This window comes from Cololabis saira, chromosome 3 (assembly GCF_033807715.1).
Source record: "Cololabis saira isolate AMF1-May2022 chromosome 3, fColSai1.1, whole genome shotgun sequence".
Taxonomy (NCBI): Eukaryota; Metazoa; Chordata; class Actinopteri; order Beloniformes; family Belonidae; genus Cololabis; species Cololabis saira.
In genome coordinates, this window is record NC_084589.1 from 10,484,694 (window position 1) to 10,615,000 (window position 130,307).

The 130,307-nt window shown below is 41.0% G+C and overlaps 3 protein-coding genes, 4 non-coding genes and 1 pseudogene across 8 annotated transcripts; 1 reads left to right on the plus strand and 7 right to left on the minus strand.

The window, feature by feature from the left end:
- The first annotated feature begins 5,484 nt into the window (after window positions 1–5,484).
- Window positions 5,485–17,496, plus strand: mc5ra (melanocortin 5a receptor). The gene is made up of 4 exons (XM_061717900.1): window positions 5,485–5,652; window positions 6,888–6,994; window positions 13,562–13,750; window positions 16,926–17,496. Exons 1-4 carry the CDS (start codon window positions 5,485–5,487, stop codon window positions 17,494–17,496), a joined length of 1,035 nt encoding a protein of 344 aa, XP_061573884.1.
- A 4,555-nt stretch (window positions 17,497–22,051) lies between these two features.
- mc2r (melanocortin 2 receptor) lies at window positions 22,052–30,783 on the minus strand. Its single transcript, XM_061718198.1, has 4 exons — window positions 30,722–30,783; window positions 27,245–27,400; window positions 24,631–25,012; window positions 22,052–22,800 (listed from the first exon to the last, which is right to left on the minus strand). Exons 3-4 carry the CDS (start codon window positions 24,981–24,983, stop codon window positions 22,242–22,244), a joined length of 912 nt encoding a protein of 303 aa, XP_061574182.1. The 5' UTR covers window positions 24,984–25,012; window positions 27,245–27,400; window positions 30,722–30,783; the 3' UTR covers window positions 22,052–22,241.
- Window positions 30,784–43,193: 12,410 nt separating this feature from the next.
- On the minus strand, window positions 43,194–87,521 carry ythdc2 (YTH domain containing 2). Of its 2 annotated transcripts, none has more exons than XM_061715984.1 (27): window positions 87,437–87,521; window positions 83,276–83,441; window positions 79,956–80,046; window positions 78,598–78,800; window positions 77,453–77,655; window positions 76,344–76,510; window positions 74,717–74,819; window positions 73,550–73,706; window positions 68,889–68,993; window positions 68,664–68,800; window positions 65,120–65,249; window positions 64,180–64,306; window positions 63,919–63,984; window positions 62,997–63,175; window positions 61,471–61,567; window positions 60,302–60,389; window positions 59,881–59,961; window positions 59,704–59,786; window positions 59,134–59,239; window positions 58,334–58,453; window positions 55,636–55,908; window positions 54,608–54,734; window positions 53,207–53,412; window positions 52,281–52,467; window positions 50,501–50,592; window positions 46,573–46,692; window positions 43,194–44,518 (listed from the first exon to the last, which is right to left on the minus strand). In XM_061715984.1, the coding sequence occupies exons 2-27, from the start codon at window positions 83,433–83,435 to the stop codon at window positions 44,360–44,362; spliced, it is 3,567 nt and encodes a 1,188-aa protein (XP_061571968.1). In that variant the 5' UTR covers window positions 83,436–83,441; window positions 87,437–87,521; the 3' UTR covers window positions 43,194–44,359. The 2 variants fall into 2 exon arrangements, with proteins under 2 accessions (XP_061571968.1, XP_061571959.1); XM_061715975.1 differs by having other exon boundaries at window positions 77,453–77,658.
- Window positions 87,522–96,705: 9,184 nt separating this feature from the next.
- On the minus strand, window positions 96,706–96,828 carry LOC133441268 (5S ribosomal RNA; annotated as a pseudogene).
- Window positions 96,829–97,682: 854 nt separating this feature from the next.
- LOC133441234 (5S ribosomal RNA) lies at window positions 97,683–97,801 on the minus strand. The gene has a single exon (XR_009782437.1). It is a non-coding gene; the product is annotated as a 5S ribosomal RNA (ribosomal RNA).
- An 850-nt stretch (window positions 97,802–98,651) lies between these two features.
- Window positions 98,652–98,770, minus strand: LOC133441235 (5S ribosomal RNA). Its single transcript, XR_009782438.1, has one exon. It is a non-coding gene; the product is annotated as a 5S ribosomal RNA (ribosomal RNA).
- An 806-nt stretch (window positions 98,771–99,576) lies between these two features.
- Window positions 99,577–99,695, minus strand: LOC133441247 (5S ribosomal RNA). Its single transcript, XR_009782448.1, has one exon. It is a non-coding gene; the product is annotated as a 5S ribosomal RNA (ribosomal RNA).
- Window positions 99,696–101,799: 2,104 nt separating this feature from the next.
- On the minus strand, window positions 101,800–101,918 carry LOC133441236 (5S ribosomal RNA). The gene has a single exon (XR_009782439.1). It is a non-coding gene; the product is annotated as a 5S ribosomal RNA (ribosomal RNA).
- Window positions 101,919–130,307: the final 28,389 nt, after the last annotated feature.

Sequence of the window (130,307 nt, forward strand, 5' to 3'; positions counted from 1 at the left end):
AAGAAAATTTAAACAGAAAGAGAACATAGAAAGAGAAAACAAATTGCAAGTCCACATCCTAATCTGGGTTAAAAGCCAAAAGAATAAAAGATAAGAGGGAAAACAATAATGGCATAAGATACAATAACCTAAAAGAGCAGGTCGGAAGATAAAACCGGTGTCTCAAAGTGAGTTGAAAACCAAAGAGAATAAGGATTTAAAAGTAGGAGGTGAGTCAGCCTCTCAGCTGGAAGGATTCTCTGTACAGGTATATAAGGTCTTGGGCCATTAGTTCAATTTATCTTCGTTTACTTTCCATCCTTCAACTAAACACAGATGGACAACAAGTTCATATTTGTCCCTTGCTGGCACAGCTGCCACTTATCCGCTCTGAGTAATACTTATTTCTCTATGCAGAAAATTCATAAAAACTGCAGGGATTCCCCAGTTAAATCCAAAATAAATGTCAAAATAAAAGAAGAAAGTGTTGCTCCGATGTTTCAACATGCGGATATCTGAATTATACCAGGGAGTTAAGCTCCTATGGTTGGAAACCCTCCTTCTCAAAGGAGCAACTTCATCTTAAGCTGAGTGCAACAAATCAGCAGTGTTACTAGCAAGGAAATCAACATCTGCAGAAGAGTCTTCACCGTGTCAAGCCTAAAGACACTCAACACGGATAGGACTGATTTAATTAACTCCCATGACTTTACGGCATAGTTAATGAGCTCCAATGGATGGTAAATAGACATTCCTGCAAAGCAGATTTAAATTAGCTTGAAGTATGGATTTCTAGGTTATTGGTGTTCATTTCCATTATAACGAATAATAGTGGTTTCTTCAGGATAAACTCTGCACGTGACTATATCAGCTAATGATGCACATTTGTGAAATGATTATTTTACTTAGTTTAGATTAGATGGATATGCTCCCCGACCCGCCTGTTTGACCCTGTGATTGACCCATCCTTCCTCTGAGCAGGAAGAAACAAATTATAAATGCACGAATGTTAAACTTTCAGTTTAAGCGGACTGAAAATAGAATAATTACTGAATAACTGCAGATACAATCACAAATATGCTGAACATGGAAAAGTGGGTGTCAAATACCAGAAATACATCAGGTTCGACTCTTGTCAGTAGAATCCATGGAGTCAATATGCCATAGAAAGATTTCAGCTCAAAACCAATGCGACCCTGGACATAATGCAAAATTTAGTATATTGCTTTTTCATGAATGATTTTTCTTTATAGGAGTTTTTTCCTTCTGTTTCCCCAGTTATCTAGACATCAACATATGACACAGGTCATGAGAGTGGAAGCTTTTTTTTAACCGTATTAGTGTGTATGACCTCTCTGCAATGTATAAGCAACCCAAAACCCCGCCATATGACGTTAGTGCAGGATTTGTGTTTGTCATGAGTTTCAAAACTTTTGGCTGCAGGGAAAAGTTTCATTTCCGACTGATCTCACCCCTGCTCATCAGCTGAGGCCCAAATTACACTGAGGTTTGTGTATGCTTATTTAAAATGGTCTTGTTAGGGTTCCTTTGTCTCTGTTTCCCACAATGAGGCTGACATTTTTCGGGCGTGTAATACGATTTGATTGGAATGAAAGGTTTTAAATTTTAAACTTGTTTCGCATTATATTATGAGATATTTCCCCAAGGAATTACTTTTTTTTCCCATGAACCACAGACGCAGTGGGACTACTGATTTTGAAGACTCAGAATGTAATCCATAGAGTGCAAAGCTGTGTAGTTTTAGGCTGATTTGCATCTGTATTTAACCTGAAATCCCAACAAATCACTTTTAAAATGAGATAACAAAGTGTTGCTGTAAATGTCTTAGTTTAGCATAAAGAAAGAACAGATGTAAAATGTTTCTAAAAGTAACATTATATTTTAAACAGCAGTTTCTGGATAAAGATTATACCTTTTTCTTTCTCAAATGCACGTACTGCACTAAATGAGTCATGCAGAGAGTGAGATTTCACATCTAATGCCTGCAGGGATCATTTCACAGGGGCCATTCCACACACATGAGATTCACAGACACTCGTCTGAGTAACTGTGAATTCAGGCCCTGTTGAGGTCTGTCCTGCGCGATATGTCATAAAGACACTCGTGTTTTTGCCACAACTCTACAAGACTTCTTTTTCTTTAGTCTGTGTGTTTCATGGGTTATGGCGCTTTTCCACCAATACCTACTCGGCTCTACTCGTCTCAACACAGCCTGGTTTCTTTTCCACTACAATTCAGCACCCAGATCAGAAGTAGGAGGTTGGAGTGAAGCTGCTGTGACGTATTTGATTGTGTATTTAAACGAAAAAGACAACAACACTAAAGATGTAGAACCTGGAGGAGATGATAGATGTGCTGCTGGGTCTGTGCCTTGTGTTTGATAGCAAGTTAAAAATGAGAGTGAGAGAAGCTTCAAGCGGCGACACTTTTTGATTCTTTTTTGTTTGCCTCGGCGCTGCTGAAAAGTCATTTAGAGCTGTGAGCAGCTATGAAGAGACAGAGCTCTTGGTGGATCTGGTCGTTCCTTATCTCCCGTCTAGATCCCTTTTTAATTCTCTCCTCATCACCAGGTTTATGAACATCTGACCCTCAGAGTTGGATCACCAAACAGACTTTTGCTGCCATTGCTGGTTGAATAAAATGAACAAGAATCCGTCAGAGTCTCTTTCTCTGATTTCCTCCTCCTGACTCAGACGTCTGACTCCAACCCCACGACCAATCGGTGGCCTGTAGTGTGATGATGTCAGATACAGCCGACTCAGCAGCTTAGAACCTCGGCAGAATAGATACAGAAAAGTATCTACTCGGCACGTAAGACCCCTAGTGGAAAAGAACCAAACCGAGGCGACTGAGTAGGTACTAGTGGAAAAGCGGCATTATGGTCTTGTTTGGTACCAGTTATACGCTGCAAATTTAAGATTACTGGGAGTAAAAGACGAGCCATTTGCAATACTATTCCAATGGAAACGAACCAGATGAATATGACTAGATGGTAACGAGTGTAACTCCTGTCTGTCACTGCTGTTAGAGAAGGTTTACTGTTCCTGTTGTTACAGTCCGTTAATTGTCCGCCAGCTTCTTTAGAGCTGGATCAACATGACATTCAGTTGGGTCATGTGTAGCTGGATCATGCTGTGATGCTGTGGCTGGCACTGCTACCTCCCAGCTGGAGGTCTTCCCAGTTCAATCCTGGCTTGTGGCTAACTGTGAAGAGTTTGCATTTACCCCGATGACAGTCTGTCTTTGTCCTGAAGAGGATGACCTGAGTATGGTGAATGCAGGCACCGCGGGGGGGGGGGTCACATCCGCTGCTAATCCAGGACGCAAGAACACACATGGAGGCGCACGTCAGTCACTGGAAATCTGCAAAAAAAAGAAAAAAACAGAACAAACACGAGCCGAGGTTCTAAGCTGCTGAGTCGGCTGTATCTGACATCATCACACTACAGACCACTGATTGGTCGGGGGGTTGGAGTCAGACGTCTGAGTCAGGAGGAGGAAATCAGAGAAAGAGACTCTGACGGCTTCTTGTTCATTTTATTCAACAGGCAATGGCAGCAAAAGTCTGTTTCATGATACAACTCTGAGGGTCAGATGTTCATAAACCTGGTGCTGAGGAGAGAATTAAAAAGGGATCTAGACGGGCGATAAGGAACGACCAGATCCACCATATATCATCTCCTCCAGGTTCTACATCTTTAGTGTTGTTGTCGTTTAGATCAGTGTTTCCCAACCCTGGTCCTCGGGGCTACACTGTCCTGCATGTTATAGATGTGTGATGTTTCCCTTCATCATCACACCTGATTCTAATTAATGGTCCTAATTAGCTTGTCATCAAGGTCTGCACAACTCTGTTGATGACACTCGTACTTGTATCACGTTGTAGTGAAGCAGGGTAACATCTAAAACGTGCAGGACAGTGTTGCCTCGAGGACCAGGGTTGGGAAACACTGGTTTAGATACACAATCAAATACGTCACAGCAGCTTCGCTCCAACCCGCCTACTTCAGCAGATGCTGAATTGTTATGGAAAAGAAACTTGGCCGAGTCGAGCCGAGTACGTAGTAGTGGAAAAACGCCATATGTCAGTGAGTGTACGTTAGTGTATCTGTATGAATGGGTGTCCGTTGTCTAACCTGGGTTTGGGACTCTTTGCTGTTGGGCTTATCTGGGTGATGACTTGTTGAGGGGGTTCTCGTGCTCCGTCCCCGTCTCCGCTGCCCTTGCAGGTGGGCACACCTTTGGCTCTGGGGTTCCCGCTTTGGGAATCCTCCTGTCCATCTTCTGGTCCCTCGCAGGGGCTGCTGGTTGCCTAGGTCCGGACTTCTATCCTTTAGATTTATTGTCTCTGCTCTGTGACGTGGTTGTGCCCCCCCCTCTGGTGCAAGTTAGGACCTACATACTATGTAAATGACAAAAAAATAAATAAGTAAAAAAATGAAAAAGTAAAACAGGCCGTTTAATGTTTTCTTATAACCCTTTATGGTTGAAATTTTAAATTTCAAGTATTTCATCCAGGGTCCTATGAAGGGTTAAGTAAGTCATGTCAGGTTTCTCGTATAATAAAAGTGAAAGGTGTATGTCTTTTTTGCAGTGATGGCACGAACAAGCACTCTCCTGACTTAAAACTATGAAAGTTGCCATGGTCAGTCCACCGCTCTGATCTGCCTTCAGTACTTTTCCACTCCCCTCTCTCGTGCTCACCCCATCTGCCAGCCATGCCCACCTCGTTAGCCACGCCCACCTCGTCACTCACTCCACTCACCTGCTCTCCCAGCTGCAGCTCCTCAGCAATCAAGAAGCTATATAAACTCCACTCTCCTCTTTGCCCACTGCCAGATTGTTCCTTTGCTATGCAAGACTCTCCAGCGTTCTCTGCCCTGACCTCCCGTTGCCGACCTTGCCTGTTCCTGGACTCTGCCTTGTCTCCTGTGCCTGACCTTGTCTTCCGAACCTGACACTGAACCTGATCCTGGTCCTGCATTCCTGCCTGCTCTTCACTCCTGTTGAGAAATAAAGTGAACCAGACTACTACCACTTTGTGCTCTGTGTGCTGCTTTTGGGTTCTCTGCCGGCCGTAACAAAAGTTTTAACCCTGTTTTTATTGGTTTTGCAGCATGTTCCCCAGCAGATCCTTTACGTCCAGGTGCAACTCAACCAAGATTGAATGCTTGATTGAACTTGTCCATGAAGTTAATTAAAATATACGAATGCAATCAACCTCTCAGAGGGCTCGATGTTTTTCTAATTTCTGTTTAACCCAGCTGGTCCAAAGATTAGACGTTGCAACCTGTAATTCCGTAACTTAGCAAATCCTGTGCCGGAATCTTGGTTGAAGATGGCATTCTGGGAAATCTGTTGACAATGTTGTGATCTCATCAGTGTGTGAAATAAGACACTTTGGTTTTTCTCCCCCACACCAGTGTGCTTTAATGATGGCGTGCAGATAGAGCCACAATCATCTGTGCGAGAACTACAGCAAGGATGGACGTGACTGCAAATCCAACCAACCTAGGGGAGGAGCTCCTGGCCAACTCCACCTGGGCTGACTCCTACCACCACCAGAACCTCACCCTCACCCCTCCTCTCCTGCCAAACCGGGCCAGCACCCCAGTACCGGCAGCATGCGAGCAGGTCCACATCGCTGTGGAGGTGTGTATCTATGACTACGTTTCCATGCAGTCAAAATTGGGGTTAAGGTCAATATTCCGGTTACTGAAACATTGGGAATAATCTGTTCCCATGCGTGAGCAAACAGGGTTATCCCTGTAAACATGGTGATTAATCATTTGGGAAATCGGGATCAAACCAGCGACGCACGGAGAACATCATGATGCAATTCCCATCATTTCTGCTTCTTCTTCCTGTATCCAAATCCAAAACAACAACAATAACAGCAGCAGGCGGATAATCAACAGCCCAGTAGAAGTGGTTTTGTTTCTTGGTCCTGTAGTTCTCCTTTTTCAGCGTCTTCCTGCGGACCTTGATCTGGTCTGGCGTTCCTACAAATCCTGCTTTGCGCAACTTTTCTCTCACCTTGTTGTAAATCTTCTATCCCGGTACTTTCTACCGTCTACAAATGCAGAAATGTTCATATCCTTCATTACATTTATGAAGTGATTAGTCTCCTCCTGGTCTTGCATTTCTCCGTGTTTATAAGAACTTCCTGGACTCAAAAGAGCAAGATTCCTTGCGAAAAGAACATGAGCAGAAAACAAATTCCTGTTCCTTTTGATGGGGAAATCCCGTTAGGCGTTTACATGACCAAATATTCAGTTAGAAAACGAGTAACCCAGGGGTCATTTTCAGGTTTTTAAATACCAGAATATGAGCAAATTCCGGTTATTCAAAGGGGTTATTGGTGTTTACATGGCCCTGCGCAACCTTGTTATTGCTAATATATTCCGGTTAGAAAAGGGTTATTGACTGCATGGAAACGTAGTCAGTGTCTGTGAGAGTTATGGCGCTTTTCCACTAGTCAGTCCGACTCGACTCGTCTTGCCCTCGTTTCTTTTCAACACCCAGATCAGAAGTAGGAGGTTGGAGCGAAGCTGCTGTGACGTATTTGATTGTGTGATTGGGCCAACCCCCCGACCAATCGGTGGTCTGTAGTGTGATGATGTCAGATACAGCCGACTCAGCAGCTTAGAACATCGGCAGAATAGTTACAGAAAAAGTATTTACTCGGCACATTAGAGCCCTGGTGGAAAAGAACCAAAGAGTCGAGGGGAGCTGACTAGGTACTGGTGGAAAAGCCCCATTAGAGAACCTTATCAATGACCTTGTAACGTTTCAAGTTTACCTTGAGACCCAGATCCCAGCCCTCACATTAGATCATGTTACATGAATTTTGTGCCATTCATCCAAATTTTTCTCTCCTCACCAAGGTTTTTCTTATCCTGGGCATCATCTCGTTGCTGGAGAACATCTTGGTCATTACAGCCATAGCAAAGAACAAGAACCTCCACTCCCCCATGTACTTCTTCGTCTGCAGGTATACATTGTGTCTTGAAGGTCAACATCAGTTGTAATGTATAGTATAATGTACAGTATAACAGTCAGTGCTGTTTGATAGTACTCTTGGAGTATTACAATTAAATTCATAGATAATGGTGCAGACAATACTTTTATGTATTTTCCAGCATAAAAAAGATTGATTGCCCTGCATGTTTTTGCAGCATGGTGGTCCTGTCCTGTGTACAGCTATGATTTCCAGAAAAGTTATGGAGGGAATGCGCATGACGTCACAGATGCGACTTTACAGCGGGTTCCGCCCACTGAGTGTCAGAAAGACTGAGTGTCAGAAAGACTGAGTGTCAGAAAGACTGAGTGTCAGAAAGACTGAGTGTCAGAAAGACTGAGTGTCAGAAAGACTGAGTGTCAGAAAGACTGAGTGACAGTGTAAACTTTCAGTTTGAGCAACTGGAAAACATCTAAAATGAGAAAGAGCTGTTGTGGGATCGACTGTACTCATAGATTTAGCAAGAAATCTGAGTTATCGTTTTACAGACTGCCGAAAAATAAGCTTAAGAGAGACAAATGGATCACTGCAATTCACAGAAACAACTGGATTCCAGACACCGAAACGTGGATTTGTGGTTCCCATTTTGTATCAGGTAATGTTTGATTTTTGGGTAGCTAACGTTAAACGGTCAAACCATAAAGTTCGGTGTCCTCATCACTTTAATTTCTACAACAAATCCTGCCTTGAAGTCGGACCAAGCGTCAAGACTTTTGTAAGCCTTCAAGCTTTGCTTCCTGTATTTCCCCGACGTAGAAATTAAGTACATATAAATATCAGGAAACTGGATTCGTGGCCAAATATGGACCACTGGTTCTTGGGGTAACTGTACGGGTCACTGTCAAGTCCAACTGCCTTTAATTTAAGCTGATAATCGGCTGTTATCCCGTCTTCTCCACTAGTTGCAGACATTTTTGCCACTCAGTGTGAGTAAGGGGGCCGGTCCAGTGGGGAAGTGACGTCAATGCAGATCCTCTATTCTTTTTTCTTTCTGTAATGCAACACTAATGCCCATTTTCATTCATGTACTGTACATATAATGCACCATTGCATACCGGTACAGCAGTCATCATGACGCATGTGCTCCATAAGAGCCGTGATGCTGTGGCGTAACCAGGGCTCGGCTACACCAATATCGGCTGCAGTGGCCTATTGTATCGTGCGATCGATACTGGTCAAGCTGCCTGTTGGAACAGTTCTTCCAGAAGCATCAGCACAGCATTTGGGTATTTTTCACTTTTCCCAAATTATGTCATGTAACCTGCTCCTCAGGATTCGATAGTGAGAATGTTGCCATAATTATTCTAGCCTCTAGCTCAAAGTAGCTCAGCCTGAAAGAGCTGCAAACGTGAAAGGACTCCCTAGTGCGTCTATTAAGGCTGTCAATCATGTTCAGGACATGCATTTCAGGATGACTGTTACCATGATGCCGTGTTAACCAGGGTCCTGTCCGGCTGCCGGGTTGGGGAATGGGGTGTTGTGGCTCTAGTTTAATCACCTGCAGTAACCCCAGTGTACATTCATTACTGCTCGCTCACTCACATTCTGCTCACACATCCTCTTTTGCGTGGACTCGCACCAGCTCGTTCTCTCTTTCTCTCACTTGCTCACTCACACCCTGCGCACGCACACACAGCACATCTGCGTTGCTAATCTCATAACAGCAGGGTTTTTCAACCTTTTCAGAGGCATGGCATATTTTTTAGAAAGAGAAAATCCTGCCTTGGGTATGTGGTGGTATAATCAGGCTACCATCAAGTGTGGGCGAGTGCAAGGCTCGACTCAAGGAGCTGATTGAAGGACAAGGAAACACTGAGACCAAGGTTTGAATTTAACTGCAGTATATTGTTAAAATAAATTAAACAAACATCACAAAAAGGACACAAGATATAACAGAAAAAAACAAAAGACAATGGCCTTTCAAACAGTAACTAGATTAGTCATTTCAAATACTAGTATTTAGAGTTGTTCAAAACTAAACTAAACTTTGTGCAAATCACTTTTACTTCAGTTATCAACCACAGTAAAAGTCGGTCAAGCTAAGTTAGGAAAGTCCAAGGCAGGCTTGAGGTCTGCTAATTGAGCTCTATCCTTTATGCAGGTATTCAAAGTTCAGGGTTGGCTCGCCATCCAGTTAGATCAGTTCAAGGAAATTCAAAACTTCCAATAAAGCCTGACCAATGCAGAATGAAGCACCATACACCACAGCTATGGGAACTAGTCCAGGTGGTTTGCAGATTTCCTTCAAGGCTTGAGAGAAAATGTTTGCTGGTGGCAGCAACAGTGTGCCTGAGCAAATGAGTGTGTGTGAGCTGAGCAGGTACTGCTGATTGGTTGAGAGTGGAGGATGGTGCCGTGTGGAGCTGCATCCGTCGGCCCAGGGTTCAAAGGGCGTTTCCAGTGGGAGTGTCTAGTCACTCAGTACGTTTACATGCAGCAGTTCAATTGGATTTCTGATCGTATAAGACATCGTTCGGACTTTTAAACTGCATGTAAACACCTTAATCCGATCTACTTCGGACCTATTTCTGACCTATATCGGACATTTAATAATCGGATAGCAACACCTAGATAATTCGTTCAGAGTCGGAATTTTAACGCCATGTATACAGAGACATCGGTTTTTTGCAGTCTGCACATGCTCGAGAATTTCCTCTGGGGCGTTTCCTTCCTTCCTTCCTTCCTTCACCCGGAAGTGAAAGGAGACGGCGCGTGTTAAATAGTTGTTTAAACACCAACATGGCTTCAGCAAGTTCAACTCACTTTTGGACGGACGAGGAGACCCGGTTCATGCTCCATCAAATACAAGAGCTAAACATTTTAAAATGTATGGATGGGCGCAAAACAAGAAACGCTGACCTTTTTAAAAAGATTGTGAAAGAGATAACTAAGATGTACATAATGCACGAAATGTGCGTTGCTTTAGCCTCGTCCAGGTCGTCGTACGACATCTTTTCTTGTTGTTAAGTGGAGGTCAACTGGAAGTGGCTCTTTGTTGAAATGGTTACTATGGTTACAGCGCCACATAGCGTCACGGAGTCAGCCATGCTCTGGACATTTATCCCATTCTCTGAACAGCATGTAAACTCAGACAAGTGATTGGGTTTTCTGGATGTTTATCTGATACGATCAGAAATCCCATTTCTTTACTGCATGTAAATGTACTGACTGAGGTAGTGGGCGTGTCCACAGGTAACAAGATTCACTCACTCATTTCACCAGGGTTACCTATATGCACTCAACTTGTTTGAAGTAATTGAATAATGTATATTTTATTAACATTATTGAATAAAATGGGGTCATTTTCAGTGTCACACCTAATTGACACACAGTTGTCAGGGCCATATTGGTTCAGCCTCATCACCAGAGACTGTCAGAAGATGCAGTCAAGCATCAGATCACTTTAGCTGCTTCTCGCTGAAACGTGAATGTGCTATTACAGCATGAAGGTCCGGCGGCTCCAAAGTGAGGAGCAAATGTGTGATAAAAGCTTCTGTCATGGTTTGATAGTTTTGTTTTATTTTGAAGCCCGTGTCTTTGTGTTTGAGTTCTTGTTTGACGTCCCTGTTTCCCATCTGCCCGTCCGGTGGTCCGGTGGTGCTGGTCCGTTCTGTCAGGATGCGGTTGGAGTAGAACCCAGATGCAGGAGACTAGAAGACAGGAGTTCCAAAAAGTAGTGATTTATTCGTCAAAAAAAGAAACCAAAGCACTGCCGAGCAGGCTACAAAAACCAGAACATGAATGTGACAAAGAAAACTACCAGAACTTGACGTGGAAAACACGGAGGGAGGAAAGAGTACGGACCAGCAGGGAGCAAGGGAAAGACAAGAACAGGGGCCAGATTCACCAATATGTTTTTAAGAACAATCTTAAGAAATGTCTTAAGATCTATGTAGCAAAGCTAGTGCTACGGGGGCCCGACCGACAGAACAGAGAGGACACGGGGTTTCAGTGCAGAACTCCTTTATTTCACCAGACACCAACACACGTGCTTCAGCTCCAGCAGCAGCCTCTCCAACAGCTCCTTCACAGCAGACTCCTACCGCAGCAGCTGTGCAGCCCTGCCTTATCAAGGCAGGCAGGGTGGAGAGGTTGATGGGACACACCTGTGACCCATCACCTGTGTGATTGCTGCTCCTCCACCCTGCCACAATCTAAAATTAAGAAGTTCATAAGAAAGTTCTTAAGTGCAATTCCTCAATATTTTCTTAAGAACCGTCTTAAGAACTGTCATTTCTTACGAATTTCTTATTTTTTCTACTTAAGAATTTCTTAAAATATGTCATTGCATTGCACGCGCCAACAAACAACATTTATACAGGTAGTTTGCGTCTTAACCGTCAGTCACTCACTAAACATGGAGAAGGAGAAAAAGAGATGCAGGAGCTTGAGGTTATGGTGGATGAGATGTGTTGAAAAAGGTGATATTAGAGTCTTACCTTTTCACAGAAGAAATTTTAAGTCAAAGTTGTCTTAAAGTTAAGAAAAAAGTCAAGAACAAATTTGAAAACTTTTATTTCAAGAATACCATTTATTCTTAAGTTATTTCTTAAGAAGAAACTTAAGACTTATGACTTCTTCTCTTCTTCTTCTTCTTAAGACTGAACTTAAGAAAAAAATGACACTTAAAGGAGCATGAGGCAGGATTGAGGCAGGATTTATGAAAAAAATTTGTATACGTTTTAAGTTATCTAGTAATAATGTCAGATGAAGCGTTCCAAACCAAAAAGAATGAGCCCTCTAGTGTATCTCTCCGTTGCCTTGAACAGGCTGTGTGCTGCAAAATGTGCTGCAATTCCGGGCCGGAATTTCCCGCGCTGTCCTGTGGATGTGACGTCACATGACGCTGCATGCGCGTTCTCGGCGGCGCACGAGTAAACATTGGATACGCGTTTGAGTCATGGAGTCAGCTTCAACTTGAATTGGGACTGAAAACAGATGCTAACATGGCTCATTTCCTACTGACCAGGGGCCTCATCTATAAAGCTTGCTTGCGCAGAAAAAGCGCCTGAAAGTTGCGGAAGCCACCTTCTACGCAAATCCTCGGATCTAAAAAGAAAAAACTAACCGAAAAATCTGCGTATCTTTACGGCAACTCGGACCCTCCCGTAAGAATTTACTTAAGACACGGGGAACTGGCGACGCAGGCTGTGAGGTGGTGAAATGAAGCCAGATTCATGTCATACTCTTAATAATGTCATCACATATCACAACATATATCAGACTTAAAATAATAAAATAATAAAATAAAATAAAATAAAATAGCGCTGATCGTGTTCCTCTGTGTGAAGCTCAGTCAGTCAGGACTCTGGTGCTGCTGGAGCTGCAGCCTCTTCTTCACCCGCTTTAGGACAGAACAAATGAGGGGCTGCGTTTAGGGAGCCCCACGGAGCCCCTAAAGGGACTCAGATTTCTTTTCATATATATGAGTTTTGCGCGCGCGTGAAACCTTTAGGTGCTGCTTGTATATGGTGCCTAAATTATGGTTCCGCGTTAAAACGACGCAGAGCCTACGGCGTAGGGTACGCGGCGACGCGCAGCTACGCTGTAGGCTCTGCGGTGGTGTGACGCGGAACCATAAATCAGCCCTGAGGAGCTCTGAGGGGAGGGAGGAGGAGGGGGAGCGGGGGGTGAAGCGGGGCTGCGGGGCCGTTTTCGTATCGCTTTCATACAGTGTCTTGATAATTTGCAATTTAAGGCTGAGCCTACCGTTAGTTTTTAAACTGTAAAAAGTAAGGGGGAAAAAACATGATTTTGAAAAGACGGGGCAACGGCGTGCTGCCACTCACTCGCTTTATTTTATTGTACTATTTATATACTTATTCTAACTTTTACTGTGACCACCAAATAATGTGGTTTTCCTGTCCTCCACATCATCTACAACATCTCTGTCTCCGTGAAAGTCAGTGTCACGGTGACTGCTACTTCTAATTCATTCTGACGCCAAACAGGCTGGAGGAAGCCACTGCGCATGCTCAGTAGGCTCATTCATATGCATTTATGGGCGTGTACAGGGCGGGGATTCAGCTACGCAGCCTTCCAGCTGGACTGTGATTCATAAAGGAACGTTGCGTGCAAATCTGCGTGCACATGGCTTTATTGATCCAGATTTTTTTTTGCGCCAGGCATTTTCGGCTTTTGAGCGTACGTGCACTTTTAGTATGAATCCTACGCAGTCCATTTTAAATGAGGCCCCAGGTAAGATAACATTGTAAGTCATATTTAGAGCCTGATTTGAACGGCGCTCCCGTGCCGGCTTCACTGTTGGCTGCAGGAACCCCGACGGTCGTCGTGGCGCTAATGAGTCTCATTTCTTATTCTTGCCTCATGCTCATTTAAGAAGATTTTTTTTCTTAAGAATATTTTGTGAATCCGGCCCTAGATAAACACAAGGGTTAACGAGACACAGGTGCAGACGATCAGGGCCGATGGGAAACAGGAAAGTCAAACCAGAACTCAAACATGAAGACACGGGCTTGAAAATAAAACAGGAAGTATCAAACCATGACGGCTTCCCATGAATGTGTCTGCTTGGTGCAGTCTGGCGGTGGCCGACATGCTGGTGAGTGTGTCCAACGCCTGGGAGACCATCATCATTTACCTCCTGAACAACAAGCAGCTGGTGGTGGAGGAACACTTCCTCAGACAGATGGACAACGTGTTCGACTCCATGATCTGCATCTCCGTAGTCGCATCTATGTGCAGCCTGCTGGCCATCGCTGTGGACAGGTAACACATCTGAACATCCTATCTTTACTCTTGCTGACATTTTCATGTGGTGTTTAATGAGAGAATCAGATGAAGAAGGAGAGATTGATATGACTGTGACTGGGGTTGAACACGTGGCTATGAACTGCCTGTTTTTCAAGGCTTTAAATTGATGACACGGACACATTGCCAGTGTGCAGCAATAGTCTCGCTGTCTGAGCCATGTATGAAAGCAACACGTCCTTGAGTTCCTCAGGTGTATGTGGTACGCCGAAGCGCCACAGGTTAAAACAGCTTGACATGTCCACAGCACTGAAGACCTCAACAACAGCTGAGAATAATGGTGCTTTTCCACTAGCACCTACTCAGCCCGACTCGCCTCTGTTAGGTTCGGCTCTAACGTGCCGAGTAGATACTTTTCTGTAACTATTCTGCCGAGGTTCTAAGCTGCTGAGTCGGCTGTATCTGACATCATCACACTACAGATCACCGATTGGTCGGGGGGTTGGAGTCAGACGTCTGAGTCAGGAGGAGGAAATCAGAGAAAGAGACTCTGACGGATTCTTGTTCATTTTATTTGCAATGGCAGCAAAGTCTGTTTCATGATCCAACTCTGAGATGCAGATGTTCATAAACCTGGTGCTGAGGAGAGAATTAAAAAGGGATCTAGAGGTGATCTACCAGGAGCTCTGTCTCTTCATAGCTGCTCACGGCTCCAGCTGACTTTTCAGCAGCGCCGAGGCAAACTAACAAAAAATAAAAAGCAACACCGCTTGAAGCTTCTCTCACTCTTTTTTTTTATTAACTTTATTAAAATGATGACAATTACAATTGTTATCAAAACATTTTTGAACAATCCTTGACAGAGGGCTTTTCAGTCACATTTTTCAAGTTAACACTTAAATGATTACATGTTTAAATATTCCTTCACTGGTGTCCATCTTTGCAGGGACAAGTCCATTCTCATCTGCAGCTTAGAGAGTTCTTGTTGGTGAGGGTGTCTTCTTCCAATTCACAGTTACAGTCTTTCTTGCAATCATCAAAAGTATTCGTAGCATATATCTTTTGTCCCTACTTGTTACATTATCTGGGAATACTCCCAGTACAAATAGCATAGGATCCATAGGAATTACAGTGTTCAGTATATTTTCAATCTCCTCCTTCACATCTCGCCAAAACCTTTCCAGTCCTGGACAGTCCCAGAAGATGTGAATGATCACCAATCAACCCACAGTTCCTCCAACAAAGTGGAGACACTGAATGTTTATATCACTTTCATTTTTTAACTTGATATTGAACACAAGCCACAGACCCAGCAGCACATCTATCATCTCCTCCAGGTTCTACATCTTTAGTTCTTCGTTTAGATACACAATCAAATACGTCACAGCAGCTTCACTCCAACCTCCTACTTCTGCTCCAGGTGCTGAATTGTTATGGAAAAGAAACCAGGCTGAGATGAGATGAGCCGAGTAGGTACTTGTGGACAAGCGCCATAAAATGACACAAATATCAGCATCTGCCACAGCAAGTGCAGCTTTTCTCCAACACATCAGGGGGATACTGCAGAGATGTTTTCCCTCACTGGGAGTCTTATACGGAAGCTCTGTGAGGATCAAAGAAATGTTGCTGCACTATAGTGCATATATTTCCCTGAGTAATGCAAAAATATTCTAACGGTGGAAGATATTTTAACGGGGCTTTACAGCTACTATGTGCTGAGAGTTCCCTTTTGTGTATATGACTTTTGTATGATTTGATACATTTTAGTTTTTAGTTTAGTTTAGTTTAGTTTATTGGTCCTTCCAATTTCCACAACACAAATAACCCAAAGTAGAGGTGTAAATCATCAGTGTAGTGCAAAAAAATCTATCATTTTTTTGGTGTATATACAATTGTAACTAAAAGCCAAGGACCAAAAGGTGTAGACTGAAGCCTAAGCTTATGACGCCTACCCTTTTCACAAGAAAAAAAAGGAAAAAAAAAGGGAGGGGGGCCGCCCTCGGCGACGGGCCGAGCAGCGGGAACGGTCGGGGGGTCGCCCCCGGCGTCGGGCCGACCGCCGAGAAAGCCGCTCTTGGGGCCGGGCCCATGGTGGCCTCGGGCCAGACGGTGCATCCAGGACCACCCCCTCCTCCGTGCCGCGGCCAACTGCCGGTCCGCCTCCGGGACCGCCTCCTCCACGGTGCAGCCCTGCTGGTCCGCCTCTGACTCCACCTCCGCAGCCGCCTCCGACTCCGCAGCCGCTTCCACCTCCGCCTCCGCAGCCACCTCCGACTCCGTCCCAGGAGCCATCGCCTGGCGACCTGCAGCCACTGCCTCCCGGCCGGTCGGCTGCAGCGCCACCAGCGCTGCCGCGGTGAACCTCAGGCGTGGAGCCGGGGTGGGCCGCTCCGGGGGTCCCGCTGTCTCGGGAGCCGTCACTTGGCGGCCCGCAGCTTCTGCCTCCCGGCCTCTCAGCTGCGACGCCACCAGCCCCTCCCGCGCTGCTGCGGCAAACCTCAACCGTCGGGCCCCACGTTGGGCGCCAATGTAGCACGGCGAGTGCCACGGGGCCCGACCGACAGGATAGAGAGGACACGGAGTTTAGTGCAGAACCCTTTTATTTGCAATCACCCAAGCCAAGACACGTGCTTCCAGCTCCTTCACAGCTCCTTCACAGCTCCAGCAGCAGCTTCTCCATCCGCCCCAGCTGCAGTCTCCCAGTCCTCCTTATCAAGGCTAGCAGGGTGGAAAGGCTGATGGGACACACATGTGTTCCGTCAGCCTGAGTGGCTGCAGCTACTCCACCCTGCCACACATACATACATACATACATACATACATACATACATACATACATACATACATACATACATACATACATACATACATACATACATACATACATACATACATACATACATACATACATACATACATACATACATACATGTACATGCCTATGCGTATTATACCTTTGTTTTATATGTATTAATCATTTTGTATTTATAGGTGCTTTAGAGTTGTAATAACGTGCTCCACATTTTCATTTCTGTATCTCAGCTGTTCCACAGATTAACTCCTGTCACTGAGATCATCGTTGTTTAACGTTGGTTCTTGCCTTTGTTTTCCTGAACATAAATGTTCCTCTTAGTTCATATTGGCTAACTCTGCTTTAGGAGAATAGATTCAAAAGCATGTTATTGTCCTTCAGGTACGTCACCATCTTCTACGCACTGAGGTACCACAACATCATGACGGTGCGGAGAGCCGGCTGGATCATCGCAGGGATCTGGACCTTCTGCACCGGCTGTGGGATCGTGTTCATCATCTACTCTGAGACCACCCCCGTCATCATCTGCCTGGTGTCCATGTTCTTCGCCATGCTGCTCATCATGGCCTCGCTGTACAGCCACATGTTCATGCTGGCCCGCTCCCACGTCAAGCGCATCGCCGCCCTGCCCGGCTACAACTCCATCCACCAGCGGGCCAGCATGAAGGGGGCCATCACCCTCACCATCCTCCTGGGGATCTTCATCGTGTGCTGGGCCCCCTTCTTCCTGCACCTGATCCTGATGATCTCCTGCCCGCGCAACCTCTACTGCGTGTGCTTCATGTCCCACTTCAACATGTACCTCATCCTCATCATGTGCAACGCTGTGATCGACCCGCTGATCTATGCCTTCAGGAGCCAGGAGATGAGGAAGACTTTCAAGGAGATCATCTGCTGCTACAGCCTGAGAAACGCCTGCACCAACATATGCACCGCAACCGTCAAGTACTGAGGAAAAAACACTGACAACAGGATGGAGGATGAACGGGACAGAATCTGAAAAAACGGGACAAAAAATACTGGAAGTTCCAAATACGGCCCCTGAATGAAACATTTATTTCACTATTCAGTCAATAGAAGGAATGTGCGTGACGTCAAAGATGCAACTTCACAGCGGGTTACGCCCACTGAGTGTCAGAAAGACTGAGTGTCAGAAAGACTGAGTGTCAGAAAGACTGAGTGGCAGCATAAACTTTCAGTTTGAGCAACTGGAAAACATCTAAAATGGGAAAGAGTTGTTGTGGGATCGACTGTACTCATAGATTTAGCAAGAAATCGGAGTTGTCGTTTTAAGAGAGACAAATGGATCGCTGCAATTCACAGAAACAACTGGATTCCAGGCACCGAAACGTGGATTTGTGGTTCCCATTTTGTATCAGGTAATGTTGGATTTTTGGGTAGCTAACGTTAAACGGTCAAATCATAAAGTTCTGTGTCCTCATCACTTTAATTTCTACAACAAATCCTGCCTTGAAGTCGGACCAAGCGTCAAGACTTTTGTAAGCCTTCAAGCTTTGCTTCGTGTATTTCCCCGGCGTAGAAATTAAGTACATGTAAATATCAGGAAACTGGATTCGTGGCCAAATATTAATGTCCATGGACTACTGGTTCTTGGTAACTGTACCAAATATTAATGTCCATGGACCACTGGTTCTTGGTAACTGTACCAAATATTAATGTCCATGGACCACTGGTTCTTGGGGTAACTGTACGGGTAACTGTCAAGTCCAACTGCCTTTAATTTAAGCTGATAATCAGCTGTTATCCCGTCTTTTCCACAGTTTCCCCTACTAGTTGCAGCTGTTTTTTCTGATGTTTTGCCACTCCAGTCCAGTGTGGAAGTGACGTCAATGCATACCCTTTATACAGAATACAGTCATGTGCTGAGTGTACCAGCGATTGAAAAGGATGAGGTGGGAAGGCGACCGCACCAGTACACCGTCTCCTCATGCACTAATGTACTGTATCTCCATGCACACAAAGAGACTAGTTTATTCAGTGCATCATCCAGACGCCCAGCTGAAACCATCGGAAATCACGAGTCATTTGAAAATATGTTTCACCGAATCGTGGCCTGCCTTTCTTTCTTTTTCTGTCGTGATTTCTTTTCAGTCCCGATCAGATTATTGTCTTTCTCTGCAGAATATGGGTGATGGGGTACAGTAGACGGATGGATGGAAAGGATCTATTTTTTTATGCAATTAAAGCCGAAAGGGCACTTATATGCTTGCTTTTAAATCCCATATGCTGGCCACCTCCACTTGTTCAGCGTTGCTCAGAGCGCTGGACGTCGTGCGTATCGTCGGTCACTGACACCTGCATAAATGAACAGCAGAGGAAGTGAAGCAGCAGCTGACGCCTTGTCAGGAACCCTCGCACGCTGCAAGAGCTGCAAAAGCTGCAAAAGTTGCAAAAGCTGCGCTGCTGATTCAGTCAGCAACAAGTAAACACTAGCACCATAAAATACAAGATAAACGTTAAACAACGTGTGCATGAGCGGAGCTTTTTATTAGCTTTATTTTTCTTAAGTGAACTTTATATCTGTTAATGAGAATGTGCTGTTAAAGCAACAAAAGAGGTTTCTATGGAAGAGTATTAGGGCCATGCAGGAAAAAAAATATTTGCGAGGGGAAGATTTTTTTTTATAGTGAACTTCGAGAAAAAAGTCGAAATGTCGAGAATAATGTTGAAATACAATTTGGTGAATAAAGTGGAAATGTCTCCTCTGTTCCATCAAATCCAGTTAGGGAGCGACTGACAGCTCTGTAGCAGCAGCCGTAACTAACTAACTAACTTACATCCTTGGAGTGGAACGTTAAGGTAGGTTTCTGAAGTTATGCAACTGCATATGTGTGACATGTGTTTGAAAGCAATATTGTAAAGCCAATTCTTGTATTCTGAACCTTGTTGTTACTAACCCGAAGTACATAATGAAAAAAAAATCTTCCTGCTCTAAAATATTATTTTTATTTTTCTCCTGCCTGGCCCTAATACTCTTCCGTAGGTTTCCTACAATGAGATGCAGAAAATAAAACATGATTTGAAGTTAAAGTAGTGTGGAGATCTCCAAACTGGTTCTGTGATGGGACAAAAGTGGAAATCTCACAAATCTACACCCTGAATTATTAGTTTTAGTACATTCTGTATGTTTACAGGATGTGTATTTTCAATCACCTCAGACACCCAAATAAATGCTTTCAGCCAGGTAGGTGTGAGCACTGTATGATACAGTCTGTATCCCGACTCGTTAATTCCTGGTTGGGAGCAATAAATCATACAAAGTGATGGCAGTGTTGAGATGTCTGCAGGATCCCATGAGGCTCATTTTGAAATGTAAAGATGACTGTATAGATAGTTTTAAAATGCTTTCTGCAAATGTGTGTCCACCTCACATCTGGGAACCTCAAACTGCAGTTATCAGCCAAAGCAGAATGTTATTTATCATCGCAGACACAAAAAATAATACCTGTGCTGTTGCATATGAATGTTTATTGCAAGCAATTCAAATCACCTTTATCTTCAGGCTCATCCAGCGTATTTTCTATGTACATTGAGAGGTGTTTCTCAAGGTGAAAGTAACATGTTTTACTCAGTGTTGTGTTGGGATTGTCCTTTTGTTGCTTTGTTAACGATCCAATGTAAGTTCTTTGCAATTGTGAGATGACAAAAAAGAAAAATGATGAACATGTGCGAAGGTCTGTACTGAAATTACCGTACTTTATACACTGCTTTTCCCCAGCATCCAACACAATTGTGCAATTACTGTAGTGAATGCAGATTGGCAATTTTTTTTAAAACAGATGCTGAACCATTGTCTGAATATGTGCTTAAGCTTTTGTGTTGTGAAACAGATAGTCATGTGGTATCATGAACAGTTTTAAATGTGTGCTTTGTTTGAAGTGACTCATGTTTGTATTAGTTGTCACTCACAACACACTCTTCTTTATATAGAGCGTATTTGTGTGTCTGAATAAAAGCAGATGGTGAAACTGGCAGCTGCCTTATTCTTCATGTCGTCCACAAACGGACAGGAAGTAATTCAATTAAATTTAAATTCAATTCAACTTTATTGCATCTATAACAATACAAGTGGTCTCTAGGCGCCGTCCAGAGACCCAGAACATGACCACCGATCAATTATTACATAAACATAAGATAGACAATGGCAGGTAAAAACTCCCCTAAAGGGAGAAAAACCTTAAACCAAACTGTGGCAAGAAAACCTTTAGGAGGAAAGAAACCTGGATGAGGACCTGGATCAGGTTGCAGCCAGCTGTGCAGAGAGATAGGAAAGAGAGGATGAAGAACAGAGAGAGAGACACATACAGTATATTGTCAAAGGGATAAATAACAAGATATATCAGTATTAATTATCCGCTACCTGGAGAACTAAGAGCTTTATGTACATATGACTGATACCTGGTTAGTTGATGGACTACAGAGACCACTATATGAACAGATGTAGACAGCAGACCCTGCCGAGACCACCTCTCCTAGGAGATCTCGGCTCACTTGTTTTGTGCCGCATCCCAGCACGATTGCTGTGTTCACATATAACAAACAAACCGATCTTTAGGGGGAAACGCTCCCTGTTTCGGAACAACTGCTCCAAACGGGACAGGTGTGAAAGCACCCTAATTAAGGTCTTATTTTCCAGAGTTATTTGCTGTCTAAAAAATCCTTCAACAGTTTTAATATCATTAATGATTATATTGATGACCAACTGAGAGCATTTCCAACCCAGTGTATGTTGAGGAGACTTGAAGGTGGATGGGAATTCCACATTTTTTCCGTGGATAAATAAAACTTGGAATAAAGGGTGTAGATCAGGGATATTCAATTGGCGGCCCGCGGGCCACATGCGGCCCGCCAGGAGCTTTTATGTGGCCCCTGGTCATATTTAAAAAAAGGGGGTGTTTGTTGAAAAAAAAAAAAAAAAAAAACATTTTTTTTTTTTTTTTAATAATAGTGATGCACCGAATGTTCGTCCGAAAATAGCAAAAAAAAAAACACTTTCGGTGTTCGGTGGAATAAGTGGGGAAAAAACCGAACAGTTAATAACAGCTGGAGTGAGGGAGCAGTGTTAAACGCAGTTGTATAGAGGACTTGTTTACATCATTGGGCTTCTAGGATTGGCCTGAATTTTTTTTTCATTTGAATAAGTGAGGACTTTGCATTTCAGATGGAACTTCTAAGCCTCCTATAATTCGTGATTGTTTTGTTTTGCTGATATAATGCACAGATGTGTCATTAATAAAGGGGCTTATGGTTAATATTTTGGTTGCTTATTTATAACATCAAACTGGCTACTATGGACTAAAATGCTTGTGCTCAATGCTTAATATAATATTCAAATAAGGAAATCTTGGTGGAAAGTGGTGCTTTGTCATTATGGCGTGTTTTATTAAAAGTAGGTCAATATCAATTTCATTAAGTTTGCACAATGCATGGTTTCAAAATGAACTTCACAATTACAAAATCTGGAGACAATTAATACATAATTCATATGTAAACTAGATATATTCAAATGTATAATACAAATGTATTATATTTACATAAGTCTTCGTCTTTGAGTGCAAAATACATTTTGAAAACCCCCACATTTTCAAATTGTGCGGCCCTCTCCATATAGTCCTTTTGCAGATGTGGCCCCCGGCCGAATCTAGTTGAATACCCCTGGTGTAGATGCATTATCTTCTATGAGCACAACTTCCGGCTGCAACAAAGCAGCATCTTCCTGAAGGTGTGCCGCAGCTCGGCGCTGCGGAAGGCGTAGATGGCCGGGTCTATGAGGGCGTGGCTTATCAGCAGCACCATGTGCAGCTGGAACAGGGATCTGTAGCACTCACAGTACGGGTTGGTGGGACACACCATGATGATGACGAGGTGGAGGAAAAACGGTGCCCAGCACACCACAAACGCTCCAAACAGGATGGTGAGAGTCAAAGCCCCTCTGATGTTGTTTGCCCAGCTGCGTTGCCGCCGACGCTTGCCCCCTCCGCCAGCGGGGAGCGCTGCAATGCTCCTGGCGTGGATGCGTGCCAGCATGAACATGTACACGTAAAGGAAGCAGATCGTGGCCAAAGAGATGACGAAGAAGACGGTGAAGCAAATGATGATGAACTTGAAGTCGTAGAACCTCACCATGAGCACGGCCAGCACCCCGCACGTGGTCCAGATCACCGCCAAGATGGCTCCCGCGCGCTGCATCGTCATGATGTTGTGATATCGCAACGCATGGAAGATGGTGATGTATCTGGAAGACGGAAAACAAATCATTTCTGAACTGTCTGGATCTGAACACATCCAAATTAAAGGATCTCACCAAATAATCTTTTGCTTTACAGTAATCCCTAGTTTTTTGCGGGGGTTATGTTCCAAAAAGAACCCATGATAGGTGAAATCTGCGAAGTAGCAACCTTTATTTTTTTTACAATTATTATACAAGACTTCAAATTGCAGAGATCAGCCCCACCCCACCAGGACCTGAGTAATTGGATTTGAACGGGATAAAATTAAAAATACAATAAGTACAGTAGGACAAATTGTGACTCGTGCGTATTTCTCTGCTCTTCTGATGCTGCTGCATCCTGACTCGCTCTGTAGCGTCTTTTTCCTCTTTTTCCGCGGTGCAGGTGTGTTTTTTCCAGAGAAGAACATGGTTATGGGTCGTTGTTGTCGCTCTTTTTTCTTCTGGGCAAAAAGATGCTTCTAAACCGACATGCCACCAGCTGATCCAAAATGCAGCAGCACGAGTGCTGACAGGAATCAGCAGGAGAGACCACGTCTCTCCAGTGTTAGCGTCGCTCCATTGGCTACCTGTAAAATTCAGAATCCAATTTAAAATGTTATTACTTGCATATAAAGCCCCAAACGGCTTAGCTCCGCAGTATTTACAAGACCTGATAGTGCCTTATGTTCCTGGCAAAGCTCTCCGCTCTCAGAGTGCAGGTTTACTCGTAGTTCCTAGAGTATCTAAATGTAGATTTGGAGGGCGGACGTTCTGCTATCAGGCACCACTGCTATGGAACCAACTTCCAATCTGGGTTAAGGAGGCTGACACCACCTCCACCTTTAAAACTAAACTTAAATCCTTTCTGTTTAGTAAAGCCTATAGTTAGTGTTTAGTAAACCTCTAGCTGGTGTTGGTAAATCTCTAGTTAGTGTAAACTCTAGTGTGTTGGAGTCAGTAGTCATAGTTGCAGCTATAGAACAAGTCTCAAATATAGCTTCGCGGTAGATATGCTGCTATAGGCCTATGCTGCAGGGGCTCCCGTTCTTGAGCTGCTGCTGAAGCTCATTGGCCGTTCTCAGCATTGTTGCTAAGGAACCAACGTTATTGACACAGGAAGTAAAGAAGCGGGGAGACTGTTTAGCCAATCAGAATGCAGAACACGATGCACAATGCAAATCCGTGAAGCAGCGAGACGTGAAAGGTGAACCGCGTTATAGCCAGGGATTACTGTACTTGATTTACTAAACCACGGAGCATATAACTAACTATTGTTTCTATGTAATAAGAACATTACAAAGCCTGCTGGAAGTATTGAAATTGACTTTGGTTGTACACTTTTGCCTTAAAGACCAGTGAAAGGAGTGGACAGGGGGGATTTAACATAACTATTTCCACCATGGGTTCGAATCCATCTCCAGCACATTAAAGTATAATAGTTCTTGAAGAATATACTGTATTTCTTAATAGTGTTTAGTCTTGCTGCATTGCTTTAACATATAACCTGACTTTAACAAGTGTGATTTTTTTGTAACTCTGAGCAAAGGTAACATACATATACAGGGGGCGGCGTGCAGCTGCAGACAAATAAAGAGGAACATGCAACAGAAACGTCCTTGAAGGACATTGGAAAACAACCCTTATTTGGAAAACCGGTTAAAAGCCCGGCAGCAAAACAAAAGTGTGATTCTCTGTTTGTATCACCCTGTACCCCCTCCGGTTTGATAATAAAAACCAGCCTGCTGCAGGGAGAGTTCAGAGTTGAGTTGGGAACCCGCGAGAAATCCTGAACCTGGGAGAAGTCAACATGGACTTCAACAATTTTCATGAGAAAATCCAAACCTCGCTACACACCGGTCCGTAGCGATGGCCAGGAAGCTGAAGATGGAGCCCACAAACGACATGCAGAGCAGGGAGTCCATCACGTCGTCCAGTTTGGTCTCAGAAGGGCCTCTCTTCTCCAGGTGTCCTGCATCCGCCAGAACGATCATCAGGTTCTCCCAGGTCTTGGTGGCACTGGCGATGGTGTTGAAGGCCGCCAGGCTGCAGATGAAGCAGTACATGGGCGAGTGCAGGTTCCTGTTCTGTATGACGGCCACCACCACCAGGATGTTCTCCGCCAGGCTCACCACTCCGATGGTGAAGAAGACGGAGACGGGGACCTGCACCTCGGGGCAGTCCGACTGGTTCATGAAGCTGCCGTTCATAGCCGGGCTAAAGTTGAATCCACAACCACCTGCAAATAAAGAAAATAATTAAAGCTGCAAGCAGCAATGAATAGGCCCTCGCGCGTGCAATTTTCACCAATAAAAGTCAAGGACTCAAAACTAAGTCCAATGACACCACCCACGACTCTTTATGTCAAACCATTAAAAAATGATGGTAGAAAATAGGAACTATCAAATATCGACCAATCAGAAGAACGGGTGGGGCTAATTTGCACCAATTATGTTCAAGGACTCAAAACCGAGTCCGATGACACCACCTATGACACCCAGAACTCTCTATGTCAAACCATTCAAAAGTTAAAGCAGAAAGTAGGAACTATCAAATATGGACCAATCAGATGAAGGGTGGGCGCGCTTTTTGGCGTCTATCGTCCCCACGGTAACGCTTTTGCCTGAGAAAAGTAATGCCCATTGTCGCATGATGGAGACGCACATTTTGATGTATAACACACCTGGGTGCACGTTACGGTTCGGGCCGCATTAACAGCCGAATAAATGGCATAAATTGCGCCAAAATGACATGATTAATTCAAAATGGCCGACTTCCTGTTCGGTTTCGGCCATGGCGCCAAGAGACTTTTCTTTGAGTTGCGACATGTGGGGCTTGAGGCACAAAGTTTTCTAGGGGGCGCTGTTGAGCCATTAGGACACGCCCATTAATGCAAACCATTAAATATCACATTTTTCGCCAGGCCTGGCTTGGTGCAAAATTTGGTGACTTTTGGGGCACGTTTAGGGGGAAAAAAGGCCCTCATTTTGTCGGAAAAATAAAAACGAGAACAATTCCTACAGATACAATAGGGCCTTCGCACTGTCAGTCCTCGGGCCCTAATAATAATGTGTTAATAAAAAAATGCACAGATTTACACAAAATGACTGCGTGAAGAAGGAATCGGTCCTGTTTTTCAAGATGTAAAGAATCGCTGCCAGAAGGTTTAAAAGTCACTGAAGCCACGTCTTCACCGTCTTTGATGTTTTCATCGAATGATGTTCTAGGCTGCCGTACGATTCAGCCTTATTCACAAAGTTATGCCCATAAACTTAGATGAATACAGACAGCATCCATAATTTGTCATAACTCTTGTTGAAAACCTCACAAACAGGACAAAAAGGACAAGAAATAGCAAACAGCACTTGAACATTTTTTGTAAATTAAGGTAACATAACATCAGAACCTGCAGAAGTGGAAAAACATTAAGGTTTCAGGATTATCGTCAAATAAAAACCATCTACCAATCTTACATTTTTGTTAAAGCAGTAAGCGTTAGCCACAGTTTTGGCCTCTCCTCTCGAGCGAACTAGACACTATCCTAATGAAAAAGATATTGTAAGAAGTCCCCGTTGGATGTGAGTCACTGCCCTGGACGAGTCTCTGTGAACGAATGAAGGATTCATGAGATGAAAGGTTTGCTTCTGCGGCCTGCAGGGTCCTACACAGGCGTATTGATCAGTCTCTCTGAGTACGGGGTCATGTTTGGAGAGCACCGAGTTCAGGGGACGAACTAAAAACATCCCCTGTCCTTTATGTAATGCTCTCTAGAACAGCTGGATATGAAAAATACTGTCACACCGTGGTGAGGTTGTGTTGTCTTGGGTTTGTTTTGTCCTGTAATTTCCTGTTTTATTTTGGTGAGTAATTCTCCTCTCGTTTCAGGTCCCTTGCTCTTCCTCATGTGTCTCAGTCTGATTGTCCTAAGTGTTTCCACCTGTCCCCTATTTCCCTCCATGTGTTTAAATAGTCTGTGTTCCCCTTGTCCTGTACCAGAGCCTTGGTCCATGTCCACAGCCTAGTAATCGCCATAGTAACCGTTTGTTCCTTGTGACGAGTGATTTTTTGTTTGTAATTTTTTCCTTGGCTACATTTCATAGCCCTTCGTTTTCCTCGTTCAAGAGTGATTTTTTGTTTGTAAATTTTCTACCATCTCTTAGACTCATAGCCCTTTGTTTATTCCTCGATAAAGAGTGATTTTTCGTTTGTTAACTTATATAACTATAAGTTAATATATATAATAACTTTCTTTTTATTAGTTATTTTATTGTTCTCTCTATAGTAAGAGTATAGTGTCTAGTTTTGTTTATAGCCATTTGTTTGTCACTCGGTCCGAGGTCTCCGGTGAATTCAATAAAAGCCTTTTGTTATCTAATATCTATCTAATATCTCTGCAACTGAGTCCTGCTTTGAGGCTGACAAATACAGTGATAATTTTTATGTTGTAGCAGCACAAATCACCAAAACTCACCGTTGTGTGTAAATAAATTCAGAAGCTGGCCGATACTGAAAATCCAGTGTCTTAAATCATCTCCTTAGGTGTCCCGTTCAGCCGCAGGTGAACTTCAGCAGCCTGATTTCAGTTGATCCAGCAGGGACTCCAGGAAACCCACACCTGCTCCAGCGTCTGCAGGTAATAAATAATAATAATGAATTTTATTTATAATGCACTTTACATTACTGAAAATCTCAAAGTGCTACACAGAAATGGTACAATCAAGATAAGAGATAAAGGGGAGAAAAAGTCAAGACATGGCAGAAAAGAGAATAAAACTATTTCCATGGCCACTGGTGAGCGAGGAGGGAGACCTTACCATATTTTTCACACCATAAGGCGCATTGTATTATAACGCGCACCTTCAATAAATGGCATATTTTAAAACTCTCTTTATATATAAGGTGCACCAAATTATAAGGAACATATGGTAAGATACTGTAGTATAGTGGCTGGGGTTGAGTTACATATCTACCTGATGGAGCTGCGCTAAAGGGAAATGCTACAAAATGCTACAGCAAATGCAAAAAAAGAAGTAGCCTACTATAAGTCAAAACTTTATTAACAAAATAAAAACCAGCTTTCTGAAAACTTGGTTCACTTCCCAAAAAACGCAGAGGGGAACTTTTGCAGTTCATTCCCGAATCCCTCAAAAACTTCCTCTGTGTCGGAATAGATCAGCTGGGTGATGCAGCATCCAATGGTCCCGGCTCCGTCTGTCACAATCGCCATTATGTGAGTCAGCGTCGCTGCTGTTGTCTTGAACATCTGTGACGATTCCAGCCTTCGTAAAAGCTCGGACCACAGTTGAGGCTGATATATCAGCCCGGGTATCCAGATTCAATTTTTCAATTTTATTTATATAGCGTCTAATACAACAGAGTTGTCTCTAGACGCTTTCCAGAGACCCATACCCAGAACATGACCCCCGAGCAGTTATTACATAAACAATGGCAGTGTTGTAGCCAATTTAGAGTTCTGCTGTGTGTGTGTGTATGTGTGGGTGGAGGTTGTCATTACATCACTTGCGCACCTGTGGGCATGGGAGGTGATTGGCAATCAGAGGTTAAGTAAGGGAGACACAGGTCATCAGATGGGGAATTAGGAGCTGGAAGCCACACAGTTTTTCAACCGTGCACAGAGTTTTGTGTGGGTCCGTTTTGTTGTGCTATCACCAGCAGCTTAGTTGTTTTTGATAATACACCGGCTCGTCAGCACCCAGGGTTTTGTAGGTGTTTTTTGAGGCTTCACATGCAAATAAAGTGTTGAACGCAGCTCCCTGTCGGACCACTTCTTTCAAGATCAGCATGAGTTGGAAATGGCTTCAAAATCCCTCATATGGCATTTTTTGTGGATAGATTGCCATAACAGGCAGGTAAAAACTCCCCTAGTGGGAGAAAAACCTTAAGCCAAACAGTGGCAAGGAAAAACTCCCCTTTAGGAGGGAAGAAACCTTGAGCTCATAAGGGGGGACCCTCCTGCCGAGGGCCAGACTGGTGGGTCAGGGACGGCAACAGCACAGCACGCAGCTCCCGAAGCTCCGGCCCAATCCGCAAGTCCCAGGTTGGGGTGCAGGGTCAGGGAAAGACTTGTGCTCCGTAATGCAAGCTACAAGCCACCCATGACCACCTGCAGAGAGATGTGGCGTATGCCAGCGCTGCCGTCCCCTCTTGGTGAACGTGTTCCCCTTCCACCATCCACCACTCCCACGCAATCCACGTGGCTGATAGCCTTGAGTTTGAACTCTGCATCGTAAACGTGTCTCTTTATAGGGGGTCTTTACAAAAGTGATGTGGGACTGTAATAAATTACAGCTTTTTAGCGCCATTTTTAGTGCTGTTACTTCGGAAACACCGACTACAGGACCCAAATTCCCCCAGACTACAATAGCGCCGCTTTAGCCTCCAGCCCCCCCCCCCCCCGGTTAAATTTTGTGCATACCCCGCCTGTCAAAGTCACATTTTATGAATCCCAACACCTATGTCTACATTCTGACCAAGAATTATTTGTCTAGCTTTTACGGTTTGGCCGTGAGCTCGAGTTACAAATAAAAAATCTGGTTATTTTTTCACTGTTTCTCGCACTCTAGCAAATGACACCCGCACTCTAGAGAAAACTGTTTGGTGTTTTGGAGAGAACAGAAGTTTTCCTCCGTTTTGAAGTTTGAATGACATTTCTACGTGCAGGTGTGAGAAAGTTAGGTGACTCAGAAAAAAAGTGAATTTTGGCTTTTTTTATTTACGTTTTCCCATCCGCTTTGAATGGGTTTTTTTGGCCTGTTTTTTGGGAATAACTTTGGGAAAAATGGGAATTTCAACACCAAAAGTCGAGACACACGTTTTGATATATGATTCGCCTGGGTCCTCCAAAATCTGTAGGAGTAGCGAACCGAGCAAACAAAGGCACTCCTCCTCCATTGCTATGGCATAGCTATGGAGGAGGCGTGCCTCTTGGCGCAGCCGTGGCACTAATTACCGTAATGATCCTATATAATGCCCACCGCATTATAAGGTGCACTGCCGGGTTTTGAGAAAATTAAAAGGTGCACCTTATAGTGCAGAAAAATACAGTATATTCAATCCTGGTGGAGACAGGAAGCCAGTGGAGTGAGTGAAGAATGGTGGTGATATGGCCATGTTTCCGCACTCTCATCAGGATCCTAGCTGCAGAGTTTTGGACGTACTGGAGTTTCTGGAGCCTCTTGCTGGGGAACCCGATGGGAAGTGCGTTACAGTAGTCCAGTCTGGAGGAGACAAAGACGTGGACCAGCTTTTCAGCATCTGGGAGGGTGAGGGTGGGATGGAGTTTGGCGATGTTGCGAAGGTGGTAGAAGGAGATCTTGCAGAGATGATTTATGTGGGAATCAAAGGAGAGTTGTGGGTCCATTTTGACACCAAGGTTGGTGAAAGATAAAGAGAGGGGAATGTTGTGGCCAGAGAAGGTGATGCTGGTTATGGATGATGACTGGGTCTGGTGAGGGGGGCCAACCATGATTACCTCTGTTTTGGAGCTGTTCAATTGGAGGAAATTTTTCTCCATCCACGCTTTTATCTCCACCCGAGAGATGGTGAATTGTGAACAGTGTTACTAGTTACTGAAAAATAGTAACTAGTTACCGTTACTAGTTACTTCATTAAAAGTAACTCAGTTAGTAAATCAGTTACTTATACCCAAAAGTAATGAGTTACTATGAAAAGTAACTTTTTAGTTACTTAAAAAAAATGCATACAGTATACATATACATATACGTATACATACGTATACACACGCATACATTACCATGCTGAAATGAATTCAAGTAGTTCGAAAAAGTTTTCCGTCCCATTTGCTGTGTGTTGCCTGGGCATGCTATCATGCTAATTAGCTGCCTGAAAGCCTATTTCTCCACTGTAGAAATAGGTAGCATGTTTTCTACCACATAGGCTACCGTGCAATTGTTCTGTCAAGTTGTACCTGCTTACAGACGTCCCTCGGTTAAACTCCAGCCGCTGTTGCTTACATGGAGTGGCTTGATTCACTTCGGATGTGTCCGGGATTTCTGTAATGACAATATCTCCACGTTGCAAAACTTGCCTTGCTCTCTTTGCTCGCCATGACCTGTCATGTTTCTGAATGGACACACACTCGCCCACTATTGGCGCTTTTCCACTAGTATCTGCTCAGCGCGGCTCGGCTCGTCTCGCCTCTACCCGCTTTGTCCCCGTTTGTTTTTCCACATCCAGGTGAGAAATGGGCGGGTTGGGGTGAAGCTGCGGTGACGTACTCGATTGCGTAACACCTTTGTTCATGTCGGCGCTGATGAGAAATCAGCTGGAACCGCGAGCGGCTGAGAGTAAAACAGCCCGTCTACATCCCTTTTTTAATTCTCTCTTCAGCCCCCAGGTTTATGAACATCTGCACCTGTTGGATCACCAGACGTTTGCGCTGTATAATAAAATCGCCGCGAGTCGTTCTCGCGCTGACTCCCGCTTCCTGATTCAAACATCTGACGGCCTCGCCCCCGACCAATCAGTGGCGAGGAGGGTGATGACGTCAGAAATAGTGCCGGCTCAGCCTGGTTAGAACCTCGGCAGAATGGTTACAGAAAAAGTATCTGCTTGGCACGGCTCTACCCATCTCAGCCCCTAGTGGAAAAGCGCAAGACGGGGGCGTGGCGAGTAGAAGCGAGCTGAGAAGGAACTAGTGGAAAAGGGCCATATGTTTCCTCCGGTCATGGGCGTGGTAGTGGGGGGAAAAGTGGACCTGACTACCCAGGGCCCGAGTAGAGAGAGGGGCCCATGAAAATCCAGATTTTTTCTTTTTTTTTTTTTGTGATGTTTTTATTTCGAATGAATTGGGCCCTCCAATTAATTGGTGTCATAATTTATTTAAAATATATTGATAACATCAAATGAGAGAATGAACTTAATGTCACAGTTCTCCCAACATATTAGACATTCTGGGCCCCCCTCTTGAAGATGCAAAATGGTTTAGTCCGCCCAACAGAGACCGGCAACAGGTCAGTGCGCCCAAATCAGAGACCTGTGTGCAGGACATCATGCTGCCCAAAAAACATACATCGGGCTATCAGAAAAAGAAAGAGAGGAAACAAAAAGAAAGACGGCAGAACGAGGGGAGGCAGCTGCTGACTGCTTTCTTTCCCAAAGGTGAACCAAGCTTGTCATGCAAAGTCCAATTAAAGTATCCCCGCGTATCATACGCCGTAAGATCTGCGTTGGTGCAACGCGGAACCATAAATCAGCCGGTGTCCGTCACTCATCTGCAAGACGCTTCTCTCTGCTGCACCGTTAACACAAAGTAACGATGGATATTCGGAAGTGGTTCAAGCACTAGTACTGGACTGTCTCAGAAAATTTGAATATTGTGATAAAGTCCTTTATTTTCTGTAATGCAATTAAAAAAACAAAAATGTAATTCTGAAATATTGCAAGCCTTTTATTATTTTAATATTGCTGATCATGGCTTACAGTTTAAGATTAAGATTCCCAGAATATTCTAATTTTTTGAGATAGGATATTTGAGTTTTCTTAAACTGTAAGCCATGATCAGCAATATTAAAATAATAAAAGGCTTGCAATATTTAAGTTGATTTTTAATGAATCCAGAATGTATGACATTTTTGTATTACAGAAAATAAAATGAAACTCCGTGCTGAGATTTAATGAATGATCCATCTAGCAATATTGCTGCTGCATATATCAACATGTAAATAACATACCAATATCACTGTAGGCTCAAGTGCACATTAGTAATATATTAATTGAGCAATAACGCAATTTATTATTTTTGTCTGGTAAAAAGCCTTAGCATTGCGGTGCAGTGCTGTCCTTAAAAGCTATTGTCAATGTTCAATAAATTCATGGTGTTACCAAAGCCAATGAATAATCATGTTAAATAACTGTGATCTCACTATCAATCAAAAATTATTGTGATTGTGATTTTTGCCACAGATAGATGGATAGAGAGAGAAAGAGATAGGTCTGGGTGGTGAGAACATAGAAAAACAATTAGCTATTCTTCTCAATCTGGCTGAAAAATGGCTTAAATCATTTTTGCCTCTGCAACTTATTGCAGCCAGATGTAGCCTAATGTTTTAGGTATTTGAGCACAGGTAGGCCAAATGCATCAATTCAGAACCACTCATCAATATAATCTGATCTGATTGTAGTTGATTGTATAAATACCCCCCCCCCTTTTTTTTTTCTCTCACGCTCCTCGCGGGCATGGGTAGGGGCCCACTGACATTGAGAGTGTACAGGGCCCAGAATTTGGTGCTACACCCCTGCCTCCGGTCTCCATGTGGGGAAAAAAAGCTTCACTGTAGCCAGAAATAACGGAGTAACGCACCGTTTGGTAACGGTAATTGAGTTACTGAATTTAAAAAGTAATGCGTTAGAGTATTAGTTACCGCAAAACTAACGGCGTTACTGTAACGCGTTACTAAATAACGGGTTAGTCCCAACACTGGTTGTGAAGAGGATGACACTGTTCACTGTTCAAAGGTCACCTGCTCCAGCAACTGTGTGAGTGTTGATGTCAGTCTTGCTAATTAAGAACATTAAAACAGCTGTTAAAGTTACCAAAGTTGAAAAGAATAAATGGATTTTCTGAGGAAAAGTCCATTTGCTGTTACCATAACATGCAAAGATAACATGAGAAATAAAACGTTGAAATGAAATTACAAAATTAGTTTCAACAGTCTCACTACGGTTGATGGATATTTCCATAGAAAAGAAGAGAAAAGCGGTGTTAAACGGCGCCGTGAAGAGCGGCGTGATCTGACAGACGGAGTCTGTCCTGATGCCCAGGAGCTAACAGCGCTAACAGAGCCTGACTAATTCCTCCAGCGATCACTTGAGCAAAGGTCACGTTCAGTGAAACATACTTGTGTGTTTGCCACAAAAAGTGGGTGGTGGGTGGTGGTTTCTGCAACAGCCCAGTCTTTATCTCCAGCCACGTGATCACATTTTCTTCTCCTCTGTTTACCTAACAGGGTATGATCAATTTTTGTACTGCAGGTGTTTTTGTTGCAGGTGGGGTTTTTTTCAGAGCTTATAACTAGTCTTATGTTACCAAAGTGGTCTGGATTGTTGCATCCATCAAATCCTCTGTGCTCTCTCTTTCACCTCGGGACAAATCTTGATGCTTCGTCTGTGAAAAGATGATAATAAAGTGTGTTATTTAATTCCAACACTGCTCGATTTTTACAGTTTCAGTTGTTTCACACATTAAATTCCTTTTAAATATCTGATTCACCTTTAAAATGAGTATTCGTACTTTACATTTCCAGTTCTTTTAATGGTTGGATTTGCTGTGTTATCTGAGCTGTGAGTCAGAATTCCTTTCAGCCGGCTAATTGAACATCCTGAGATGAATTAAATACTCTTTTATTTGAGCGCTCTGATCCCCCTTCATCGCCGGTCTCAAAGCAGACTCGCTGTTTGCAAATGAGGACCATTAAAGCCAATAAAAGAAACTTTTAAAGTGTTTAAAAACTTCCTGATAAACACTGAAGTCAAATCAGCAGGCAGGTAATGGTTAAGTTTATAAATCATTTTACCCCTGAATTATGACTACAACCACCGATTCTTAAATGCGGTTCTCATTTTGTATCAGGTAATGTTGGATTTCTGGGTAGCTAACGTTAAACGGTCAAATCATAAATGTCGGTGTCCTCATCACTTTAATTTCTACAACAAATCCTGCCTTGAAGTCGGACCAAGCATCAAGACTTTTGTAAGCCTTCAAGCTTTGCTTCGTGTATTTCCCCGGCGTAGAAATTAAGTACATATAAATATCAGGAAACTGGATTGTGGACAAATATTAATGTCCATGGACCACTGGTTCTTGGTAACTGTACCAAATATTAATGTCCATGGACCACTGGTTCTTGGTAACTGTACCAAATATTAATGTCCATGGACCACTGGTTCTTGGTAACTGTACCAAATATTAATGTCCATGGACCACTGGTTCTTGGGGTAACTGTACGGGTCACTGTCAAGTCCAACTGACGCTAATTTAAGCTGATAATTAGCTGTTATCCCGTCTTCTCCACTAGTTGCAGATGTTTTTTGCTGATGTTTTGCCACTCAGTGCGAGTAAGTCCAGTAGGAAAGTGACGTCAATGCATACCCTCTATAAAGGGTTCAAACCTTAAACAAGAGATAAATACACATACACAAACCAGCTTTTGTGGGCGTGAGCTCATTTTAAAGGACTAAAGGGATGAGGGAGACCCTCCCATGCTCTGACCAATCCAAACGTCACATTTATGCTGGCAGTCACAGACTCTGCATCCGTCAGGGTAACAAGTCAAGACTTCAAAAGTAAAATAAAATAAAGTAAATCTGCAATATAATAATTACCTTTTGATTCATTCAACATTTTTTACCTTTTTTTCTTTTCTGGTAAAAGGACATTGAGTTTCGTGGGAAACATTATTGATAACTGCCTGCTTGTGAAACGATGGGTTTTCCAGGATGCAGAGGGGGTCTAGGTTTAGTTTTCCCTGTCTAAGATGAAACACCATCAGATATCATTTAACCTCAGGTCAAGAAAGCCTCCGGGGAAAGAGGACAAGGATTGATCGCTATTTTTGACTTGTTTATTTCAGTTTTAAGTTTTTTATTTAATATTTATTTATTATTTCATGTTGATTTTTTTATTTTAATTTCATTTGACTCATACAGTCAAACTACTTTATCTACCGTACATTTGTTATTATTGACAGGTTGTCAAGTTAAATAGCATGTTGTTATAAGGTCATTTTGTAGCAACGATACAGATGGGGGTGGGGGGGTGTAGGATGCTTCTAATAACATTTGGCTTAGGGTCCCAATTTGGTCAGGGACAGCCTTGCATGCATACAGTATCTGTAATATGTTGGTTTTATCAACATTGTGCTCTAAAACATTCTGCTGCAAGTTCCAATTCATTATGTGCTTTTTTGTGTATGTCTGTCCTAAACTAATGCGCCATAAAATTCCGGGTTCAAACCAGCAGCCTTGGAGCTGAGAAGCGACAGCGCTGCCGGTTTTCTTTTTTTTTTTTTAAACGTAAAAGAAAAACATTCAAAAAGCTGAATATTAACAAATGACAAAAGAAATGTGTCCAAGGTAGCCTGTGGTTCAGTTAGACTTAATATTAAACCCACCTTTTCAGAAAAATACTGATTAAATGGACCACTTCTTTGGTCAGTCTGACCAAACAGTGAATATTTAAGAAAAGAAGTTCGTGGCCTTGGTCACAGCCGGGGCTGCTGCTCAGTTCTTGCTGACACGATCACGGTCAGGTCACACATTTGATTCTTTGTGCGTGGTAAAAACTCATCGTGCCAATACGACTGATGTCCTTCAGATCAGGATTAAATGTTCTGCTTTAGGATTGAGATGAACATACGGAAGAGTATCAGGGCCATGCAGGAGAAAACATATTTGAGAGGGGAAGGTTTTTATTTATTATGCACTTCGAGAAAAAAGTCAAAACGTTAAGAAAAAAGTTGAAATGTCGAGATTAATGTTGAAGTACAATTAGTTACGGCTGCTGCTGCAGAGCTGTCAGTCGCTCTCCTAACTGGATTTGATGGAACAGAGGAGACATTTCCACTTTATTCACCAAATTGTATTTCAACTTTTTTCTCGACATTTTGATTTTTTTCTCAAAGTGCACAATAAAAAAAAACTTCCCCTCTCAAATATGTTTTCTCCTGCATGGCCCTGATACTCTTCCGTATGAACATGACCGGAGCCTGCTTGAATTTAAGGTTGCTGTAGATCAGATTATTCAGATGAGAAAAGACACACAATTGCATTTCTCTACAAATCAATTTATGGTGATGGTGATGTGATAATTGTTTGACTGACAGTTACAACTCGCTCCATTTACACAACAGTTGACAGACACGTGCTGGATGAGCCTTAAAGATGACGTTAAGTTGTACAAGTTAAACCAAATATCAAGTTAGGCGGTTCAAGAACAACAGGACGGCCAAATGAGTGATTTTGTAATTTATTTTAATTTATTTGGTGAATTTAACAATTTTGATGACTGGGATTTTGAATGGTTTATTTGAATGGTTGATAATATTTGTAGCTTAATGAAACATTTGTTTATTTATTTGAATGATTGATAACCTAATATTTGTAACATTTCTGGCGGCGGGGCGTGGCATCAACTGAGAGGGGCGTGGCATCATGAGTGACAGCATAACAGAGAAGGCGGGGGACGTTCCTCGGTCATGTTGCCTTCAGGAATCGTAGGTTGCAGAAGTTATCAGTAGAAGTATGATTCAATACTGTATATACACCATATTCACGTGATTGGCAGTGGAAAATACTGATATTAGTGACACATTTCTGTTTAAAAAGCTGTTTTAGACCGTACTTGGCACCAATCGCAGTATAAAAGCAATAAATGCCAGACTGTACAGTTCAACAGCCACACTTTAAAGTTTGACATTTCCCACTTCCACATACTACCAAGTACGGTCTAAAACAGCTTTTTAAACAGAAATGTGTCAGTAATATCAGTTTGTTCCACTGCCAATCACGTGAATATGGTGTATATACCGTGTTGAATCAAACTTCTACTGATAACTTCTGCAACCTACGTTTCCTGAAGGCAACATGACTGAGGAACGTCCCCGGCCTTCTCTGTTCTGCTGTCACTCATGATGCCACGCCCCTCTCAGTTGAGGCCACGCCCCCCACGCCAGATCGGGGCCAAAAGTCTGAACCTGAAAAAAAAATTTGAACCTGAAAAAAAAAGAAGTGAAACTGAAAAAAAAAGACGTGAAACTGAAAAAAAAAGATTTGAACCTGAAAAAAAGATTTGAAACTGAACTAAAAAGATTTGAAACTGAAAAAAAGATCTGATACTGAAAAAAATAAAATTGAAACTGTAAAAAAGAATTTTCAGGTTCAAATTTTATTTTCAAATTAGCAAAACTTTTGGCCTTGATTTGGCTCCATACGGTAGCACATAAATGAACGGGAAAGCCGGCGGCGGTCTGCGGCTTGTTGTTTTTCCCGGGGTACAGAAGAGGAAACTCCTTCCGCGTTCATTTCTGACCAATGAGAGTGACAGTTGGTTCTCATGGCATTTGTTAACAGCTTTGAACCCCTACAGACGGTTGCCTTGTGAACACAAACCCCACAAACGAAAAAGGAAACAACTATCGCTTTAGCCCCTGAATCGGAACAAAACAAACGGGCCACAGGTCTGAAAGCATCCTGAAACACTTTGTAACTTACCAGGTTTCAACGTCTGCAGACGAGAGATTAAATAGTCGCTCAGCCGCTCAGCTGTGGCTTGTTATAAAACTAATGATTTCAACTGAAAACACATTAAAGAATGAATAACTGATTTAATATTGATGATTTTTGGTAAGTGACCGTGGTATAAGCGGGATAATGCCCTTCAATTCCCTAATCCCTTACTTATCTTTCAGGCATAAACACGTCAGGGTTCTTAGTTTGTCTTTTCCTTTCTCCTCCAGCTCGTTTCTTCTTTCTGGCTGATAACCCAAAAAACTCTGTCCGCGCTGCTGCCCTCCTGCCTCATTACCATTAATGCATTTATTCATGCATCTGTAGTTTCTCCTTTGCATCTTTTCTTTCCCTTTTTTTGGCGTGGCAAAGATCAAACAGCTGGTTTAACTTGGTGGTAACTCGTAGCGTTCACTCAAGATCAGATCTTTCATCCTCCTCTGCTGCATTTCAGGATTCAGAAACGTGTCGCTGCTGCAGGACTTGAATATTTTTACATTTGATCTGCACCTGTTTTGATGAAATCACAAGGTGTCATTCTCTTGCAAAAGGTGTTTTATTATTATCATTCATTTCTTAAATCAGAAGCACAACTGTTTCATTTGTATAATTTTCAGACAAGGGTTGCTGTACAAAGAAGCGTGTTTAGTTTGCTGATAGTTTAAAAAAAAATCATGATTCCCATCTGAACACTTTCACGAGTGATGTGTTTCGACTGAAAAGGGTTTTTCAAATGAAAGTTGTCCTTGAAAGATGATCAAGGCCTTTAAAATCAGCAGGACGAATACTGGGAGCAGCAATAATACGTTTTTTATCGAGATAAAATATCAGCGGTAGCCACTTCTGCTTGGATCCTTTCATTACACGTAGGCACAGAGTTTTCCCAAATACATTCTCTTAATGAGTTTTCTTTCTCCAAATCAACCACCAGTAAAAATCCACTAAATGTGTTTTTACTGAGCTATATTTTGTTTCTTTTATGGCTCGTTAAAGCTGCGTAAGGAATTAGTAATGTCTTGTGTCTTTAGCTTTTGAAAAACATGTTTTTAAACACTGAATTGATTAGTTTCTGCTGAATAGATAAGACATAACACATGTAAAGTCTTGAAAGAAGAAGTGAACAGTGTAAAAGCCTTACTTTTTCCTCAATCTGCCACTCGCAGCTGAAATGATCCTCTTCTTTAGAAGCCTTATCAGAAAGAGATTCAGAGAGCGTCTCTTTCTGTTGTTGTCATTATTTTTGCAGTGCATCTCCATGAAAGGCACAAATGGAGCCGCGCTCAAGGGGTTTTTATAAAGCTGCTTGGGTCTAAATGGGGGTGCTGTTATTTTAGCCTTGAATGGCTGCCTCATCAAGGCTGCACTCATGTTATTTTGTCCATTTCTTTGTTTTTGTTCTTTCCACATGTGACATCACCACAAGGTAATGACGCTCCTTCTCCCTCCATTTATCTTTTTTTAGAAATACACATAGGCTACTTATGGGAAAGAATATTGAAACTTTGTACTGGTAGTGTATACACACACGTACACGCGGGGTATTGGCTTTGTTCTGCAGATGAAAAACTGCAGGATGCTTGTTGTTGTTGTTCCTATTAAAGTGCATTACAGCAATCTGGCTCCTGCAGAAAGAGTTACTCAACATGCAACCCAGTCTCACATAAAAACGTACCCTGCATACGTTGGTCCAAAGTGCAAAAACGTAGAGGGGTTACAATAAAAGCCCTTGAATTGTATAACTGTTACATTTTTCTGACTATTCGTTTTGCGTCCAAGTCACGTGACTTTCAACATTCTGGCCGTGACACCAAAAAACATGGTGGACATTTCTCATTTTTTAGTGAAACAAATCAATATTTTGAGTTAGTTACTGCATAAAAATGCGTTTTGATTACATTTCTAACGAGAAATATATATATTACTTTCATATTCACTCAGCGAATATTCTCAGTGATTTTGTGATATTTCAGTGAATTTCTCGCTAGAAATGTAATTTCTGAATGTGAATGAATGAATGAATGAATGAATGTCTCAGTAGAATCCTGCATTTGTATGTTCAGTGTTACACCTTCAGCTGTTGGATGTAATATATCACCATATAGTGTTCTTATGTATAGGCTACTCAAATAGAAAACAACACACAATTCTTTACTGTAACAACAAATTATATTTTACAGTATTTGGACTCAAAATGTGCAGTCCACTGGACATCACAGCCAGCTGTGGATGAAAACTTGACAGAAAATAGAAACAGAACAAAAGTTTTAGGCTGCATCCTGCCTTTCATCCCTGGCTGGCCACAGGACCTCATCCATGTCGCAGGCGATGTTCTCCCTGGCCAAGCAGCGGGGGAACAATCTCCTACAACGCCGCATGAAGCCTTGACAGGCCTCAGCAGTGACATCGCCACATGCGTCCTCCATGGCCTGCAGCAGTGGGATCCGTGTCTGAGGATTTCTCTCGTATACCTTCCATCTACAGGCAGAGAAAAACTTTCAGAGAAAGAAGGGAGAGTATGGAGGGAGATATAGGACATCAACTTCTGGATGGACCGTGAACCAGTCACGGACCAGAGCAGCCCGGTGGAAACTGACATTGTCCCAGATAACAAGGAACCTGACCGCCTCTGTGTCCTCCATCTGGTCTGGCTGCACAATGATATTGTACAGCTGGTCCAGGAATGCTAGAAGAAGTGCAGTGTTGTAGGGGCCAAGGGTGGCATGGTGATGGAGGACGCCGTGGTGATTGATGGCAGCACACATTGTTATGTTCCCTCCACGCTGGCCAGGGACCTCTGTGATGGCACGCTGGCCGATGATATTCCTCCCTCGGCGCCTTCTTTTTACAAGGTTGAACCCCGCTTCATCAATGAATAGGAATTCAATAGCAAATTACTGATTGCATATTGCACACTATTGGAGTTTAGAAATGTGATTGACTGTGTGTTCTGTGTGAACAGCAAGAGAGGGAATTCAGGAAGAGTGTGCAGGGTATTGGGAATTGTGTGTAGTGTTGTGAGAAATGTGTGGTATGGAATGGGAATTTGAGTCTAGAGCAGTAAAAGTGCTTGGAGTTCAGCAGGATTGGTTTAGCCACCTGAAACATGAGTTTCAGGTTGTGCACATTGTGTCTAATGTTCCAATAAATGTGTTTAAACAATTGTGAAAAACTAACATATATACGTTTTTAAAAAGTGAAAGGTGCAGCAGTATGAGGTAAACATGATTATTGGAAGGTGCATTGTCACAGCATATGATTGTGTTATTATTATTAGGGCCCGAGCACTGACAGTGCGAAGTCACCAAATTTTGCACCAAGCCAGGCCTGGCGAAAACTCTGATATTTAATGGTTTGCATTAATGGGCGTGGCCTAACGGCTCAACAGCGCCCCCGGAAAACTTTGTGCCTCAAGCCCCACAATACGGTTTGACGTACATGCACGAAAATCGGTACACACCTGTATCATGTCGCAACTTAAAGAAAAGTCTCTTGGCGCCATGGCTGAAACGAACAGGGAGTTAGGCATTTTAAATTAATCGTGTCATGTTGGCGCAATTTATGCCATTTCTTCGGCCGTTTCTTCGCCCGAACCGTAACGTGCACCCAGGTGTGTTATACATCAAAATGTGCGTCTCCATCCTGCGACGAGGCGCATTACTTTTCTCAGTCAAAAGCGTTACCGTGGCGACGCTAGACGTCAAAAAGCACGCCCCCCTTCATCTGATTGGTCCATATTTGATAGTTCCCACTTTCTGCCATAACTTTTGGTTTTACATAGAGAGTCATGGGTGGTGTCATCGGACTCGGTTTTGAGTCCTTGGCCTTGATCGTTGGCGGGAGCGCAGCGCTTCCATGTCAAAAGCATCATTCAGGCCTGCTGTGACTTCCTGCAGAAAAACCTCAGCTCCGACAGCAGCATCGTCGCCTGGAGACTGGCAGAACACTCCCAGTATCCCGAGCTGAGGGAGAAAGCCTGCCTTTACATCCTGCTTCACTTCCAGGAGATTGCAAGGTTCTCCCAGGAGTTCGTGCAGCTGTGTGTGGAGGAGCTGACGTATTTCATAGAGAAGGACGAGCTGAACGTGAGGCAGGAAAGTGCTGTTTTTGAGGCAATCCTCCGCTGGATCGGCTTTGCCCCTGAGGAATGCAGGGTGACCTCAATATCGTGTATCGTACCGTATTGTGATATTAGTGGATCGTTACACCCCTAAAGCTGAGGTGCAGGGCGGTGCAAGACATGACAGCATTTCCACCACATACCACGTCATGTTAGCGAAGGTTAAATGACGACGTAATGACGGCGCAATCATTATTTAACCGTGTTAAACAGATCATCATTTAAAAATTCACCTCATCATGAAACAGCATTAAAGAACTCTTTTTTTGTTTCGTCCACCTTTTTAATAATAACGTTCATATATTCCCAAATCAAACTTTCACATATTTTCTGTAAATAAAAGACAATTTATTTACAGTGTATAAATCCAAACTCAGTGAACATCCAAACACTCTTCTCCTGTCACTCCACACACGTGCGCCTGCTGAACTTACAGACTGTGTAAACTTGTAACGTCTGGAGAAAAGTCCAGAGACGGCTCTAGCAGCCATTGAAATGTCTTATCTTTAATAAAAACTTAGAGGAGAATACGTCGAAACCCCCAAAAAAGTCCCTTTTTGTGATTGTTTTATTGTCTGACGTAACCACTAACTCTGAAACTGAGACAACACAATCATCTGTTTGAAAACCTGGATTCAGTGAGTGGTTCTGATCACCGGAGTGGGACACCACCGGCTACTTCTTCTTAATCTCCATCTGAAGTGGTTTAATGTCAAGCTTGTTCACAAACTTGTCGAAAGGCACAGCTCATAGAGGAGGTGGGTGGAGTCTCACACTGCAAAAACTCAAAATTTTAACAAGAATATTTGTCTTATTTATAGTTAAAATGTCTCATTTTTAGTCAAAAAAAATCTTAGTACATTTAAAACACTCATCACTGGAAAATACAACAATATTCACCTGTTTCAAGTAGATTTTCACTTAAAATAAGTAGAAAAATCTGCCAGTGGAACAAGATTTAAATAAATCTTGTCCCACTGGCAGATTTTTCTACTTATTTCAAGTGAAAATTTACTTGAAACAGGTGAAAATGGTCAAATAAAGTTATTTTTCTGGTGATGACTCTTGTTTTAAGTGTAATGAGATTTTATGACTAAAAATGAGACATTTTAACTAGAAATAAGACAAATATTCCTGGTAAGATTTTGAGTTTTTTGCAGTGCAGAGCTGACTCCACCCCCAGATTGGGCCGTACTGAACAGCGGTCGTGTACCGTGAGGTTCTGGGATGTAAGGGAGTTTTTGTAGTGGTTCCCTGTAATATTTGGACAAAGCATCAATACATTTCGTACCTTCCTTAGGAAAATGTGTCAACTTAAAACTTCATAGCTGTGACAACTGTCCCCTGTACATGTAGAAGAAAATCACTGTCTTAACTGTCAATTAAAAAACATGTTTTAAGCAATGCCTTTGATTAATGGATTCATCCAATTTTTGGGATAATATTGCTGTAAACATTGCACAGTGAGCACGTGATCACTGCCGTGACACCCGCGTGTACACTGCAAAAACTCTAAATCTTACCAGGAATATTTGTCTTATTTCTAGTTAAAATGTCTCATTTTTGGTCAAAAAATGTCATTACACTTAAAACAAGAGTCATCACCAGAAAAATTACTTATTTGACAATTTTCAGCTTTTTCAAGTAAATTTCCATTTGAAATAAGTAGAAAAATCTGCCAGTGGGACAAGATTTATCTTCTCATTACAAGCAATAAAATCTTGTTCCACTGGCAGATTTTTTATTTATTTATTTATTTATTTATTTATTTATTTATTTATTTATTTTTAAGTGAAAATCTACTTGAAACAGGTGAAAATTGTTGTTTTTTTCCAGTAATGAGTCTTGTTTTAATTGTAATGAGATTTTCTGGCTAAAAATGAGTGATTTTAACTAGAAATAAGACAAATATTCTTGTTAAGATGTTGAGTTTTTGCAGTGTAATGCTGCATATATAATATACATATTATGTATATTACATCATGGACAATTTGGTGTAAGACATTTCTCCGTTCACATTGTTGTATCAATAAAGTAGATTTGCAAATTAATCTGTGTAAAAAACTGCATTGCTACAACCTAATGCTAAAAAAGTGCTGATATTTGGTCAACTTCATCCTGAGATGGAGATCTTCACACCGCAGCTGGTAAAGACGATCAGAAGTTCATCTTACAGCACGATGCAAAGCCCCGAGACCAAACGTTTTACTTGTCGTTCATGGCGGCGCCGCCGCCGCGTTGGGGGCTTTTCTTGGAGTTCTTCATGAAGGCCCGTGGCCCCTCCTCTGACGACATGGGCCGGGGCCGCTGGCCCACCCCCGTGGGCTGCTGCAGGCCGGCCTCCTGCTCCTCCACGCCCAGCACCTGAACACACGAGTAATTCCATTACACAAAATGATGGAGGAATTTTCTCTGCCCCGAGGAATCATTTCATTTCACCAGCTCAAAGCATGTTATTTTACTCGGACTACGTTTAATGCGGCACAACGCGCTGACGTCACGCACGTAAAGGTAGAAGAAAGAGGCGGATATGTTTGGTTTTAACTAAAAGAAAAGGCAGAAAATGTCAAAAGTGTGGGAGCATTTCAATCTGGACATCAAGGTGAACACTGTTGCATGTTTCACTGTAATATATATATATATATATATATATATATATATATATATATATATATATATATATATATATATATGTATATATAAAGCCCTGTTTACACGTAGCAAAAACGGTGGTGTGTAGCACCCTATAATGTAATAATTTCCTGAAAATGTAATAAAATTTGCACTTAACTCAATCGAAAATGTAATAAAATCCAATAATGTAATAACTTCACCAATAATGTAATAAAATATCCTGACTGATATTGTAATAACATTTTTACCGATAATGTAATACCTTATTACATTATTCATCTTCAGGTGGGTCTTTTTTTTTTCCAAAACTGATAATGTAATACTTGACAGATAATGTAATATACATGTTCATTTTCAGTCCAGAGTTCTACATTTTGTGTTTTAAGAAGCTAAGAATGTTATATACGCTGGATTTGAAACACCAGAATGACTATTGGGTTAAATTATGTTATAATGTAATAAGGTATTACATTATTGGTAAAAATGTTATTACAATATCCGTCAGGATATTTTATTACATTATTGGTGAAGTTATTACATTATTGGTCTTTATTACATTTTCGATTGAGTTAAATGCAAATGTTATTACATTTTCAGGAAATTATTACATTATAGGATGCTACATGGTGTTTTCATGTGTTTTGGTCGTTCGTTTACACGAAAACGAAGCTCAAGTCACCAAAAACTCCGGCCAAAGTGGAGATTTTCAAAAACTCCGTCTTCACGTTTGCTTGTAAACAGAGAGAAACGGACATTTAGGCTTCAGAACGTCACATTATGAGACAGAAACGTCACCAGCGTCATGTGTGCGACCTGTGTTTACGATTTGTTTGGCCACCGTCAATATTTTCTTGTATTTTACCTGTTTTATATTCTAAAGTCACACTTAAAAGTAACTCCACTTCTCTGTCACTCCAAACCAAAGACTCTCGTTCATCTTGGAAGTAACTGGAAGTTACTCGTGTCATTTGTTGATGTTTTTTTCCAGGATTCTGATTGGCTAGCATGACTTTATCTTCTTGTTACACTGCCCCCTGTAGGTTTGGCTGCTCATAGCACCTTAACAGCTATTTATGCGGGTTTGTGTAAATGATGGTATTTTTCAAAACGTAGAGGGTGAAATATCCGTTTTTGTAAATACCCGGCTATGTGTAAACGTGGCCGGGTGTCGATGCGGTCAACCCATTTAATCTGTAAAAACACAGAGCTGTAGAGTGATGAGGGTAAAAAATATAAATGTAATAAAGCTAACTGGGTAGTTGTCAGTTTTATCTCTGTAGTCATTGATGGATAAAACATCAAGTAGCGCTGGTGTCTAATGTGCTCCAATACACCAGGGCTCAGAATTTTATTTTGAACACTGCCAAAACTCAAAATCTTATCAAGACTTTAACTTAAAACTTAACTAGAACTTAAAATGTGCTTGACACAAATGAAAGTTCAATTGAAAAACAGCTAACCTTTTAAGTGATGTGTGTTATCAGGTGTAATGCCATTTTTAGGTTAGAAATAAGAACATTTCTTGGTAAGATCCTTAGTTTTTTGAGTGAAGGCAGTGAATTTGGTCGACTGGTGTAAGTTCAGGGTTTTTAAATGCACAGCCATGAACCTACTGTATTATATAATTTAGTTTTAGTAATGTCAATTAACATCTAACATCTTATGTATATTTATAATTGCTCTTTAACTAAACAAAAATATGTTTTATCCGATTACTCGGTGGAATTTTCAGTAGAATACTGGATATCTGCAGCCCTAACATGCAGGTGGATGCAGACACGTACAGCCACCAGGGTCTGGACGACGGCCTCGTCCTGCTGAGTCCACGGCTTCGACGGAGAACGGATCCTCTTTATGAATAAATTCTGCCACTTCTGCCTCATTTCAAACACCAGTTCTGCAATCTGACAAAGAGAGATGGAGAACGTGAGCAGCAGCCGCACGAGGAGACGCCAGGGAAACATTTACCATGACGGAAACAAACATGAGAGAACAAAACAGAACATTTTCACTATAAATACATGACAAATACGGGTTGGAAAGATGAATACATCCAAAATCTTTGAACAAAGTCTGCATTACGTTTGTTAAAATAGACCTAATTTTAACCTTTTTTAGATGTAATGTGGATTCTTTGCAACAATTGTGAGGCAAAGAGAAGAGCATTATTTTTGCCATGGAAGTACTTCAAAAGTTGGTTTTCAACAATTTCAGTTTTACTAAAGCAAGGTGGGGAAAAGGGGTACGAATCCAATCAATCAATCAATCAATCAATCAATCAATCAATCAATCAATCAAAAACCTAGCATTTGTCACTTAAGCAAGAACATACATTTGTAAAAACAAAAAAAAAGGTACATGACCCCTTGGAGTTGGATTTTCTGAATGAGCACAAGGCAAACGTAATAAATTAGTTGTCATAAAGAAATATCTGTTGATGTGAATGAGGAAATCCAATCAAGAATAGTTGATCTACAAGAAACATCACTCAGACTGGCTGCTCTACTGTTAATTAGCATAAATAAACTGCCAACATGTAAGTAATAGTCAAGTTCACTATGTATTTTTGGTGGATTTTTTTGGAGAGTTGGAAAACTATATATTTTTGAAAAGTATATTGTATAAGCAATCAGAAAACCAATGTTTCCATTTGCACAGGTGTCTGTATGGCGGCCATATTGGATTTTTCAAAATGGCGTCCAAAAAACCTACATTTTGACATTTCTCAGCTTCTGAATAAGCTAGAACATTGATAGTAACTTCTAAACCTACATTTTCAGGGACAAGGAATCCAATTGCAACAACATACATTGGATAGGTCTTAACAAAATGGATTTTAATACAGATTTTTTCTTTTATTGATTGTTTTACAGACATGCGCACATGGTCAGTGTAATGGAACGTCACACATAGGAAGGAACATGCCCTTTTGACAGTCTCTACACCTCATCATCATCATTGTCACTTTCGTACGTGATGTCTTGAGAGTCTTCATCATTCTGGCAGTGGCTGCCACAATGAGAGATCTGTACAGGCTAAGTTCTTTGTTCTGCAAGAGCACCTAGCAGAGGAACAGTCTGATTTGCACTGACATCTCACCATCTCAACAATGGCTTTTGGAGCTGGAAGGACCTCTGTGGTGGTAGGTTTTAGCTGACCATCTGAGTCTTTGAAGTACCCATTTTCCAGAGGATCCAACTGTGGAACCTGCTGAGTGATGGCTGCCTGTCCCCACACCCGTGTTTGGATATGGACTCTCAAGATGTGCTGTTTCAGAGCTCCGATTGTTGGAGGGAGCTTGTCACCTTCTGCAATGTGCTTGCAGAAGAGATGCCAACGTACTGTAGGACAGGGATTGTCTTGATGCTGATGCCCTTGGGTGTGTAGGCTGTACATACAAAGGTAGCCAGTGTTGAAAGCATTCCCTCTGTCACGTATGCTTCCTCCAGAAGCATCTGCAGATCATTGATGACATCCTCATCAGCTTTGAGGTACACCTGGAACCATGTTGTCTTGCCTATGCGAGAGAACCTCCCAGTGTTGTCAGCCCCTGTGAAGGCATGGAAGGCAGGCAAAGCCTTTGCTCTTTCTGGACTTAGAGCACTCCACAGTGGTTCAATTTGCACAACACCAGACGCCATAGAAATGGAAGTGTTCTTCAACAGGACATCATAGTTTGCTATGACCAGCACCAAGACATCTGTGTCTGGTGAGAAGAACACCAGCTGTGCATCAGGTGGGTTTCGCTGTGACGCCAGCACTGCCTGGTGGATCAGCAGTGTGTCTGCTTCTTCGTGGTTGTTGTCCTCAAAGTGCAGGGCTTTGTTGCTCCTTGTGTGCCCAGAAGCAGATGTGATGATCAGCTTGGTGGATCCCATTTTGTACTCTAGGCTGGCCCTCTCTCGAACTACCTCCAGTACATGTCCATAGAAGTCTAATCTTGGACTCTGGATCAGAACCCCTTTCTTAGCATCATGAGATTGGCATAGAATGCACAGCTTCCAGTTAATGAGCTCCTGGGCTTGACATGCCTCTTCACCTCTATGATCCTCACTCATAATTAGAACCTGAACAGGCAGCAAACTAAACCACCACTGATACACTCCACTTAGGGCTGCTCGATGAGAAAAATAAATATCACAGATTTTTAGACAATATTGCTTTTTAAGACAAATAATTGTGCTCAACAATTGTGCTCGACAATCTTCCCTCTCTTCAGCGGTGTGAGTGGAGGGCCATAGAGAAACACACAGTGGTGTTCTGCATGAGTGTTGGGTAGCAAGTCTGCTCTGTGCTCGCAATGGCTCAAATGGAGGGGAATGTATTGTGCTTAGTGTAACCTACCTTTTTGGCAGTATAGACAAAGGACAAAAATATTGTTTCAACTCGATATTAAATGTGATATTGTTTGACAGCAATATTGGTATGACAATATTAATTCGATATATTGCACAGCCCTAACTCCACTATCACCAACACCAGTTATTTACAGCTAGTATGGGCATTAACAATATTAATAACACTAATTTATGACTTGGTTTGTCACTGTGTCTTGCAGTCAGTTTCCAGTATAATCATACAGAAAATGCATGCAGGCTGAAGGATTCAACCAAAGACAAAAATTGAACAGTGTTACCAAAAAAATCTGCGAAAGTCGCTAGAATTCGTTAGCTGACGTCATGATATTAAGATCTCTGGAAAATGTGCCCACATAGCTACGTTCGTAATACTAAAGGGCAGTGCTACTTTTTGGAGATCAAAGCTAATCTGCAGCCCTGCTTAACCATGGGAAATGCCTCTGATGTTACAATTATGTTGAAAAACAATGTTTTTGTCACTGAAAAGATGAGTTTTTAAAATCGCCAGATCCACCAAAAAGTCGCTTAAGTCGCTAGATGAGGTTTTTGAGTCACCAGAGACAGCCAACAGTTGTTAAATCTAGCGACTAAGTCACTAAATTGACAACACTGATTGAACACTTGTTGACACTCAATACATTCACTATGTGGCCATGCTCCTGTATACTGGGTACACTGTAGTAGTGAGCTTTGCACAGGCAAGCTTGGACATGTAAAGCAAAATGATGGACATGTAAACTGCACCAGTTCTGCATATTCCAGCAGAGATGTTTTGTATGGTGGGCTTGTCAGACATGCATCTACAGTACTTGTAAATACTTTATATCACCAGGGCAAAGAAATTAGTGTAGTAACAAAATGTCTGAGAACATTAAAACTACCACAATTGGATTCAGTGGCCCTGAAAATGTAGGTTTAGCAGTTAAAATCAGTGTTCTAACTTATTCAGAAGCTGAGAAATTACAAAATTTAGTTTTTTTGGACACCGTTTTGAAAAATCCAAGATGGCCGCCATGCAGACACCTGTGCAAATGGAAACATTGTTTTTTCTGATTGCTTATACATTACTGTTTTCAAAAATGTATAGTTTTACAACTCTCCAAATAAATCCAGCGAAAGTTAAAATCCAAACGTAATGGACTTGACTAAAAGGTAGGACGTGGTGCCTTATCAAAAAGAGAGAGAAGTTTCTGTTTTTTGATGATAGGAAGTCATTTTAGCTGAGGTACAGCAAATAAAATATCATATCTTATTTTGCTCCATCAGTAAACTCCAGGACTCCAGACCTGTTTATTAGCTGTAATGACCAAATATGTACAATGTTTAAAAGGTTAGTTTCAATGTGTTCCTTTACCTCTTTTTCCACCTGGAAAACGAGGAAGTCATCAATCCTCATCTCAGCAAGGTCTTCTGAGTCGCTGTCACTCATGTCATCCAGTAGACTGTCTGCAAAACAAACACTGTTAAAATAGAATAACACAAGAGAAAGACCTGATGTCCTTTTTATATTTAGAGAAAATTAGATACGTTATTAGGGGTTGCTCTGATAAGTTTTCTCATATTTGGGAACCTATTCTTTCTCTTGTTAATTCTTTGGCATCCTTGGAAGATTCATTTAATTTGATTTAATTGAATTATAGGGAAGTATGATATTGCTAACCATTTCCATTTTATTTGTATTTAGGGTTTTATTTAGGCTTATGTCTGTTTATTTTATTCTTTTATTATTTTCTATTTATTTCATTTCATTTTATATTATTATTATTTTTGTTGTTGTTTTGTGTGTCCTGTATTTTATTTTATTACTTTATTTTTCCTATTATTGTCTTCAGTCAGAGTTTGATTGGTAATTGGTACTTTGGTACTGGTACTACGATTCACTGTCCTCACGTGACCTTAAATTCAATTTCAAGTATTCAGGATTTGACTGGACTTTTACTTTCTTACTTTTACTAAGTAAGGACAGATTAAACTACCGTACACAAATGGTCAGCTGATCGTTGCAGTTCTCCCGCTGGCTGTTTGATTACTGCTACACCTATAATCCTGAAATTGGAAGGGTTTGGGAGACCAAATTCCTCGGGGTTGTGATCGATCATAAACTTCACTGGAAAAAACATGTTGAATATGTAAAAGGGAAAATCTCCAAATCACTAGCAATCATGTACAAAACCAAAGACATGCTAAATCATAAAAGTTTATACTTAATTTACTATTCACTGATACTTTCTTATTTAACTTACTGTGTGGAAGTATGGGGATCTATGTTTAAAACCATAACTGATAAAATTGTTTTACTACAAAAACCAGCTATATGCATCATAAATAAAGCGGGATATTATGATCATACTAATCCATTATTTTTAAATTCTCATATTCTGAAGTTTAGACACTTGGTTTATTATAGAACAATGCAAATCATGTTTAAAGCAAAAAAATAAAACACTACCAGAGTGTGCAGAAGTTTTTCACAGCGTCTGAGAGTAAATACGAGTTAAGAGATGGATGTAGATTTTTGTTACCAAAAGCGATAAAAGAAGTTAAAAGAAGATGTATTTCTTTTAAAGGGGTCCAGCTGTGGAATAGTGTTGATCTCAAACTTAAGCAAATGTAATTCCTTTGTTATGTTCAAAAAATCATTATGTGCATTTATATTTGGGAGTTATGGCTGTAATTGAAAAAGGAGGAAGAGAGATATGTACATGTATGTGTGTGTATATGAATCTATGTGTGTACATGTATGTATGCAAGTGTATGTACAGTATATATTATATGTTTGTTTTTTTGTTCTTTTTTTTCTTCACACTTGACACCATGTATTGTGTAGCTTAAGTTATATAGTAGGCGGACATTAATAAGCTCTGCTTCTGCCTGAGCCTTTTTCAGTCAAATTGTAAAATTTGTCTTTTCCTTGTTGCCTTGAAAGGTATATATGACTGAAATAAACTTAAACTAAACAAAAAACTATATTACATATCTAAAACAAAGTTGGCACAGTGCCAAGTGTGATTTTAGATTGCACCCCCCCCTACATGAACTGGATTTGTGAATAAAACTGTCCACATGGCTGGTTGGTGAGCTTTAGTTGTCCAGCATCATGCCGGGGTTTCTCAGAGAAGTCTCTGTTTTCTTACCATTAATCCTCTCTGCAGGTTCCTGGAGGCCGGAGCACGTTGGTTTGGCACAACCTGCAAAGATGGCCACGGTGATGGGCGTCACCAGGGAGCAGCAGCGGACGCTGGCCATCCTGTGACCTCTGCTCATCTCATCGTAGATCAGCCAGGTGGAGGGAATGGACCGAGCAGCCTCCGCTGGGTTTTTCTGAAGAGGGATACACACATTCATCTCTTTAATCCTCCCTCACCATTAGATTTGTCCTTAACCAGAATATTAGCAATAACCCGGTTTTGCACGGCCATGTAAACACCAATAACCCCTTTGAATAACCCCAATTTGCTCATATTCTGGTTTTTAAAAACCCGAATATGACCCCTGGGTTACTCCTTTTAAAACCTGAATATTCAGTCATGTAAACGCCAAATGGAATATCCCGATAAAATGGAACATGAATTTGTTTTCTGCGCATGCTCTGTTCACAAGGAATCCTGGTCTTTTGAGTCCAGGAAGTTCTTATAAACACAGAGAAACCAAGACCAGGAGGAGACTAATCACTTCATAAATGTAATGAAGGATATGAACATTTTGTCATTTGTAGACGGTAGAAACTACCGGGATAGAAGATTTACAAAAAGGTGAGTGAAAGGTTGTGTGAAGCAGGATTTGTAGGAACGCCAGACCAGATCAAGCTCCGCTGGAAGACGCTGAAAAAGCTGAACTACAGGACCGAGAAACAAAACGACTTCTATAGATTTATGAATTATTTCATTATGACTAATGTTAATGGCACCTTCTGTGTCTCCATGTGCTTTTCTTCCACCAACTCAAATCACAAAAGAGTCAGACATGAACCCACTCAGGAGCAGCTACCAGAGAGCAGCTGAACATGGTGGTGAGAACACGGTGGTGGCAACAGTGCTGGCGTCACGGACGGGTTCCTCACCTCACTGAACAGGGTGTGGCTCAGGATGGACGTGGGGTGAAAGTGAACCTTCCTCTCTCTGGCGCTGGACAGCGCCGAGGTGTCCTTGTTGATGTGGACCAGGTTGGGGTACATGCCGGCCACCAGGGCGGCCTTCACCACCGCCCAGTTCTCCGAGTTCAGGTTCACGTCACGGATGTCGCTGCCCCCACGAGCACGCACAAAACCTGACGGATGGACAGTGGAGGAGCTTTATTCATTATTAGCCCAATAAAAATGATAATTTCTTCCTTAAAAACTGAGATCTAGTTCATGCACTGCTGTACATGTTGTTTCTGCCTTTATAAAAACTGTAATTTGTCCTCATCAGTTCATTAACTAATAACAACATGAAAGCAACAAGTCCCTCATAGCAGGGTTCACCAGAGTATGATGAACATCTGCCTGAGATCCACAAAAGTACCGCACAAGCTGCACATACTGTACGGAAGAGTATTAGGGCCAGGCAGGAGGAAAATTTAACCCTAACCCTAAAAATAATATTTTATAGGAGGAAGATTTTGCACAAAAAGTGGAAATGTCGAGATTAATGTTGAACAATTTCGAGAAAAAAAAATGTCGAAATGTCAAGAAAAAAGTTGAAATATCGAGAAAAAAAGTTGAAATGTCGAGAAAAAAGTTGAAATGTCGAGAAAAAAGTGGAAATGTCGAGAAAAAAGTGGAAATGTCGAGATTAATGAAGTACAATTTCGAGAAAAAAGTCGAAATGCCAAGTCGAAATACTCTAATACATACTGAGCCCCCTGTGCATCTCAATAAATGCATTGCATAAATGCTAAGATTTTACATGTCAGTAAATCAGTAAAAATACACTCTCAGAAGAGTAAAACATGAAATGTGAAACCATCATTAAGCTAAAATGCAAAATGAGAGCGTGAAAGTCAATTTAGGGAGTAAACCTCTGACACCCTCTGAAGGAGATTCACTTTGACCATAATAACCTGCGATATATATGTAGTCTTATTCTCTGATCCATAAACCACAATGTAAGCTGTTTAATGGAAAATGTGTCCGGTAAAAAGTTTAATACAAGTGAACTTGGAATTTAAGAGAAGATATAAAATACATGACAGAAAAATGAAGCAATTACATTCAGAAACGACAACACTAAATACATTTTCCCCTGATTGTGGGTCTCTAAACATCCGCCTCTCGTTTGCGTAGCATCAAAACACAAATGTATTGTAAACTTTACAGAAGCAGATGGGGTTTTAGCCTTTATTGACTTTATTAACAGTTCGGTTTAGCACTAGATTTGACTTGTGTTTTATTTTGTTGAGGTAGCTATTTTAGTGATCTATATGTATTTACGTTGGGGCACGGAGGGGAAGTGAAATGTGAAGGAATAGAGGTAGAACTGACCGATAGCGCGGAGCTGTCCGAGCAGCTGCGTCCTCATGCCGAGGATCATCTCCATGGTAGCCTGGGACAGGAAGTTCTTCTCGCAGAAGGACCTCTCCCAACCCTCGCTGCGAGCTTTCTGCCAGGCCTGATGTGACAAGAGAAACATCTGAGCCTGAGCTGGGAAACACAAGCTCACAGCCAGATTACCAACGCCATCTCTAAAAGAAATGTTGGCGTGAGAGGGAAACCTAATCCAACGCTTACCAAATCATATCAAGTCCATGTTCAAATAAAATATGAAGTAAAAGTGGAATATCAAATAGTGTCTGAAAAATAAAAGCACTGCTTTTGCATTTTACGTCTGCATCCTCGGTCAGAAAAGAGGTTGTGCTGTTTCTGGATCTACCAGTATTTACATGCTTCTGTTTTCTTTGCATGAAGGAGTTCAATGCTGCCTAACTATGGAGTAAGATAGCTTTCAAAAAGAGCTTCGGCGCATCATTCAGGGTTCGATTGCTTTCCCCTATGACCTGCCTGTGATGTCATTTCAACAGTTTTTCGACCCGTTCCCACAAACTTGAATTCGTGTTCACAGTGAAGACTCGTAGTCGTAGAAATTAGAGTTGTATTCATAAGACTTTGCACTGACAGCTTTTAGATTCATACTCACATAAAAACAATCCTAACCCTAATAATTTATCAGACTCGTGTGTGACAGCAAAATTTTGGGTACAACTTTTTTATTTACATACAAATGTTTATCATTACGAATACAAATATTTATAACATGGACACATCCTTTTGAAAGCTATCTTACTCCATGCCTAACAGATGTCAGGGAGAACATTTGAAATAAAATCACTAAGACGGGGTCCGCTCTTAGACTTCAAGTGCAGTTTAATCTCCGATAACAACCCCAGCATGTCCCAGGCTGCAACCACAGTCAAACTACATATCAGTTATTTACATGCAGTCTGTGCGAGAGAGTGGATGCCGATTTCCCTCACGCGTCAACGACCGTATCGATACTCCCCTCATCAACCTACCTGGAAAGCTCGGAGCAGGGCCATGTGGTCGCTGAAGCTGTTGGCGGTGAAGCGCTGGCGGCAGTGCAGGGCGGCTCTCCTCTGAGAGCTGTCGCTGGGCAGGACGAAGGGGTCTCGGTAGGCCACGGTGCAGGCCAGGGTGAGGATGGGGTCCAGGCACTTGAGCACCACGCCACACAGCACCATCTTCCCCAGGTGGGGCTCCACGGGCAGGTCGGCCAGGTGGTAGCCCAGGTCCGTCAGCTCCTCCTTCTGGTCCAGAGCTCCGATTTTCTGAGAAAACAGGAGTGAGAGCTAATGTTTTTCAGGAAATGGTCAAATGTCTCCACATTTCATGTGTTTTGGTGCTTCTACTGTGGCGGCGCTGACTGCCCTGACTGGGTGGCCATGGAGTTACATCAAACTGATAATCTGTCAATTCCTGCCCTACTCGGTTCCTCACTTCCACTTCCTTCACTTAAATCGGGGGTCGGCAACCCAAAATGTTGAAAGACCCATATTAGACCAAAAACACAAAAAACACAAAAAACAAATGTGTCTGGAGCCGCAAAAAATGAATTAGTTATAACTGGGGGAAGATGTTTTTTTCTTTATGCATTTCGAGAAAAAAGTAACTTAAAATGTTGAGAAAAAAGTCGAAATGTTGAGAAAAAAGTAAAAATTTCGAGAAAAAAGTCGAAATGTCGAGAAAAAAGTAAAAATTTCGAGAAAAAAGTCGAAATGTCGAGATTAATGTTGAAGTACAATCTCGAGAAAAAAGTCGAAATGTCGAGAAAAAAAGTAAAAATTTCGAGAAAAAAGTCGAAATGTCGAGAAAAAAGTAAAAATTTCGAGAAAAAAGTCGAAATGTCGAGATTAATGTTGAAGTACAATCTCGAGAAAAAAGTCGAAATGTCGAGAAAAAAGTAAAAATTTAGAGAAAAAAGTCGAAATGTCGAGAAAAAAGTAAAAATTTCGAGAAAAAAGTCGAAATGTCGAGATTAATGTTGAAGTACAATCTCGAGAAAAAAGTCGAAATGTCGAGAAAAAAGTCGAACATTTTGACTTTTTGGAAGACATTTTGAGGAAGAAAAAAAGAGAAAAAAAGGAAAAAAGAAAAAAGAAGAATAAAAGAAGAAAAAAAAAGAAAAAAAAGGTCAAACATTTTTGAAAAAGCTCCAGGAGCAACTAGGGCGGCGCTAAAGAGCCGCATGCGGCTCTAGAGCCGGGGGTTGCCGACCTCTGACTTAAACCAATCAAAAACCCAGTGGTTAAACATTCTCTTAGAATTTGGGCCCAATTAAGGAAGTTTTTTGGTTTTCACAGCTTCTCTCTTCTTAGCCCCATTGGATCAAATCACTTTTTCAAACCGTCCTGTGAGGACCCCACCTTCCAGGAATGGCACAGGAAGGGTATAATCCGTTTTAAACATTTGTTCATAGACAACACCTTGGCATCCCTCGAGCAGTTAAGTAGGAAATTCAGCCTTCCAATGTCAAATTTCTTCAGGTATCTTCAGGCTAGACGTTTTGTTCCTGCCCTGGTGCATCGATAGGCTTGACCACAGTTGACAAAGTTCTTGCCACAGACCCACTTAAAAAGGGGCTCATTTCATCTTTCTATGGCATGTTAGTGGATCTTAGGAGTGCTCCCACAGATAAACTCAAAGCAGCGTGGGAGAAGGACTTAGGGCTCCCCCTATTGGAGGATACCTGGGAGTCCATACTCAGATTGGTTAATTCAACCTCCCTGTGCGCACGTCACTGCTTTATTGAGTTTAAAGTGGTACACGGGCTCATATTTCCAAAGCAAAGTTATCCTCCATGTACCCAGATATTAGTCCATACTGTGTAAAGTGTAAATGTGCAGAAGCCTCTCTCATCCACATGTACTGGTCCAGCCCATGTCTAAAGTACTGGAGGGAAGTCTTTCACACTCCTTATCTGGTGCTTAAAATCAGATTAGAACCAAACCCACTGACTGCCCTGTTTGGGTCATGGAGGGAGGAAGGAAGTTACTGCACAGAAACACACGTCATCTTTTGCCTCCCTTTTGGTTTGACGGGCAATTCTATTCAGGTGGAAGGATCCCTTCCCTCCTACTCATCACGATGGCTGGAAAACATCATGTCCTGCTTAAAGCTGGAGAAAATTGGATACTCGCTTCAGCAATCAAATAAGTTCCAGAAAGTGTGGGGACCTTTCCTAGAACCATTCCAGACCCCATCAAATCAAATCAACCTTTATTTGTTTAACGCTTTTCATAAAAATAAAAATGCAACGCAAAGCGCTTTACATAAAACGTAAAACGTAATAATGCCCCCAACCTTAAAAAAAAAAAAAATCCACTATACTGCAAATCTCTTACTTACTACTAGTGCAGGCTCTTAATGTTAGAATGATCTCATATTGTGATTAGTACTCTGGCAGTGACAGGGGAGGGATTAGTTTGGTCTGTAGGTTGTTATTATTTTATTTTTTTCATACCGTTTAATTTTTTACATTTTGTACACTGGTGTATGCTATGATTAACATGCCCATGCCTACTCAAAATCTTTGTAATTAGCATTCAGCATTACACCTTTGTTACGTTGTGAAAACTTCAATAAAAAAAGATCTTGAATTAAAAAACATTTCATGTGTTTTTGATGATCTATTGTGAATCAAATTCAATGATTTGCTTGAATTGGTTGAATTGTTCCGTGTGTGGAAGAACCTACCTTTAACAGCTGGACGGCGCTCTGGACTGCGTGTCCCAGGGGCGGCTGTGGGGCTTTGGACAGGAACTCAGCGATTGGACAGTAGGATGGAGCCAGCAGCTTGGTCTGCAGACACAGTTCCTGAAAAGCACAGACATTCAATGATATGCTGTTGTTGTTGGTCTAGATTTCACTCCTTACTCTTACATCTATCCCCTTGTTTAGCTGTTTTGTCTTATCTGTGCCCTGAATATTTTACACTTGTCTCTGTGCCAATGCACCCGATTTAAATGAACAGGTCACTGACAAACTAGTACAGTACGGAAGAATATTAGGGCCATGCAGGAGAAAAAATATTTGAGATTTTTTTTTTATTTTGCATTTCGAGAAAAAAGTTGAAATGTCGAGATTAATGTTGAAATACAATTTCAAGAGTAAAGTCAAAATTTCACCTTTTTTCTCATCATTTCAACTATTTTCTCGAAATTGTACTTCAACATTAATCTCGACATTTCGATTTTTTTCTCGACATTTCGACTTTTTTCTCGAAGTGCATAATAGAAAAAAAAATCTTCCTCCTCTAAAACATTATTTAGATTTTTTAAATATTCGGGTTAGAAAAGGAGTAACTCAGGGGTCATATTCAGGTTTTTAAAAACAGGAATATGAGCAATTTCCGGTTATTCAAAGGGGTTATTGGTGTTTACATTGCCATCCGCAACCGGGTTATTGCTAATATTCCGGTTAGAAAAGGCTTATTGACTGCATGTAAACGTAGTCAATGTGCGACTACAATGAAAGTGGATGAAATGCTAGTGTACCTGCAGCGGCATCCGCAGCAGCTGTGGGACCTGGTACTCCAGCATGTTTTTGAACCTGTTTCTACTGAAGAGGTGGAAGCAAGTCCCTGGTCTGCAGCGGCCGGCTCTGTGGAGATCAAAAATACTTGTTAATGTTTTGATCTAAGGTTAGGGTCGCTGGACAAAAACAATCACCAGAACCAACAAGAAACCAGAGGTGTCCCCAGGTGAACATCTGGGATTTGCAGAGGAAAATGAATGGATGGAAGACAGCTCAAACACAGATTGATGATTATTGACGGCTTAGATTAAGGCTTTGAAAGGGTTGAGGGTTGATTAATGAGCTTGAGATTGCAGTCAGTTATTCTCCACAGGACCTCTGATTGATGGTGTTAAACTTGGGCTGGTCCTGCTGCTAGAACAAACGTGTCTGTTACTCCTCCCTGAGCATCTTAAACCAGATGCTTCTGCTGGGTTGCTGCTCGTGGCCATTCCAGTATTGTAGAGCTCTCGGTGACTTGAAGAGAACCACATCATTACAGTTAAATAAAAAATAGAAAACAGGTTTGAGAGCCGCTGCTGTAATATTACCTTCCTTTCCTCTGCAGAACGCTGGCTTTGGAGATCCAGACCGTCTTTAACATGGACACATGAGTCAGTGCATCAAACGACTTCTACAAGAAGAAAAATAAAGGAAGTTGTTGGGTTTTTTTTAAACCTAATTACTAAAATGAGAAAATGTTATTTTTGCACGTCATCCAACAGCACCTCTTTGACTTTCCCTGAATCAATGACGAAGACCACGTCGTCGATGGTGATGCTCGTCTCAGCAATGTTAGTGGAGAGAATCTGGCCGGATAAAAACATCAGGTATCAGTCGGCTCGATAGGGACTTTCTCTAATAATGTCACAAAAATAACCGCACCATTAAGAAATGGCATCTATGGGTAGTTCACAGCATCGTCATGTAAAATAGAAAAGGGATGCTTTTAAAAATAGTGTCAGAAAAAGCTGCGATATATAAAGTTAAACAATTATATAAAAGGTTTTCTCATCTGAAAATGTAAACAAACTTCATATCAGTAGAGTGGATGTAATAATATAGCCTTTGACACCAAATAAGTAAAAATGAATAGCATTTGTTATGCATATAGAGAGAAGGATTGACGAGTTAAAAAAAGTGACTCACTATCTTCCTGACACCGGGTGGAGAGGTCTTCATCACTCTTTTCTGATCCTGAGTTTGTATCTCTGAATGCAGCGTAAACACCTGATACCTGAGGACACGCACATGTCAGACTGCTTCGATGCCAACGATTACTATGAATACACAAACACTGCAAGGTGATAATTAGGGGTGTAACAATATATCGTGCCACGAAATTTGGCGATACAAAAACGTCACGTTACGTGTCGTGGAGGTGACAAAACTGTAGCGCGATATTGGGTTATTAATATTAATATATTGTGTTTACTAGTAACATCCTATTGGTGCAGCGGGATCACGTGATGACCTCGACCCGCGGACCAAAATCTGACTACGCTCAGAAGAAACTAGTACCGTTTTGAGGCCCCGATCACAGGACTCTTGGGGGTTTTGAGCTCTGAACTTTTACTTCTAAGTTGAGCATGAATAAATCTTTTTTTATGATGTACAGATTGTGTCGTCCCCAAAGGTGGGAGGATGAAACGATAACGGGATTCATTACGGCCTCAGGCTGGAGCAGGTGAAGCTTTTAGCTCTGGCAGAAGATAAATAACAGTCATGTTGCATTTGGAGTTTGGGACGTTTCATAGTTTATTTATTTACTTTTATTTATTTATTTATTTATTTAATTTTAGTTGTTAAATTTCTGGAAAAGAAAAAAGTCAAGTCATACATGAGAGAAACTATTCAGTTTGTGGCAAAATATTTGTACTTGTATGAAACTGAAGATCATAATGCAAACCTGACATTTACTTTTAGTTCAGTTTGTGGAAAATGGTTGGCCTGGCTTTCTCTTTAAAACTTAAACAGTTATAAAGCATTACAAACTGTAACAATAGGGCAAACGCACAGCATTGTTTTGTATTTTGCGTCTTTCAAATAAAAGACTATTTTTTCCAGTCATATGTTCCTCATTCAAGGTTGTTAAAAAAATACTGCTATAATATCATATCGTTATCGTGACCTCAATATCATGTATCGTACCGTATCGTGAGATTAGTGTATCGTTACACCCCTAGTGCTGATTTACACATGGAAGACTGTTACGAGCAGCTCTGACTTGTACGCTAACATAAAGTCATAATCTGGACCAAACAGTTGGCTCAGTAGGTTCAGCTCAGGAAGAAGAGGGAACCTTGTGTACGATTTACCTCTCTGAGTGTGTGAAGAACCTCTTGTCGTCAAACAGGATGCGGTCCCTGAGAGTTACTATTTCATCATATCCAGGAAGAAAAATCAGAACAGCACCTGAGTCAGTAAGAGAGAAAGAAATCAGTGTGTTGGTCTGGATGTCTTTAGTGTTTTAGAAACATAACCACTCCCGATCAACCCCTAAAAAACGTAACAAATGCTCCCCTGACATTCCAGATACGTGTGAAATGTTTGACTGAGAAAGGTACTTTGATCCATTGTGTAAGGGAATGCCCCAAGTTGGTAGCTTTTTGGAAAACGGTTGTCCGTATTCTAAGCAGAATCACAGGTATCCAGGTTCCCTGTTCAGCAAAACTTTGTATTTTAGGGATATATCCAGACTATTTCTCTTTCAACTCTAAGCGTAAGACTGATCAACTTTGGCCTCCTGCAGGCCAGGAGGAGGATTGTTTTATCCTGGAGAGACTGAGATTTCCTCTAGTCCTGGATTAGAGAGATGGCAATGTGTGTTACATTAGAAAAGCTAACTTATGGAATTAAAGGTAAAGCAAGCATGGACACCTTTAATGGATTTTCTCAAGCAACAATAGAATATAAATATCTGTAAAACAATTTTTGTTTGTTTGTGAAGCTATTGAGTGTGACAATTTTTTTTTATTTTGTTTTATTTATTTAATTTCTTTATTTTTTTTGCATTTGGTTATTTGTTCTGTCTTGTTTTGTTTTTGTCTGTGTGTACACAGCAAGACCTGCTTGCATTTTATTGTGCAATTAATAATATAAATATTTTTTTGTATCTCTTTTTAACATAAATCTGTTTAAAAAGAGATACAAAAGATTATTTATAAACAGGTATATGGAAGAGGAAATGGGTTAACGAGGAGTGTGAAACAAATAAAATAGGGAAAAATTGTATATTATACTTGCTTAAGATATGTTTAAATATTTTTGTGGATATTTATGTAGTATATATTATATGTTGAGAAGGATAGTTATAATTATGTAATATATGTTATATATTTATTATGTATGCAGCATATATATATATATTTATAGGGATATGTATGTAGTTTATATAGTGTAAATTTATATAATATTTTCTATATATATATATATATTGATATAATACTTATGTAATATTTATATTTTCTATATACTTATATGGATAATTATGTAGTAATAGGCATGTTTGCGTAGTATTTATATAGACTATATTTATATGGATATTGTGTAGATACTGTATAATAGCAATAATGTAAATTCATAGAGTTATAAAGGTGTAGGAACTAGGAAAAAGTGTAAACTTCTTCCTACTCCTTTTTCGAACCTATGTGCACATGAAGATGTTACTGTTTATCCTTATTTTTATATACATGTTCGAAATAAATTCAAATTCATTCATTCATTCAATGTGATACTTGCTGATTGTTTTTTTTTTTTTTTGTACATTTTATATTCAATACAAATATTGTCTCAAAAAAAATCCCCCATTCCCGATCACATGATCTTGTGTCCTGAGTCTCACCATCACAGGTGGTGGAGCAGATTTCGTGCAGCAGAGCCATGATGAGATCCAGGTCCACCCTCTCGTCATCGAAGCTAAGGTGGTACAGATTCAGCAGCTCCTGCTCTTCTGTGCTCAGCTCTGCAGCGTCACACGGACTCAGAGTTAACTCCTCCAGACCTCTCGTTTCCACCAACGGCCTGCACAGGAACAAGAACACACAGCAGCTTCAGAGAGGATTTTAGTAAAAGCACTCGGCAGCAGTCACAACTGGCATCGGGTCGTGGGCACATGCTGTCCTCCTGCAGATCCTGGATCCAAATGCAGAAAATGAAGTGCGAAAACTCTTGTGATTCATCTGTAATTTACGGAAGAGTATTAGGGCCAGGCAGGAGAAAAAATATTTGAGAGGGGAAGATTTTTTTTATTGTGCATTGTGCTTCGAGAAAAAAGTGGAAATGTCGAGAAAAAAGTGGAAATGTCGAGATTAATGTTGAAAACAAAGCAAAAAAAAAAAAAAAAATCACACATACACGAAGAAAAGAGCGCTGAAAGTTCACGACTGCTTCAAACTGGAAACTGGAAATGTGTTGCTTCCAAGCAAACCAATCACAGCCCTCTCCGTCTGCGTGTGGTCTGCGTCGCCTCGAGGCGTAGTTACAATTTTCGGGAGGTGCAGGTCAGTGACGGCGTGTGGTCTGCGTCGACGCGTACCACATGCCCTAGGCACGGCGTCGTTTTGACGCAGAACCATAACTCAAGCTTAAGTGTAATGAGATTTGTTTGACTAAAAATGAGTGATTTTAACTAGAAATAAGACAAATATTCTTGATAAGATTTTGAGTGTTTGCAGTGAAATGTTGCAAAGAACTACACAAAATGACCAAAGCTACTTTAACAGACCAACACCATTGTTCTTATCAAGGATGAAGAACAGACATACATGGAAGATTTGAGTAGATCCATGGCATCCGTTTGTTGGAAGTGTTCGGCAAAGTCTAAGGACGTCCTGAAATGAGAGAATAAGCATTTGTTTGATGATCTTAGTTTGACAGGTGCTACATGGATGGATGGATGCTGTTCACAAGATTAGTTCAGAATCTTTCTGTCATGTTTTAACTTCACATGTTCAACTCTTACATTCTTCCACAACTTCTGATTCTAATATTTCCTGGAGTAGAATCTTAATGTAACAATGTCCTACCATCCGTTGGATGCCCTCAAGTTGATGTCGGCGCCCAGGCTGAGCAGCTGCTGCATCTGTGGGAGGAATCCTCTCCCCGCCGCCACCATCAGGGCCGTGGCCCCCGTCTCACTGTGCGTGAAGTCCACTGGAAAAACAAAAACCAAACTTTCATCAGAGTGGGTCCCTGAGAGAGAAGTGTTTCTCTGCTGTAAACACTGCAGCGCTCTGAAGTCCATGGAGGTTCCAGTCCACCACCGTCACAGTCTTCATCCAACTTAGTGTTTATTGATTTAATTTATTTTGTACATGTAAAAGACAACAATTAAAGAGAAGAGAAGAAAACAAAGCAAACAAAAAAAAACAAAACAAAGAATTTCATATTTCAACACTTAATATCTTAATTACATATGCAAAAAGGAGTAGGAAGAAGTGTAACTTATTTAATCCTACCCCCATTCACTAATCATTTATTAACATGTATAATAACTAACTATAATTATACTCACACACTTACCTATACATACACACACATATTTCAGTATTTCTATATATTTGTACACACATGCCCATATAAATATTTATATAAATATACTTATTTACACCATACTATCTCTATATTAACTCCATCTGCTCTATATCTATATATACCTACATACACACGTACTCACACACACACATATACATATACATACACCCATACATATACACATATAAACATAGACACACACACACGCATACATACACATACATAGCTGCCCATTTCTGAACATAAACATAAACAGATCTACCCATCACCCAATAGTTTTATTTCAGGCCCCTAAAGGCCGCTAAACCTCTTCCTCTTTGTACCTTGTGAAAATCATGTTTTTATATTTGTAATGTTTGGACATTTTAATTCTGAATCCATTCTGTTCCATAGTTTAACTCCACTGACTGATAATAGCAATGAGATTCCTACCCTCTACGCCTTCATGGAGGATGAGGTTGAAGAGTTGGCTGAAAGCACCCTGATCTTCATGCAGAAAGATGTCGGAGATGCAGGAGTCCATCTCCCTCAGCAGCCACGGCTGCAGCTGCTCTCTGCTATTCTGATGTGACACAAAGAGAAAAACGATTACACAACAATAACAATACGCTTTTTTAGAACTCCACTTCACAACTTGGCATGTCTGGACAAAAAGGGAGAGATATTTGATGACAGTTATTCATTTCTTTAAGATCCCAAACACAAGTAAAACAAACCCTGTTCATTTCAAACGATAACTGTTCTGAGGAATCTAAGGATGAAGGTGAAGCTGCCCCCCACCCCAGGCAAAACTCAAATATTCTCAATCGTTTGTGTTGCATTAGTGCTGGTTTGTGCAGAAAGAAATGTCGTTTGTGCTGCTTTAGTTTTTAAAGATATCACGTTATATTGCAAAGGTCATTCTAAGTTCACGCAGCCCCCCGACTTTGTCAAAAATTAACCAAAATGGTCTTGTTTGTTTGTGCTGCGTTAGTGCTGGTTTGTGCAGAAAGAAATGCTTGTGCTGCTTTAGTTTTGACGATGTCAAACGTGTAACGTGTTAATTATGACACGATGACGTCACGCAGCCCCCCCACTTTGTTGACGGTGTAGCGGTGGAGTGAGCGTCGTTTTTGTAAATGAAATGAGGACATTTCATTTACAAAAAGGGGAGAATGTAAGAGGAGATCTATTTTTGTTTTGGCTGAACACAATTTCAAGGAGTTTGGCTACTGTGCTTTGGTTTTTGATATACAGTAGGCTGTACCGTCATTTTTAAAGATCCAACAAAATTCACGCAACCCCCGAAATGGTTTCTTTTATTTTTCGTCAAATGTGCAACATTCCATCAGACAGAAAACCGGAAAAATAATTAATCATAGATAGAAAGCTGTTGTATTGTTTTAAGAACTGTGTTATGTTCTGATGATAAATCCATAGACGATGACGTCATGATCCAACTTTTGCTGTTTGTTCATCAACTCAATGTTCAATAAAGTTTGTTGTATACATTTGAACAATGTTTGTATCGTTTTTGTGCGGGAAAAACTTGCGTTTGTACCGTAAACCCTCGGGAGGTCTTGGTTCTTTAGCTCTAAAATATAAATGTTGTTTTTAAATGGTTCTCAAAACCCTGATCTAATATCTGATTTCAAGGTAAGTGTGGAAATACACTCTAATACAATATATACTTCTTATAGCAACATTTCTTGTCTTATTTAGATAATGCTGTAAATTGGCACAATGCAAAAAAGGCTAAATTCACATATTTTGTATCTTAAAATAGGTATTAGATGCCATAAGTCTCCTTTAAGTGAAATTTTTTATCTTGATTATGATTAGTGACTTTATTATTTTTCACTGTAAATATGCTTGACTATATGAAATTGAGATAATCCTAAAAGTACGTTTTGCAATTTTAAAGTAAGCCAAGGGAAAGACGCACAGATTCCACGTTTAAGATCATTTATTGAATATTGTGAGCAATTGAAGCTAAATTGCTAATTAATGAAATTAATAAAAGGTCTTGTGAAAAAGTTAATTTCAATTTGAATGTGAAAGCAATAGTATTTTTTTAAGGGAGCAGCACGTGAACAGACACATTGGTAAACGTTAAAACATTATTAAAAATTATTAGTTATAGACTCTGATTCAAATCACTGACAGAAGAAAAAGTCAAAAGGTTAACTACTCCCAATGTCATCAACAGTATCGGAACTTTTTTGATTTATATCATGAGAACACAAAAACAAACGGTTCTTAGAGCTGAAACATAGCAGGACATATTTTTTGGTCTTTTTTGTCAAGTTAATTTCTTTTATTTATGAAGACATTTTTGCATTTGGGTAACAAAAAAAAGAAGCTGCTACAGCAAAGCTGTTACGACTCTGCTGTCCTCGAACACAAAACATTTAGGATGAACACTTATCTGTGATTAAGATTCAGCCTTGGCTACTTGATTAAACCAAAACTGCTGAGAGCAGCAAAATAACAGCCGTGTGTCCAGACTGGTGGTCTGCCCCAAAAAGATTAACACTGACCGTAAAAGATGTTTACTAGAATCGTAAAAATTAATCATCTTTTGTGCCTTAAAATCATTATGTTTCCTTTGTTTCATCGTCATTCTGCATCGAGATGCCTCTTGTATGCTCTGACCCTTTTGCATGCAACCGTTTAATTAAATCTACTGAAATCTGGATCATCTCTCAAGTCTTATTCTTGGTAACTTAGACACTCAGTTTCAGTCCAGTTATTCACCTACAGTAGTTGGAAAGAACACATTAAAGAGCATTTGATAAGCTAAGGGCCTGGAAGGAAAACATACAAACAGATATTACCAAGGAAGAGTGAGGCCGCATGTACCAACGCTCATTCTGGATCCATAAATGCACGTCTTAGAATAATACAATATAAATGGTTAATGTGGATGTATGTGACACCGATGGACTTGAATAGATATGACCAGAATATACCAGACATGTGCACAACATGTACAGAAGATAGAGGAACACTATTTCACTGCCTTTGGCAGTGTAGAATAATTATTAAAGAAATAAAATAAAAGATTGTTTCCAAATATCCAAAATCATTGGATCCCAAACTTTTCCTGCTGGGCCTTTATCCAGAGAAACATAACTTCAGTAAATATGAAAATGCAATTATAAATTTAAGCTTGTAAATGCCAAAAAATGTATTGCACTACTATTGAAAAGAACCCATCAACCAAGTACCAGTCAATGGTTAAAACCAAATGTTATCAAGCCTACCGTTGGAAAGAATTACTTATATTCTGAAAGCCAAACAGCATGTATTTGAAGGTATATGGAAGCCCTTTATTGAATATGTCAAGAACTCAGACTTAACAGAAAACCAAACTGATGACTAATGTGGGTATGCTATTACAGTTATAGTTATTATTAATATTATTATCCTTATATTTTTTTTTTCTGTTACTTTTAAGCCCGTAGCCTATCATTATCATTACTGTTATTTCACAATCCATTACATTGTGTTCATAATCTGTCTAATAACAACATAAGCATATTGTTCATTCTGTGTTTTTATTGTTTTGATTTAAGTTGTGTTTTTGCTATATTTGGCAGCTAATCTATAAGAAATGACATACGGCCATGGCTAGGCACCTCATGATTGTTTGTACTGTGATTATCTTAAATAACCGAGTCAAATTCCCTGTCTTTTTTGACCTGACTTGGCCAAATAAAGATGATTCTGATTTTTCATCAATTCATGAAATGGAAAAAGCAACAGCAAAATTTTGAAAGCAAACAAAAAGAAAATGGACTGAAACATACTGAAAGCCTGCTTTGTATTCACATCTCTGCTCATTTTAAAGTCCTTTGTGACGCTCTAAAGCAATTCAATAAAAAAAAAAAAAGTCCGGAATTGGTTCATCAAAATGTGGTTTTGCAAGGATGGAAAGATGGGGCTCAACAGTCAGAGCCGTGAGCAGTGCAGGGTGTGCAGTGGTCCGAGTTACCAGTTTTTTGAGGGGTCTGGCATCTCCAGCACCAGTGGGATGGAGGAACCCTGGAGGGAACACAGTCTTCTGGTTCCCAACAGAACTGGACCCCACTGCTCCAAACCACTCCGTCAAACGCTTTTGCTTTCTCTCCTCTGAAAACCCAAATCCAGGACATTCATAGATGAGGTTAGGGTGCAGCTACGATGGCACCTGGAGATTAATCAAACAGAATTCTCCTACTTTTCCGCGTCTCTTCCTTGTATTTCCCGATGTCGTTGTCAAAACCTGTCAGCCTCAGGATATCTTCCAGAAAGAACTCCTTCACTTCAAACTGTCTTCCTTGGACTACAGTTAAGAAATATGTTTGGAAACAAAAGAAGACAATTCCTTTATAAGTAAATAGGTGAATCTAAAGCAACGCTTTGAACAGTTTCAACTTATCCATGAAGTCAGAATGAGCAGACTCTGAAATTAACGTGTTGTGGATAGGGCTGCAACCATTCGTCGACGTTGTCGACAAAAATCGATAATCAAAATTGTCGACAATTGTCGCCAGACGTGTTTTTCCAATGGAGTGAGGCGTCACACTTCAATACAATCTCTGCCGAGAGTCGCACATGCACGATAGCGTCTCTGCCGAGCGGCAGCGGGTAAAACAAAATGACGGCGTCCTGTACAGCAGCTGCGCGTAATAAAATTTCAAATGTTTGGAAGCATTTTAGCCTCGATACAGCAAATAAAAAGATTACTTGCAAGGTTTGCAAAGCCGACCTTACTTATCACAGGAGCACGTTGGACAGTTGAACGAAATGGACTCGCCTTGGTAAGATATTAAGCCTATTTTCATTTGTTAAATTAAATTGTTTCATTCGTTAACTTTGTTTATTTCATGTTATTTATTAGTATTATTTGAGCCACTCAGCCTACTCTCGTTGCTATAACCTCAATCATAATTGATGCTGCGCGAAAGGCGAAATAGCTTGTGGATGATGACAATGATGGATTTGCATGTTACTTTCAGTCAGGTGCCTATGAACTATCAATTATCCATCAAGCTCCACAATTATCATGTTAACATTAAATCAGATAGATTTGTCTGGACATTTCTCTTGCGGGACGGGAGAAGAAACTAAATCAATGCATCTCTATTATTGTGCGCCGTGCGGGCATAAATTCTCTGAGTTTTGCCGATGCGGGATCAGGATGAAGAAAACAGTCCCGCTACAGCAGGACTCTAGTGCCATCTTTCTTTTGTTTGTTATCATTTGCCACATAATTAAAGCAACCTCATACTCAATTTAAAAAAATGTACTAATTATCCGATTAGTCAACTAATCGTTTCAATAGTCTGTGACTAGTCGACTATTAAAATGGTTGTTAGTTGCAGCCCTACTGGACAGAGCTGCATCCTAGATATGCGGCTATAGAGCTACGCTGCAGGGGAACACAAACATGATCCACTGAGCAGTGCACGTCACTCTCCTCCTCTCCTCTTCTTCTCCTCTTTCCTTGTCTCAGTTATTAATTAGAAGTATCTCATCACCATCACTGTTCTCCATTATTCTTGTGTTGTGTTGCATTTGTTGTGCTGGTCTGTCTCTCCTTTTCTCTCTTCCAGAGCTTCCAGAGCTGCATGCTGACCTGCAGCCCCCCTCTGACCACCTTAGTGTCTGCTATCTACACCTGTTTATATATATTCATACTGGTCTCTGTATTCCACCAACTAACCAGGTATCAGTCACATGTACATAGAACTCTTAGTTCTCCTGCTCACATTGTTTATGTAACCTGGTAAATATTGTACTATGCTCTTGTTGATCCATATCTGTCCTATTCTGTTGAGGTTATGGGGGAATACATAGAAAAGCACTTTACAAAAAAAGAGTCATAAGGATGGTTCATCCTGCTGGGTACCTTGCTCATACAAATCCTTTGTTTTTAAAATCGGGTATTTTAAAATTCTGGGACGATCAGATTATGTTTAAATGGGACCTATTATGAAAAACAAGTTTTTTCTTGCTTTAACATATATAAAGTGGTCTCCCCTCAGCCTGCCAACACAGAGAAGGAAGAAAGAAACCAAATTCTACAGTGTCTGTACAGCCGCCCGGAGGATCCTTCTAGTGTGATGTGGATCTACTGCGCCTGTCGTGACGTCACGACAGGCGCAGATTTCCATAGGTCGGCCTCCGCCTCTAAAACCGTGCCCACAACTAACTCCACCGGCTGGAGCGTCCACCATTGTTTGGAAGCATGTGTGCTAACCACTTTACCTCGGACTGTTTGAACAACGTGGGACAGTAGAAAATAGGTTTTGCATCGACACTTACCCTCATAAAAGGATCAATACCAACAGCACGGACCCGGCAACTGCACAGCGTTATTTATATTTGTTTACAAGTATGCATTTGCATGGGCTAAGTATTTAGCTTAACTCCGGTGTTACTCCGTGTTACGGAGCTCTATTAGTACAGTAATACATTTTTCTTCTCTTTCAGATCTTCCAAGCACCTGGAGCTTCAACGACACATTCAGAAGATGCACAGTCCTTCCTTGAGCCAGCAATAGTGCATAAATGTTATTTATATACAACTTATGTTTTATTTTTTTAACAATAAAGTTGCCATTTGTGAAAATTCATTCATTTCATTCAATTAATTTGTCTTGTAACCTAAGAAATGAAATGATGAGGAATCTGAGTAAATAACTGTGGTGTACCTGTTTAGAATTCAATTAAATCTTCCTGTGTGAATTAATGTGAAGACGAGGTGACTAAAGGCTGATTTATGGTTCCGCGTTACACCAACGCAGAGCCTACGGCGTAGGGTACGTGTCGATTTAACGCAGAACCGTAATTCAAGCTTTAGATCTGTTTACAGCGTGTAACTGAATGAGAGCGTCCGACTATCGCGTCGAGCTGCGTGACATCGGACGCTCTCTGTCCACACAAACCGTTAAACTCACGGACAGTTAGGACAATCCAATAGAAAATAAAGCAATGGAATTTATTTTGTCACTGAAGTTCAATCGCATGGGACACGCTTTAATTGTGTAATGTGTACGGAGCCGCTGCTCTTCTCCCCGGAGCGAGGCTTTGTGCCCTCCCCTGTTACACATCATTCAGGCAGCCAATCAGCACAGAGCCTCATGATCATAGCCCCGCCCACTCAGAATCACTCATAGATAATGAGGTTAGAAGCGGTAAAAATAGAGACATGGCCCACAGGCTGAATTTCTGTTTTATGTAGAAAAAACAAGCTTTAGATTGTTTTTAAGACATTCAAGGCCTGTTTAAAATATACATTAAATGCCATAATATGTCCCCTCTAAAGTCTGGAATAAATTGTTACGAAGCAACATCCAAATAATGTTCGTGGTTAGAGAGGGAACATACAATTAAAGGCCCCGTTTACACGTAGCAAAAACGGTGGTGTTTTCATGCGTTTTGGCCGTTCGTTTACACAAAAATGAAGCCCAAGTCACTAAAAATGATCATTTCTGAAAACTCCGGCCAAAGTGGAGATTTTTAAAACCTCCGTCTTCACGTTTGCTTGTAAACAGAGGGAAACGGACATTTAGGCTGCGACAGAAACGTCACCAGTCATGAGTGACACCTGTGTTTACAATTAGTTTGGCCACCGTCAATATTTTCTTGTATTTTACCTGTTTTATATTCTAACGTCACACTTAAAAGTAACTCCACTTCTCTGTCACTCCAAACGAAAGACTCTCGTTCATCTTGGAAGTAACTGGAAGTTACTCGTGTCATTTGTTTTTTTCCAGGATTCTGATTGGCTAACATGACTTTATCTTCTCATTACACTGCCCCCTGTAGGTTTGGCTGCTCATTGCACCTTAACTCATTGACTGCCAGCCATTTTCAGAGCAGAGAGCTCCATACTGCCAGAGGTTTTGGGCATTTTGGCTGATCAAAGACCCAAAGAATATTGAGTTTTAGGAGTACATAAACATTGAAACTACTTCAAGAAACGTTAGACTCTCGTGAACATCAGGGAAAAAAGTTTGTGTTTATCATTTTCTGTTCTTTAGATATCAGCAGTAGAACATAGGGTGGTTTCAGCGAAAACACAAGGTTTGGACCAAAAAAGCTGCCGGTATTTCTCTGTGTCGTCTCTCTGTTGTCTCGCCATTCTGCACCGTCTTCCTTATTCTTCCTCTTCTTGTAATGTGGGTTTTATTTATATTCATTCATATTAAAGATAAATGTTCTGAATTTTCTAGATTGCATTGATTTATGGATTATGAATATTCTTATGGAATTGGATTTTGTATGAATGTGTGTCTGTATTTGTGTGTAAACGGATGTGTAAATGTATAGGTGTGTGTGTGTATGTATGTGTTTTTATATATATATATATATATATATATATATATATACATGTGTGTATGTGTAATTGTATTATATACTATATGACAAAGTAAGGGGGTGCTGAACTTGATAAGCTAAACTTCCTTCAGCTCCTTCTCGAACTTGCACTGCGTCGTAATGTGCTCTTTTTTTATATTATTATATATACCGTTTTTTTTATGCTTGTGCATGTTTGAGACAAATAAAAATCAAATCAAAATAATTGCTCGGGGTCATGTTCTGGGTCTCTGGAAAGATTCTAGAGACGACTTGTATTGCAATAGACACTTTGTTGATAAAATTTAACTGAATTGAATAGTTACTGCATTGACTTTCTGAGTGGAAAAACATAAAAGAAAAAGGCTCAGAAAGGCTTTATTTTCTGAGCCACATGTCTGAAACACTGAACTCTGTATTGTTCCTGTGATTGAAAGAATTAGCATTTTATTATTTTTTGACATAACTGTATGTTAATAAAATTCAAGAAAAAACAAAACAACGTATTTGTACTTGTACAACTGATAGGACTCACGGGGGATGACGGGGCAGGAACCGAAGTACCCACGGAACAGATCTACGTCCAGAGCTGCGCTGGAGATGATCAGCTTCAGTTTGGGGATCTTCTGAAGAACTTCCCGCATCTTAGTGAGCAGGAAGTCAGTCAGACCGTCGCGCTCGTGGACTTCATCCTGTTGAGAGAAGGTCACCTTCACGTGATGTCACAGCTCTGTCATTTCACAACAAAAAAACTATTTTTGGGTTCTTGCTGGCCAGAAAGTCTGAAACTGTGAAAACTCGCTGTAATGAGGAAGACTGCAGAGTGAAACCGGAGCTAAAACAGCCACAGAACATTCAGAGACAACAGCGAAATACAAAATAAGCTTTTCAGCCTGCTGTTACATCCTCTGCATCCTGCATGCTTAAACAATAAAAGCTTTCATTCCTTGTTTCATGGGCTCAGTCTCCACACTATGTTGCTGCCCAATGATCCAGGTTGTAAATTTTGGATCAGATACTACATGAGCGATCCGGATTCCACTAAGTCACTGATTACGAATCTTTCTCTTATTTCGACCTGGCACACAGTGATCTGCAAAACCATGTCACATGCTGGACAACCCCATAAGAACATCTTCCTCCACAGAAATATTCATTTATTTTATCCTGAAAAATCTCTTACAGATTAAACAATTATGCTCCAGGCTTGACATCTGTTTTGTACGGAAGAGTATTAGGGCCATGCAGGAGGAAAAATATTTGAGAGGGGAAGTTTTTTTTTTATTGTGCACTTTGAGAAAAAAGTCGAAATGTCGAGAAAAGGTCAAAATGTCGAGATTAATGTTGAAATATAATTTTGAGAAAAAAATCTAAATGTCAAGAATAATGTTGAAATACAATTTCAAGAATAAAGTCGAAATTTCGTGAATTAAGTCGAAATTTCGCCTTTTTTCTCAATATTTCAACTTTATTCACGAAATTTTTATTTTTTTTAATAAAATTGTACTTCAACATTATTCTCTACATTTCGACTTTTTTTTTGAAGTGCATAATGAAAAAAAAAATCTTCCTCCTCTAAAATATTATTTTTAATTTTCTCCTGCTGGCCCTAATACTCTTCCATAGTTTTGTATGATTGTCCGAATCAAAAACCTATTTCACAACTCTTTACAAGAGAGATGGGGAGGAGACATGGTCTTACCACGATGACATGTGTGACTGTTGCGAAGCTGGCATCTCCTGCCATCAGCGTTCTGAGCAGCACTCCGGTCGTACAAAACGTCAGCAGTGTCTTGGGAGAGATCCTGAGGTATGCAAATTGAAAACCTTCATTATTTTCAGGACATGAAGAGTGTTTTCCTTCTCTGCTCAGCTTTCCCTCATTCCCCACATTGGCGTACACCCCAGAAGTGGGTCAGCCAGCCGGTACCGGTCACTCTTCTGCTGGATTCACACTGAAAGCGTCAATAATCGCCTGACACCTGCATCGCGCTGCTTGGTAGATTCATACTGAAGTCTGTCGACCCTGCAGTGGGCGGGGCTTCAAGCTGCAGAACTGGAGGAAAAAAGTGCATATACCTATATCTATATACAGCTGCACATCTTCAGTTTCCTATTTCACCATGGATCACACTTTGGGAAGCCTTCTTTATATTTTAGCGTTATTTCCGCGTAGATAAGAGTGAGTTTGTTCTGCCCTCAGAGTTGTTTTCATAGTTTAATATATTTGACATGTTTGAATTGTTTGTGTTACAGTAATATTGTGGTAGGGAAAAGACACACACTCAGTTGTTGTATTTCTAAAGAGAACTGGACGTTTATTTTGAAGCTCAACTTTTATTTTGAAGTGTGATCGGAGGCTCCGTTGTGTTTACGTTACCGTAGCAACGGGAGCAGCCGGCAGTTTAGAAAGATGGACTGTCACACTCTGAATGACCACGTTTACATGCAGTCAAAATTCGGGTTATTGCTAATATTCCGGTTACTGAAACATTCGGAATATTCCGTTTACATGGTAATTAATCATTTGGGATATCTGGATCAAACCAGCGGAGAACGGACAACGTGATGACACAATTCCCGTCATTTCCGCTTCTTCTTCCTGTATCCAAATTCAAAACAAATGCTGCTTCGCGCAACTTCTTGTAAATCTGGCTATCCCGGTACTTTCTACCGTCTACAAATGCAGAAATGTTCATATCCTTCATTACATTTATGAAGTGATTAGTCTCCTCCTGGTCTTGTGTTTCTCCATGTTTAGAAGAACTTCTTGGACTCAAAAGACCAGGATTCCTTGTGAACAGAGCATGTGCAGAAAACAAATTCCTGTTCCTGTTGATGGGGATATCCCGTTATCTATAAATATTTGGGTTTTAAAAGGAGTAACCCAGGGGTCATTTTCGGGTTTTTAAAAACCAGAATATGAGCAAGTTCGTGATAAACCGGTTTATTGCTAATATTCCGGTTTTAAAAGGGTTATTGACTGCATGGAAACGTAGTCAGTGTACTCGTCTCTTCTCATGCTCAAGAAAGTAATGGCTGTAAGTTCATTAAGTGTTAAGTATATGAATGATTGAGAAATATGTGACATTAAGTTTAGTGTGACAACAAATGTTTATTGACTAAGATAGACGGGAAGATTTTGAGTTTTTGCAGTGCAGGTAGCATTTACAACTGAGAGACAAGACTGCAGTGGGTTAGAGGTCATTAGTCATAGCACCCAACTTGAAGAGGAAGAAGAAGAAAAAAAACATTTGACCCTTTTGTACTGCGAGCTTGTTTCAAGTTCTTTCATCCAACTGTAATGAACTTCATGGGGTTGCTGGTACCTGCTCTCCAGTCTGATGTGGTAACCAACCGTCTGGCCCACGCTCTCTCCTCTCTCCATCGCCACTCGCTCAGCCACCGCGATGGCCGCCAGGCGTCTGGGCTGAGTGCAGAAGATCCTGCAGGCATGCCCTCTCCTGTTGCAGTCATCTAACAGAAACTGGGGGATCTGGGAAAAAACAGAGACACTGATAAACTCGTAGACTCGTGGAGGATTTTTTGCGCTGCTATGCAAGTGATGATTTAGTTTGCTCCGACTGTTGTTGAACTACAATTATTTCTACAATCCAAATCACTTTTCTGGATCTTGTCAGTTTCAATACAGCATGACTAATGTTCAAAGCAAAGAATAATTTTAAGAAAGATACAAAGAAACATTCTATTCAAAATACAGATGCGAATAAACATGTAGATATGTACATTTATTAACATATGTAGATATGTATATTATGGATATAGATATGTTATATGTATATGGATATATTGAGTTGTATTATACGTACAGTATTTGTGTACATATATCTTAATATATACTGATTTATAGTTCTATGTAGATATGTTGATATATAGATTTATAGTAATTTTTATGTATATCATTGGAGGTAAATATATGAACCAGTGTATATAGCATATCTACTCTTATATAGTTATTCATGTATATTGTTATATCATTGCTGTCTTTTGTTCTCTATTATATTGTAGTATTAAAGTAAAGTATTGATAATGTAATAGTATGCATTATAATTACTTCTATTATTACATGCATACATAGCAGCACAACTAAATGCTGGGTGTTTGTTTTATTTTCTTTTGTTTGGCTTGATTTGCTTTGATTTTGACTATATTTATATATACATATAATTGAGTATTATATCAGTGTATTGAACAGTTATTGAAACTCGTCTTGTTATATGTAAGAATGTAGGTAAGATCTTCAAAAATCTTCAAATCAAATCAACTACTGTGCAGCCACATCCGCACAAACCTCACCTGTGTAGAAAAGCCATCAAACGTTTGCAAAGATGCCACAAAAAAGGCTGGTGCCTTTTGGAAACAGTTTTTAATGATTTTCAGGTCAAGAGCATCTTCCAAACCCATCAGTACGACTCACCTGAGTAGTTTTTCCAGAGCCGGTCTCTCCCATAACCAGTATCACGCTGTTGTCTCTGATAAGCTGAACAATCTCCTCCTGGTGTTCGTACACCGGCAAGGTGCAGCGGAAAGCGTCCAGCTCGGATGGACTCCTCTTTTTAGGGGCCATGGGAATGCCGTTGTTCAAGCGTCCACTTGTCCTGCTCCTGTCACAGTGGAAGTCTGCTGGAAGACAATAATCAACAACAATCACACCGCTTTTATGTTCCAAATGCCAAATTTCATTTTTATGCTGAGGACACAGTGATCTACCCTTGCTGAGGCCCTTGACAAACTACTGACTGCTTTTAACCTTGTGGAACGTCAGCTAAAACTTGTTTTAAATGCTGCCAAAACTAAACTGATCATTTTCTCTAATGGTTTTCTCTACGGTACCTTGCTGACATAACGTTAGCCCTGTGGAGGGCTAGGTTTCTATTAATTATGACGACTGTCAATGCGTGGCTAACGCATTTAATCTGTAAAAACACAGAGCTGTAGAGTGATGAGGGTGGAAAAATATAAATGTAATAAAGCTAACTGGGTAGTTTTCAATTTTATCTCTGTAGTCATTGATGGATAAAACATCAAGCAGCTCTGGTGTCTAATGTGCTCCAATACAGCAGGGCTCAGAATTTTATTTTGAACACTGCCAAAACTCAAAATCTTATCAAGACTTTAACTTAAAACTTAACTAGAACTTAAAATTAGCTTGACACAAATGAAAGTTCAATTGAAACACGTGGGAAAAACACCTAACCTTTTAAGTGATGTGTGTTATCAGGTGTAATGCCATTTTTAGGTTAGAAATAAGAACATTTCTTGGTAAGATCCTTAGTTTTTTGAATGAAGGCAGTGAATTTGGTCGACTGGTGTAAGTTCAGGGTTTTTAAAATGCACAGCCATGAACCTACTGTATTATATAATTTAGTCTTAGTAATGTCAATTAACATCTAACATCTTATGTATATTTATAATTGCTCTTTATCTAAACGAAAAATATGTTTTATCCGATTAATCGATGGAATTTTCAGTAGAATACTCGATTACTAAAATATTCGATAGCTGCAGCCCTACTTTAAAGTAGATATTAACGTCCCTGTGTAACTAAGAAGACACACTCACAATCTCCAGCATCCGTAGAGAAAGACGTGCCACCTTTGCTGTTGGCCTGCATGTCTGAGCGGCCCTTCTTGCTGAGGGGAAACCTCTGGACCAGGCTGCGGATGAAGTACAGGGAGTTGTGGGACAGAGCCAGGGAGACCACTGACTGAGGTTTGCCTGAAACATCCTTCTTCCTGATAGTGAGGAAGCGATTTGGCTCTTTTCTGGAAAAAAAGAAGATTAAACAAATGAAAAAAATTACACAGTTGTCCCACTTCTTGTAAAAATATGAATTCCCACATCAGAAAATGTATTGACAATATGGAAAACAGAAAAAGGCAGTAGTTAAACTTTTATTTAACTTTTAACAATTTGATCACATGGAGGTATTTTATGTTCGGAGCTCAGAAGAAAAACTTTCCCTACATTAGATTCAGACTGTCTGCAGACAAATAAAAGGCAAAATAAATGTAAAATTCACCTTTTCTAGCCAAGATCATTACTTTTAAAGATGTTATTGAAGGCATTACACGAACAACAGCACAAAGGAGTTCCTTTGAAAGTAATTTGGATTAATAGTAGGGGTGTAACGATACACTAATCTCACGATACGGTACAATACACGATATTGAGGTCACGATAACAATACGATATAGCAGTATTTTTTTAACAACCTTCAATGAGGAACATATGACTGGAAAAAAATGTCTTTTATTTGAAAGACACAAAATACAAAACAATACTGTGTGTTTGCCCTATTGTTACAGTTTGTAATGCTTTATAACTGTTTAAGTTTTAAAGAGAAAGCCAGGCCAACCATTTTCCACAAACTGAACTAAAAGTAAATGTCAGGTTTGCATTATGCATCTTCAGTTTCATACAAGTATGAATATTTTGCCACAAACTGAATAGTTTCTCTCATGTATGACTTGACTTTTTTCTGACGTGACGTTTTTGTATCGCGAAATTTCGTGGCACGATATATTGTTACACCCCTAATGTTTATAAACAATGCAGTTTTCCAAATGTCCAATTCCAAACATTAGTATTTCTGCAGAAACAAGAAAAATGTCCATTAACTGTACCCTGGGGCCAATGATGAGGAACGTGAAGTTGAGCTTTGTTTTCCACTGCACTTACCTTTACAATGCATACCGAATATATTTGAAGCTGAGATCATGTATACATGTAACCATCGTACACCCAAACTGTGCCATGTGGATACATTCATAAAGGAGCGTCTATTCTTTTATCACAACGGCCCCACGTGTCTTTGTAACTTTGCCATGTCAACTTTAATTCTTGATGGACATTCAGCAGGACACTGCAGTTTGAGTCTGAGATTGCTCAGAATCACAAGTACTGGAAGAGGAACTTACCCCTTGCTCTTAGAAATGTAACCCAAGGACTGTGCCATTCGATGAACAAAAGCCCTCTCTGTGTTTGTGAAGGAGGAAGGAAACTCCATCTCTGTTCAGACGGGCAAGAGAGGACACATATCAGCCAGTCGTCACAAACCAAAATTGACCAGAACGCCCGCCTCCCCTCCCGTTCAAATGAGTCGTGAGTGTGGCAACGATGTCTCTTCATTGTTTGTTTGTTTTGGGAGCACTGTTGGCATGCAGAAGGTCTGATTAGTCTGCAAAAACGATTACGGCAAGCTTTAAATTGTTGCCAAACATTAAACTAACATCCACGTGAGCAAGTTCTCCCAGCAGAACACCATGTAGTAACAAGATGAGCTGTGTTGCTCAATATACACCTGATATAAGTTATAATGTTGTATGCAATGTAATGTAATATGTTTATACAATCATGAGGTCAATATCTATATATATAAAAAATACATTATATTATTTGTTATGATAAAATCCACCATCCCCCCTGATTTTTTTTTTTTTACAACTCGAGTACTGGACACACACACACACACACGCACACGCACACGCACACGCACACGCACACAGAGAGAGAAAATAAAGAACTTTATTACAATATTCTAATTTTCTGAGACAGTCCTGTATATTTATATATATATATATATATATATATATATATATACACACACACATATATATACACACAGTACTCGAGTTGTAAAAAAAAAAATCAGGGGGGATGGTGGATTTCATCATATGGGGACAGATAATTTGTGCTGATTACAAATAATATAATATATTACAAATAATAGCACTGACCAAAACACCTGCAGAAATACTGCAGGAATGACATAGCAGCAGTTAAATGCAGCCTTCTGTAAGCATTAAATATCCACTGGGCTTACATCAAATACATCAAAACACAACAATAAAAAACAGTTTTCTGAACTTATCAATATGACTCTGTCCTTCACAGGATAAGTAAAATGGATCACTGCAAAAACTCAAAATCTTAACAAGAATATTTGTCCTATTTCTAGTTAAAATGTCTCATTTTAGTAAAAAAAATCTCATTACACTTAAAAAAAGACTCATCACTGGAAAAAACTAAAATTTTCACATGTTTCAAGTAGATTTTCACCTGAAATAAGTAGTAAAATCTGCCAGTGGAACAAGATTTTTTTGCTTGTAATAAGAAGATAAATCTTGTCCCACTGGCAGATTCTCCTACTTATTTCAAGTGAAAATTTACTTGAAACAGGTGAAAATTGTCAAATAAGTTATTTTTCTGGTGATGACTCTAAATGTTGAAATAGCAGTAAAACCACATTCATTGATAAAATGACATAAGGGATGGAAAGGGGGGATGGCAGTTTTACAGGGGGGTGATTTGGACCGTTTTTATTTCAGGAGGGATGCCATCCCCCCTCATCTCCAGTACTGCATATACATACAGTTAGGTCCATAAATATTTGGACACTGACACAATTTTCAGTATTCCAGCTCTGTACAACACCACAATGGATTTGAAATGAAACAATCAAGATGTGCTTCAAGTGCAGACTTTCAGCTTTAATTTGAAGGTATTTACATCCAAATCAGGTGAACGGTGTAGGAATTACAACACATTTTATATGTACCTTCCACTTTTTAAGGGACCAAAAGTAATTGGACAACTAACATAATCATACATCAAATTGTCAATTTTTAATATTTTGTTGCAAATCCTTTGCAGTCGATGACAGCCTGAAGTCTGGAACCCATAGACATCACCAGACGCTGGGTTTCGTCCCTGGTGATGCTCTGCCAGGCCTCTGCTGCAGTTGTCTTCACTTCCTGCTTGTTCTTTGGGCATTTTCCCTTCAGTTTTGCCTTCAGCAAGTGAAATGCATGCTCAATCGGATTCAGGTCAGGTGATTGACTTGGCCATTGCAGAACATTTGACTTCTTTGCCTCTTTGGTTGCTTTCGCAGTATGCTTCGGGTCATTGTCCATCTGCATTGTGAAGCGCCGACCAATGAATTTTGAAGCATTTGGCTGAATATGAGCAGATAATATTGCCCGAAACACTTCAGAATTCATTCTGCTGCTTTTGTCAGCTGCCACATCATCAATAAATATAAGAGAAGACTTCACCAGAGGAAATACAGAGGAAATACAGATGGGTTACACAAGGTAAACCGTTGGTGAGCCTCAAAAACAGGAAAGCCAGATTAAAGTGAACAGTTCCTTCCCTTCTCCATACTCTTCTCTTTCCATCATTGTGGTACAAGTTGATCTTTGTCTCATCTGTCCATAAGATGTTGTTCCAGAACTGCATTGGCTCTTTTAGACGTTTCTTAGCTAACTTTAATCTGGCCTTCCTGTTTTTGAGGCTGTATTTCCTCTGTATTTCCTCTGGTGAAGTCTTCTCTTATATTTATTGATGATGTGGCAGCTGACAAAAGCAGCAGAATGAATTCTGAAGTGTTTCGGGCAATATTATCTGCTCATATTCAGCCAAATGCTTCAAAATTCATTGGTCGGCGCTTCACAATGCAGATGGACAATGACCCGAAGCATACTGCGAAAGCAACCAAAGAGGCAAAGAAGTCAAATGTTCTGCAATGGCCAAGTCAATCACCTGACCTGAATCCGATTGAGCATGCATTTCACTTGCTGAAGGCAAAACTGAAGGGAAAATGCCCAAAGAACAAGCAGGAAGTGAAGACAACTGCAGCAGAGGCCTGGCAGAGCATCACCAGGGACGAAACCCAGCGTCTGGTGATGTCTATGGGTTCCAGACTTCAGGCTGTCATCGACTGCAAAGGATTTGCAACAAAATATTAAAAATTGACAATTTGATGTATGATTATGTTAGTTGTCCAATTAATTTTGGTCCCTTAAAAAGTGGAAGGTACATATAAAATGTGTTGTAATTCCTACACCGTTCACCTGATTTGGATGTAAATACCTTCAAATTAAAGCTGAAAGTCTGCACTTGAAGCACATCTTGATTGTTTCATTTCAAATCCATTGTGGTGTTGTACAGAGCTGGAATACTGAAAATTGTGTCAGTGTCCAAATATTTATGGACCTAACTGTATATACACATACATATGTATGTGTGTATATACATATGTATATGTATATATATATATATATATATATATATATATATATATACACACACACACACACACACACACACACACGAGGAAGAACACTGAACATTTACTGTCATTCAAAGATGTACATAAAGTTCGTTGTGGCTGATGGCTCGTGGATGATCCGTGATGTGCATGGATCATCCACGATACCTTCCCGTCTTCTCACCCTACCTTTGTCATCACTGTAATGAAATCTCTCAAAAGAGAGGTTCACTGCAATCTTGACCATTTCATCAATGCGAATGTCTTTGCGTTCACTGGACCTCTTGCCATGGGGAGACATGTTGGAGCTCTTGGCTGATTTCTTTGTGTTCCCACCAGCACTGAACATGGTGCACTGCAACACAGCAAGACAATGGACAGTTAACCCACCTCTGAAAAACATACACATGTTCACCTCTTGATTTGAAGATTTTATTTCGAACATGCATGATAAAATAGTGACAAAAAATAAAAAAAACAGATACCGTATTTTCGCGACCATAAGAATTTTTTTTTTTTTTAAATGTGCCGGGTGCCTTATGAAACGGTGCGCCGTGTCTATTACCTGAATTACGGTAATGTAAGGCCATGAGAACGGTAAAGGGAGAAGGGGGCGGGTGAAGCCCCCGTGAGTTGCGGACGTGAATGAGACCATCCACTGAGCTGATTAATGCGAAACAGATGATGAAAACTTTTAAGGATTTGCTTGATGTGTAAAGTGAAATAAAATACAATCAAACTAAGTTTTGCTCCCGCTCTATTTTTAAATAAGCACACTTGTGTGTGTGTTCTGCAGCGCATGTGTGTTTTGCATGTCGGGAACCGAGGATGAACCTGCCGTGGGGTTGCGGGGTCCGATCGCCGCATCCCCGGGGCAGATCCGGCTGAAATGCCGGTGCTCTTTCCCCGGGAGCCCCTGCTACCAGTCCATGTGGGTTCCTCCGGTCCCGGCCGGTCGGAACCGGTCACGTTCCCCGGTTAAAGCAGCAGTGATGCGCGCTGCTCCAGCCTACTTCCTGGTTCCCAAAGCGGGATCCGATCGAATTATCCTGGTTCCCGGCCGAAATCCCTTGGGAGAAGGGATTTCTGGACTCCGTCCCAGGTCAGATCAACTTCACCCTCCGAGATTTTCAGCCAAATCTGTCGGTTACAAACCCGGTACCGGATCCCCGACATGCGCGCGTGTGTGTTTCGCGCCGCGAAACACACCGGGACCAGCGCGGGGGGGATCCGCAGCACAACGGGGTATGAAAAGTTTATTTACTCTTGTGCTTGCCTGCCACGCTGATGGACAGAAACTGCGTTGCAAAAAGCGTTGAAAAGCGTTGCCTAAAGAGACTTTTCCGGAGGGCTGGATGGATGAAGAGATAATCGAGTGGCTGAGACAGGTTTATGTGCGGCGACCCAGTGGTTTTTTTTAATTCTTTAATGCGGAAACAGAATATGAACCTTTGAAGGGTTTGATTGATGTGAAAAGTGAAATAAAATATCAAACTAAGTTTTGCTTCCGCTCTATTTTTAAATAAGCACTCTTGTGTGTGTGTTCTGCAGCGCGTGTGTGTGTTTTGCAGCGCGCGTGTGTGCAGCTCCGTGTCTGTAGACGGCGCCTTTTGGGTCGTGCGCCGTATGTGTGTTTTAAAACCAAAAATGACACACAAAACTGAGGGTGCGCCTTTTCACACGGTGTGCCGTATGGTCGTGAAAATACGGTATATAACAAATAACAATAACTGTTCAATACAGTGATATAATACTCAATTATATGTATATATAAATATAGTCAAAATCAAAGCAAATCAAGGCAAACAAAAGAAAACTAAACAAACGCCCAGCATTTAGTTGTGCTACTATGTATGTATGTACTAATAGAAGTAATTATAATGCATAGTATTACATTATCATTACTTTACTATAATACTATAATATAATAGAGAACAATAGACAGCAATGAACAATAACAAACTATATACTTCAATAACTATATAAGAGTAGATATGCTATATACACTGATTCATATATTTAACTCCAATTATATATACATAAAAATAACTATAAATCTATATATCTACATATAACTATAAATAAACATATTAATAGAGATATAGATACACAAATACTGCACGTATAATACAACTCAATATATCCATATATAACCTGTATATAACCCGCATTAACAGACGAAAAAAGTGTGTGGAATAAGAAGAAAAGGGAAACCTTTTCTGTGTACTATTATATCGCCTTCATTTTCATGTTTTTCCTTGTTTTTTTGGGCGTCTTTTATTTTTGGGGGATTTTTTTCTTCCATATCAGAGCGGGGTCATGCTGTACACCCGCTGGTGCGCAGTGGGACTTTTGCGACTTTAGCCACCCATTCTGGACGATTGCAATATGGTCATGCCACTACTTGGCATTCCCATAATAACCAATAACTGAAGTAGCGGAACAAGTCACACTCTAAGATCTGACAAGTTGAGCTTACTTAAAAGAATTTAGGAAACCGATTGCACCTAAAAAGGTTAGTACATACAACTAATAATCATAAGTCAATTTTACTTCATATTTACTTGTTAAGTTCATTTCAGTTCAGTAACATTTAATGGCTAAGTTTGACTATCCGGAATTAACATTGCAGATATCTACAACTGCATTTTGACTAGTTGTAATAATTACATTGTGACTAATCACAATTGTCATTCAAGATATCTATAATGTCATTTTGACTAGTCAAAACTCTAATTCAAGATATCTGCGATTATATTTTGACTATAGAATGGAAGTTAAAGATATTTCCAATTTGAGATATCTCTAATTAAAATTCATTACAAGATATCTATAACTTGATTACAGATATCTACAATTAAATGATGACTATCCGTAATTCCAGTTTGAGATATCTACGTCATTTCGACTAGTCATAATTCCAGTTCAAGATATCTACAACTTTGTTCTGACTAGTCAAAATTTAATTTAAGATATTTTGAACTGGAATTATGACTAGTCAGATCAGTTCTGATCTTTACTTTTTTAAGTCACAGGTACACAGAGATCAGTGGCGCCACCCCACTGGCCTCAATAAAACAAAAAAAAACACTTGCCGGTCACATAGATTCTATTGTCAGTTATGCATTTCATCCCAAATCATTTGGGCCAAATGCATATCAGTCGGCGTTTCTTTAAGTATTTCTGAGCCTAATAATAAAAATAAAAAAATAAATAAAAATATTAAAAAATAAATAAAAAACAAATATATATAAAAAATAAATAAATAAAACAAATATATATATTAATAAAATAAATATAAATGATATATTAAAATATATATGATATATATATTATATATAAAAAATGCATATATATACATATATATTCCTTAGGTCCTTAGGTTTTCACCTAGGTTTTGAGCCTAATAATAAAAAATAAATACAAAGATAAAATAAAAAAACAAAAATACATTGAAAAAAAAAAAAATATATATATATATATATATATGTATATATATATATATATATATATATATATATATATATATGCCTTAGGTCCTTACCTAGGTTTTGAGCCTAATAATAAAAAAAAATAAAAAAATATTTAAAAAAAATAAAAAACAAAATATATTAAAAAAAATAAAAAATAAATGTATTAATATAATAAATATATAATATATATTATATATATTATATATTAAAAATGCATATATATATATATATATATATATATATATATATATATATATATATATATATATATATATATATATATATATATATATATATATATATATATGTCTTAGGTCCTTTGGTTTTTACCAACATGATATTAACCATTAATATATATGCAGACACGTTAGAAAGTAGACAGAGATGCTGCCTGATACTGTCCCGTCAAACCCACCACCACACAATTAAACCATTTGGCGCGTAAACTGAGATGAATAAGTCTTTTTGTGTGTTGTCTCACGTTCGTGTCCGTGGAGATTCTGTTCTTGAAAACTAGTTCAATGTGTTTTCCTCTTGGACTAAAAGTGTTGCGGAGTTGGACTCACTAATCTGTCATGTCAAAAGCTCTCCTAGTGAATACACCGATTATACTACAACATACTCCACTGATGTCATATTAAAGTCGGGTTTCCACTAACTACACAACACAACTAACTGTGGTTAAATTCACTTTAAAAAGCCTCCTGGCGCAGTAGCTCGTGTTTCATTTCACCGATATCGAAACACAGAACTCATTTAGCCGCGAATTAAAGGAGCTAGCAGGACGACACGTGGCTGACGGAGTCACGGTTCTATCATTTATTTTGCTCTTTATCTCTGCTCTCTCCAGCAGCGGCGACAGAACACAAGGACGTACCAGAGAGACGCTGGACCGCTAACCAACCCGGACCTCAGGACCAGCTACCACAGCTCCGGTTCACCTGGACATCCGCTCTGACCCTCCACAATAAAATCACCTGGACATCCGCTCTGACCCTCCACAATAAAACCACCTGGACATCCGCTCTGACCCTCCACAATAAAATCACCTGGACATCCGCTCTGACCCTCCACAATAAAATCACCTGGACATCCGCTCTGACCCTCTACAATAAAAGCTAACCAACCCGAACCAGCATAGACATAATAAAATCTTTTCTTTCTCTACCTCAAACTGCTGCACCTTAAATGTTTATTCTGTTCATTCTGTATCATAGAAATACCACATTTGTTTTATTGTTTATTTTATTACCAAACAGCGAAATTACCGGAGTCAAATAATTCCTTGTTGGACAATGTTCGAACCTGGCCAATAAAGCTGATTCTGATTCTGATTCTGATGTTCCCAAACGTGGCAACAGCGCCCTCTGCTGGTTCACGGCGGTATGGTCGTAAGCGGCAGCTGCGGCTTCACAACTGTCTTTTATACGCGCACTTACCGAGTGTATTGTCACGTTTGTGTTTTTTTCATCATAACTGAACAACACAAACATCCGTATGCTGTCCTTTGACGTCCGAGTTACTCCTTAAAATAAATGGATGGCGCTCCTATAGTTTATTTCTTTAGTTCAGCCACTTATAGGCTCTGCAAAGCGATTTAGCCTTTTTCCTATTCACCCGTTCACAGCCTCTTATTTTAGACACTCACAATGTAACAACAACCCCCCGGTGAACATGTGGGAGTGAAGTGTCTCATAAACACCGACACACGGCAGCTGCAGAGTTTCAGCTCCGCTAGAATCGACCAGAGCGATGGATAAAACAGAGTGGCGACAACTTTTGTTCTCGCCGCCAGAGCGGTCACGTGGTTCATGTAGGCCCCGCGAGTTCCAAATCAAAGCTGCGCTGTCATGTTCGTCTATGGGACAGACAGCAGTGAGCTCGTTTTTGAACGGCAAATATTAAAATAAACCGTACACAAGTACATTTACAGCTGATAATGAATCACTGTGAATACATCAATGTCAGTTACGTGTATTGAATGGCTAGATCACAACTAAAAGCCTAATTAGACAAGCTTTTCTGTTTTATTTTGGGGGGAGGGAAAACTTCACTTCTTGGATTGCAGAAAAATTAGCAATTGAACTGTAATCTGGTGCAATGCATCTCTTGTGTAGCTATGTCAGATTAATGTAAGCGATTTATCAAGAGCAAGTTATATCTGTGAGAACAAGTAAAATAATTAAAAGACAATGTATGAAGGCTCTTACATCACAGAAAAATATGTTTGGCATTACGGAAGAACAATTTTATTTAACAGAGAGTGTATTCCAGCATTAGGACAGCAGAAAAAAGGTGGGGCTACGAAATGTCTTACATTTCTTACAGTGGAACACAAGCTGCTTTTACACACTTACAGAGAATATGAGCATATATTTTATTAGAATACCTGCTAAGGGGCAGGATGGACCATTAAACCTTTAATATGTAATCAGTGTAATAATAATAATAATACATTTTATTTGTAAAGCACTTTTCATTTATTAAAGATTCTTGCATTGATCCAAGTGTGCAGATCCTCTTTTTTTTTACATAAAGCACTTTTCATAAAATAATCTTAAAATGCTAACATAAACAAAGGGAATAAAATCAAGACACATAAAAGACCAGGGGCCTTATGTATTAAGAGTGCGGCGCACAAAAAACGTGCGTACGCCACTTTCAACGCTCAGGCTGGTGAACGCACTTTTCTGAGGTTCTGTCCGTTGGCGACACTCACTGGTGATGCAGTGAAGTGCAGAATATGAGGAAACTTAACGTCAACAATAAGTTCACGACCACGTGAAGGACACGACAGTCCCCACATCACCAGATAAGTTACACAAGAGTGGAGCTGCAACAATCTCACAATCAACCACATGATCTGAACAAACAACTAAAGGAGCTCAACGATGGAACCTGCAAATCCTGATGGAGCTTTGGCTCCGAGAGGAACCTGCTGATGGCAGGATCGGGAGCGAGTCCTCAGGCACCACACCGATCTGCTGGTCCAGGACTAAGACTGAACCATCTGCTGGTTCAGGTACCAAGAGGATCTTCTGGATCTCGGCCCTGAACTGGACCAGCTTGTCCGGTTCAGACCTATGGAGCTAGAACAGTCTCATAATTCACAAATGCACAGGACAAGTTTTACAAATGCACAGACCGATTTGCAAATACACACACCGTTTCACACGTGCACAGGACAAGTTTTACAAATGCACAGACCGATTTACAAATGCAGAGGACAAGTTTTACAAATGCACACACCGATTTGCAAATGCACACACAGTTTCACACGTGCACAGAACAATTCACACGTGCGTAAGATATACAAATGTATTTTTGATGCACACACAAATATAACCTGATTTACAAATGTTTTTTTGTCTGTGAGCTGCGCTGGATTTGTGTGTGAGTTTTGAGACTCTCCTGACGTGACTAGATCCACAAATGTGTTTTTTTTTTAACACGGAAGGATCTGCAAATACAGAAGGATCTGTATTTGCAAATCGGTCTGTGCATTTGTAAAACTTGTCCTGTGCATTTGTGAATTATGAGACTGTTCTAGCTCCATACTAAATCGCTTTGCAGAGCCTATAAGTGGCTGAACTAAAGAAATAAACTATAGGAGCACCATCCATTTATTTTAAGGAGTAACTCGGTCGTCAAAGGACAGCATACGGATGTTTGTGTTGTTCAGTTATGATGAAAAAAACACAAACGTGACAGTACACTCGGTAAGTGCGCGTCTAGAAGACAGTTGTGAAGCCGCAGCTGCCGCTTACGACCATACCGCCATGAACCAGCAGAGGGCGCTGTTGCTACGTTTGGGAACATGTGCACATTCATCCTCGTTTGCAGCAAATCAGCTCAGACGCGTAGCGTTCAAATGCTCTTTCATGGAGCACATTAGAGTGAAGATGTATTTCTTTTCTTGTTATTATAAACACCAGAAAACCAGACACACACAGCTGTTTAAAAGCACAGCAGAAGTAGTGAAATGATTTTGCCATAGGACCATGAAAATATTATAACTGTAATGGCAATCTAACAACAAAAAATGCCATGTGAGGGAATTTGAAGACATTTCCAACTCATGCTGGTTCCAAAAAAAGTGGTCCGACAGGGAGCTGCGTTCAACACTTTATTTTACATGTGCAAAGCTTCAAAAAACAACACCTACAATACCCGGTGTTAAAAACCTTGGTCACACTAGCAGTATGCAGAAGTAAGATTCTAAAGAATAATCGACTTAATAAACTTTCAGCCAACTGTGGCGTATTTATTACAGCTTCAGCGACGCAGATACAGGCTGCTCTCATCAACAGGTGCAGAGGACAGAGAGAGTGAGCAGGGCGCGAACACACCCTTTTATATGACGTACCGCTGACGTCATCATGTCAGCTCCTTTCACATCAAACAGCAGTAGTAGTACAGTAACAGTCATATATTAACATTTAACACCCGGGTGCTGAATGAGAGGTTAAAAAACAAGCTTGTGTATTATCAAAAACAACACATTATGCACTGAGTTGATGTGAAGATGTCTTCCAGCTCAGGATGAAACATTTTACCAAGCATTCTTATGAGTTATTCCCATTGATTTTAAGACTCTAAAACCATTCCAATAAAACATGATCTTGCTATCTAATCGTTACATTTTAGCACACACAAGTTGTCGTGGATGACACTGTATTTAAAGTTTTATCATCACCAAAAAAAAACAAACGCCAGCTTTTCTTCTTGTACAAATGAGTTCCAATTGCTTTCAGTGATATTGATTTAACACATGCATTGGTCTCTATAGCTGTGTTCACACTGCCAGCCCAATATGCAATAACTAGCATACTGCTTGTTGAGCTGCATGTAATTCAACTGAGTGCAAAAGATGATGCAGACTGTCTGACTCTGTTACAAGATCTGCCCTGGTGCTCTCAGATGTCTGCCGTCTTCATTGCATCCCGGTCTGAAGGAGGAAGCTTGAAACTGTGAAATATGACTGGATCACTGACTGGACTGTTGTTGGCACAACAGCTGATGATGTGCAACAAAAGCTTTATTCAACTGGACTCAGTGTCAGTGAGTGTCTTCCTGGAGCACAGGCGTGGGAGGTGGCTTTGTCGGAGTAAAAGGCATCACGCACACCTGCTGGATTAAAAAAACAATAAGGAAAAATTGCATCCCCCCTGAAATAAAAATGGTCAAAATCATCCCCACTTTAAAACTGCCATCCCCCCTTTCCATCCCTTATGTCATTTCATCAATGAATGTGGTTTTACTGCTATTTCAACATTTAGAGTCATCACCAGAAAAATAACTTATTTGACAATTTTCACCTGTTTCAAGTAAAATTTCACTTCAAATGAGTAGAAAAATCTGCCAGTGGGACAAGATTTATCTTCTTATGATAAGCAAGAAAATCTTGTTCCACTGGCAGATTTTTCTACTTATTTCAAGTGAAAATCTACTTGAAACAGGTGAAAATTGTTGTTTTTTCCAGTGATGAGTCTTGTTTTAAGTGTAATGAGATTTTTTTTTACTAAAATTAGACATTTTAACTAGAAATAAGACAAATATTCTTGTTAAGATTTTGAGTTTTTGGAGTGATCCATTTTACTTATCAGGGGACAGTTTGAGTGAAATATTGATTAATCTGTATTGAAACGCTACCGTTTATAAGCCGAATAGTAACTGGCGTGACACTTATACACAGGATTCAATTTTACGTACAAGCATCATCTCCTTCACATTGTATTTAAACTTTCTTCATTACCCTGCTTTTCTAGCGGCAGTTTGGCGTGTATGAGGCACCTGATATTGCTTTGTTTAAGCAGTTTGGGCTGCATTCTTGCTCTATAAATAAAGTTTATAATATTTATGATTGTTGTTATTTTAATAAAATATATTTTCTTGCATGATTACTTGAGAATAATGTGTCTTTTTTTTTTTTTTTTTTAGATTGTGAGCAGAAAGACACAACTCTATGCAACCTGTTACTGCCATCATTAAAATTCTTTGTACACTTATTGGCTGCATACAGTTTTTGTATAAAATCCTGCTGCAGCTTTTCACTTTCCAACAATAGACTAGGTAGAATGTCAGAAATGGGCTTATTTAACATTTTGGGGGTATTTAAAGTGGCTGTATCCAAATCTGCTACAGTATGTACCAGGCTCAAAAAAATTAGTTTTAAGCCTCCTAATTACTACAATAACATAGGCCTAAAAACATAGGCATTGCAGTAATTAGGTGAACAGGATAGAATATTAAAGTATCATCTACATGAACCCTCTCTGGCTTGTTCCTTATGAACAATAAGTTGTTTTTTTAGATATTGGATGCAAATTCGCACATAATGACGTCACACTTAATTTGGATGTGAATTTGAAAATTGTGATATGATTTTTTTTTTTTTTGTTGTCTCAGGGTAAGCAGTAATCTACAGAAGTTTCATGGTGATTAATTGACTTTTTTTTTTCCCTGTTCAGCAGTAATGCATTGCCAGTGGAGTTGATATACTTATTTCTCTATATTGAGGCATTTCAGCAGATTTGGTAGGCGGTCTCCCAGCCAAGTCCCTATGCCGACCAATGGTTGAGCTCTGTTCAGCAGAGAGAGCGCTCAACCCACCAATCATTGAGCGAGACACGTCTGTACGGCGGCCATGACAGTCTGACACCTCAGTCAGGGGACAGTTTGTAGAACTTTTAAAAGAAAAGAAAAAGTGGTTCAGCTGAGTTTGGTCACTGGCTGTCAGTTCATGTGTGCATTTCCGTTTTGTATCCATAAAGAGTATTGATTTTAAAGATTTGTTTAAACTTACTTAGTGATTTGCATGATTTCATTTCATCTTTGCAGTTGTTCCACAGATTAATTCCCTTCATGCTGTTTTTTAAAATTGCATATTCCCCTGAGATTGTGTTTATTTTCTTTTATTTGAAACAACTTCTGGATGCCTTGTGGCAACTGATGATGAGCTCATTCACAAGTGGAGCTGGTGGATTCTAGCGGAGCTGAAACTCTGCAGCTGCCGTGTGTCTGTGTTTATGAGACGCCCCACTTCACTCTCACATGTTGAGTTGGAACAGGCAGTGAGATGGTAATAAGCTGTTCCTAGCTTTATACATGAATTGTGCAGTTTGGAATTCTACTATGTCAAAAAATTGGATTATTTTAGAATTGAACAATAAGGAATTGGTGTGTTCACGAAAACCAGCCTTATGAATTATCCTTATGGCTCTTTTCTGCAGTATGAATAGTGGTTGCAATTAACTTTTAATAATAATAATAATAATAATAATAATAATAATAATAATAATAATAATAATATATATAATAATATATATAATTAATACATTATTATTATTATTATTATTATTATTATTATTATTATTATTATTATTGTTATTATTATTATTCACTCATCTATTATTATTATTATTATTATTATTATTATCATTTATGTAATATTTGATGTAGTTTATGGACTCCAGGAAGATTAGTGGTCGCCAAGGCGCTAGCTAATGGAGATCAATCCAATAAACAAATAAATAAACAAATAAATAAACAAACAAACAAACAAACAAACAAACAAAGCAGGTATAAAAATGTGTGAGTAGAGGGAGCAAGAAGAGCACTGTCTGCTGGTTGAAAAAGCTTACAGCACCGGGTATTCCCAGGCGATCTCCCAGCCAAGTCCCTATGCCCACCAATGGTTGAGCTCTGTTCAGCAGAGAGAGCGCTCAACCCGCCAATCATTGAGCGCTGTTGAGCAGCAGTGATCGCCAATCATAATTGAGCGAGACACGTCTGTACGGCGGCCATGACAGTTTGACACCTCAGGGGACAGTTTGAGTGAAATATTGATTCATCTGTATTGAAACGCTACCGTTTATAAGCCGAATAGTAAGTGGCGTGACACTTATTCAATTTTACGTCCAAGCATCATCTCCTCGCTGCATTCACGCAACCAGTGCTTAATTTGTAAATTGGGAGGTCCCGGAGCGCAGTGGCTCCGGTGCGAGAGAAAAAAAAAAGCGCAACACACACACACACACACACACACACACACACACACACACACACACACACACACACACACACACACACACACACACACACACACACACACACACACACACACACACAGCTGGAGATTGCCCATCTCCAGTGCGCTTTTGGCTTTTACGCATGGAACGAAGAAACATAAAACAGCACACACACACACACACACAGATGCGCTGTGTGAGACACATTAAGCAACCCAACTGTCCTTTTGAAGCCACATAGATGTACTACTTGTATACATTTTACCATTATGCCGTTGTTGCTGTTTATTGTGTTTTTGGAATTGATATGAGCGCGCAGCGGTGCGTAAAAAGTATATATTTATTTGTTACAGGTGTACCGGAGCGCGCTCCGGCTTGCTCCCCCTCAAATTAAGCCCTGCACGCAACACATTGACGACTTGGCAGGCTCATAATCCGATTCTGGCGTATTTATGTGTTGTGTAAACTACGCCGAAGTCTCGGCAAACGCTGTGAGATGTAAATAATTGTGGCAACCTGAGTTTTCCATAAGCAGTATAGTATTTTGTACCGTTGTCTGTTTAGTTGTCTCCGTTCCGCTTATGGAGTTTGGCGTTGATGGCAGTGAACGCGTTTATGTTGCCATGGTTACCGGTCGCTTCATATACATAAATATTATGCTATCATAACATGTGGAAATCAATGTGTTTATGACGTTCACTGTCATATGTTTAATTCAACTGCAGATTTTGGTCACCTTTCACTAAATCAGTGGTGATCCTAGTTATTATTTGCATCAAATGTCGGCCGACGCGCTGGGCAGACCCCGCTGGGCGTGCCGACGTCTCGGCAGCCCCGTGCGGGGAACCTCGGGAGCGGCCGGACCCCACCCCGCCTCGACGCACCGTTTTCTGGGTGGGTGTGGGTCCGCTGGAGCTGGGGGTTCAACCGCGAGCTCCGCAGCGTGGATGAAAAGGGTTTGAGAAACACCGTGCGTTCCGGAGGAATACACCGCCGCCAGAGCGGCAGCCGACGTCGGAGGTCGGCCTGCCCGGCGGCGGCGGGGCTCCGTGGGGGGACACCTGGGGCGGATCGACTTGGACGGACGGGCGGACGGGTTGTTTTTAACTGTTGTTTTGTTGCATCTGATATTGCTTTGTTTAAGCAGTTTGGGCTGCATTCTTGCTCTATAAATAAAGTTTATAATATTTATGATTGTTGTTATTTTAATAAAATATATTTTCTTGCATGATTACTTGAGAATAATGTGTCTTTTTTTTTTTTTTTTTAGATTGTGAGCAGAAAGACACAACTCTATTCAACCTGTTATTGCCATCATTAAAATTCTTTGTACACTTATTGGCTGCATACAGTTTTTGTATAAAATGCTGCTGCAACCTTTCACTTTCCAACAATAGACTAGGTAGAATGTCAGAAATGGGCTTATTTAACATTTTGGGGGTATTTAAAGTGGCTGTATCCAAATCTACTACAGTATGTACCAGGCTAAAAAAAATAGTTTTAAGCCTCCTAATTACTACAATAACATAGGCCTAAAAACATAGGCATTGTAGTAATTGGGTGAACAGGATATAATATTAAAGTATCACATATCTACATGAACCCTCTCTGGCTTGTTCCTTATGAACAATAAGTTGTTTTTTTAGATATTGGATGCAAATTCGCACATAATGACGTCACACTTAATTTGGATGTGAATTTGAAAATTGTGATATGATTTTTTTTTTCGTTGTCTCAGGTAATCTACAGAAGTTTCATGGTGATTAATTTACATTTTTTTGCCCTGTTCAGCAGTAATGCATTGCCAGTGGAGTTGATATACTTATTTCTCTATATTGAAGCATTTCAGCAGATTTGAATTCAGCAATACTGAAGAGACTTAACCCCCAGATGTTGTATTTACCATGAGTTTTATTCTCCATTCATTAATACATCAATTATCATTAATACATAATTTGCAAAGACACCACACACGTCTGAATGACCCCTGAAGCGCTTCTTCATCTTTGCCACAGCCTGGGATCGAACCCACGACCTTCTGCTTCAAAGCTCCACCGCTTGGACACCTCCATCCCCAGGATCACCAGGCTCACCCACACCCCAGGTTGACCATAGGGACTTGGGGGGGTCATGAGCCATTCCCAGGCGGTCTCCCATCCAAGTACTAACCCGGCCCGACCCTGCTTAGCTTCCGAGATCAGACGAGATCGGGCGTATTCAGGCTGGTATGGCCGTAAGCGAAAGCTGAACCCTGGAATAACTCTTATATAGTGTTCACTTCTCGGCAACCACATGCCCGATGTCTGAGACGGAGAGTAAAACCGGTGTGTTCAAGAGTCAGTGGAGCTCATTCACAAGTGGAGCTGGTGGATTCTAGCGGAGCTGAAACTCTGCAGCTGCCGTGTGTCGGTGTTTATGAGACGCCCCACTTCACTCCCACATGTTGAGTTGGAACAGGCAGTGAGATGGTAATAAGCTGTTCCTAGCTTTATACATGAATTGTGCAGTTTGGAATTCTACTATGTCAAAAAATTGGATTATTTTAGAATTGAACAATAAGGAATTGGTGTGTTCACGAAAACCAGCCTTATGAATTATCCTTATGGCTCTTTTCTGTAGTATGAATAGTGGTTGCAATGAACTTTTAATAATAATAATAATAATATTATATATAATTAATACATTATTATTATCATTATTGTTATTATTATTATTATTATTGTTATTATTATTATTATTATTATTATTATTATTATTATTATTATTATTATTATTATTATTATTATTATTATTATTATCATTCACTCATCTATTATTATTATTATTATTATTATCATTCACTCATCTATTATTATTATTATTATTATTATTATTATTATTATTATTATTATTATTATTTATGTAATATTTGATGTAGTTTATGGACCCCAGGAAGATTAGTGGTCGCCAAGGCGGTAGCTAATGGGGATCAATCCAATAAACAAAGAAATAAACAAATAAACAAACAAACAAACAAACAAACAAACAAACAAACAAAGCAGGTATAAAAATGTGTGAGTAGAGGGAGCAAGAGCACTCTCTGCTGGTTGAAAAAGCTTACAGCACCGGGTATTCCCAGGCGGTCTCCCATCCAAGTACTAACCCGGCCCGACCCTGCTTAGCTTCCGAGATCAGACGAGATCGGGCGTATTCAGGCTGGTATGGCCGTAAGCGAAAGCTGAACCCTGGAATAACTCTTATATAGTGTTCACTTCTCGGCAACCACATCCCCGATGTCTGAGACGGAGAGTAAAACCGGTGTGTTCAAGAGTCAGTGGAGCTCATTCACAAGTGGAGCTGGTGGATTCTAGCGGAGCTGAAACTCTGCAGCTGCCGTGTGTCGGTGTTTATGAGACGCCCCACTTCACTCCCACATGTTGAGTTGGAACAGGCAGTGAGATGGTAATAAGCTGTTCCTAGCTTTATACATGAATTGTGCAGTTTGGAATTCTACTATGTCAAAAAATTGGATTATTTTAGAATTGAACAATAAGGAATTGGTGTGTTCACGAAAACCAGCCTTATGAATTATCCTTATGGCTCTTTTCTGTAGTATGAATAGTGGTTGCAATGAACTTTTAATAATAATAATAATAATATTATATATAATTAATACATTATTATTATCATTATTGTTATTATTATTATTATTATTGTTATTATTATTATTATTATTATTATTATTATTATTATTATTATTATTATTATCATTCACTCATCTATTATTATTATTATTATTATTATCATTCACTCATCTATTATTATTATTATTATTATTATTATTATTATTATTATTATTATTATTATTATTATTATTTATGTAATATTTGATGTAGTTTATGGACCCCAGGAAGATTAGTGGTCGCCAAGGCGGTAGCTAATGGGGATCAATCCAATAAACAAAGAAATAAACAAATAAACAAACAAACAAACAAACAAACAAACAAACAAACAAACAAACAAAGCAGGTATAAAAATGTGTGAGTAGAGGGAGCAAGAAGAGCACTCTCTGCTGGTTGAAAAAGCTTACAGCACCGGGTATTCCCAGGCGGTCTCCCATCCAAGTACTAACCCGGCCCGACCCTGCTTAGCTTCCGAGATCAGACGAGATCGGGCGTATTCAGGCTGGTATGGCCGTAAGCGAAAGCTGAACCCTGAAATGACTCTTATATAGTGTTCACTTCTCGGCAACCACATCTCCGATGTCTGAGACGGAGAGTAAAACCGGTGTGTTCAAGAGTCAGTGGAGCTCATTCACAAGTGGAGCTGGTGGATTCTAGCGGAGCTGAAACTCTGCAGCTGCCGTGTGTCGGTGTTTATGAGACGCCCCACTTCACTCCCACATGTTGAGTTGGAACAGGCAGTGAGATGGTAATAAGCTGTTCCTAGCTTTATACATGAATTGTGCAGTTTGGAATTCTACTATGTCAAAAAATTGGATTATTTTAGAATTGAACAATAAGGAATTGGTGTGTTCACGAAAACCAGCCTTATGAATTATCCTTATGGCTCTTTTCTGCAGTATGAATAGTGGTTGCAATTAACTTTTAATAATAATAATAATAATAATAATAATAATATATATATATATATATATATATATATATATATATATAATATATATAATATATATAATAATAATAATAATATATATAATTAATACATTATTATTATCATTATTATTATTATTATTATTATTATTATTATTATTCACTCATCTATTATTATTATTATTATTATTATTATCATTTATGTAATATTTGATGTAGTTTATGGACTCCAGGAAGATTAGTGGTCGCCAAGGCGGTAGCTAATGGGGATCAATCCAATAAACAAATAAATAAAGAAATAAATAAACAAACAAACAAACAAACAAACAAACAAACAAAGCAGGTATAAAAATGTGTGAGTAGAGGGAGCAAGAAGAGCACTGTCTGCTGGTTGAAAAAGCTTACAGCACTGGGTATTCCCAGGCGGTCTCCCATCCAAGTACTAACCCGGCCCGACCCTGCTTAGCTTCCGAGATCAGACGAGATCGGGCGTATTCAGGCTGGTATGGCCGTAAGCGAAAGCTGAACCCTGAAATAACTCTTATATAGTGTTCACTTCTCGGCAACCACATCCCCGATGTCTGAGACGGAGAGTAAAACCGGTGTGTTCAAGAGTCAGTGGAGCTCATTCACAAGTGGAGCTGGTGGATTGTAGCGGAGCTGAAACTCTGCAGCTGCCGTGTGTCGGTGTTTACAGAGCCGGATTAAATAAATGGACTACACTAGGCAGACTGTGATTTTCGGGCCCCCCTCCATTGATGTTATTTATGAAATCTTAAACTTACCAAAGTTACTAATAAAACTTAATTCACATTTTACATAGCAAAGTCATAGTCAAGTTGGTTCTTTGTATTCCAAAATAAGTCATGTGTTGTATATTAAACAGTCTATCAGACTATTTTTAGATTTTTATTATTTATACGTTATTACAATGCTCTATTAAATGCTATTAAATTATCCTTATCTTTTCGATTGTGAGCATTTAGCAGAAAATCTTAATTAAATGTGTTGATTAAATTGAATAGTTAAATAAGAAGTCAAATCTACAAAGACCAATACAATTTGCAGTAAGACAAAGTGTGCTGTAGTCTGTATGTCTGTATGTGTATATGTATGTATGTGTATGCGTATGCAGAGCCGTTAGAGAGATTTGCGAGGCCCTGTGTGAAATAGCCAGGGTGGCCCTCGCGCGTGAGCGTAGCGAGCGCGCGCGAAATTTTTGGGTTTTTCGGGTCGGATCTGGTGTCTCTATGCGCAATTTTAACTCTCCAATTAGCAAAATACTGGATACCTTCCCCTGCCTCATCATCATCTGGGCTTACCTCGACGCGGGGCCCCACGGCTGCTTGAGACCCGAGCGGATCGGTGATTTTTGTAACAAATTTATCAAACGTGCCTTTCAGAGAGGCATTAAACTCTTCCATTGTCTTTAGTTTTTTTCTTTTTTCATCCCCTGATGGAAATTTCCTGAATCTGTCTCGTTTTCTCGACATTGTGTGACAGTTTGTTCCACCTCCACCCGTCTGGATCAGAGCAGCTTGTGTCTGCGCTTGGTCTGATCATTGGATTGAACAACAGACACGCGTCATCATTGCACATATATTTATTGATATGCACAGACTAGTACACATTTAGGTCTGTAATGGAACGTGACTGTTGATATTTATAAAGAAAAAAAAAAAAAATAGGGGAAAAAAAAACGGCCCATAGCGCCAGGCCCCTTGGGGCGCCAGGCCCCTTGGGGCGCCAGGCCCCTTGGGGCGCCAGGCCCCGTGCGGTCGCACGGTTCGCACATCCCTTGCGGCGGCCCTGTGCGTATGTATGCGTATATATATATATGTATGTATACTAAATATAGTAATAATGCACATATATATATATATGCCTTAGGTTTTTACCGGCATGTTATCAACCATTAATATGTGTGCAGACAAAAAAAAAAAAAAAAAAAATTTTTTTTTTTTTTTTTTTTTTTTTTTTTCCCCTCTGTCTGGGCCCCCCCCCTGTCGGGCCCTAGGCACGTGCCTACTCTGCCTCTCCGTTAATCCGGCTCTGGGTGTTTATGAGACACTTCCCTCCCACATGTTGAGTTGGAACAGGCAGTGAGATGGTAATAAGCTGTTCCTAGCTTTATACATGAATTGTGCAGTTTGGAATTCTACTATGTCAAAAAATTGGATTATTTTAGAATTGAACAATAAGGAATTGGTGTGTTCACGAAAACCAGCCTTATGAATTATCCTTATGGCTCTTTTCTGCAGTATGAATAGTGGTTGCAATTAACTTTTAATAATAATAATAATAATAATGAATACATTATTATTATCATTATTGTTATTATTATTATTATTATCATTATTATTATTATTATTATTATTATTATTATTATTATTATTATTATTATTATCATTTATGTAATATTTGATGTAGTTTATGGACCCCAGGAAGATTAGTGGTCGCCGAGGCGGTAGCTAATGGGGATCAATCCAATAAACAAATAAATAAAGAAATAAATAAACAAACAAACAAACAAACAAACAAACAAACAAACAAACAAACAAAGCAGGTATAAAAATGTGTGAGTAGAGGGAGCAAGAAGAGCACTGTCTGCTGGTTGAAAAAGCTTACAGCACCGGGTATTCCCAGGCGGTCTCCCATCCAAGTACTAACCCGGCCCGACCCTGCTTAGCTTCCGAGATCAGACGAGATCGGGCGTATTCAGGCTGGTATGGCCGTAAGCGAAAGCTGAACCCTGAAATAACTCTTATATAGTGTTCACTTCTCGGCAACCACATCCCCGATGTCTGAGACGGAGAGTAAAACCGGTGTGTTCAAGAGTCAGTGGAGCTCATTCACAAGTGGAGCTGGTGGATTGTAGCGGAGCTGAAACTCTGCAGCTGCCGTGTGTCGGTGTTTATGAGACACTTCACTCCCACATGTTCACCGGGGGGTTGTTGTCACATTGTGAGTGTTTAAAATAAGAGGCTGTGAACGGGTGAATAGGAAAAAGACTAAATCGCTTTGCAGAGCCTATAAGTGGCTGAACTAAAGAAATAAACTATAGGAGCGCCATCCATTTATTTTAAGGAGTAACTCGGTCGTCAAAGGACAGCATACGGATGTTTGTGTTGTTCAGTTATGATGAAAAAGACACAAACGTGACAGTACACTCGGTAAGTGCGCGTATAGAAGACAGTTGTGAAGCCGCAGCTCCCGCTTACGACCATACCGCCGTGAACCAGCAGAGGGCGCTGTTGCTACGTTTGGGAACATCAGAATCAGAATCAGCTTTATTGGCCAGGTTCGAACATTGTCCAACAAGGAATTTGACTCCGGTCATTTCGCTCTTTGGTAATAAAATAAACAATAAAACAAATGTAGTATTTCTATGATACAGAATAAACAGAATAAACATTTAAGGTGCAGCAGTTTGAGGTAGAGAAAGAAAAGAAAAAGGGACAGTTCTGAATAAAAATACAAATAAACATAACCTATTTACAATTTTACAAAATGCATTGCCAGTGGAGTTGATATACTTATTTCTCTATATTGAGGCATTTCAGCAGATTTGAATTCAGCAATACTGAAGAGACTTAACCCCCAGATGTTGTATTTACCATGAGTTTTATTCTCCATTCATTAATACATCAATTATCATTACTACATAATTTGCAAAGACACGTCTGAATGACCCCTGAAGCGCTTCTTCATCTTTGCCACAGCCTGGGATCGAACCAGCAACCTTCTGCTTCACAGCTCCACAGCTTGGACACCTCCTTCCCCAGGATCACCCACACCCCAGGTTGACTAAAGGGACTTGGGGGAGTCATGAGCCATTCCCAGGCGATCTCCCAGCCAAGTCCCTATGCCGACCAATGGTTGAGCTCTGTTCAGCAGGGAGAGCGCTCAACCCGCCAATCATTGAGCGCTGTTGAGCAGCAGTGATCGCCAATCATCATTGAGCGAGACACGTCTGTACGGCGGCCATGACAGTCTGACACCTCAGGGGACAGTTTGAGTGAAATATTGATTAATCTGTGTTGAAACGCTACCGTTTATAAGCCGAATAGTAAGTGGCGTGACAAATACACAGGATTAAATTTTACGTCCAAGCATCATCTCCTCGCTGCATTCACGCAACCAGTGCTTAATTTGTAAAGTGGGAGGTCCCGGAGCGCAGTGGCTCCGGTGCGAGAGAAAAAAAAAGAAGCGCAACACACACACACACACACACACACACACACACACACACACACACACACACACACACACACACACACACACACACACACACACACAGCTGGAGATTGCCCATCTCCAGTGCGCTTTTGGCTTTTACGCATGGAACGAAGAAACATAAAACAGCACACTCACACAAAGATGCGCCGTGTGAGACACATTAAGCAGCCCAACTGTCCTTTTTAAGCCACATATATGTACTACTTGTGTAACTTTTACCATTATGCCGTTGTGCCGTTATGAGCGCGCAGCGGTGCGCAAAAAGTATATTTATTTACAGGTTTACCGGAGCGCGCTCCGGCTTGCTCCCCCTCAAATTAAGCCCTGCACGCAACACATTGACGACTTGGCAGGCTCATAATCCGATTCTGACGTATTTATGTGTTGTGTAAACTACGCCGAAGTCTCGGCAAACGCTGTGAGATGTAAATAATTGTGGCAACTTGAGTTTTCATAAGCAGTATAGTATTTTGTATCTTTGTCTGTTTAGTTGTCTCCGTTCCGCTTATGGAGTTTGGCGTTGATGGCAGCAAACGCGTTTATGTTGCCATGGTTACCGGTCGCTTCATATACATAAATATTATGCTATCATAACATGTGGAAATCAATGTGTTTATGACATTCACTGTCATATGTTTAATTCAACTGCAGATTTTGGTCACCTTTCACTAAATCAGTGGTGATCCTAGTTATTATTTGCATCAAATGTCACTGATTTTTAATTACACCAGTCACTAATAAGGAAGGCATTTCATTCATATAATAATGTAGATGCATCATTATCTAATGATTATAGTATTTAACCGCATATTAAACTTGTATATTTCTTCGTTCCCTGCCAACCTGCCAATCATGGAGACCTAAGGGTGGAGCCATGCGGGGAAGGGTCTCCCCTGACGGGCCAATCAGCATCATGCCGTTTGCCAGCCATAACTACAGTTTTCATTTCGCTGAGGTGAGTTTAATCTTCTTCACATTGAACTTTTCTATGTGTATATTTTAGCGTACGTTAAACTATCTTGATGCTGGTTTTTATGAATGAAAAGATTCTCTGAAAAGTGGCAACTTTCTGCGGCAAAGATGATTATTTACATAGCACTAATTAGTATGTTGGTAATGACAATGTAACGTTCAGCTAACAACTGCTAGTAGTTTGGCATCTCATTATTGTGAGAATTTCTGTATATTCTATCACTTTTATCATCATGACAGCATTTTAATTAACCTATAACATATTGTAAATGTGAAAAAAATTATTGTCTATCTATTATATCATCTAGTGATCTCCTTTTACCTCATCAAATAACCTAACTACTATTAAACCATGAGCTAGATAGTTATCTGAAACATGACAAAATATCATACAGTTTCATATTCACTTAATTAATATTTGTTTCTGTTGTTAAGGTTCAACATGGAGTGGAAGGGACATAAATGCAGTGTGTGCGACAAGACTTTCACTGAGAAGTCAAACCTGACAAGGCACATGAGGCTTCATGCTCCAAAGGAGATTGAGTGTGATGTGTGTAGTAAAAGCTTCACCTTCAAGCATCAACTGAACTCCCACCTGAAGCAGCATCTGTATCCACGCATTGCAGTGTATAGGCAGGGAGAGGCCAGGCTGCTGTGCTCAGATGCTGCTAGGACTGTGGCCGAGGCCCCCAGCAAAGCAGTTGACCCTGGATGGCTGGATCCTGAAAAGGCAGAGGCTGCTGCCAAGAAATCTGGAGGGGAAATGTGGAAAGGCCAGTTAATAATCACATTTGGCAAATACGCTGGACAGACATTCAGGTGGCTACTTGAAAATGATGTTGGCTGGGTGGTATGGTTGGTCGCTGAATATTGCCAGAAGGGTGAGAAGAATGAGCTCCTTAAATGGCAAAAGGAGCGAATGCTGGAGTTTGTCAGAGAGTTCCCTTCTGTCAAATGTCATCTTGACAAGAGGTTGGAGGTAATAACTGTTTTTCTCCTTTACTTTACTCAACATTACATTATAATTGCTTTAGACATATTAAGAACTCATTGGAGATGTTGGGTGGTACAGATGTATTTTATTTTTTTGCAGAAACGGGAATCAAAAAAAGAAAAGGCAGCTGCATCTTCTGTTTCCAAATTCCAACAGGAACCTGGCTATTTAAGCGATGCTGAAATATTGGCTGCTGCAGGTAATATTATGCTAAAATGAAAATCAAATAACCTTTCTTTACAACACAATATGCAAAAATTGCATAATACATTCACATCATACACTTTCTTGACTTAAGCTAGATAAATTTTAGTCTTGTGACGTATTATATGCACTGTATGTACACTCATCTGAAAGGAATGTAAACTGTAATGTGAGTAGAATAGACAACTTTTGTGTAAAATAATACTGATTAAGAAAGCTTCTGTACAACATTACAGCCATTTCTAATCTGAAAAAAATGTTTGTGTTTTGTGAAATTCATTACTACATATGAATCCATGTGGTTAATACATTTTTCTGGCATTTCTTCATCAGAAAAAGTCCTTGACGAGTCTGAGGTACCGGTCTCAACACAGCTTACCACCTGGGGAGAGCTCGCTCCAGCTGTGACCCAGGACTCTACCAACAGGCCCAGCACTTCTGAGGGAAGACCCACAGCTGAGAGCTCTGCCTCAGAATCCAGTGGCATCGTGCTGGGGGGTTGGCAGAAATACTGGGAGCAGCCACCTGCATCTGCCCAAGCCCTTGGTATAGCCCCTCCTAACATCAGGTGGCTAAAATGTGATGAGCGCTACGGTCTCTATGAAGGCTTGTCCAGGTTCAAGAATGCAAAAGGTGAGCTAGTGGAGAGGAAGCTCTTAAAGGAGAAGATGGAGTTCCACCCGCCTCCGCCTCCTGTCTCTGTCAAGGGAGCAGTGCCCAACATGATGGCCTTTTTTACCACCCCTGCCTTCTTCTGGCGGCCAGTTGGTGTGATGAAAGCCAAGATGCGCTGCCCCAACACCAACTGCCTTGCACCACCAGGGGAATACCTGGAGAAGAAAGGCTTTGGCAGCTATGCCAGGCAAGTGTGTGGGATGATGTACAACTACACCCTGTTGACAGAGAAACTGAAATGTTCTCACTGTGAAAGGATGCGGCAGGCGGTGAGCAGGGCACATGGTGATGCAGACAGTGACCAGGAGGAGGAGGATTCACATCACCTCCAACAGTACATGTGGTTGGCACACAGACCCAGGATTCTGATGAACCTCGCCCCAGCCATCAGAAGCATGTTTCCTGCAATTCTGTGTGGGAAGCGTGCTATCGACAGAGGTGTCATCACCCTGCTGAGCGACCGGCTCAATGCTGTGTCCATGAACAAGGTACAGAGACTGCTGCAGCAGGGCCACGATGAGTGGTATGTCCAACGGCGTGACCTTTACCAGACTCTCCTGTACGAGGCCCACACAGCTGGATCTTCATCGTCTCAGAGTGGCATCCTTTCCTTTGTAAAAGCTCCTGGTACGTACACCCCTCCCATCCCTCAGTCTCCTCTTCCATCTGCCCGTGTGCTGAGGCGTGCACACATGATCATGGAAATGGAAAGGATGCCTGAGTACAGAGCTGCCATCCTCAGTGTGACTGGAGAGATCCTCTGCATTGATGGTACAAAAAAGGTATGAATAAAACATCACTTTGATCAGTATTCTGTTGTGCTAACGAAGCTCAGTTCTTGATAATCAAGTCGAGTGAGAATACTTTGTGATTTATAGGCATGCAGGAGGACAGGCTGGAAAAGTTGTTACAGTAAGAGACACTGTAATATGAATGTTCTGCTTTGTTTTGTAGATCCTCAAGAAGATATATGGTGATGGCCAGGGCACCATGCAGTATGTCACCAGTGTTCTGAATGAATGGGGCCAGTTCTTGACGACAGTGGTGGTGGCAGCTGAGTCTGAGGGGTGCTACAGGCGTATGGCAAACGGTCTGACTGCCCGGTTCCAACGTGCAAACGCTCCTGCACCAAAGGTCATATATGCAGACAACAACTGTTGTCGGTAAGTTAAATAATACCTCCATATAACTGATAATGAAATTGATAATTCAATTGATAGATGAAACAGTGAAGATTAAATTACTTTTTCTTATTACCAGGAGCACAGGCTGTATACAATGTTGATATCATTTCAGTGACAGTGGTTCATCCTTCCTGGAGACTCTGTTCAGCGACTGGGTGCAGAAGGGTACTGTGGTCAGACTTGACATCCGACACTGACTGCACCGCTGGGATGCTGTCATCATCAAACAGAGCCATGCCAAGTATGGGGCATTCATGAGTGCTTTGGCAGGTGCAGTGTTGGCCTACAACAAGGACGACATGATGCTCTTGTGCAAGGCTGTCAGGAGTGGCAACCAGGAGTTGTACGCCGCATACTCCGACGAGGAAATGATATCCTTCCTCAAGCCTTGTCAGATCAGGTCCTACGTTAGGCGCATCACCCGTGGTGTTGACGTAAGTGTAAAATTAATCCACATATTAATTGTGTGAATTAGAAGCATCACACTGGATGAGCCCTAATTAATTATTATGTTAAATATATGTTACAGGAGACAGCTTCAGTGGTCGAGTCCATCATTGCTGAGTTCAAGGGAGCAGCAGGCCTTGACATCGATGGCATCCACCTGTTCAAGTCAGCAGAGGCAGTTGATGCTCACTGGGCAACTGCAAGCAAGCATCTTGGTTGCATGCAGGTGGGCTATTGTCTTTGTAGACACATTGTCATGTGTCATTGTAAAAGCATCTAAACAAATATGGCAATATTTCAAACGACACCATAATAAACAAGAAACTTGCGATTTGTTGTGTGTTTTACAGGATCCCCCCGGCATACAGCTGTACGTCGCTGTGAAGGTGGTCGTGCTGCATGGTGTTCGACTGAACAAGTACAGGTGCCGACGAGGCAGTAACTCCTTGGAGGGGTTGCATGCACACCTCTACAATGCCATTCCTTCCCAGAGATGTGGTATCATGCCATTCCAAGTAAGTAACAAAAATAACACTTCAATAGAACAAAAAATCTTTCAACAATACATTTTATTTCATAGCTTTAATAACGCATTCAATTGGTCTTGTGTTTCAGGTCTATCTGATTGTGTTTGCTGTCCAGTGGAACAATCGGATGGAGTCACTCCGGGTTGCTGGCGGTCAGGGTCGGCAGACATCATGCATGCGCGGCAGATCCAGCGCATGAATCAGCAGGCTGAGGTGCTCTTCGGCAAAGACCATGTCCTGGAGCCCAACTTTGCTGCTCCTATGCCCTATCCTGATCAGTACAGGGACCCAGAAGAGGAGGAGCTCCTTGGTGTGGAGTATGCCATGTGCCAGTCAACAAGCTTCACTGCGAGGAGTTACTATGCCCAGAGAGGTAAAGTTAATCGCACACTTGAACAATATACATACATACGAGGCTATACTATCCCTTTATTCTTCATCCATATTCTAACAATGACAGTAAAGTTAAATTTCATATCACCGGTAATATTAAACAAAAAAAAAATCTTGCATATTATGTGCATGTCTGTGTATGCATGAAGTGTTTGCAAGTGGCCAGACACATTTGTGATGAGTACAATTGCATATTTGCAGTTGAGGAAGCAGTTGAGGAAGAGCAGACTGGTGACGAAGAGGAGTCGGCTGAGCAAAGCGAGGAGGAGATGGCAGATGAGGGAATCGACATGCCTGCAGAGGAGGATCCTATTGATGACATCTGTAGGAAACACGCCATCCTCACGGAAGCAGAGCGTGTGGAGGAGGAGGATAGTCCCGCTCTGCAGGATGTGCTGATGACCCAGCGACATCTGCATCTGCCAGGAATAGAGGAAGTGGAGGCGTTGGCATTGCTGATGCTTGAACTGGCAGACAACAGTCACCAACACCTTGTGCCAGCTGACCTCAGGCAGAAGATCGTCACTGCTGCCGGTTCCCTTCAGGAGCATGACAAGACTGCTGTCAACTTTGTGAAGAGGTACGAGTCCAGATGGGGCTACACGCTGTTTGGCCGGTGTCTTGGGGCTGACACACCCGAGACCAGAGCAGCCCAGAAAACAAAGTTTGGGTGGATGAGGTACCCTCAGGCAGCGCAGGTGACAGAGGACAGTCGTCTGTTGTACCTCGTCATCAAGATGCTCAAAAATCCGCCACCGACCAATTTTCTCTCCTCCCCCAGTAAAATAACATCTTCCATAAAGGGGCAGTACAAAAGGATCGTTGACAGAGTCAGAGACGACCCCATCCTCTGCACTCTCTCCATTCCTCTGCCCAATCCATCTCTAATTTCATCACCAGAGAGGAGAAGGCCAATTACAGGGCTACAGTAGTGCCAACAGCAAAGCCTCACCGGACAGTGCTCTCACATGAGCAAATGCCAGCAGCTCCAACTCTGCCAGCATCCCTACCACCACCAGATCGAGCTCAGGTGCAGTACCAGGACGTTCATCACGTTGCTGGTAAAAGGCGTGGTGAGAAGCGGAGGTAAGTTATTTGAGCACTTTATTGCTAGAAATGTGGACATTTTGGACACGAAATCATTCTGACACTCATCATCACGTTTAATATTCACAGGATAGATGGTGAGGAACCCAGAGCTGGTGAACAGGCCCATTCAGCCTAAGCCTGCTGCTGCGGCCAAGCCCACAGCGCCCAGAGTGTCCCCAGCGCCCGTACTCCTGGTGGTTCCTGCACAACCACAGGCTCCCTCCATGCGTCTTCACACTTCAGGCCTCATACCTGTAGCACCACCCCTTGCACAGCCATCCAACCCAGTCATGCCTCGCAAATCCTCAAAGCCATGTGGGGCCTGCCAAGTACCTCAGTGTGGTGGGCAGCGTAGGAGGTACACACCCTCCAAGGACAAAGCCGAAGGAAGCAGCCAGAAAATCTTCACCTTCTGCCTGGCAACAAAGAAATCAACCACTTCTGGTTTTGATGGTGTTGTCTATGACAGTTTTGAGCACTTTAAAAATGTGGTCGATGAGGAATTAAGGAAGAGGAAAGTCAGTTAGAAAATCAACATCTGTGAGCAGATGCAGATCCTCCCTCATACACAACACTACGCACACTATAGTAGCATTACATTGTATATATTGACTGTTCTTGTTTTGTTGGAATTGATTTGTTGTTTTTAACTGTTGTTTTGTTGCATCTGATATTGCTTTGTTTAAGCAGTTTGGGCTGCATTCTTGCTCTATAAATAAAGTTAATATTTATGATTGGTATTTTAATAAAATATATTTTCTTGCATGATTACTTGAGAATAATGTGTCTTTTTTGTTTTGTTTTTTTAGATTGTGAGCAGAAAGACACAACTCTATGCAACCTGTTACTGCCATCATTAAAATTATTTGTACACTTATTGGCTGCATACAGTTTTTGTATAAAACGCTGCTGCAACTTTTCACTTTCCAACAATAGACTAGGTAGGATGTCAGAAATGGGCTTATTTAACATTTTGGGGTATTTAAAGTGGCTGTATCCAAATCTGCTACAGTATTGTAATAATTATTTGTTTATTAGATATAGAGGCAATATATATATTTTTACAGATAATGTAAAGCTGCCACCACCTTTGTTAAACGGGTGTGGTCCGGTATAAGAGGGAAGAGGATGTTTATCAACCACACAAATACATGGGGATAGGATACAAAATAATCTTTATTAGAAAATATGGCTTTGTTAAAAATGGCAATATGACCCCTGCAACAGGCTGAGAGCTAGAGGCTAACAGCTATGGCACACCAATGGCCACCCTACAACCCTGCCACACGAAATGCAAGTCCACAAACCAGGACAAGGTCGGCACACGGTAAAAGAGTCACTGCACACTGTAAAACCCAATAGCTGACACAGCAAACTAATAAAACTCAGTGCTAAAACTGCACAGCAAACTACAGGGACCACTCCAAACTATAAGCAGGTCAAAACCAGTCCACACCACTAGGGTGAGGCAGGGGGCCCGGGGGCCTTCAGCGTCGCCTCTAAATGAGCCCCTGACAAAGGATCAATTACCCTGGAATATGCGTTTAAAACATTATGCTCCAGTTCATATAGGGAAATGAACGGGCATCAAATCACTCAAATACATGGACATGAAAGGAAAAAATATGAAGGACACAACATATAATGGACAATGTATACGGTATTTGAGTTTAACTTATCTCGCCCGGTCTGGCGACGACCCCCCCCACGGGGTGTCAGCATGGAGTTGCCCGTGAAGCGTCACAGACCAGACTCGCTGGGCCGGGTTAGTGACAACCGGCAGCAGTTTGTGGCAGGGAAGCCTCAGTAAGGAGAAGGCATGGGCACTTACTACTCCCCGGTCCCTCGCTATCTAAAAGGAGGCGTCCAGCCTCCCCTCCTCGCTCAGAAAAAGGCTCTCTCCCCTTTTTAGCTGTCTTCGCGGCCGGCAACAATAAAAGCTGCGATCCGCACCCTCCCAGCCCGGTGCCGCAGCTTCGGACAGAAACTGAAGTATTCCCCACTGCCCGTCCAGCCATTCACAGCCCTCTTTTATCCCTCTCCTAGCTGACACAGGTGCAAGTGATTCACAATCAGGTAATGGAACTCCTCCCCGCAGCATCCACACCGGCAGGCACAGAGACCCTCCTGACATTTCATTACAGTATGGATTGAAAGATGGAGAATGAAAAGGGACTTTTGAACGGTTAGTTCTCTTTCAAAAAGATGCAGATGGTTTGCTGGACAAGACTAAAGTTATCTGCATGTACTGTCGATTTGAAATGAAATACCATCGAAGTACGTCGACTCGAGTCTCAAATACCTGCAGCCAAACACACTCAGAGAGCGCCGCGACATGCACCTACCCTACGCCGTAGGCTCTGCGTTGGTGTAACGCAGAACCATAAATCAGCCTAAAGAGCGCTCTGCGCCGCTCCGCCCCCCCACCTCGTCAAAAGCAGACAACGCTGTAGCAGCTTGCAAAAAATTACCAGTCAAATCAAACTTTATTTGTTAAGCGCTTTTCTTACAAAATAAAAAATGCAAACGCAAAGCGCTTTACATAAAACTCAATAATGCCCCCCTGCACACACACGCGCACAGACGGGCGCACGAGTTTATGGCTGAGGATCAGGTGAGGAAACGGCTGCACTTTATAGGTGGAGTTACACTCCCTGCTGTTACATGTGCACTTTATTTGTTTGTAATTTAGTTTTTGTATCCCCCTGTTTTGATCCTACGGAAGTGTACGGAAGAGTATTAGGGCCACTTAAAAAAAATAAAAAGAATTCTGAGAAAAAAGTCAGAATTCTGACTTTAATCTCAGAATTCTGAGAAAAAAGTCAGAATTCTGAGAAAAAAGTCAGAATTCTGACTTTAATCTCAGAATTCTGACTTTAAGAATTCTGCAACACTTTAATCTCAGACCCCGTCCACACGTAGCCGGGTATTTTTAAAAACGAATATTTCCCTCCTCCGTTTATAAAAAAATTTGCATCCACACGTAACCGAAGATCTGCGTTTTCGACCACATTCATAAGCATTCTAACCTGTAAATCATCTGCAGCTCCCGGGGAAGCTGCACCTCCGCGGCTCCGCGGGCTCCGCGGGCTCCGCGGCTCTGTGGGCTCTGCGGGCTCCGCGGCTCCGCGGGCTCCGCGGCTCTGCGGGCTCTGCGGGCTCCGCGGCTCTGCGGGCTCTGCGGAGCCGCGGGCCCTACACCGTAGGGTGCGCGTCGCGTCACAGCAAGAAGGTCCCCGGTTCGACTCCCAGGCCCGGCAGGGGCCTTTCTGTGTGGAGTTTGCATGTTCTCCCCGTGCTTGCGTGGGTTCTCTCCGGGTACTCCGGCTTCCTCCCACAGTCCAAAAACATGCACGCTAGGTTAATTGGTGATTCTAAATTGCCCGTAGGTGTGAGTGTTGTTGTGAGCATGGTTTGTGTGTTTATATGTGGCCCTGTGATGGACTGGTGACCTGTCCAGGGTGTAACCCCTGCCTCTCACCTGAAATGAGCTGGGATAGGCTCCAGCAGACCCCCGTTACCTCGCAAGGGATAAAGCGGGTATAGATAATGGATGGATTCTGACTTTTTTCTCAGAATTCTGAGATTAAAGTCAGAATTCTGACTTTTTTTCTCAGAATTCTGACTTTTTTCTCAGAATTATTATTATTTTTTTTTTAGTGGCCTAGAATTCTAACTTTTTTCTCAGAATTCTGAGATTAAAGTCAGAATTCTGAGTAAAAAGTCAGAATTCTGACTTTAATCTCAGAATTCTGAGAAAAAAGTCAGAATTCTGGGCCACTTAAAAAAAAAATAAAAAGAATTCTGAGAAAAAAGTCAGAATTCTGACTTTAATCTCAGAATTCTGAGAAAAAAGTCAGAATTCTGAGAAAAAAGTCAGAATTCTGACTTTAATCTCAGAATTCTGAGAAAAAAGTCAGAATTCTGAGAAAAAAGGCAGAATTCTGAGAAAAAAGTCAGAATTCGGACTTTTTTCTTTTTTCTGACAGAATTCGTTACCCCGCAAGGGATAAAGCGGGTTAATGGATGGATTCTGACTTTTTTCTCCGAATTCTTGCGGGGTAACGGGGGTCTGCTGGAGCCTATCCCAGCTCATTTCAGGTGAGAGGCGGGGGTTACACCCTGGACAGGTCACCAGTCCATCACAGGGCCACATATAGACGAATCCGGCGAAACCCGGAAGTCGAGCGGGCCGCCATTACTGCGGTGGCGGCTCCGCTCCTCCGCTCCAGCCCATAGACATATATACGTATATAGATCCATGCTCCGCTCCCTGCCAGGCTCTCTTAATGTATTTGTATCATCGGAACACTCCTGTCCCGGTCACGTGCATTTGTTTTGATAGTGAATGAAGACGGGAGGGACTTTCAAAACTACTTTTCTGTTTCACCAAGTGAACAGACGGAACGCAAAAAAAGATGTTAAACTGCTGGAAAGGAACTGGAATTTACCTGGATACCTTAAACAAGGAAGCCAGGGAGCGGTATATGGAGAAAATAATGATTATTAACGGTTTGGGTTCATATGAAATCACTACTAAAGAATGAAGCTCCGATGAGGATTTACTGCCGCAGTTCTGCAGAACCACCGTCTTACTACCTTGTTTAGTGGTACCTAAAATTAAACAAAACATAAACAGGTAATATTTAATTGTGCAGACGTGCCTCGTAAGGAGAGGAGGTGGAGAGAGCTATATTACAGTGTTTAATCATACACTCCCTTATCTCCCTATTCCTCTATTCTTTCCTGCTTATCGCTCAAACAAATCATTATTTATAAATTAACATCAGCATTAATTTAAGATACCTTCATTATTAATGGAAGGCCACTGTCTAACATCATCAATCCAGCTATGATGATGCTGTAGAGCGTCAGGTTACAATAACAGCGCTGCGGTGGCAGATTGACACCTGCCACCGCAGCGATGGCGCCGCCGCAAGATGGCGGCGCACACAAACCGGTCGCCGGATTCGTCCAAAACACACACAAACCATGCTCACAACCACACTCACACTCACACCTACGGGCAATTTAGAATCACCAATTAACCTAATATGCATGTTTTTGGACTGGGAGGAAGCCGGAGTACCCACAGAGAACCCACGCAAGCACGGGGAGAACATGCAAACTCCACACAGAAAGGCCCCTGCCGGGCCTGGGAGTCAAACCGGGGACCTTCTTGCTGTGAGGCAACAGTGCTAACCACTAAGCCACCGTGCTGCCCCCCCCAAAAAAAAAAGTCAGAATTCTGAGAATAAAGTCAGAATTCTGAGATTAAAGTCAGAATTCTGACTTTTTTCCCAGAATTCTGACTTTTTTCTCAGAATTCTGAGATTAAAGTCAGAATTCTGACTTTTTTCTCAGAATTCTTTTTATTTTTTTTAAGTGGCCCTAAAGCCGCGTTTATACTTGCAGTTCAGAACGCGTACGCGAGACGCAGGATACGCGTGACGTCACGTCTCGCGTATCCTGCGTATCCTGCGTACATTTGACGCGTCGACGTGCACGTTCTCAAAAAGACACTGAACGCGTACGCGACCTGCAGTTCTCGCTCTGGCCGCTAGTATCGCTGTTCCCGGTCTGATCCCAGCTGGCACGACTATGCTGCTCTCCCCTGGAGAAAGTTCCCCGTGCATATATTTATGCAATATTTAACTTCCCCCCAGGGTTTCCGTTGTCCGGTAAAATATGCCGAAGTCCGGTATTTTATAATCTCTCCGGTCAAAATACTCACTGGTGCTGCGGGACTAGAGTCCCCGGGAGTACCGCGGATGGCGAGCCCCGGCCGCCGAGCCCCGGACAACCCCCGGCGGCCGAGCCCCGGTGGCCGAGCCCCGGCCGCCGAGCCCCGGTGGCCGAGCCCCGGTGGCCGAGCCCCGGCCGCCTAGCCCCAGCCGCGGAGCCCCGGCGGCCGAGCCCCGGCGGAGGTACGCGCCGAGCCTCGGTGCCTCCCGGAGCCGGGAGGAAGCGGAGCCGGGAGCCGGGAGTCAATTGACGGGACTTATTTTATTTTAAATACTCTGTTTTTCAATAAAAATACTATTGAATGACTTGCAAATGAATGACTTGGAATCATATTAGGAACAATACATTTTTTTACCATGTTAATCTTTCTTATATTGACATCTACTTCTCCATATGAACCTAAAATTAACTGGATTTATTGTTTCGTCATTCTTGTTGAGATGGGTGAGGAGAATGCTGGATAAATTAGTCTGGAAAGACTATCCACTTTTGATAATAAGCAATAATAATAAGATAAGATAAAATAGTCCTTTATTACTCCCTCAACGGGGAAACTCACGTAGCAGAAGTACACACACACACACACAGGGAAGGGGGTAAAACAGTAATATAAATAAGTAATACACATTAAAAAAAGAGTAATAATAATAATAATAATGTTATGGTTTTCTTTAGCTTCCTTCTAGGCACCCAGAGCTTTACAGAGATCATTATTCATTCACACACATTCTCCCCGGTGGTAGCTCCGTCTGTAGCCGCAGCTGCCCTGCAGACTGACGGGAGCGTGGCTGCCATATCGCGCCAAACGGCCCCTCCGACCACCACAAACATTCATACACACTCATACACATTCACACGATGTTATAATCTCCTACATCATCCAATATTGTCCTGTAAAAGTGTTCGTTTTTCTAATCTGCTACCGCTGCTGCTGCTACTACTTCTGCTACTTAATATAAGTAGCTTTTCCAACTGTTGCTCTGCTTACTGCCCCCTATCGGTCACCATCGGTATGACAGGCTCTACTCGGGTGGTACGCGACGTAAGCAGTGGAGCATGAACAGACACAAAGCAGGCTACGCAGGCTACGCAGGTTACGTGCGTAGAGTATATTTCCGGCTTAATACTCTTCCGTATGATCCCGCTTAGGAGAAGGGGATATTTTTTGAGCCTTTTATTTTCCTACATATGTTTATAAATGCATATGGTTCATTGTTTTACATTGAGCTGCTTAAAAAAACAAGGAATCTTAAGTTAGTCTTTACAAGTGTAAAGTTGGGGACTACATTGTGTTTGTGTTTATGAAGGAATGTTACATTCAGGTCAAAAGCTTTTTTTGTGGAAAGTTGAATAAACATTGGCATAAAGCAGCATATTTGCCCTTTCTCAGGTTGTTAACAGTATTAAAAACATTAAAAAAAAATACCTTGAGGTAATTTAGAACAGCACAAAATGTGTGAATAAATTAATCGCAATTAATCGCATAGTTAATTACAGAAATCATGGATTAATTAAGATTAAAAATTTTAATCGTTGGCCAGCACTAATTTTAAGAAATGAATTAGTGTCTTTTCTGGTGATTTCACCCCCCTCTCACTCTGATCCCAGTATCCCCCTCAAATTCCACTCACGTCCTGCCTCTCTGACTTTTTCCTGTAGCCTTTCTCTTTCTATTTCATATCTGTTGCAATACATTAGAATATGTTCAGTGTTTTCTTTTACTCCACAGTTCTCACATTTATCACTGTCCCTTTTTCCCATAACCTACAAAGTGCCATTTAATCTGTGTGGTCCAGTCTGAGTCTTGTTATGACTATTTCCTCCCTTCTGTTCCTTTCTGTATAATTCTTTGTTATGATAGACTTTTGTATTTTGTGATATCCCTGTCCTTTCTGATCTTCCTCCCACCTTTTCTGCCATATTTCCATTCCTTTATTACTGCTTTACCCTCTCCTTTTCCTAGTGGAACTGGTATTGTTATTTCCTTTTGCAGAGCCATTTTTGCTAATTTATCAGCACCCTCATTCCCTGTTACTCCCTCATGTGCTGGTACCCAACAGAACTGTACGTCTATGCCACATCTGTGTATTCTTAGTAAACTATGATAAATATCTATGAGTAAGTGTTCTCTGCAAGTTGTTGTTGTTGTTGATGTATACTTTCCATGGGCCGCTCGGTGGCTCAGTGGCTTAAGCAGCGGCTCATATACTGAGGCTACAGTCCTCCTGCAGCGGTCGCAGGTTTGAATCCCAGCCTGCGCACCTTTGCTGCATGTCATCCCCGATCTCTCTCTCTTCCCCCTTCCTATCTGCAGCTTGAATAAAGGGCCACTAGGGCCCAAAAAATCTTTAAAAAAAGATGTATACTTTCCAATCCAGCTATTGAATCTGTGCAACCAGCACCTTATCAGGACTGACCTCTTCCACCCACTGTAACCCAATAAAGACTGACACCATTTCTGCTGTATATACTGATAGTTGATTAGATCATCTTTTGGAGATATTTACATCCAACATAATTCCGTCTCGCAGTTACAGTAAGTATTTCATTTACCAACAAAAATAATTAGAACAAAATGCATACAACATTTTCATCACTGGTTTACTACTACTTTTGTCATTTAGCACCGTGATTCCCAACCCCCGGTCCCCGGACCGGGACCAGGCCGCAGAGCTGTTACTACTGGGCCGTGAAATGGCTTGTGTTCCGATCATAATTCGGGCTGCAACGATTCGTCGACGTTGTCAACAAAAATCGATAATCAAAATTGTCGACAATTCTCACCAGACGCTTTTTTCCAATGGAGTGAGGCAATTCACTTCACTTCACCTCACAATCTCTGCCGAGAGCCGTGCTGCACGACAGCGTCTCAGCGCAGCTGCGGGTAACAAAACTTCAAAAGTCCGGGAGCGTTTTAGCCTGGATACGGCGAATAAAAAGATTACTTGCAAGGTTTGCAAAGCAGACCTTGCTTATCACGGGAGCACGTTGATAATGCAGGAGCATTTGAAGAGAAAGCACCTCCGACAGTTGAACGAAACGGACTCGCCTTAGTAAGATATTAAGCGTATTTTGGCTTTAAAAGAGAGCTTTAACGTTATGCCTGACTGTTCCTGACAAAAGTATTTTAAATTAAATGCCTGCAGTCCGAAGATGAGAGCCACCATGGACCCCTTTCTGCAAAAGAAGCAGACGTGTTCCCCGCACCAGACGACAGCACTCACTGATCAATACTGCAGATGCTGATCTGTGATATGAGCAGCTCTCCACGGTTGATGGTGACGGTTTCTACAAATGATACCAGTTCAACCCAGAGAACGTCCTGCCATCCAGAACCCATTTCATCCACTTGATGGAGAAAAAATGTGAGACGTTTTATTTTATTTTATCATTTATTTTTTATACAACACATTTTCCTGTCCTTAAAAAATGAAAAATAATGGACAGAGGTTTATTTATTTATGGATTTATGTCTATACTGACTGATTACTGTGCTTGTCCTTGGTTTTTTTATTTACTTTTTGTATGAACAGCAGCAAAGTTGAATAAAATATCTATTTTTCATTGAAGTACCCATCTTTCTCGTATTTATTATCATTTGCCACATAATTAAAGCAACCTCATGGTAAATTTAAGAAAAAATTACTAATTATCCGATTAGTCGACTAATCGTTTCAATAATCGGTGATTAGTTGACTATTAAAATAGTCGTTAGTTGCAGCCCTATTTAAAATGCATAGTTTTTTTCTAAAATGTTTATTAAAATTGACATAAATTGTCAACCGGTCCATGAGCTTTTTGTTTATACTTCTGCTGGTCCTTGGCACAAAAAAGGTTGGGAACCCCTTATTTAGCAGACGCTTTTATCTAAAGTGACTTACATCTGAGAAAACAACACAAGCAAGAAGGTTTAGATGGACTTTTATTTTTTCCGACACAATGAGAGCTGACGCAATTTATATGATAAGCTTCTGATTGTTAATGTCAATAAATAAAAGAAAAATATTTTTTAAAGCAGCACAATGTAACTTTCACCTTTTGTTGAGTTTGGCGGCTCCTTTGGACAAAAGCGGTAGTGCTTTACCAGTAGTGTGGAAGGGTTCCTACCATCCACCTCAAAGTTACATAGTGCCAGTGAAGGTGATACAGACCCCTCAGACCATGACAGAGAGTCATTAAACCTGTTGGAAGTTGATGTACCATCACAATGACTCTGGAAATATTATATTAAGGTGGAAAAGTTACATAGTGCTGCTTTAATTCATGTGTACTTTATTATTTGTCATAAAAGACATTTTTATTTTTTCATTTCATTTCATTTCATTTATTCCATTCATGGTATATATTCTCAATAATGTACAAAATTTCATGAAGTACACATTATCACCATGAAAGAAAAGGAGCAGGAAGAAGAAAACTTATGATACCTGCCCCTCTCGGTTAATACAGTTACGTTGACTACTGAACACCAATCTATCACATATTTATAACATGAAAACAAACAAAAAATACCACTCTATCTATTCTTTTTCTCTTTCCCCTTCTTCTTTTTTGTAGGCACTTATCTTCTCTTTTTTAAACATTTTCTTAAGTTGATACAAACTTGTGCAACCTCTCAGTTCCTTGCTTTGTCCATGCCATAATTTTACACCTGTAACAGAAATACACATTTGTTTTATGTTTAGCCTTGCAAAAGTATGTTTGAAATCAAGTTTAAGTCTGTTGTCTTCATCCTCCAATCTGAACAAATTTTGCAACTGTTCTGGTAACGATCTATTTTTTGCTTTGAACATTATTTTTAAAGTTTGAAGTTCAACCATATCCGCCATTTTCAACAAACCTGCCGAAATAAATAATCTGTTTGATGGTTCTCTGAAGCCGACCCTGTGAATGACTCTCACTGCTCTTTTCTGTAGCACAAACAGAGGAGAGATGTTACTTACATAGGTATTACCCCACACTTCCACACAATAATTTAGATATGGCAAGATAAATGTACAATACAGAGTTCTTAGTGCATTAGTATTCAAAATAAACGTAACCTTATTCAAAATATATATACTCTTCGCCACCTTGGCTTTTACATATGCTATATGGTTTTTCCATGTCAGCTTGTCGTCTAAAATAATACCCATAAACCTAAACACAGACACTCTCTCAATGCTCTCTCCTGCAAATGAAAGTGCAATTTCATCCTTTTTTCGATTTGTAAAAACCATAAATTTAGTTTTTTTTCAGATTTAACAAAAGCTTATTTTAGTCAAACCAACTTTTAAGTTTAACCATTTCATTGGTGATATTTTCAGCAATATGCCCCAAATCATCCCCAGAACAAAAAAAATTAGTATCATCAGCAAATAAGACAAACTGTAGAGTTTGAATCAGTACCTTAGACAACATGATTTCCTGGTCCTCCTTCTCCGCAATCCTCGACTCCGCTTCATTCATCCTACTGTCCAGCTCTCTGATTTTTTTCTTTATCTCGCTTATATCGTTCTTCACCACTTCGAAGTTACGAGTTGTTTCAAGGCGGAATTCTCTGATTTCTCTCAGAATTTGTGAGAAACCTTCCTTGCCTTCCTCTTCAGACGCCGAGTCTAGTGGTTGGCCGTTTTTGTGCGTGTTTTGTTTCTTCTTAAGCATCCTTATTCCTCAGATTTAATGCTGCTTTAGTTTACTCGTTGGAATATTGATCTTATTGGAGCTCAGCCAATATGCAATTGTTTGTTGTCAAGTTACAATTGTTTGTCCCCACGCGCTCTTTCTGGGCGCGGTGTCAATGCAATGGGCCTCAAAATAATACATATGGTAAGTCTTTTGAGACATTAAAACATTTAAATATCCAACTTAGTTTAGTTCAGCGCTTCCAGTCGGTGGATTTATTATTGACGTGCACATGCAGGACTCATGAGTCACCATTGGCATTAAAATAAAAAAGCAAGTTAAGTCAGAGGGAAGGTAAACTTCGGATGGTACGACCAGAGGGAACAGAGGGAAGGAAATGAGGATCAATTAGCATGATTTTGGTGTGACATATATAGATATACAAGACACATTTAAAGCTGCAGTTTCCAACATTAAACCACTAGAGGGAATAAAGATCCCAAACTAAGCCCCAAACTCAGAATGACGGTTCATTCATGCATGAACCACCCACATGTTTTCTGCAGGGGTTTGAAGCCTCTTTTTCCTCATATTGTGGCAGGTTGGAATTATATAAAGCAATACGTTTAATGCGTAGGGGCGTGGCCTTTTGATTGGCATTTCATTTGTCTGTAAATCTGTAAATAAATACTTTTTCTAAGGAAATGTTGGGAGTAAAGAATCAGGCCTGTAATTAGTGAATTGGTGTCTGTCTCCAGTTCTGTACAGTGGGATGACTTACAGAGACAGTTTTTATCCAGCGACCATCGGCCCTTGAAACAGATGACAACTAAATGAATATGAGCTACCTCAGACTTTGCACCAGGCACTTTACCACTTTTATCGCACCTTCCAGTATTACATTATCATAACTTTTTTACAGTGTGTCCCATCATAGTATGGATCTTGTGTATTCATGGTGGAGAGCTTATCAATCTTGTTGAATTAATGCAATGACAACAAAGCCTGTACTTATTTACTTACCTACTATTCACTTAGAGAGTCAGACAGTGTCAGTAAATGATACTGTTGACACTGCTGTATGAGTGCGTTCTCTGTACCCATGTATATTGACAATAAAGTATTCTATTTCATTCTATAACCTGATCACCTTTTCAGTGATCACTGACACATGTCAGTCTTCTACTTAGATGTCAGTCATCCATCCATCCATCCATCCATCCATCCATCCATCCATCCATCCATCCATCCATCCATCCATCCATCCATCCATCCATCCATCCATCCATCCATCCATCCATCCATCCACCCATCCATCCATCCATCCACCCATCCAACCATCCATCATCCATCATCCATCAAATCAGAGAAGCCAGTTGTGTTAGTGGTAGTGTATCGGCCCCCTGCTGGCGCTTATCTAGAGTTTTTATCTGAATTTTCAGATTTCCTTTCTGGATTATTGATCAGTACAGATAAATTCATCATAGTGGGTGATTTTAATATTCATATGGATGTTGAAAGCGATAATCTTAAATTAGCTTTCAATTCTCTTCTAGAATCAATGGGTATCTCACAAAAAGTGGACGGGCCGACGCATTGTTTTGATCATACTCTCGATCTCGTTCTCACCTACGGTGTTGAAACTGATGATCTGTTGGTGTCCCCTGTAAACTCCCTTTTATCCGACCATTATTTAATAACGTTTGAATTGAATGTTGTTGATGTTGAAGTGCAGGGCAGGAGGTATTATTTTAGCAGATGTTTGTCTGATGAAGCTATTGCTAAATTTAAGGAGACCATTGCTCATCTTGCGACAGTGGAAAATAGTGAAGCCTCTACTGAAGCAATAGAGGCCAGTGACCTGGGTTCTACCTCTGATGTTGATGTTGATTTTCTTGTTAGTAACACTGCTGATCTGTTGCACTCAGCTTTAGATGAAGTTGCTCCTTTGAAAAGGAGGGTTTCTAGCCACAGGAGCTTAACTCCCTGGTACAATTCAGATATTCGCATGTTGAAACAAAGCGTGCGTAAAATGGAAAGGAAGTGGCACTCTTGTAAGTCTGTAGACTTCTATCGTGAATGGAAAGATATTCTAATAGTATATAAAAAAGCCATTCGCAAAGCAAGAACAGCTTATTATTCAACGTTGATAGAGGATAACAATTCAATTCAATTCAATTCAATTTTATTTATATAGCGTCTAATACAACAGAGTTGTCTCTAGACGCTTTACAGAGACCCATACCCAGAACATGACCCCCGAGCAGTTATTACATAAACAATGGCAGGTAAAAACTCCCCTAGTGGGAGAAAAACCTTAAGCCAAACAGTGGCAAGGAAAAACTCCCCTTTAGGAGGGAAGAAACCTTGAGCAGGACCAGGCTCATCAGGGGGGACCCTCCTGCCGAGGGCCAGACTGGTGGGTCAGGGACGGCAACAGCACAGCAGGCAGGTGGAAGCAGCAACGGGATGACCGGGGGTGGGGACCGCAGGCCAGCAAACAGCTCCCGAAGCTCCGGCCCAATCAGCAAGTCCCAGGTTAGGGTGCAGGGTCAGGAAAAGACTTGTGCTCCGTAATGCAAGCTACAAGCCACCCACGACCACCTGCAGGTTCCGGTGTCCGGCAAAGGATGCTGCAACATGGACAAAAGAGAGAAAAGGGAGGAGAAGGGGGGGGCCAGCACAAGAAACCACAGGAGCGACTCTGACACACTAAAGTTTACACTACCTAGAGATTTACCAACACCAGCTAGAGGTTTACTAAACACTAACTATAGGCTTTACTAAACAGAAATGTTTTAAGTTTAGTTTTAAAGGTGGAGGTGGTGTCAGCCCCCTTAACCCAGATTGGAAGTTGGTTCCATAGTAGTGGCGCCTGATAGCAGAACGCCCGCCCTCCAAATCTACATTTAGATACTCTAGGAACTACAAGTAAACCTGCACTCTGAGAACGGAGAGCTCTGACAGGAACATAAGGCACTATCAGGTCTTGCAAATAATGCGGAGCTAAGCCGTTTTGGGCTTTATACGCAAGTAATACAATTTTAAATTGGATTCTGAATTTTACGGGTAACCAATGGAGCGACGCTAACACTGGAGAGATGTGGTCTCTCCTGCTAATTCCTGTCAGTACTCGTGCTGCTGCATTTTGGATCAGCTGGAGCCTATTCAGCAAATTACTTGGACATCCTGCTAACAACACATTACAGTAATCTAGTCTAGAAGATACAAACGCATGAACTAGTTTTTCTGCATCACTCTGTGAGAGGATTTTCCTAATCTTTGCAATATTACGGAGATGGAAAAAGGCTATTTTACAAACCTGATTGACATATGGTTTAAACGACAAATCCTGATCGAAAATAACACCAAGATTTCTCACAGTTGCACTGGAAGCCATCGCAACACCATCTAATCCCTTCCTAAGATGCTCGGGACCAAGAATGATAACCTCTGTTTTATCTGAATTTAGAAGCAGGAAATTTCTGGACATCCAGTCCTTGATGTCCCTAAGACATGCCTGAAGTTTAACTAACGGTTCTGTTTCATCCGGCTTCATAGACAAATAGAGCTGCGTATCATCAGCATAACAATGAAAGTGTATGCCGTGATTCTGGATTATACTTCCCAACGGCTGCATGTATAAACTGAACAAGATTGGCCCTAGCACTGAACCCTGCGGAACACCATAACAGACCCTTGACTGTTCTGAAGAAACCTCATGTACATGAACAAACTGGAACCTGTCAGATAGGTATGATTTAAACCAACATAGAGCTGTCCCTTTAATCCCAACAACATGCTCTAACCTGTGCAGTAAAATGCCATGATCTATAGTGTCAAAAGCAGCACTGAGGTCCAGTAGAACCAGTATGGACACTAATCCCTTATCTGAGGCCATAAGGAGGTCATTCGTGACTCGAACAAGTGCTGTCTCTGTGCTATGATGCATTCTGAACCCTGACTGAAAGACTTCAAACAGATCATTTCTATACAAATAGTCACATAACTGGCTTGAAACTGCCTTTTCCAGAATTTTAGACACAAATGGAAGGTTGGAAATTGGTCTATAATTAGCTAAGGTGTCTGGGTCAAGAGAAGGTTTTTTAAGTAAAGGTTTAATTACTGCGACTTTGAAAACCTGTGGTACATATCCTAAACTTAGGGATAAGTTAATTTGGTCCAGTATTGTCGTACCAATAAGAGAAAAAATATGTTTGAATAGACGAGTCGGGATGGGGTCTAACATACATGTGGTTGACTTAGCTCTATTAACGAGTGAAGTCAGCTCAGGGAGGTCTATAGGATCAAAACAGTCTAGAGACAAGTCAGAGCCTAGGGAAGTCGCTAAAGCTGAAGAAACACCTACAACCGGCTGGTTGATTTCTTCTCTAATTCTCGCGATTTTACTGTTGAAGAAGCCCATAAAGTCCTCACTACTGAGAGCTGCAGGAATGCACGGCTCAACAGAGTTGTGACTCTTTGTCAGCCTGGCTACAGTGCTGAACAGAAAACGTGGGTTACTTTTGTTATCCTCTATCAACGTTGAATAATAAGCTGTTCTGGCTTTGCGAATGGCTTTTTTATATACTATTAGAATATCTTTCCATTCACGATGAGAGTCTACAGACCTACAAGAGTACCACTTCCTTTCCATTTTACGCACGTTTTGTTTCAACATGCGGATATCTGAATTATACCAGGGAGTTAAGCTCCTGTGGCTAGAAACCCTCCTTTTCAAAGGAGCAACTTCATCTAAAGCTGAATGCAACAAATCAGCAGTGTTACTAGCAAGGAAATCAACATCTGCAGAGGTAGAACCCAGGTCACTGGCCTCGACTACATCACTATTTCGCACTGTTGTAAGATAAGCAATGGCCTCCCTAAATTTAACAATAACTTCATCAGACAAACATCTGCTAAAATAATACCTCCTATTTTGCACTTCAACATCAACAAAATTAAATTCAAACGTTATTAAGTAATGGTCGGATAAAAGGGAGTTTACAGGTGACACCAACAGACCATCAGTTTCAACACCGTAGGTGAGAACGAGATCGAGAGTATGATTAAAACAGTGCGTCGGTTTATCCACTTTTTGTGAGATACCCATTGATTCTAGAAGAGAATCGAAGGCTAATTTAAGATTATCGCTTTCAACATCCATATGAATGTTAAAATCACCCACTATGATGAATTTATCTGTGCTGATCAATAATCCAGAAAGGAAATCTGAAAATTCAGACAAAAACTCCAGATACGCACCAGCAGGGGGCCGGTACACTACCACTAACACAACTGGCTTCTCTGATTTCCGGCTCGGAAATTTCAGACCAAGCATGAGGCTTTCAAATGTATTATAGTTGCACTTGGGTTCAATTTTTGTTTGGAGACCGGAGTTATAAATTGCTGCGACTCCTCCGCCTCGGCCCGTGCTTCTAGGAATGTGATGATTAAAGTAGCCGGGCGGAGTTGATTCATTCAAACTAACATACTCTTCCTCCTGTAACCATGTTTCTGTTAAGCAGAAAATATCACTCCTGCTCTCTGTAATTATATCATTTACTAACAGAGACTTAGAGCTTAATGATCGTATATTTAGTAGTCCGCATCTAATTTTTCGGTCTGTAATTGGTACCAAATGTGCATTGGTTTTAATTTTTACAAGGTTATCTTGGTTAACGCCTCTATAACGCTGCACCTGGTGAACTTTTGGAGGGCGGGGAACTGCAACCACTTCTATTTTGCTAGGCACCTGGCCAGAGTCGCCAATATCATGTAATCCTACAGTTTTAGAGTCGCTAATTACATAATGCAATCCTACAGTTTTGTTGGCAGGCGTTGGTCCTTGAGAAGCAACAGATGTGTCGCTGAGTGGGGAAAAACGGTTAGACACATGAAGCGGGTGGTGGTGTTCTGTGAGCCCTTTAAGACTACCCTTCCTCCGAACCGTCACCCAGCTGCCCTGCCTGGCCGGCTGCCGGGGAGCTGCAGGGGAGCGGTTACGCTCAGCTGCTACGGGCCGGTCCGCAGAGGATTCTATCGGACTATGGTCTAGTAGCCAAACCGGACCTCTAACTGACTAAGCCTCGCCTCCAGCCCTGTTAAACTACAGCTCTGCATCCTGGCCTGGACCCTGCATTGTCAGGGGGAGTGTCTAATAACATTGGCCAGATTTCTAGACATAAGAGCTGCACCATCCCGGGTGGGATGAATGCCGTCCCTTCTAATCAGACCGGGCTTTCCCCAGAATGTCTCCCAGTTGTCAATAAAGTCCACGTCGTTTTCTGAACACCACTGAGACAACCAGCGGCGGAGCGAGAGCATGCGACTAAACATGTCATCGCTGGTCAGATTGGGGAGGGGGCCAGAAAAACCTACAGAGTCCGACATGGTCTTGGCGTAGTTACACACCGAGACAATATTCATTCTGGTTACTTCCGACTGGCGAAGACGGGAGTCATTAGCTCCGACATTGATGATAACTTTACCATATTTATGATTACCCTTTGCCAGTAGCTTCAAATTTGCTTCTATGTCGCCCGCTCTGGCCCCCGGGATGCACCTAACTAAGGTCTCTGGAGTCGGCTTCACATGTCTCACAATAGAGTCTCCAATCACCAGGGTCGGTTTTTCAACAGATGTGTCGCTAAGTGGGGAAAATCTGTTAGACACATGAAGCGGGTGGTGGTGTTCCGCGAGCCCTTTAAGACTAGTCTTCCTCCGAACCGTCACCCAGCTGCCCTGCCTGGCCGGCTGCTCGGGAGCTGCAGGGGAGCGGCTACGCTCAGCTGCTACGGGCCGGTCCGCCGCTAGCTTAGCCTGGTTAGCTGAGGAGGCTCTCGGACTATGGTTTAGTTGGCCGAACCGGACCTCTAACTGACTGAGCCTCGCCTCCAGCCCTGCAAATAAACTACACTTTAAGCACTTACCGTCTTCACTAAAGGAGGCAGAGGAATAACTAAACATTTCACACACTGAGCAGGAAAGAGGTGAAGCGGTGGGAGCCGGAGCGGCCATGCTAAGATGCTAACGGAGGCTAACGGACAGAAAATGTATCGGTGATTGGTGACAGTGAAAGTTACGGAAGAGAAAATGAGCGAGTGTTGAAATAAAGACAGTAATGTACCAGATATAGTGCTATTTTACCAGAAAACAGTCTAAGTTTTAGATAAAAAGTCGGGAGAGATCTGAGCCTGCAAACGCCGTGAGACGGCAGCAGCACAGACCGCAAACACCAGGAAGTGACGCGATGCGTGACGCAATACGTTACCCAATCAGCAATCAGGGGTTGGACAAACATAACAAAAGTAACCCACGTTTTCTGTTCAGCACTGTAGCCAGGCTGACAAAGAGTCACAACTCTGTGGAGCCGTGCATTCCTGCAGCTCTCAGTAGTGAAGACTTTATGGGCTTCTTTAACAGTAAAATCACGAAAATTAGAGAAGAAATCAACCAGCCGGTTGTGGGCGTTTCTTCAGCTTTAGCGACTTCCCTAGGCTGTGACTTGACTCTAGACTGTTTTGATCCTATAGACCACCCTGAGCTGACCTCACTCGTTAATAGAGCTAAGTCTACCACATGTATGTTAGACCCCATCCCGACTCGACTATTCAAAAATGTTTTTTTCTCTTATTGGTGCGACAATACTGGACCAAATCAACCTATCCCTAAGCTTAGGATATGTACCACAGGTTTTCAAAGTGGCAGTAATTAAACCTTTACTTAAAAAACCTTCTCTTGACCCAGACACCTTAGCTAATTATAGGCCAATTTCTAACCTTCCATTTGTATCTAAAATTCTGGAAAAGGCAGTTTCAAGCCAGTTATGTGACTATTTGTATAGAAATGATCTGTTTGAAGTCTTTCAGTCAGGGTTCAGAATGCATCATAGCACAGAGACAGCACTGGTTCGAGTCACGAATGACCTTCTTATAGCCTCAGATAAGGGATTAGTGTCCATACTGGTTCTACTGGACCTCAGTGCTGCTTTTGACACTGTTGATCATGGCATTTTACTGCACAGGTTAGAGCATGTAGTTGGGATTAAAGGGACAGCTCTACGTTGGTTTAAATCATATGTATCTGACAGATTCCAGTTTGTTCATGTACATGAGTTTTCTTCAGAACAGTCAAGGGTCTGTTATGGTGTTCCGCAGGGTTCAGTGCTAGGGCCAATCTTGTTTAGTTTATACATGCAGCCGTTGGGAAGTGTAATCCAGAATCACGGCATACACTTTCATTGCTATGCTGATGATACGCAGCTCTATTTGTCTATGAAGCCGGATGAGACAGAACCGTTGGTTAAACTTCAGGCATGTCTTAGGGACATCAAGGACTGGATGTCCAGAAATGTCTTGCTTCTAAATTCAGATAAAACAGAGGTTATCATTCTTGGTCCAGAGCATCTTAGGAAGGGATTAGATGGTGTTGCGATGGCTTCCAGTGCAACTGTGAGAAACCTTGGTGTTGTTTTCGATCAGGATTTGTCGTTTAAACCATATGTTAATCAGGTTTGTAAAATAGCGTTTTTCCATCTCCGTAATATTGCAAAAATTAGGAAAATCCTCTCGCAGAGTGATGCAGAAAAACTAGTTCATGCGTTTGTATCTTCTAGACTAGATTACTGTAATGTGTTGTTAGCAGGATGTCCAAGTAATTTGCTGAATAGGCTCCAGCTGATCCAGAATGCGGCAGCACGAGTGCTGACAGGAATCCGCAGGAGAGACCACGTCTCTCCAGTGTTAGCGTCGCTCCATTGGTTACCCGTAAAATTCAGAATTCAATTAAAAATTTTATTACTTGCATATAAAGCCCAAAACGGCTTAGCTCCGCAGTATTTACAAGATTTGATAGTGCCTTATGTTCCTGGCAGAGCTCTCCGCTCCCAGGGTGCAGGTTTACTCGTAGTTCCTAAGTATCTAAATGTAGATTTGGAGGGCGGGCGTTCTGCTATCAGGCACCATTACTTTGGAACCAACTTCCAATCTGGGTTAAGGAGGCTGACACCACCTCCACCTTTAAAACTAAACTTAAAACCTTTCTGTTTAGTAAAG

Excerpts from the sequence above, each read along its gene's own strand:
- mc5ra (XM_061717900.1), top strand. The coding sequence starts at position 5,485 with ATGGACGTGACTGCAAATCCAACCAACCTAGGGGAGGAGCTCCTGGCC. Across the intron at positions 6,995-13,561 it reads ATGTACTTCTTCGTCTGCAG|TCTGGCGGTGGCCGACATGC; the intron begins GTATACATTGTG and ends TGCTTGGTGCAG. Across the intron at positions 13,751-16,925 it reads CTGGCCATCGCTGTGGACAG|GTACGTCACCATCTTCTACG; the intron begins GTAACACATCTG and ends ATTGTCCTTCAG.
- mc2r (XM_061718198.1), bottom strand. The coding sequence starts at position 24,983 with ATGAACGGCAGCTTCATGAACCAGTCGGACTGCCCCGAGGTGCAGGTC. Across the intron at positions 22,801-24,630 it reads CTGGCCATCGCTACGGACCG|ATACATCACCATCTTCCATG; the intron begins GTGTGTAGCGAG and ends TCCGTCTTCCAG.
- ythdc2 (XM_061715975.1), bottom strand. The coding sequence starts at position 83,435 with ATGTTCAGTGCTGGTGGGAACACAAAGAAATCAGCCAAGAGCTCCAAC. Across the intron at positions 80,047-83,275 it reads TCATTACAGTGATGACAAAG|AGATGGAGTTTCCTTCCTCC; the intron begins GTAGGGTGAGAA and ends CCGTCTGAACAG. Across the intron at positions 64,307-65,119 it reads CCTCCATGAAGGCGTAGAGG|TGGACTTCACGCACAGTGAG; the intron begins GTAGGAATCTCA and ends TTGTTTTTCCAG.